Consider the following 139,727-nt stretch of genomic DNA (forward strand, 5'->3'; position numbering starts at 1 on the left):
AAATTAGCACAGATACCGTGCCATCAACCAAATATGTAATAGACAAGACGTACTCATTGCTCAATGAACTGGACTCAACACACCCTATTCACCGCAGAACAATATATATGCATAGTAAGATTCTTAAAAAGTATTAATTGATATCTCTCTGTAAGTGAGTCAAGTGGCTGTGAAGCAGCATAGACACAGCATCGAAAATCAGCTAAACCCCATTATAAATATAAATCACACACACAAAAAAACATAGTGAAAGAGAGAGAAACTCCTACAAAATTCGTTCAGGGGCGGTGATGCAACCTGGAATGACCACATCTACACCCACAGCTGGAAGAAACATAAGGCTGGAAACTCTTGAGTCTGAGAGTATTGGTGAGGTTGGGTGAGAAAATGCCGACCCTTTAAAGTAATACTGCGTGACACCCATTCCATGGGTCCCAACTCTTCAGGATCAAGGGAATCTTCCTATAGCTAAAACATGCATTGGAAAAACAAAGGATGGTACATTGTGTGATCCGGAAAGGTTTCTAAAACGCACCTCATTTTTCACCTCCTGGTGCTCGGGTTCGCCAGTCCAGCCACTTTACTAACAACCTCCCCACTTGGAGAATCAGCATTTTTAACCTCCTGTTTCGCACAGTTTGCAATCTGTACGGAGGATGAATGGGAACAGGGGGAACCAATGAGAGACTAGCTGTAGGTGTTTGGACAGGCACATGACACGCTAATTTCTCATCAGGAAATAGAATTAACCAAAGGCTCAGCCTGCCGCCCCGGAACCAAGGTAGGGCCTGAAGCAATCCTGCGGTTTTGCGGCCAGCTCACAAAAAAAACGAGTTGAAAAATGGAGCTCAGGGGCACTGCAATTCACAAACCTGCAGAGTTATAAAGGACAACTATCGTCCAAAACTATATTGAGGTAAGACAACGAAGAGCATTTGAAAGCAAGGCAGAATTGCAGGAAACAGGTTTCAAGATGTAGATTGGACTTGCCTTTAAAGCACATGAAAAGCAGCAGAACTTCGACAATGATGCAGTTGGCCAAAAAGAGCATATGCGTTTTTTCCTGAATATATTCAGGAAGAAACGCATATGCTCTTTTTGGCCAACCAAGCAAGCGGACCATGCAAATCCGCACTACAATGAAGTCTCACTTCCCACCGGTCAAAAGGGCCATCCGAAAAAAGTGTAAAAACCAGAGAGGCAGGCCAGGCCATGGAGAACAGGGAGCCTTGTTATGCTGATGGGCGGCAAGTAAGTTGCCAACAGCCACTCTGGAGAAGTGTTTGGTGATTCCTAACACATCTAAAAAACAGAGCTACAGAGCATAGGGCACTTCCACTCATGGGCGTATATTTTGGGAAATCTAAAAATCAACAAGACAAAGCCACACAAAAGTATAGGGCTGCTCTGTTTACAAGAACCTCGATTTCGGTACAACTTAAATATCCCAGGAAAGAGAAAAATGGATAAACAATTTGTGGTACTTATGTACAACGGAATATCACTCAGCCATGAAATCAACCTCATAAGGCCAGTAGCAACATAATGAGTGGATTTAGGTACGATGATTCTAAGTGAAATGAGTCACACAGAAAAAGAAAATTATCATAAGATATCACTTATAGAGGGAATGTAAACTTGGCTACACATGAACTGAATTACAAAACAGAACAGAGTCACACATTTAGAAAACACACTTATGCCTGCTTAAGGGGAAAGGTGAGGTGGGGTGATGCATAAAACCAGAGTTTGAAATTAGCAAAGATACCGTTCCATAAACCAATTATGTAATAGACAAGACCTATTCCTTGCTCAATGAACTGGACTCAACACCATCTATTCAGGCAGAAGAATATATCTGAGTAGTAAGAATCTTAAAACATATGTATGGCTATCTCTCTGTAAGTGAATCAAGTGTGTGTAGAGTGGCATAAACACAGCAGTGAAAATCAGGTAAAACCCATTATAAAGATAAATTTCAAAAACAAAACACAAAGAGAGTGAAAGAGAGAGAAATTCTTACAAAATTCGTTCAGGGGCTGTGATGCAACCTGCACTGACAACATCTACACCCACAGCTGGATGAGACATGAGGCCGGACACTTGGGGCTGAGAGGATTGGTGAGGTTGTGTGTGAGCAAATGCAGATGGTTTAAAGCAATATTGCGTGCTAACCACTCCATACGTCCCAACTCTCCAGGTTTAAGGGAATCTTCCTACAACTAACACATGGATGGGAAACCCAGAAGATGCTACACCGTGTGATCGGGAAACGTTTCTAAAACGCATCTAATTTTTCAACTCCTGGTGCTTGGGTTCGCCATTCCAGATGCTTTACTAACAATCTCCCCACTTGGAGAGTCAGCGACTTTAACCCCTTGTTTCGCACAGTTTGCAATTTCTTCTGGGGGATGAACAGGAAGGGGGGGGAGCCAATGAGAGACTAGCTGTAGGTGTTTGGACGGGCACATGTCACTCTAATTTCCCATCAGGAAGAAGATTTAACCAAAGGCTGAACCTGCCGGCCCGGAACCAGAATAGGGCCTGAAGCAATCATGCGGTTTTGCGGCCAGCTCACAAAGAAGCGAGTTGAAAAATGGAGCTCAGGGGCAATGCAATTCACAAAGTTGCAGAGTTATAAAGGACAACTATCATCCAGAAATGTATTGAGGTAAGGCAACGAAGAGGATTTGAAAGCAAGGCAGAATTGCAGGAAACAGATTTCAAGAGGTAGATTGGAGTCACCTTTAAAGTACATGAAAAGCCTCAGAACTTCAACAATGGTGCAGACAGACAAAGGGGACATATGCGTTTTTTCCTGAATATATTCAGGAAAAAACGCGTACGCCCTTTTTGGCCAACCAAGCAAATGGGCAATGCAAATACGCACTACAAAGAAATCTCACTTCCGACTGGTCAAAAGGGCCATCCGAAAAAAAGTGTTAAAACCAGAGAGGCAGGACAGGCCATGGAGAACAGGGAGCCATGTTACGCTGATGGGTGGGATGTATATTGCCAACAGCCACTCTGGAGAAGTGTATGGTGTTTCCTAAAACATCTAAAAAACAGAGCTACAGAGCATAGGGCACTTCCACTCATGGGCGTATATCTTGGGAAAACTAAAAATCAACAAGACACAGGCACCCCAAAGTTTAGGGCTGCTCTGTTTACAAGAACCTCGATTTCAGTACAACTTAAATATCCCAGGAAAGAGAATAATGGAAAAAAGTGGTGGTACTTATGTACAATTGAATATCACTCAGCCATGAAATCAATGTCTTAAGGCCAGTAGCAGCATAATGAGTGGATTTAGGTACGATGATTCTAAGTGAAATAATTCACAGAGAAAAAGAAACTTATCATAAGATATCACGTATAGAGGGAATGTAAACTTGGCTACACATGAACTGAATTACAAAACAGAACAGAGTCACACATTTAGAAAACACACTATTCCTGCTTAAGGGGAAAGGTGAGGTGGGGTGATGCATAAAACCAGAGTTTGAAATTAGCACAGATCTGTTCCATAATCCAAATATGTAATAGAGAAGTCCTACTCCTTGCTCAGTGAACTGGACTGAACACCTCCTATTCACCACAGAAGAATATATCTCACTAATAAGAATCTTAAAACCTATCTATTGATGTCTCTGTAAGTGAACCAAGTGTGTGTAGAGCAGCATAAACACAGCAGTCAAAATCAGCTAAACCCCATTATAAAAATAAATTTCAAAAACAAAACACAAAGACAGCGAAAGAGAGAGAAATTCTTACAAAATTCTTTCAATGGCTGTGATGCAACCTGGTTTGACCACATATACACCCACAGCTGGATGAGACATAAGGCTGGACACTGGGGGCTGAGAGGATTGGTGAGGTTGGGTAAGCAAATGCAGACCCTTTAAAGCAATACTGCATGCTACCCATTCCATGGGTCGCAACTCTCCAGGTTTAAGGGAATCTTCCTATAGTTAAAAGAGGCATGGGCAACCCAGAGGATGGTATACCATGTGATTGGGAAAAGTTTCTAATACACACCTCATTTCTCATCTCCTGGTGCTCGGGTTCACCATACCAGCTGCTTTACAAACAATCTCCCTACCAGGAGAGTCAGCACTTTTAACCTCCTGTTTCGCACAGTTAGCAATTTGTGCGGAGGATGAACGGAAAGAGGGGGAACCAATGAGAGAATAGCTGTAGTTGTTTCGACGGGCACATGTCACTCTAATTTCCCATCAGGAAGAAGAATTAACCAAAGGCTCAGCCTGCCGCCCCAGAACCAGAATAGGGCCTGAAGCAATCCTGCGGTTTTGCGGCCAGCTCACAAAAAAGCAAGTTGGAAAATGGAGCTCAGGAGCACTGCAATTTACAAACCTGCAGGGTTATAAACGACAACTATCGTCGAAAAATATACTGAGGTAAGGCAAAGAAGAGGATCTGAAACCAAGGCAGAATTGCAGGAAACAGATTTCCAGAGATAGAGTGGACTTGCCTTTAAAGCACATGAAAAGCGGCAGAACTTTGACGATGATGCAGTTGGCCAAAAAGGGCGTATATATACGTTTTTCTTCCTGAATATATTCAGGAAAAACGCATACGCCCTTTTTGGCCAACCAAGCAAACGGGCAAGGCAAATCCTCACTACACAGAAGTCTCACTTCCCACCAGTCAAAAGGGCCATCCGAAAAATGTGTAAAAACCAGAAAGGCAGGACAGGCCTCAGAGAACAGGGAGCCTTGTTACGCTGATGGGCGGGATATAAATTGCCAACAGCCACTCTGAGGAAATGTATGGTGTTTCCTAAAACACCTAAAAAACAGAGCTACAGAGCATAGGGCACTTCAACTCATGTGCGTACATCTTGGGAAAACTAAAAATCAACAAGACACAGCCACCCCAACGTTTAGGGCCGCTCTGTTTACATGAACCTCAACTTTGGTACAACTTACATATTCCAGGAAAGAGAAAAATGGATAAAGTTGTTGTGGTACTTATGTACAATGGAATATCACTCAGCCATGAAATCAGTGTCATAAAGCTAGTAGCAGCATAATGAGTGGATTTACTTACCATGATTCTAAGTGAAATAAGTCACACAGAAAAAGAAACTTATCATAAGATATCACTTATAGAGGGAATGTAAACATGGCTATACATAAACTGAATTACGAAACAGAACAGAGTCACACATTTAGAAAGCACACTTATGCCTGCTTAAGGGGAAAGATATGGTGGGGCGATGCATAAAAGGAGAGTTTGAAATTAGCACAGATACCATTTCATAAAGCAAATATGTAATAGTGAAGACCTACTCATTGCTTAATGAAATGGATTCAACACACCCTATTCACCGCAGAAGATTATATCTGAATAGTCAAAATTTTAAAAAGTATTTATTGATATCTCTCTGTAAGTGAATCAAGTGGGTGGTGTAAAGCGGCATAAACACAGCAGCGGAATTCAGCTAAACCCCATTACATAGGTAAATATATTCATGAAAAAACGCATATGCCCTTTTTTGCCATCCAAACAAGTGCAAAATGCGAATCAGTACTACAAAGATTTCTCACTTCGCATTCGTCAAAAGGCCGTCCTGGAAATGTGTAAAACCAGAAATGCAGCACAGGCCATGGAGAAAAGGGAGCCTTGTTACGCTGATGGCGGGGATGTAAATAGCCAACGGCCACTCTTGAGAAATTTATGGTGTTTCCTGAAACATCTAAAAAACAGAGCTACAGAACATATGGCTCTTCCACTCTTGGGCATATATCTTGGAAATCCAAAAATCGACAGGACACAGGCACCTCTACGTTTAGTGCTGCTCTGTTTAGAAATGTCTCAGCTTGGGTACAACTTACATGTCCTTGGAAGGAAAAAAATGGATAAAGAAGATGTGGTACTTATGTACAATGGAATATTCCTGAGCAATTAAATCAATGAAATAAGGCCAGTTGCAGCAATTCGTGGACTGAGGTACGATCATTCTAAGGGACATAAGTCAGACATAAAAAGAGACTTCTCATATGGTATCACTTATAGATGGTATCTAAAAATGGCTACACATGAACTCAATTACAAAACAGAAACAGAGTCACACTTTTAGAAAACACACTTATGGCTGCTAAAGGTGAAAGGTGGGGTGGGGTGGGGTGATTCATAAACCAGGAGGTTGGAATTAGCATAGATACGGTTCCATAAACAAAATAGGTAATCGACAGGACCTACTGTATAGCTCAAAGAGCTGGACTCAGCACACTGTTGTCACCGGAAAAGGATATATAAGACTGGTAAGGATATGTAAAAGAATTTATTGATGTCTGTCTTTAAGTGAATCAAGTGGATAGATATAGAGCAGGAAGAAAGACAGTATTGAAAATCAGCTATACCCCATTATAAAATTAAATAACAAAAACAAAAAAAAGACAGTGAGAGAGAGAGAAATTCTTACAAAATTTGTTCAAGGGCTGTGATGCAACCTGGACTGAACACATCTAGACACACAGCTGAATGGGACCTAAGGCTCTACACTCATGGGTCTGAGCGGCTTGGTGAGGATGGGACAACAAATGCAGCACTTTTAGAGTAATACTACCTGGCCCCCCATTCCATGGGTCCCATATCTCCAGGTGCAGGGGACCCTTCCTACAGCTAAAACATGAATTGGACATCCAGAGGATGGTACACCGTCTGTTTGGGAAGAGTTTGGGAAAGTCACCTCATCTCCACTTCTCCTGGTATTCGGGTTCCCCAGCTCCTTTCCTTAGAGTCTCCCCACTTTGGGAAGGCAGCACACTCAACAGCCGGTTTTGCACAGCTTGGAATTTTCTGTGTGAAGAAGGAGGAATGGGGGATGGAATGAGACACAAGCCCTAGATGTTTGGACAGGCATATGCCACTCTAGTTTCCTAATCCGGAAGAAGAATTTCCCTATCCTTCAGGTGCCCCAGTAACCGGAATGGGTCTGTAGAAATCCTGTCCCTTTGTGGCTTCTTCCCTAAACAACAAGTTGAAAACTGGTGCTCAGGGGCACTGTAATTCACAAACATGCAGGGTTGTAATTGACACCTCTAATGGAGTCATTTCTTGAGCGAAGTATTTGTAAAGGCCTTGTAAGCAAGGCAGAATTGCAGGAAAGGGATTTCAAGAGGTAGTTTGCACTCGCCATTAAAGCACATGCAAATCTGCTAAACATCGCCAAAGATGCAGTTTGCCAAAAAGGCCGCATGCGTTATTCCTTAATATATGCAAGAAAAACCCTTACTCCATTTTTGGCCAACAAAACAGGCGGGCAATGTAAATTAATACTACAAAGAGGTTTCACTTTGCACCAGTCAGAATGGCCAAGCTCACAAAGTGTAAAACCTGAAATGCAGGACAGGGCGTGGAGAAAAGGGAACTCTGACAAGCTGATGGTGGGAATGTAAATTGCTAACAGCCACTCTGGAGAAGTGGGTGGTGATTCCTTAAAAATCTAAAAAACAGAGCTTCAGAGCATATGGCGCTTCCACTCCTGGGCCTGTATGTTGTTAAAATCGTAAATTGACAGGACCCAGGCACTCCAAAATTTATGAAGCCCTGTTTACAAGAGCCTCTACTTGGAAGCTACCTAAACATCCTTAGAGGGAAGACTGGATAAAGAAATTATGGTAGATATGTACAATGGAATATTACTCAGCCATGAAATGAATGGAATAAGGCCATTTGCAGCCACTCGGAAGGACCTAGAGACATTCATACTAAGTGTCATAAATCAGACAATGATAAATATCATATGATATTACTTATCGGTGGAATCTAACAATTGATACAAAGGTACTATCTTGCAACACAGAAACAGAGTCCCAGACCTAGAACACAAACTTATGGTTACCAAACTGGAAAGGTGTGTTGGAGGCATAAATCATGAGGTTGGAGTTAGTATACACATATTTACAGAGAGAAAACTTGTAATCAACATGGACCTGCTGTAGAGCACTTGGAACTCTTCTCAACACCCTTTAGTAACCGCAATGGGAAAATAATTCTAAAAAGAATATATAGTCATCTCTGTATAAATGAATCATGTTGGTGTATACCAAAAACGAACACAACATGGTATATCAACTATACTCCATTATAAATTTAAAATTAAATTATAGAAGAGAAAAATGACCACTAAGTTCGTTTAGTCATGTGAACGTGCTAGTGTTACATCCCTGGACACAGACACAATTTGGTCCCAAGGCTGGACTGTTGTGGGCCTGAGGACCTCGGGAGGATATGCCAGCTAGTTTGACCCCTTGAACATGTAGTACCTGGTCCCCTCTGCATGGGATCACAATCTCCAGATCTAAGTGTGCCCTCATACTACTAAACCAACCCTCTGACACCCAAAGGATGGTGGACTCTCTGGGCTGGATGACATTTGGAAAATCACCTGGTCTCAATATACCCTGGTGTTTGGGTTCCGACCTCCTGACTCCTTCGTTAGGGTCATCCCACTCTACAAGACAGCGCCCTCAACAGATGATTTTGCAGGGGTTTATACTTGTTCGAGGGATGAAGGGTAAGGGGGAAGAAGGAATGGGACAGAAGCCCTTACATGTTTGGTCAGGCACATTCCACTCTAATTTAAAACCCAGGAATAGGACTTTCCCTACATCTAAGGTTGTGTCAGTAACCAGAGAGGGACAGTAGAAATCCTGCCGCCTTCTGTTTCCCATAACAACAATTCTAAAACTGGACCTTATAGGCACTTCATATTCACAATGCCTGGGGAGCTGTAAATGACAACAGCCCTCAAGAAATGTCTAGGGGTAGGTAATCGAAATAGACTTCAAAACAAGGCAACCTTTCAATAACCCTTTTTCAAGGGGTAAATTTTACTCACACTGTTCAAAAAAAAACCACATATGAAGATGCTCACCATTGCTTTACATTAGACAAATGCAAATCAGATGTACAAAGAAGTATCACCTGGAACCACTCAGAATAGCCATCCTCACAATTTCTAGAAACAAGAAATTCTTCAGAGGGTGTGGAAAAAAGAGAAACCTACTACTTACTATTATATTTTTTTAATCTGCATTGGGTCTTTGCTGCTGCGTGTGGTTTTTCTATAGTTGCAGCAAGCGGGGGCTACTCATCGTTGTGGTACGCAGCCTTCTATTTGTGGTGGCTTCTCTTGTTGTGGAGCACAGGCTCTAGGCACACAGGCTTCAGTAGTTGTGGCTCGTGGGCTCTAGAGTGCAGAGTCAGTAGTTGTGGCGCACGGGCTTAGTTGCTCTGCAGCGTGTGGCATCTTCCTGGGTTAGGACTTGAACCTGTGTCCCCTGCACTGGCAGGCGGATTCTTAACCACTGCGCCACCAATACTACGCTACTGGTGGCAATGCCAATTGGTAACAGCCACTATGGAGCACAGAATGGAGGTTACCAGAGTAAGGGGAGGCAGGAGGGATAAACTGGAAATTGGGATTGACATATACACATCACTATATATAAAAGAGATAACAAATAAGGGTCTACTGTATAGCACAGGGAACTCTACTCAATACTCTGTAATGACCTGTATGGGAAAGGAATCCAAAAAGGATTGGATATATGTATAATTGCTTCACTCTGCTGTGCAGCAGAAAGTAACACAACATTGTAAATCAACTATACTCCAAAAAATTTGAAATTGAAATGAAATGAAATAAAATAGAGCTACCAGATGATCCAGCAAGTTCACTCCTGTGCGCATATCTGGAGGAAAGCATAAATTTAAAAGACACATCTTCCCCAATGTTCACTGCAACACTCTTTACAATAGCGAAGACATGGAAACAACCAAAATGTCCATCAACATATGAATATGGGTAAAGAATATGTGATACATATATATAATGGAATATGACTCAGCCATAAAATAGAAAATAATGCCAATTGCAGTAACATGGATGGACCTAGAGATGATTGTACTAAGTGAAGTAAGTCAGACACAGTAAGACAAATATTGTATGATATCACTTCTAGGTGGAACCTAAAAATTGATACAAATGAACTAACTTACAAAACAGAGGCAGACTCACAGACTTGGAAAACAAACTTATGGTTACCAAAGGGGAAAGGTGGGGGGTAGGGATAAATCAGGAACTTGGGGGAAACATATGAATACTACTATATATAACATAGATAAACAACAAGGACTTACTGTAAAGCACAGGGAACTCTACTCAATATTCTGGGAATACCTTTATCAGAAAAGAATCTGAAAAAGAATGAATATATGCATATGTGTTACTGAATCACTTGCTGTGCAGCTGAAATGAACACAACATTGTGAATCAACTATACTCCAAGAAAATTTAAATTTCAAAATAAAGAAAATCATATATATTTCAAAAGAAAAAAAGAATTCCCACATATTTTTATGGCTTGATAGCTTACTTTTTAGTGCTCAATATTATCCCATTCACAGAATATATTAATACTATATCATTTCATTCACCTATTGGAGGACACCTTAGTTTCATTCACATTTTGGCAATATTGAATTAGGCGCTATAAATATCCATATGCAGGTTTTCGTCTGGAAGTATGTTTTAAACTACTTTTAGTAAATATCCATGAGAACACTTGCCAGATTGTACAGTAAGGGAATGTTCAATATTATAGCAAGTGTCAATCAGACTACCAAAGTAGTTGTATTATTTTTCATTTCCACCAATAACAAATGACATTTCCTATTGTTCCACATCCCCTACAGAATTTATTCTTGTCATTGCCCACATTTTAGCCATTCTAATGGCTAAAATCGTATGTAATTGTATTGTTAATTTGCTTTTTGATGGCAGCATGTAATCTGAATTATTCTTCTGTATACTTATATGCATAGTGTCTATTTTCTTTGGTGAGGTGTCCGTAAAGTATATTGGTCCACATTTTATTTAGGCTGCTTTCGTTTTTTTCTACCCAATCTGTATTTGTTTTATTTATTTTCGTGCCTTATTGCATTAGCAAGGACTTGGAGTAAAATATGGAAAAGGAGTCACGAAAGAGAACATCCTTGCTTTTACCTGAACTTAGTGGAAAAGCTTCATGTTTTTGACCATTAATCATGATGTAGGATAAAAGTTTCCTGTAGATCTTTGTCATCAACTTGAGAAAGCTCCAGTCTATTTCTTTAACAGAGAGTTTTAATGAAGAATGGGTGTTAGAGTTTTTCAAAGGTCTTCTGAATCTATTGATATGCTAATGATTGTCTTTAGGGTGTTGATATGATGGATATAATTATTTGATTTTAGAATGTTGAACCAGCCTTGCATACCTGGGATTATTCCCTCTCATTCATGATATAAAATTCTCTCAAAATATTGTTGGATTCGATTTGTTAATATTTTGTTGAGGATTTTTGCATTGATGTTCCTGAGAGATATTGGTCAGTTTTCCTTACTACTCATATGTTCCTCTAAGTTTGGATTTTGTGGATTTAGTGTCAGACATTCATTTGGGGAGATTCTCAGTCATTTTTAAAAAAAAATTTTCTGTTCTTTGTTATCTTTATTCTCCTCCTGCTATACCCATTATGTATAGGTCACAGCATTTTCATTGTTCCACAATTATTGATTACTCTGTTCTGTTGATTTCTTTCCTGCCCACTTTCTCTTTTCTTTTGAGATTTAAAGGTTTCTCTTGATATGTCTTCAAGCTCACAGATATTTCTCCTCAGCCAGCTCTTTGACTGCTAAAACAAAATACAAGAGACTTGGTATTTTATAAACAACAGAATATTTTTGTTTTCTCATAATTGCTGAGGCTGAAAAGTTCAAGAACAAGTTACCACGGGATTCCCTGGTGGTGCAGTGGTTAAGAATCTGCCTACCAATAAAGCGGATACGGGTTCGAGCCCTGGTCCCAAAAGATCCCACATGCCGTGGAAGAACTAAACCCATGCACTACAAATACTGAGCCAGTACTCTAGAGCCCACAGGACACAATTACTGAGCCCGTGTGCCACATCTACTGAAACCCACACGCCTAGAGCCCATGCTCCGCAACAAGAGAAGCCACCCAATGAGAAGCCTGCACACTGCAACAAAGACCCAACACAGCCAAAAAATTAATTAATTAATTAATTAAAAAAAGAACAAGTTGCCAGCTGACTTAGTGTCTGGGGAGGGACAAATATCTGGTTCATAATGTGGGTCTTCTCGCTCAGCAATGAAATCATGTGATCTTCTGTGTGCTACATTTATTAGGTCATTAATCCCATGTTTGAGGTCTCTGGCCTCATGACCTAATCACCTCCCAAAAGCCCCACCTCCTAATACCATCAACATGGGAGCTGGGTTTCAAAATTTTTAAATTAGAGGTACAAAATGTTTATACCATAACAGGGACCACAGAGTTAACTGATTTTTCCTTTCATGTTAAAGGTTTGCACATTTATATTTATTATATACTCCCAAAGCCCTTGTTGTTTTTTTTAAAGATTCTTTTCCCGTATATGCCAGTACACACCGTTGAGTACAGTTCCCTGTGCTATAAAGCAGGACCTTATCAATACTTATCTATTTTATATATACTAGTGTGTATAGTTCAGTCCCAATCTCCCAATTTATCCCTTCCCCACTTATCCCCTGGTAACCATAAGTTTCTTTTCTATATCCATGATTCTATTTCTGTGGTGTAAATTAGTTCATTTGTACCTTTCTTTTTTTAGATTCCTCATATAAGCAATATCAAATGATATCTGTCTTTCTGTGTCTGACTTGCTTCACTCAGTATAACAATCTCTAGGTCCATCCATGTTGCTACAAAACCCTTAATTGTTAAGAATAACTCTCAATTTTTTCCAGTATCATCAGCAATTCTTTCTGGCAGACATGTGATAACACTTTTTAAACAGGGATATTGAGACCAAGGCTCCTGACCTGCAAACAAACAAAACATCATTCATATAGTGAAAACGTTGCACATCAAAGGATGAAATCACTTGGTCTAAATCCCTTTGCACCCACTGCTGACAGAGGGCAGAGGAGTTTGACTCACTAATCTTCCTTACGTGCAATTCTTCCTAATGGGGTATTCCACCTGAAACTTATAAGAAGTGAGAATGCATCATGGAACACACCAATCTCTACTACAGATTCTGAAGCAGCAAAAAACAAAAACATGATGAATCCATCCAAAGGGCTCTGTTCATATTGTTACAATAGTTTCCCATGCACTGTGAACCCTTTTCAAACCCTATCACTTGAACCTACTTTTATTTTTTTTCAACAAAAATAATGTTAATCTGCAGTCACGCGCTCCAGTAATATTTACACTATCCCTTGTGCAAGTATGTAGGGATTTGAGGAGCTATGGGAGGCTATCATGAGAGGTTGCCTAGAGTAATTAGGACATTTCATTTAATGTTGGCTCTTCTCCCTAAGATGTCTGCTGTCCTCTTCTTTTTGTAGCTACTAGCATTGAGAAAGTGACCAAGATAAGGCACTTCTCTTTTACTGCCCATGAATGCAGCTGTGATTAACCCCACAGACCTTGGTGCTTCCAAAATCCCCTGAACCTACTGACCCTCCACGCATGGCATGACATAGATAAGGATGGTGACATGTATACTTGTATAGAGCATGCTATAAAAGTTTTGAGTCTTCCCTTCCTCATAATTCCAAACAATAGATTTCTTTGGATTTCTGCTTAATGCTGCTGGAGTTGGTACATAAGTTGAGGGAGGTATCAGGGCACACCAAAAGAGAGGGAAACTGCACAGAAAATACAAGCAGGTACATTTCTGTGTAGTTTCAAGCAGCTTATTTGCTGTATCAACCATGGTGACATGTTGAGCCTTCCTCTTTCTACTAGTAGTACAACAAACATAAAGGATATTTAGGCTGCTTGTTTTATCCCCACCTCTCTCAATTGATCTGTGTTCACATATAGGACAATGAAGGGCCCTTTCTACCATCTTAACTAATACTTGAGAACTAGAAAATGTCCAGATTTTTCTGGGGATTATTTTCATATACCCCAATCAGGCCTATGAAGGAATCTTACCTATTGTGTTTAATGAAGTCATATCTCTGACGGCATCCCGTCATCAACAAAACTGGAAAGAAATTTGAAGGGTCTTAGATTTTACGTTATTTGAAATTCCAATATTTTAGCCTGACACGTTTTTGGATTTCAGAAAAATTTAAATGAGACAAAAAATCATTTTTATGACACAAAAAGACAGCAATAGTTTTATATTTTTATCTGTTCCACTTGCACACAAAAATCTCGTGGGGTTATGTAAATCAGTCCTGTTGGGTGCCGTGCATGGTGCAAGCATGGATTAAAGCTTAGGAATCTTAAGCTTCAGTCCCCTGAAACTTTTAAATTAGGATGCAAGTAATCCTGTCCAACATTTGAGCAGAGCAAGACACTGTCTTTATTTTATCTGTCAGGTAATTTTCTGTCTTTTGCCCCAAGGAGAGAAACAACTGGCATCTTCCATCAATGTGTTGTACAAAAATCTTTGAACACAGAGTGCAAGCAGAGGCTGATACAAGATGTGAAAAAAAAATGAGAGACCCTTGTGGCATTTTCTTCTAACTTATTGCAATCTCCCATTTAAAATGTGGGAATAATCAATCTTCTGAGGAAAAAGGCCCAAGGAAGGTTTTTGCTTCTGTGGACTAATGGGATTGCTAAAGATTTCAGGACACAAGACGAATTAGTGAGAATGACCATGAGAAATCAGAGAAAAGTCAGACCCATGGATGAAGTGATGTTTACCTCTGTGAATCAATGAGAAGTAGGAGCAAATGAAAAGAAAGCTGAATACAACATTTTCTGAATAAATGTAACGTTTCAGCTCTCATAGAAAAATTAATACTCACTATGATACAACATATTTAGTTTAGAAAGTTAAATTTAAAGCTTAATAATTAGATTTATTGAAGAAACAAAAAATTATTTGTGGTTTAGAATAAATAATGTGTTCTGCTACACATAAGAAGACTACATAAATAAATAGAAATAAGATTAAATAAATAGGAAAATAACAAATTAGATGTTATTAACATTAAAAACTGACAGTCATCTAAAGAAAGAGAAGGAGAGACAGAAAGAGAGAAGAACTCATAGCAGTCATATATTAAAAACTCCTAAATAAGAAGTCTTCAGATGTTAAAAAAAAAAAAGTCTTCAATAAGAAGATAATGCAATAGCAAAAATGGGGAAAATATACCAAAAGATATTTCAAAAAAGAGAGTACAGGATGTTAAGTAAACATATCAAAAGATGCTTGACTCCTTAGTACTCAATTAAATGCAAAAAGGTGATACCTGGAATTATCAGTCACCAACCAGAAAGTTCAAATGAAAATGACAGGTATTATAAACTATGCCTAGTTTATTTCTGAGAATATGCATTATTTCAGATTGATATTTATAGACACAAAGACTTCTCTATAATTCCCTGAGACTTTCAAGAACTCCAATGTCTTTTTTTTTAATACCTAAATTCTGAAGCTCTCCACAAAGCATTACTAAAATTGCATTCACATAAGTATCTACATATTAATCACACATTAATGCATTTACAATTGTATTACGCTTTTTTGCTAATTTTGGAGCATAAATGTAGCTGTCTTATTTACCACCCTCTTGGAAATCAGTTTAATATTTGAACTTAGGAGTTGAAAGAGAAAGGACAAATAAAAACCTGAAGAATATGCAAATGCAATTTATATATTTCTCATAAAATTAGGTGATTATCTAACCTTTATCCAGAAAAAAGAAGAGCCCAGATACTCTGCAGGCATGATACTCGAGAATGTGTGGTATTCCAGCAGGAAAACATGCAGTAATCCATGTGGCAGAGTTTACCTGTGACCAGCTGGGGTTAGTGACCTATGCATTCCTTACATGCAACATATCAGGAGTGGAAAAAGGGAATTTGTTAGTTGTGGCAATAAGTATAATGAAGATTTGTAGCAGGTCATGCTCATATACTCAACACAGGTACAATCAAAATTTTGCTCAATTCTGGTAGATCTAAGTCTGTATGTGTTACCTTGTCTTTAACGAGGAAATGTCAGAACTGACTTACAAAAAAAAAAGTGTTTTGTTTGTTTTAATTACAGTCACGGTGAGTAAGACATAGCTCAGAACAGCTAATGTGACTTAGTGATTCTCTCATCAGGAAATACAGGTTCTACTTCCCTGTTTATTCTCCACATCCTGTAGTAAGTTAAGTTTCAATGAAAGATAAATCTACAGGGCGAAAAAGAAAACTTACATGTGTTGATAAGATCATTCTGACAGGTTTTACCACATATGTCAGTGTTTCTGGCGATGGACACAAGCCAGAGCTCCCTACTTTGACATTTTCACTGATGTCACTCCCCTTGATCCTCAATTTGTAAGTGGATAAAAATGTTTTCTATGTCTTCTTCTTTAAGAAATTAAATAAAGAATGCTTTCTAGACATGATCCTCTAATGATTTTCAGTCAGTGGTCATCAAGAGAGGAAAAACACAGAATCTCATCCCCACAGAAGGGTGACATTCAGTCAGGTAAGAAAATTCTCCCCAAAATCAGAGCTTCATCTTTAGCATGCAATCAGAGGCTTTCACAGGTTCTTCGTCACTGTGCACTCAGCCCTATCATATGGGATTGGCTGTGAGAATCTCACATCAGGTGACTGACAAACATGTCATAGTACACTGATCTGGTACCAGATCCTGCCTCTCTTAATGATCTCCCGCAGGGATATTGCAATATTCTACGATAATTCCTGGAGCCCTCTACTCTATTCAGGTACAATTCCAAGTAGAAGCAGAAGCTTTGATTCTCACTGGCACCCCTGCTCTGTCCAACCAACCTCTCTAGAAATATGATGTGCTAATCTCTCCTGATTAGAACATTTCAAGGTCTCTCCCTGTGCTAATTTACTAAAGGTAAAAGAGAAACAAGAAAGAGCAAACTATGCAGGGAGCAATATATAAGATTCTTTTACTTAATGTATTTATCTGATATACCCAAATATTGAGAAATACAGATTCATTTCATAATGGTCAAGAAAAGAGGAGGAAGAACCTCCATGTCATCAGTATATATAAAATGGAATCAATATTGCATAAGCTCCAGCTTAAGCTTAGCTACGAGGTACTAACTCTTCTCATAAAGAAGCAATAGTTCTCCATCATTTGAAGCACACTGAGGACTCAGACAGCTGGACTCTGAGGGTGTAGTCTCCTCACTCGAATTCTGTACCTGCATCACAGAGCAATGAAATATTCCCAAAGAATTATTAAGGATGAGGTGGGGAGCCGAAATAAGAAAGATGAATCCATAGTCTGCCCTACCATCTGTTCTGCGGGATATTACCACCATTGTGGCCCAATATGACCTTCCCACTTTTCTCTGGGCCTCCCTACTTTCCACCTCCATCCTCATTATATCTTACCTACACTTGGAAACGACTCTAGTTTTTCCACTTATCTTTATCAACAAGTAATCCAAAGCGCAACTGTGTATATAACTCCTTAGAAACCTCAGGTCTGACTCAGTAATACATGACCTTCGAAGTCCAAAGTTTTCCTAATTCCCTTTATTATTTTTTTTCTAATTTCCATGTACTTACACTCTCAGGACCTCCACTGTTCTCAGGTTCGTCTTCCCTGCAAAATCTGTCAACCTAGACATAGACTTAAGTACCACCCTCTAATTATCACCTAGGGAATCCAGTTTTTAAAAAAGCCTCAGCAAGCCTTATGGACTTTATTAAAGACTCTTTAAGATAACCCATGGGAGATAGCAGTACACCCACAAATATCTATTTAATACACCCTCAGAGTAATTTTTTTTCCTTTTTTATAAAGTCTCTTCTGTCCAATGAAGACTCTCAGCTCTTCTTCTTCAACGTATGCAGTGTCTCACCCTTCTGATTACTCTCTGCTCTATCCCAGGGTCACTCCCTTTCCTGATATTACATTCTTTCCCAATTCTGTATGTTAGTAAAATAAAATAACATAAAATATAACATGTTAATTATTATAAAGTGCACCATTCAGTGATATTAAATACGTTCATATTATTGGGCGATGAACATCACCATTTATCTTTCTAATTCTTTTCTATGTTTTAAAACTGTAACTCTATATCCTTTAAACATAACTTTCATTTTTGTTCCACAACCACCTGAAAAGCATCATTACCCTTCCAATTTCTATGGTTTTGACTACACTAAGTACCCCATATAATTGAAATAAGTAGTTGTACTGTTATGACTCACTAAAAGCCACAAAAATGGCATTTTTGGTAGCTAAATTTCCTCAAGATTCATCCACGTTGTAGCATAATCCTAGATCTTTTCCTTCTTAACACTGAATAATATTGTATTATATGGGTATACCACACTTTGCTTATCCAGGAACTAGTGGATGAACACTTAGGTTGCTTTCATATTTTAGCTACTGTGATTATTACTGCTCTAAACACTGGAGTACAAATATTTCTTTAGGACCCTGATTTCAATTCCTTTGGGTATACCTCATAGTAAAATTCCTTGATCATGTAGTAATTCTATTTTTCAATATCTGAAAACTTGCCATACTCATTTGCAAAGCAGCTGTATCATTCTACATTCCCACTGACATAGCACAATGCTTCCAACTCCCTCACATCCTCACCAATATTTGTTTTCTGCTTGTGTATGTGTCTGTGTGCTTGTGTGTGTATGCATGCACACAAATATATAAACATGCATTTAGTGATATGGAGCATCTATTCAAGTGCTTAGTCATTTGTACATCTTTTTGAAGAACCATCTATTCAAGTCTTTTATCCATTTTTTAATCAGGGTGTTTGCTTTTTGTTGAGTTGTAGGAGTTCTCTGTATATTCTGAATAGAAATCTCTTGTCAGATAGATGGCTTTCAAATATTTTCTCCCATCTTGTGGGTTGCCATTTTATTCTGTTTACATTTCTTTGATACACATTTTTTAAAAATTATGTACTGCAAATTGTTTATTTTTTTGTTAGCTGTACATTTTTTGTTCCTTCATTTCATAATGAGGAAAACACTGCCAAATCCAATGTTATGAAGCTCTTGTCCTGCGTCTTCTTCTAAGACTTTTTATTTTATTAAGTCTTATATTTAGTTTCTTGATACGTTTTCATTAATGTTTGCCTATGATGTTAGGTAAGGGTCCATCTTCCTGCTTTTGCATGTTGACAACAAGATTTCTCAGCACCATTTGTTGAAAATATTATCCTTTCCACTTTGAAAAGTCTTGGCAACTTGTCAAAAATCATTTGGCCATATATCAGGGTTTATTTCTGAGTGTTCTATTCTATTCTATTGGTCTTGAGTAAGGGAGAAAATAGTATAACCTATCCAGCTTGATGAAGAACATAAAGAAAGACCAGGACTGAGAATTAAGAGGGCAATATAAAACAGCAGGGAGTAAAAGACAGTATTTGCAAGTTCATGGAAATATGATCATGTTAAACCACTAAATGCCTGACTTTGAACAATATGGTAAATCTGCTAGCAAGAAACATAACACTTACCCATCTCTGGGAAATACAGTATGGGCATAAAGGTAAACTACACACAAATATATTAAAAAGGGAAGGGTTTTCATGGTGTGAGAATATTGTGGGATTTGAAATACAATTTACTTCTGTTCTACCATTGTCTCTAAAATTTATCAAATTGTATATACAAGCAATCCCAATTCTGGTAATGCGCTTGACAGGTTTATATATGAACTTCAGCAGACCGCTAAATGTACATTCATAGTAGGACTGTTCCCTAATCCAAAAAACAAAACACAAAAACTGGAAAGACTAGAGTTCACTTTGTCAACACACATACAGATGCAGTGATGGTTAACGGTCCAAAAACAGAAGGTGAGCATGGGTGAAAGAGGTTAATCCCCAGGCTGGGGTCGGGTGCAGAGTTTCAGAGTAACACAGGTAGAAAAGCCTTTGTCCTACACTTGATTTTTTTTGGCTTTGTTTTTTGCCGTACGTGGGCCTCTCACTGTTGTGGCCTCTCCCGTTGCGGAGCACAGGCTCCGGACGTGCAGGCTCAGCGGCCATGGCTCATGGGCCCAGCCGCTCTGCGGCATGTGGGATCTTCCCAGACTGGGGCACGAACCCGTGTCCCCTGCATCGGCAGGTGGAGTCTCAACCACTGCACCACCAGGGAAGCCCCTACCCTTGATTTTTGAGGTACGGAAATTCACATGTCACTACCTTCATTTCAAAATGAATGAATGCACTATTTAATTTTTTAAAACAGGAGAAATAAACATGAGTGATAATAAATTTCAAACTGTCACTAATCAAATAAGATACTAAGAAAAATTAAATAATATGATTTAAGAATGAAGTGGAGAGATTGTCCAAGATGGTAGCATTCAAAGACCCAGAGCTTGAGGCCTCTCATGGGCACACCAATGTCACAATTGTTTACAGAACAGCAATTGATGAAAAAGGTCGGGACCTACCATAAAAGGTGTTTTAGAGCTAAAGATATAAGGAAGGCACCTCGGCAAGACAGGAAGGAAGGGCAAAATCTCAGTAGAGTCAAGACCCATACCACCAGGTGGGTGGCCCACAAATGGAAGAATAATTACGATTTCTGAGGTGCTCCCAGGTAGCAAGGGGTATGAACCCAACATCAGGCTCCCAAGCCCAGGGATCCTGTGCGGGAAAGAAGAGTTCCTAGAAAGTTGGGCTTTGAAGACCAGTAGTGCTTATTTTCCAGAGAGCCAGAGGGTTGTGGGAAATAGAAATTCCACACTTAAAAGATGCTAACGGGGCTTCCCTGGTGGCGCAGTGGTTGAGAGTCCACCTGCCGATGCAGGGGACATGAGTTTGTGCCCAGGTCCGGGAGGATCCCACATGCCGCGGGGTGGCTGGGCCCATGAGCCATGGACGCTGAGCCTGTGAGTCCGGACCCTGTGCTCAGCAACAGGAGAGGCCACAACGGTGCGAGGCCCCCGTACCGCAAAAAAAAAAAAAAAAAAAAAAAATGATGCTCACAAAATCCCACATTACCCAAGAATCAGAACAGAAGCAGTCATTTGAAAGGATCCTGGGTCACACCTACCTCCTGATCTTTGAGAGTCTCCCAGAGAGGCAAGAGGCAACTACAGCACAGCCTCAGGGACATATACACTTGCAGCAGCCATTTGGGGGCGCTCCTTCTACCTCGTGGCCACTGGTACCAGCAACCATAATTTCAGAATCCTCCCTCTATCTTTTTAGCCTCAGGACCTAGCCCAACCCATTTCCACCAGACTATAGACACAAGTACTAGGATGCTGCAGGCCAAGCAACTCACTGAGAAGGGGCAGAGCCCCACCCACCAACAAACAGGCTGCCTTCAGACCCTCTCAATGCACAGCTGACCCTGGACATGGGACCAGCCACCAAAAGCCTCAGGACTAGCCTCCACACCTCAGTGGACAGGCACCAGCCCCGGAGTCCCTGGCCCCTCTGACAAGTGAACCTGCTCTGGCCTTGGAATCAGCCTCACCGTCAGCAGGTGATTACTGCACAGGGACTGGATGGAGCTTCCACCTACCCAACAGCAAACCTGCTCTAGCAGTGGGATCAGCCTCATACACCAACAGGCACACACCAGCTCCAGGAATACCAAAGCCCAGCAGCCTGTGTGACCAGAACACTCACTTGCAGGCCAGAAGCAGCCATGGACTCAGCTGGGTCCTGACCCTGCCCATCAGAATGCCAATAGAAGGTGAGGGATACCCCAGACCCTGCAGATAGCTGTGTCAGGGACAGTGATCCAACACCAACTCTGCAACTCCTGGGTCCAGCAGCCAGAACTCAGGACCTGTGTCTTCCTCCCAGTAGCCAGCATAGCCCCAGGACCAGTGACTGGGCACTAGCCCTGATATCACCTGGACTGCAATTCAACCCATAGTGAACCAGAACTAGATTTGGTGTCCCCAGAGTTGTGCAGCCAGCTGCCTTATGATTTAGCCTCACCAAGCAGCACAGACAGCCTCCATACAAGAAGAATCTGGCAAACAAGCACTCTGGGGGCAGCCAAGCCTACCAGACTACCCACAGTAGTCAGCCCACCACAACAGAACAGCCCAAGCAGTCCACATAGGGGGTACACCTAGAACATATAGTTCTAGTGACCAGGGGACAGTGGGTTGCTGGGACACATAGGACCTCTCCTACAAAAGGCCACTTCTCCACGGTCAGGAAATGTAACGAGCCTACTACATGTATAGCAATAAAAACAGCAAGTTAAGAAAAATGAGGTGACACAGAAACACGATCCAAATGAAGGAACAAGATAAGAACTCAGAAGAAGGTCTAAGTGAAGTGGAGATAGCCAATCTCCTCAACAAAGAGTTCAAGGTAATGACTATAAAGATGATCAAAGAACTCAGGAGAAGAACGGACGACCAGAGCAAGAAGTTAGAATTTTTTAAAAAACAGTGAGACCATTAAAGAACAACAAAAGAGATGAGGAATACAATAACTGAAATGAAAAATACACTAAAATGAAACTACTGTAGACTAAATGATACAAGGAATGAATCAGAAAACTGGACAGAGTACTGGCAATCACTGAAGATGAATGGTAAAACAATAGATTAAAATGAAATGAGGACAGTTGAACAGACTTGTGAAACAACATCAAGTGTACTAATATTTGCATTATACTGGTCCCAGAAGCAAAAAAGGAAAGAGAAAGCAGTGTAGAACATACGTGAAGACATAAGAGCTGAAAACTTCCATAACCTGGGAAAGAAAACAGACATCCATGTCCAGTAAACACAGTAAGGCCAAAACAGGATCAACCCAAAGAGGACCACACCATGACTCACTGTAATTAAAATGGCAAAAAAATAAAGATAAAAAAACACTATTAAAAGGAGCAAAGGGAAAACAACAAGTTACAAACATGGGAACTTGCATAAAGTTATCAGCTGACTTTTCAGGATAACCTCTGCATGCCAGAAGGGAGTGGCATGGTATATTTAACGTCATGAAAGGGAAAAGCCTATAACCAAAAATACTCTACCCAGCAAGGCTCTCCTTCAGATTTGATGGTGAGATCTAAAGTTTTAGAAAGAAGCAAAACTAAAAGAGCTCAGCAACGCCAAACCAGCTTTATGAGAAAACTTAAAGGGGCTTTTCTCAGTGAAAAAGAAAAGGCCACGACTGAAACATAAAAATTAGGAAAGGAAACTTACTAAAGGAAAAACCTCATTGGATAAGGCAAATATTCAACAAAGGCAGTAAATAAACCATGTACACAGCTAATGGGAAGGATGAAAGAAAACAGTAATAAAATCATCTATATTCACAATAAGAAGTTCAGGGACACACAAAACAAGTAGATGTAAAATATAAGGTCAAATTCGGTAACTGTGGGGGAGCAGAGTAACAATGTAGGGTTGTTAGTGTCCATGTGAAATTAAGAGCTCAGCAACTTAAATAACCACACACACACACACACACACACACACACACACAAAACTGAAAGAAATCCAAACATAATATTAAAGATACTCCTCACATCACAGATGAAGGGAATAAAAGGGGAAGAAAGGAACACTGAAGAAATTAAAGAGGGTTTCTAAAAATACCCAAGACAAATGAAAATGAACACACAATGATCCAATATCTATGTGACACAGCCAACGCAGTTCACAGGGGGAAGTTATAGTGATACAAGCTTATTCTTAGGAAACAAGAAAAATATCAAATAAACAACCTAACATTACACCTGAAGGAATTAGAAAAAGAAGAAAAAACAAAACTCAAAGCTGTCAGAAAGAAAAAAATTAAGAAGACAATACCATATGCAATCACACCAAAAAGAATAAGATACTTAGGAACAAACACCCCTAAGCAGGTAAAAGACATGTGCTCAGAAATCTACCAGCCATTGGTGAAAGAAGTCGAAGGCAACAGAAAAAGATGGGAAAATATAGAAGGTGCATGGATTGGAAGAATTAATACTGTTAAAATAACCATACTACCAAAGACAATCTACAGATTCAATGCAATCCCTTTCAGAATACCAAAGCATTTTCACAGAACTTGAAAAAGTAATTTTAAAATTTGTATAGAAACACAAAGACCCCAAATAGCCAAACAATCTTGAGAAAGAACAGAGCTGGAGGCATCACGCACCTTGACTTCAAATTATACTGCAAAGCGACAGTAATCAAAGAGAATCGGACCGGAGCAAAAACAGACACAAAGATCACTGGAATAGAATAGAGATCACAGAAAGAAGCCCACACACTTATATTTAATTGATTTATGACAAAGCAGGCAATATTGAGAAAAAACTGTCTCTTCAATAAGTGGTACTGGGAAAACTGGTCAGCTACATGGAAAAGAATAAAATTAGAGTATTTTAGCACACCATATATAAACTAAATGCAAAACTCAATAAAGACTTAAATATAGGACCATAAAACCCCTAGAGGAAAATACAGAACATTCTTCAACATAAATGATAGCAACAGTTTTGGGTTCAGTCTACTAAGGCAAATGAAACAAAAGCAAAAATAAACAAATGGGACTTCACTAAACCTAAAAGATTTTGCACAGCAAAGGAAACAAAAGACAAAATGAAAAGACAACCTGCTGAAGGAGAGACAATATTTGCACATAATAAGAGGTTAACACCAAAAAGATGACCAAGCAAGGGTTCATATCTAAACTACACATACAACTCAATATCACATACAACTCAATATCAGAACAACACCCAAAATCTTTTTTTAAAAAATGAGAAGACTTAAATAGACATTTTTCCAAGGAAAAGATACAGATAGACAGCCAGAACTCACAAAGATGCTAAACATAGCTAATCGGCAATAAAATGCAAATAAAAACAATGAGATATATCACCTCAGTCTTGTCAGAATGACTGTCATCAAAAAGGTCACAAATAACAAAGGTTAGCGAGGATGTGGAGAAAGGGAAACTCTTGTACACTCTTGATGTGAATGTGAAGTAGTGCAGCTACTGTGGAAAGCAGAATGGAGGTTCCACAAAAAACTAAAAATAGAACTACCATAATATCCAGCAATTTTACTCTTGGGTATATCAGAAGAAAACAAAAACACTATTTCAAAAAAATAACTGCACACCAATGTTCATAACAGTGTTATTTGCCATAGCCAAGATATAGAGTCAAACTAAGTGTTCATCAATAAGTTAGGGGATAAAAAAGATTTTCTATGATGACTTCAGCAAAAGAGAAAATTTTGTCATTTGCAAGAACATGGATGGACTTGGAGGGTATTATGCTTAGTAAAATAAGCCGCAGAGAAAACAAGCCTGGTAGGTTATCACTTACACGTGGCATCTAAAAAACCGAACACAACAACAACAAAAACAAAACAGACTCACAGATTAAAGAACAGACTAGTGGTTACCAGCAGGGAGAGACAGGGTGGAGGAGCAAAATAGTGGTAGGAGATTCTGAGGAAGAATCCACTATGTATAAAATCAATAATCTACAGTGACGTACTGCATAGCATGGGGAATAGAGCCACTCTTTTATAGTAAGTATAAATGGAGAACAACCTAAACATTTATGAAGCACTATGTTGTACCTCTGAAACTAATATAATAATGTAAATTAACTATAGATCAATAAAACATAAAGTAAGAAACAATAAAGAGGAGATTATTACATAGAAATCTATTAAATAAACACAAGTTTTGGAAATCAAGGAATTAAAAAACAACATGTAAGACACAACACTGGCATTTAAAGTGTATGATCTATTCATTTAAAAGAAATCATTTAAGTGGTGAAAAATGGTACCCATTCTCACAATTTTGTATATCTAGCATAAATTATTAGCTACAAAAATATGTTACAAATATTCACTCAAAAAGAAAGAAAATTTGGATTAACCCATTTTAGTATACAAATTTAATATCAAAGTCTCTATATAACATTGATTTGAATAAGTTCTGTTTTCCACTTCTAGTTTCTTTGTGACGTAAAATCTTTTAAAGCATAAAAATCAGCCTTTCTACATTATTCCATTAGACATACATAGAAGTTAAAAGAAATGAGAAGACAGAACAATCAACCAGGAAGGTGAATTTACTGAGAAACAGTCGTTCGTTCTCCCTCCTCCTTTTCTTTTCCTCCTTTTCCAGGTCTCTTTCGATTCCAATCAAGAGAAGTCTTGAGAATTCTGAGAATATTTCTTTCAGGGCTTCAAATCACCATACCTACATCCTCTGCCACAACTACACACACGGGAACAAAAATAAACCTCTGCTATCTACTCATGTAGGAGGGATTCATGCAAAATAAACTCCTACATGGAGACCAACAGGTGAGTTTTCTACCTGTTCTTTATAATGTCCTTCCATTATAGTAAATCCTACACATTATGAGGCAGAAGGGGTTATGTGAGCTCTTCCTTAAAGTAAAAAAAACTTGCATTCATTTCAAGTAGCTGGTGATCATAGGGTACAGCCAGGGAAGGTGCCATCTCCCTTGGGGGTGGTGGTGGTGGTGAATGGGCTCCCGCAGCCATGCACCTCCTGATGTACAGATTCTGGAGAAACAAAGGGCAGTCACACCGCAGTCAGCCTGTCAGGCTGTCGGGCCACTGGGCAACCCCACCAGCCTGCAAGTGCCCCATCAGTTGCTGAAAGCAAAACTCTGTTCCCCCTGTGAAGCCAGGTAATTTGGGCCAGAGAGTCAGAGGAGACCGGTAATCAACTCCTCCTCTCTGCTCACCTCCTTGGGGTTACAACAACCCCATCTCCAAACCCAACTCTGATCCCGGAGTGCCAAAGTGGGAGTGCAGGTGGGCTCTGCCGGTGCTTCAGCGCCCTCTGGAGGTTGTCTTCTCTAATGGCAACTCTCAGCCCTTCCTCCTCCTCCTTCCCTAGTCCTGGGGGCTGCCTTGCCCTCTGCAGCTGCTGGCCTGCTTTCATTCTTCTTTTTTCTCCAATTACAATGAAGTGTCCTACAGAGGTTTGGAATTTCTTGAAGGAAGATCTTTTAGTCAATACACCTTTACCGTGAGAAGTTGGTTTCAAGAATGAACCTGAAATACTGTATTTTTCTCCTGATGATTCCAAGGAGAAACAGCTCAAGTTCTCTAAATCATAGGAAAAACCAAGGTAAATATGATATTCTGAGCCAGAGATGAAAAAGCAGTTTTTAGCACCCCCTCCTCATGTCATATGACCGGGATTTAAATCAATCAACTGCCACTGGTTTTTAAATCACATGACCCAACTTTAAATCACTCAGCTGCTTCCCTGTAACTCACGTGACTTGGCTTTGAATAGTAAGAAATGCAGAGGTATAAAAATGATGTTCTGAAAAATAAATGGAAAAATAACATTTTAGAAAGTTTTTTCTTTTCAAATGGACCATTCATTGCATACAGAGCAAAGGATTCTCTTCTGGATTTCTTGAACTGTAAACACATACAATGTCTCCGTTGGCTTGACTGACTTAGTTTTTGGGGGTTTTTGTTGTTGTTGTTAACATCTTTATTGGAGTATAATTGCTTTACCATGTTGTGTTAGCTTCTGCTGTATAACAAAGTGAATCAGCTATTCGTATACATACATCCCCATATCCCCGCCCTCTTGAGTCTCCCTCTCATCCTCCCTATCCCACCTCTAGGTGGTCAAAAAGCACTGAGCTGATCACCCTGTGCTATATGCAGCTTCCCACTAGCTATCTATTTCACCTTTGGTAGTGTATACATGTCTATGTCACTCTCTCACTTCATACCAGCTTACCCTTCCCCTTCTCTGTGTCCTCAAGTCCGTTCTCCACATCTCCTTCTTTATTCCTCAGCAGCGACTCCTGCGAGGGGTGGATACCTCCTTTTATGCTCAGGGGAAATCCCCTAGTTTGTATTTCTTTTTTTTTTTTTTTTTGTGCAGTACGCGACCCTCTCACTGTTGTTGCCTCTCCCATTGCGGAGCACAGGCTCCGGACGCGCAGGCTCAGTGGCCATGGCTCATGGGCCCAGCCGCTCCGTGGCATGTGGGATCTTCCCGGACTGGGGCACGAACCCGCATCCCCTCCATCGGCAGGTGGATTCCCAACCACTGCGCCACCTGGGAAGCCCCCTAGTTTGAATATGATTTGAGTTTGATCCTGTGAAACCATCAGAACTTCCGACCATAGATAAATGAGGAGATTCTGGCCTTTATTAGTATGCACGGTGAACACGGTTGTCCTGGCTGTACTTTCCAACCCTCCTATTTTACCCACCTATTTTTATCCACCTTCTTCCCTGTGAATACATTTGAGCAAACCGGAGCTCAGACTCCTTACCTATTACAGTGCCTTTGTCAGTCTTTCTTTAAAAATGGACATGTAGGGCTTCCCTGGTGGCGCAGTGGTTGAGAGTCCGCGTGCCAATGCGGGGGACACGGGTTCGTGCCCCGGTCCGGGATGATGCCACATGCCATGAGAGGCCCGCATACTGCCAAAAAAAGAAAAAAAAAAAAGAACAGGTAGTAAAGTGAATTTAACCTAGAAGCAGCAGCTCAGTAAGGGAAATAAAATCATCAGAAGTTATCTAATCACAGCCACAGCCATCCAGGTCTCTGTCTTATCTGCTGGGGCATAAGAATGGGACTTTCCTAAATTTGAAGGGCATGCAATCAAATAAGTAAAGGTGTCGCTCAAATCTGGCTCTTGGAGGGATCGCTAGGCAGTCTACCCAGTGTATACTAACTGCAAAACACTGTCATGGTTTTGAAACACCTATGTTCAAGGAAAGCTTTTCGGGGTGCATGAGGAAGGTTTCTTTTTGACATCAAGCAGAAAATAAATCACCAAGCTCTTTGAGCACAGGGGTGCTTAAGAGGGAAGTAGAAGGAAGGAATGGGCAGAAAAGACGATCTCCTCTGAAGTGAAGGTCGTTTTTCCAAAAGAGTAGGATTTAGTCTCAGTTTAAGGAGAACACTTTGAAATAGCTGGGACAGCTCCAAACTGCAGTTTAGGGAACGAGTGCTTCAAAACAACAGTGCTTTAAAAGTCCTGGCAAGGCAGCAAGAGGATGAAGAGTTGGTTTCGCATAGTTTTGAACACAGGAGTAAAGAAACATAGGCATCTCTGACTAAACAGCCCTGAGATCTTATGGCATCAATGGGTCAGTTGCAGGGGGCGGGGGTGTGGGAGGCGATATTTCTCTCTCAACAACTCCCAGGGCAGCCACCCCTCCCTACCCCACTCCCCTACTCCCTTACTCCCTTCACCCTTCCTCCCGCCACTGTTGGGTCCCCAGGGACAGGACTTCTTAAGCAGGAGCCCTCAGGCACCACCTCTGCAGTCTGGATTTTTCCTGGAGCCTGGAAAGTTCTGGGACAGGAAGGACAGGTCTGCAAGGCCACTGGGGTGCAGTCGGATCTGGAGGCCTGGAAGGGAACTGGAGCCCTGAAGTCCACCCATGTCCTTGAAGCCAAGGGAGGAACACATCCTCCTGACAGTACTTCTCAGGGGTCAGCGTGCTCCCTACCGGACGGTGATCCATACTCACTTGAGGCAGCAAGGACTGCCTTTAACTGGCCCCCTCGATTCCGCCTTAAGGGTCCTCGGACATAGGTGAGAGCGCAGGCCCTGGATCTCTTTAGTCAGCAAAGGCCAGTGCTGCTGGGGTCCCTCCAGTCCCATCCCCAAGCCCCTCCCTCTGGGACTGTATCTAATAGACAAAAGAGCACAGAGGAATTGGCTGAATCAAGGGACCTGGGAGCCTGGGTATGAGTTTGAAGACCGAGAACCTAAGGCGCAATTACATATTATTGGAAACTCTTGTGGGGTGTGTGGGGGGAGGTTAGGAGGCTGAGAGGCTGAGTCGACCTGGTGAGTCCAGCCCCAGGACACCACACAGCCCCGCCCCCCCTTCCCTGCCATCAGACAAGGGGTGCCGCAACTCCAGCCGGGACTCTGCACTTCCCCCTCCCTGATTCTCCTCCAGAAGAGCAGGTGGCCCCCCTCTGAGGGCAGGGGTAAGACAACGTACCAAGTTCCCCTGCACTAAGGCGCTACTGGAAGCTCTTCCTGAACAGCAGTGCTGGCTTAGAGCGAACTCGTGCATCCCCAAAGTTGGTCTCGTCCTGCAGCTGAGGGACGTAAGCTTTAAGTCAGCTGCCCTGGCTTTAAATCAATCAGCCCCCCGCTTTAAGCCAGGTGACCAGACTTTAAATCACTGTGTGCCCCTCAAACTTGCAACTTCAAAAGTTGGGAACTTCACTTTGATCCCAGCACCTCACATAGCTGAATGCACACTGTAGTCACCCCCAAGCCTGGCTTAGAGGCAGGATATAAGGTAAGGGGATGGGCGTGCACTCATGGTGATGAGAGTGTACTTCATGTAGCAGAAGAGTCTAGGTACTCTGGGGTACAGCAAGCAGTGCACGATACAGCAGCTCCCTGGCAAAGCTGGTGACGCACAGGGAGAGCGGGCACACCCATGCATGCAGAGGTTCCAGGACGGGAGCTGGAGCACAGCCAGCCGGGAGGGTGTGAAAGCGGAGGATCTGAGCCTTCTTGAGAGGCAGACACAGAGGATGGATGAGAAACAAAGACCAGATGAAATATGGATTTGCAAAACACACCCTGCTCTTAAAATTGGCGTGGGGGGCACCCTAGATTTGAGTCTTCTTACTCCCCAGTACCTAGTGCTTTGGCATTTGCCCAATTACTTATAAAACCTACTGATAAGATCTAGTCCATAGAATACTGCATTTGTAGTGGTATCGTGTGTTAATGTTTCTATAGTGAAATAATCTTTTCTACAAGAAACATGTACACTATCTGAAATAAATTAAAACCCCTCTTTATAAAGTACTATATCGGACTTCCCTGGGGGCGCAGTGGTTAAGAATCTGCCTGCCAACGCAGGGGACACGGGTTCGAGCCCAGGTCAGGGAAGTTCCCACATGCCGCGGAGCAGCTATGCCCATGTGCGACAACTACTGAGCCTGCAGGCCACAACTACTGAAGCCCGCGCACCTAGAGCCCGTGCTCCACAACAAGCACAGCAAGAGAAGCCACCGCAATGAGAAGCCCGCGCACCGCAACGAAGAGTAGCCCCGCTGGCCACAACGAGAGAAAGCCCGCGCATAGCAATGAAGACCCAACAGAGCCAAAAATTAATTAATTAATTAATTTTTTAAAAAAAGTACTATATCCTTCTGTCCAACTTCTCTGGGAAGAACAGAGAGATGGCGTGGGAGAGTGAGAAAGACCAATATTTAGTCCACATCTCTCATGCAGGTGCTCTGCTGGCTCAGATACATTTATCCCCACTTTACAAAGGAGGAAATAAGCTCAGAGAGGTTTAGTAATTTTCCCAAAGCCAAACAGCTATTGAGTGGCAGAACCAGGATCTGAACCAAGTCTGTTACCTTCAAAGCCTAAGTCCTCATCAAAACAAAACTCAATTAATATTTACATTTATCGAATTACATTGAAAACTAGGGAGTTCTTGGCACAATCGTGAATAAGAGTGAGAAAGAAAGAAATAGCATTGTTCCTACAGTCAACCAAAATTTTTTGGAGCAGCTGCTAGATGCCTGGCCCTTTTTGGGGTTCAGCAGTGGTCACGACAGGAAGAGTCCTACTTTCATGAACCATGTAGTGGGGAGGAGAGACGGGTGCAACTTGGGTGAGGGATTTCACCTTGCTGGGCCTCCGTTTTCTCATCTGGAAAATGGGACGGGTGTTCCTCATTTTCTGGGATTGTCCAGCCCTCACATTCTCTGATTCCATAAGAAGCATTTGTTTTCCTGTTTCTTTAAAATTCATTCAGGCTGTGAGCCGTGATGAATGATGTTAGCTGCTCCCCAAATCACTCTATTCCCACCCTTTTCCTGTGATCAGGTCTTTCCCGAAACATGACTCACAATCAGTCAAGTCACAGAACCTAAGGGGCACCCAGCAGAAAAACTCCAACCCTTGCTTCTCAGGAGCTCTGCATTCTACCTGCCAGGTAAACTTAACTCACCTGGCACAAGGTGGCCATCCCTGGTTTCACATCAACGTGATCTCAGGCACAAACCTCGTTTTTACATTTTGTCTTTAAGTTACTTGTTGAAACAACTGTACAAATATGACAAAGATATAAAATCAGGCATCTTCTGCCCCCAGTGCCTACTAATAAATGATTTTCTGCCACTTTAATGATAAAGACAGAACATTTCAACATTCTGCTGCCTTTATTATTTGTCAGTTTTGTTGATATTTCCAGTGAATACATCTTTCAATATTTTAACAATGGAACATTTATGTAGGCTGTTCCAGACCCAGCCTTTAGCGGTAAAGGTTTTCTGGTTATATTTCTATTATGTTTCCTTTAAAAATCATTATCCTATTTAAATGGCTTAAGTCAATTCTATAGGCATTTATCTTATGATATTGATGAAATGAATACCTAGAGGGCAGTAGTACAAGTTGATGGGACTTAAGAACCTCTATTAGTACAGTTACGTATAAATATCATCTATATGTAAACTAAAGTACATGCTGAGTGAGATTCTCTGACACTTTTTCACTGTCTGCCCCTCAAGCCTGTGAGAAATGGAATATTTCTTGCCAGCTCAGTAAACAAAGGATGTCACAGTCATCAGCACTTGCAGCCCTCCAGTGAGAGCCGCGGGCCCTGAGGAATTCAGAATATGCAAATACAGAATGCAGGCCCCAGGGAGCTGAGGTGCATATCAAAGGAAGGATTTCAGTGAGCCCAGACTCTGGCATCTTCGTATACAAAGAAAAGCGCTGCATTCCTCACCTTGGGAGAGCAGGTTTTCCTTAGTTAACAATCACCTTCTGGTGTCCCCCATTACCTGCGCCAGTCCCCTGCCCTGTCCCCTCCTCCCCGGTACTTTAGCTCAGGGAGGAAGGAGCGCAGAGGGACTCGGATGAATAAGGGCCTGCGAGCCTCCGGGGGAGTTTTCAGCCACTTTCCCCGCAGTCGGGAGGAGGGGCGCTGACGCTGCAGCCGGACCCTGCGCCTCCCTTGCCCCGTTTCCCCTCCGGAAGCTCAGGCCGACCCCTCCCCACAGCCCCCAGGCCCCGCGAGCCAGGCGGAGGGCAGGGGGGAGAGGAGGGACCGAAGTTCCCCGGGACCAGACGCCGGGGGCCGCTCTTTCTACACAGCAGCGGCGGGTGGCAGCGAACCCCTGCCCCTCAGAAGCTGGTCTTGCGCTGCCGCCCGGGCACCGGACCAGGCGGAGGGTCGGCGCCCACTTACCCGGCCCGCCGTCCGCACGACTGTCGCTGCTTCGGCCGCCGGGGCCCCTCCAGAGCCGGCAGCCTCAGTGAGGCCGCCCTCCCCTCGGCCTTCGGGGCAGTTCCGTGACGGTGGAGGGAAGAGACCCCGAGCTGCGGGAGTTCCAGCTCTGTGGAAACGCGGGCTCCGTTCTGGGCACAGGGGGTGGGACCGCTCTCCCCCGAGGTCTTCCGGTAGGAGGGGGGCGCCGGTGCAGGGAGCTGCCAGGAGCGCAGGGCCCCGTCGGGGGTCCTGGAGGGGCGGCCCGGCCTGGCCGCCCCCCCCCCCAACTGTGACCGCGGCCCAGGCCTTTTTCCTGGAACCCTACACAAAAAAGTTAGAAAGATACACGGTCTATAGTAAATATTCACAAATGATTGTTGCTGCTGTGCTTACTATCCTATTAAAGGTGTAAAATCCATAAAACACTTTAAGTTCAAAATTAAATATGAATGTTTACCTTTCTAATTATGTCTCTGATATTCACAATTGTCGTTAATGGATCAAAGACTGTGGCATCATTAGTTAAAAATAAGCTTGTTAAAAAAACAGAACTCAGGCCCACCGTACCTACTGAATCACAGTCTGCACTTTTACATCCCAGTGTACCTGTGTACCCATGAATAGTTGAAAGGTACATTTCTACCTCGACATGTCTTTTCTGTCTGAGAAATACACACATTTTATCCAATTTTATATAAATAAAACATTCAAAAATGCATATGCCTGTGTTGAAACCATCATTTTATCATTTCTTTTCCAGATAAGTATAGTCTCTATACTGGTTTTGTGAATCACATGCCATACTCTTTTCTTGTAGTTAGAAATAAGGTACAGAAAGTTACTTTGTAATATATATATATATATATTACTGGATAATTGAAGACACTGTTCTAAATTAAAACCAGTTCTCTTAACTTGCTGTTTTCTTCTTGGGTCACCTTATGAACTCTTCCTGTGGCCACATGGCATATGTACCTTTAATTTCAGGGACTGCTGACATTCCAGGATATGGCCATAGATTTCTCTCAAGAGGAGTGAGAATGCCTGGACCAAGATCAGTGGGAATTGTACAGGGATGTGATGTTAGAGAAGTATAGGAACCTGCTCTCCTTGGGTGAGGATAACTTCCTTCCAGAATTCCTTATCCAACCACAGCGTTTAGAGTCCTTCATTTGTAGAATGTCTCCTGGAATCTTCGGCTTCCTACAATAGGGTTTCAGATTGCAAAGTTTCAGAAAATATTGGGAGTTTTTGAGTATAATTTATCTTATCCTTTTAAGATTGCAGTCTCCCTCAGCTGCATGGCACAGGGAGAGCAGCTAGGTGCTTTGTGACCACCTAGAGGGGTGGGATAGGGAGGGTGGGAGGGAGGGAGATGCAAGAGGGAAGAAATATGGGAACATATGCATATATATAACTGATTCACTTTGTTATAAAGCAGGAAATAAAACATCATTGTAAAGCACTTATACTCCAATAAAGATGTTAAAAAAATAATAAAAAAGAATAAAATTGCAGCCTCCCTTTTAATATATTTTGTAACTGCTTGGGATGTGTCTATATGAACTGTGTACTATATGCTTCTATTATAGTCCTTACAATATTTTATTGTCTTATTTTCTGTAACCATTTTCCATGGATTCTTTGGGCTTAAGGTATATTAAAAGGGAGACTGCGATTCTGGGACTTCCCTGGTGATGCAGTGCTTAAGAATTTGCCTGCCAATGCAGGGGACACGGGTTCGATCCCTGGTCCGGGAAGATACCACCTGCCACGGAGCAACTAAGCCAGTGGGCCACAACTACTGAGCCTGTGCGCCACAACTACTGAAGCCGGTGTGCCTTGAGTCCATGCGCCATTTATTTTTTGGAGAATAAAACCACCTCTGAGTGATTAAAATTTAGACGAGCTAGTCAAAATGCTTTATCACCTGTTCTTAAAAACACTGATCAACGGAACAAGTTTTATTAGGGATAACAGTGTAATTGCATTCTAGAGTTCATATCGGCAATATGGTTTATGACCTTGATGCTGGATCACGACATTTCAATGGTATAACTGCTATTAATTGTCTGTTTGTTCAACAATTAAAGTCTCACATGATCTGAGTTCAGACTGGAGTCATCCTGGTTGCTTTCTGTCTATTGCAGATTTCTTCCAGTATGAAAGGACAAGAGCAATACGGCTTACTTTACAAAATGTCTGCAAACTAAATGATGATATAATCTACATTCAATTAATTTGTACATACCCTACTGTAGAACCGGGTTTGTTACGGTGGCAGAGCCCAGTAATTATGTAAAACTGAAACCTTTATCTGCACTGGTTCAAGTCCTCTTCCTAAGATGTTTATAATCAACATTCTTTCACAAATGACCCAATTTAATTCACCATAGCATTCCTCATATTAACTAAATGGAAAATCCTAGGCTATATACAAATCCAGAAAGGGCCAAAAATCATCAGCCCCCATGGATTATTACAACCCATTGCTGAGGCATTCAAATTACTTATTAAAGAACCACTACATCCATCAAGATCATCAATTTATATATTATTGCCCCAATGCTAGCCTTAACCCTGGCTCTCACAACATGAATTCCTCTTCCCATATCTTATCCACTAATTAATATAAGTGTAGGCATATTATTTATATTAGCCATATCACACGTAGCCATTTATTCCATCCTTAGATTATTTATATTAGCCATATCACACGTAGCCATTTATTCCATCCTTAGATCTGGATGAGCTTCACATTCAAAATACTCACTCACTGGAGCTCTAGGGACAGTAGCACACACAATCTCATATGAAGTAATGTAGCAGTTATTCCATTCACAGTCTTACTGATAAATGGATCATTTACACTTTCAACAGTAATTATTACACGAGAATACCTATGACTAATTTTCTGCTGACTGCTACCCAGAATTTGATTATCTCCGCAGTAGCAGAAATCCAATGAAGCCCCACTTGATTTAACAGAAGTGGAATCAAAACCTGTATATGTCTTCAATGTAGAAAATGTAGCAGGCCCACTCACCCTGTCCTTCCTAGAGAATATGTCAATTTCCGTAAAATAAACATTTCCACAACAATCTATTTTTAGGAGCATTCGACAATCCCTAGATGCCAGTATTATATACAGCCCAAGTCATCATTAAAACACATCTAACAATCTCCTTTCTATGAATTTGAGCATCCTACCCAGAATTTTGGTATGATCAACATATACATCTCTTATAAAAAGTTTTTTTTACTACTAACATTAGCCCTATGTATATGAGCGTTTTCACTACCTGTCATCATACCAGGCAACCCACCACAAACTTAAGAAATATGTCTGACAAAAGAGTTACTTTGATAGAGTAAATCATAGAGATTTCAATGCTCTTATTCCTGGAATTGAATTCTTCCTGAGAATTTTACATTCTCCATGCTACCACATTACACCACATGCTATATAGTAAGGTTCTCTAAGTAAGCTTCAGGCCCATACCCCTAAAATGTTGTCGTATATCCTTCCTGTACTAATAAACTCTCATTGTTTTTACTATCATTTTACTGACCATTTTCTCAGGAAACATAATTGTATAACAAGCTCACACTGGTTAATGGTATCCCCATTCTAATAAAAAACACGAACCCATAAGCTACAGAAGCATCCAACAAATATTTCCTAAAACAATCCACCACATCAATACTACTTATAATGGCTATTATCATTAATCTAATATACTCTGGTCAAAGAACACAATGAATAACAAAAATCTTTAATCCTGCAGCATCCACCCTCATGACAATCGCCCTTGTCACAAAAGTAGGACTTCCCCCATTTCACTTCTGAGTGCCTGAAGTCACACAAGGCATCCCATGAACAGCAGGCCTGATGCTATCAGCCTGACAACATTGCACCCCTATCAGTTTTATCCCACATGTCACCATCCATCAAGCTAAATATACTATTAATCATAGTGATATTATAAATCATAGCTGGAGGCTGAGGCAGACTTAGCCATACTCACCTGGAAAAAATTACACCCTCGTCATCAATTGCCCATATAGGATGAATGACAGCTATTATAAAGTATATTCCAATTATAACAGTCCTAAACATACTAATTTATATCATAACAACACTCTCCTTCTTATTTATGCCCAGATCATGTACTACAAGAGTATCGTTATCACACACATGAGATAAAACACCTCCCATCACAATCCTTTTCCTCACCATTATAGTATCATTAGGACATCGCCCATCACTACCAGGGTTTTTACGCAAATGAATAATTACCCAAGAGATACCAAAAATGATAACATCATTCTACCAACACTAATAGCCATCATAGCATCCTCAACATATATTTCTACTTGCAGCTAACATACTCCACATCACTAACTATGTTCCCTTCATTAAACAACACAAAAAATAAAACAATTTGAACATACAAAGAAATAACCTTCCTATCATTACCAATCATAATATCCACACGATTACTACACATAACACCCATTCTATCAGTGCTGGACTAGGAATTTAGGTTAGTTCAGACCAAGAGCTTTCATAACCCTATACAAGTAAAATTTACTTAATTCTTAAAAATAAGGATTGCAAGACTTCATCCTACATCAATTGAATGTAAAGCAAACATTGTAATTCAGCCAAATCTTTACGAGATTGATGAGTTTTAACCCCAGGAAACTTTAGTTAACAGGCAAATCCTCTAGTCAACTGGCTTCAGTCTACTTCTGCTTCATTTGAGAAGGGCTCTGAGCCCCTGGGTAGTAGAGACAGTTCACATCTGGAATAACCTTGCCACAGTTCTTGCTGGCAAACATTTCCCTTCGTGCTACTGAGAAAAACTCAGATACATTTAGGCCTTTCGTTCATTTTATTTTAAGATGTTATTCTCTTTTCTGTATTTATAAAAAACACAGGGGAAAAAAGCTAAGAAGTATGTATACCTGCCAATGAATAAAATAACACATAATTGGAACTTCCGTGCTGGTGCAGTGGTTAAGACTCCTTGGTCCCAATGCAGGTGGCCTGGATTCGATCTCTGGTCGGGGAACTAGGTCTCACATGCATGCTGCAACTAAGAGTTCGCATGCCACATTTAAGGAGCCTGCAAGCCACAACTAAAGGAGCCTGCCTGCTGCAAATGGGGAGCCCACATGCCACAACTGGGGAGCCCTTGAGCCACAACTAAGGAGCCCACCTGCTGCAACTGAGAGCCGGTACAAGCAAATAAATAAATAAATAAATAAAATTGAAAAAGAACGCATAAGTAAAGAAGGAAATAATTTCGGGGGTGTGGGTAGTAAACTAAGGCTCTGCATTAAATAAAGAAATCTAATACGAATGTCCTTTCCTCTCAACTCTATAGTGACTTGTAGAGCATTTTCTTCATTACTCTGTCGGTGATGGGCTTTATGCCGTGAAAATCTCACAACCTATGCTTATGGAATGGTCTTAATGTCCAATATAAGAAAAGAACTCATTACTTACAACTGATACCAAGTAACTGTTTCATACTCTTTCCAGGACCATCTGTAATATCTGTGTGGTATGTGAAATGGTCGCAGGGTCTGCAAATTAAAGAATGTCTGACAGAAAATCATTTCAATCCCAGGGAGTACAGCCAGGATTGAAGTGGGTGTTAAATAGGTTACAGAAGTGGGAGGTAGTGTACCTGGAGTCCCATCTGAGGAGAGTTCTCAGATTCAATATAGGTGAAATCAGTGAGAAAAGAAATGTGGGTGAGAATAGGCAGCAAGGTCAGTAGGAAGTAGCCAGAGAAAGAAGCCAATCAGAGAAGACACACAATTATAAAGGGAAAGGTCTGGGAAATCTAAGCCTCACTCACTTATTCAGAGGAATTGAAAAGGTCCTTGAAAAAGGAATGGTGGCTGAATGGAGGCACATAATGAAATGTTAATTCTGGGAAAGTAAAATTGGATGGCATGCTGATATGGAATAAGGTTTCTACAATGCATTAAAGAATATTTTACCCATTTTCTGGAATCCGAAGGGAGTTCTGAATAGGCAGTTTGAGAGTGATGATGATGATGAAGCCTCCTTTATGTTACATGTGACAAAAGTTTGTCAAGCTCGGGACTTCCCTGGTGGCACAATTGTTAAGAGTCCACCTGCAAGTGCAGGGGACACGGGTTCGATCCCTGGTCCAGGAAGATCCCATATGCTGCAGAGCAACTAAGCCCGTGTGCCACAACTACTGAGCCTGTGCTTAGCGCTTGTGAGACACAACTACTGAAGCCCGCGTGCCCAGAAGCCGAGCTCCGAAACAAGAGAAACCGTCGCGATGAGAAGCCCACGCACAGCAACGAAGAGCAACACCTGCTCGCCGCAACTAGAGAAAGCCGGCGCGCAGCAACAAGACCCAACACAGCTAAAAATAAATAAATTAATTAATTAATTAATTTTAAAAAAATTGTCAACCTCACACATTTAAAATCCACATAAAAGTCAGTATTAGGAAGACTCTTGTGAAGATTTCTTAAATTAAGGGGCAGCATAAAATGACATGGGGTTTAACATCAGTTAAGTTTGGGTTTGGCCTCTAGTTTCCACGTTTACTGTCATGAACCTTAAGTAAGTCACTTAACCATCCTGAGTTTGAGTGTCTTCATCTAACAAAAAAGAAACAACTGGGGAACTGGGGGATCAGTGGAGCAGTGCATCTGAGAGCATTCTGTACACCACAGTGCTGTACAAACGCTGGCTTTTTGTTTTTTTTTTTTCCCCTGGTATCTTAGTTCCCAGACCAGGGATTGAACCCGGGCCCTCAGCAGTGAAAATGCAGAGTCCTATCCACTGGACAGCCAGGGAATTCCCGATGGACTATTAGTTTTAAATTCAGCACATCATCCCAGTAGAGCGAGGAATTCCACATTTGGACCCACCTTCACTGGAGATGTGTGAAAAAGCTGCTCCTGGTCGCATGCCTTTTGGGCTCTGTGGGCATCCATTGCTGAATAAAACTTGATGATGGCATAGAACCAGGACAGGCCACTGCTGCGTTTGGGAAGACTCAGACCGAATACAGAAGGCCAAACCGGGAGAAGACTGTGAAGAGAGAATGCTGTAGGGCGGTCCCACGCTAAGTAAGTGCAGTAAATTTCAGGCCCAGGAAACCAAACCGCCCATTCCCTTATATTCCCCCAGCCTTTCGCCACAGGTAACTGGTGAGCCTGGAACTCCAAACCCTTCTCATTTCATGAACAAGGTTCCGTCTGAAATCCTAAGCTTCGAGAAGCATTAGGAGGCAATGCCTTCTGTTGGGAACTATCTCTCAAAAATCTATGGGGGAGAGCTGACTGCTCAGGTCATCTCTAGAACTAAGATTCCTCTCAGCGGAGACCACAGGCAGATGAGGTACTGAAGCACTACCCCGGGGCACCAAGTTACTGGGGCGCGGGGCAGCTTCCTCCAGCCCTCCCTCCGCTCCGGCTCGTCTCACTTGCAAGGCCTCGGCCGTGGGTCGAGAGCTCAGCTCCCACAGCAGCAAGGTTTTGTCACCCCCAATGGGGACCGCAAAAGGTACCAACTGCACCATCCTATCGTCACAGCGCTTGCGCGGCTCAGGGCGCAAGCGGAGTGTGCCAGAGAACGCGTGCCCGCGCTTTTTAAAAAGTTAGTGCCAATAAATCTAATATATAGAAAAACAGTTGAAAGCCCCTGAGTGTTTTGTAGATAGAAAAGCTTGAGATTCAGAGCAAGTTCAGAGCTTGACAGGCTAAGAATAAACTACCTCTCCATTCCGTTAGAAGGGCTAGGTAGCAGCTTCTGGTTATGGAACCAGAAACTCTCAGGCTTTCCAAATAGGACATAAAACAGCATCACTTGTACTCTTTATAAAATTGCAGAAACAAACAAAATAAACAAAAATATATTGACACTTGTCCTATAAGACAAAGGGTACTTGAGACCTAATGTATATAAAATCAGTTTACAAACTGTGAGGCACTATATCAATAAGTTCTCATTTGCAGAGGGCACAGCATAGGATATGAGGCCATTAATGTTAATTCCCTTCCCCCTTCCATTCCTTTCTCTTGTTCCTTTATGTATGCGGATCAGTTACATTATTAAGCTAACAATGTAACTGAGCTATGATTACCTTAATAATGTAAACAATAATCTGATTTTTAGCAATGGGGTAATTCTTAGAAACTTAGGGAGCTGGAACTCTGAATGAATGAATTAAAATAATGCAATTACATCATTAATTTTAAACTTTATCATCATTGATTAAAAATTAAAATATTAAATTAAAAGTTAAAAATGTATTATCCCGCAATTGAGACTCACCACAACATGTGATGTCTGTCAGGCATTCACTGTCACAACGCAGCTTGACTGTCTTACAGACAACCTCAATAATATTTTTAAACTGGCAGAGGCAGCAGGCCATAAGGCTAGGTAAGATCCTATAAATGGAAACACAGGTAATTAAATTCATCGTAAAAGAGTCACTTCAGTAGGTAGAAGAGATAGGCCAAGGCCACCACAGACCAGTGCAAAAAGGAGTTCTTGGGGCATATGGACTGCAGAACTGGATAGGGGCCGGTTGGCCAATTGCTGCTCTTCACTGTTGTAAATAAATATAGAGGAGGAGAGAGGTGCCCAACAGAAGGATTAAGATGGCAGTAGGTATGGTATGCCTAGGAAAAAGGGAATAGAGATTAGAATTGGGTGACATTGATCTGTAGTTTAATTCAGAAGCATCTCCTTCCATCCCGAAATTCTCACTTTGGGTTGAGAGTACACAGGAAGAAGGCACACTTCTAAGAAGAGTCTGAATAAGACCGCACCTTCTCGAGTCCCTTTCTAAGGTCCTATTTGTGAGTAGTAATATATTAGAAATTATTCTAGTAATAAAAAAGCATCGTGTGGTTAAACGATAACAGAGATCACATTGTCCAAATCTGGACAAAAGGAACATTCGAAAGAATAACTTTATCATTATAATAAGGTATAACATAGTTAATTGAAAAAAAAGCACATGAGTTCATAATGATACTCAAAATGAAAAGTGGGGGAGCTCTTATTTATAGAATAATGTCAGCTAATAAATGCAAAAGGAAAGATAGAATTAGGAAAGTGTCATTTTGCATCTATCAATGTAATAATCTATTCAGACTAGGATTATCATTGATGCACAGTTGGGTGAAGAGTTGTTTGAAAGTGGGATCTTCACTGATCCGGAAGTATCAACCCACATATGATTTATCAATTACCAAGGGGAAACATAACTTTACAATGGAGAGATATGGAAGATACCACCTTAATCAAGTGATCAAACTTAGTACTGGGACACCTCAAGTGATGAAGTATGAAGAATACATCACCTATATAGTATTATTCCCCAAAATATTTACTTTGAATCTAATGACGAAACAGACAAATACTGATTGTGGGGCAATTTCACGACAACTGGCATAGATTCTTCAAAAACGCCAATGTCATAAAAGACCAAAAAAAAAAAATAGTAGGGAAATATTCCAGATTAAAGGAAACAAAGACATGACATGCAATGCCTAATCTTTAATTGGACCCTGTATCAAAACAAAACAGACTTAAAGAATGTTATTGGCTTCTGGTCAAGATGAAGTTACAAGCACCAATTTAACCTCCCACCTGAAACAATGAAAACATCAGACAGAACATATGAAACAACAGTTTCCAAAAACTGGACCTCAGGCAAGAAAGTTCAGTGATCCCCAAGAAACGGGAAATAAATGAAGTGATCCCTATAATTGCCCCAACTTACTTCTCTGAGAGAGTGTCCCGGTCATCGTACAGGGAAGAGAAGTCCAGGCAGAGACTGGTGGACTCCCTGACTGAGGAAATGGAGCTGAGAGTCTGGGAAAACCAAGGTAACTAGAGTTCACAAAGCAGACTACCAGAGAGAAAAGAAGTGCACAGACAAAGAACTCTGGAGATATGCAGAGGGATCTCTTGAGAATTCAACAAAATATTGGTCAGTACATTTGTGTGAGGAATTGCTTGATGCCAGGAAAAGAACCACATGAAAGGATTAATAATAAGAATAACTGGATATCACACAGGGTTGTAGGAATAATAGCTGTTCCTACAAGTCAGACTGGAAAACCACATGATACTCAGAAAGGACTTGTCTCAGTACTTGCAAATAATGCACTCCCGACTAAAGGGTATTTGGACTCCTACCCAAAGAATCTTAAAAGCTAGACCTAAAAGAATACAATTGTTTTGAGTAAATTAATTTCACCAAAAACAAAGCCCAAGCATTTTACAGGAATAAAAATATATATAGCACACAAGAAACTAAAACTCACAATATCGGGGATCATATGAAAAATTGTCAAGCATGCAAAGAAGTAGGAAACTATGACCCATACTGAGGAGAAAAGGAAATCAATCACAACTAATGTATAATCTATACAGATGTTAGAATTGACATTAAAGAATATTTAAAAAGTTATACATGAAGAAAAGTTATTATAACTGTATTTCATATGTTAAAAAAACCCAGACTATACATTGAAAATGTTAAGTATAGGCATGGGAAGTGTAAAACAGACCCAAATTGAGCTTCTAGAGGTTAAAAACCATGTGTAAATGAAAAAGATATTGAACGAGCTAAATGGGAGATTAAACACTGCAGAAAAACGGTCAGTGAGCATTAAGGCATAGTAATAGAAACTATCCAAAATGAAACAAAAAGAGTAACAAAATAAAACAACAACAAAAATGAATAGAGCATCAGTGAGTTGTGCAACAACTTCAAGTCGCTTAATACATGTGTACTTAGAGTCCATGAAGGAGAGGAGAAATATAAAAATTTGAAGAAATAATAGCCATAATTTTCCCAAATTGGTAAACAGTATAAACCCACAAACTCACGAAGATCAATGAAATTTAAGCATAAGAAACATGGACAAAACTACACAAAGGCACAAAAAATAATCAAATTGCTCAAAACCAGCAATAAAGAGAAAAATTTAAAAGCAGCCCAAGGAAACAACTACACAATACATGCAGAGGAAGAAAGGAAACAATGACGGCAGAATTTTTGTTGGAAACAATGTAAATGAGATCTCAGTGGAATAACATCTTTAAAGTAGTGAATTGAATTCTATCAAGCTAGAATTCTATACCCAGATCTGTCAAAACAAAAGCAAAATAAAGACTATCTCAGACATACAAAAGCTGAAAGAATTCATTACTAGTAGAATTTCACTATAAGAAATTTTAAAATAAGTATTTTTAAGCAGAAGGAAAATGACACCATATTGGAATATGGATCTACACAGAAGATTAAGAATACAGGAATAGGGACTTCCCTGGTGGTTCACTGGTTAAGAATCTGCCTGCCAATTCAGGGGACATGGGTTTGATCCCTGGTCCAGGAAGATCCCACATGCCGTAGAACAACTGAGTCCGTATGCCACAACTACTGAGCCTGAACTCTAAAGCCTGTGTGCCACAACTACTGAAGCCCACGCACCTGGAGCCTGTGTTCTGCAACAAGAGAAGATATCAAATGAGAAGCCAATGCACTGCAACGAAGAGCAGCCCCTGCTTGCCGCAACTAGAGAAAGCCCAGGCGAAGCAAAAAAGACCCAACGCAGCAAAATAATAAATTAAAAAAAAATTTACAAAAATATTTTAAAGGATTTTAGTCATTCAATATATGTCTCTGAACTCAATGGAAATAATTTAGAAATTAACAAATCTGAAACAGCTCCAAATATTTGGAAACTAAACAACACACTTCTGAGTAACTTTGTGGTCAAAGAAGAAATCAAAAGGGAAATCAGAAACTATTTTGAACTCACTGAAACTGAAAACATAATATGTCAACAGGTGGATATTGCTAACGCTGTACTCAGCTTCCTCAACTTCCACCTTAATCTGGGAAAACGAGAGCAAGTTAATCACAGAGTAAGAGAAGAAAGAACACAATAAAGATCAAGGTAGAAATAAATAAAATGGAAAACAGAAAAATACTATAGATATTAAAAGGATAATAAGAGAATATTATAGAATACTTTATACCAATAAATTCAAGGTGAAATGGAAAAATTCCTTGAAAGACATGCAGTACTAAAGTTTATTAAAGAATAAAGGTATTAAACAAATTGGATGTGCAGTTTAAAACCTTCCAACAAAGAAAGCTTCAAGTCCAGGTGGCTTAACTGATAAATTCTACCAAACATTTAAGGAATAAAATAATGCCAATTCTACAAAAACTTTACCAGAAAGTTGAAGAGAAGGGAATATTTCCCAACTTTTTTATAAGGCCAACTTTCACCGTATCAAAATTAGACAATGACATTACAAGAAAACTACAGGCCAATATCTCACATGAACACAGAGACAAATATTCCTAATAAAATTTTAGCATATCAAATCCAGTAATATATAAAAAGATGATACATCATGACCAAGTGGGGTTTATCTCAGGAAAGAAAGGTTGGTTTAATATTTGAAAATCAATTTACCCAATTTAGTCCACTATAAAAAAGAAAAATCAGGACATCTCTGGTGGGGCAGTGGTTAAGAATCCACCTGCCAGTGCAGGGGACATGGGTTTCAGCCCTGGTCCAGGAAGATCCCACATGCCATGGAGCAACTAAGCCCATGCACCACAGCTACTGAGCCTGCGCTCTAGAGCCTGTGAGCCACAAATACTAAGCCCATGTGCCACAACTAGTGAAGCCCGTGCACCTAGAACCTGTGCTCTGCAACAAGAGAAGCCACCGCAATGAGAAGCCTGCATACTGCAACGAAGTTTAGTCCCTGCTCGCCACAACTAGAGAAAGCTTGCATGCAGCAATGGAGACCCAATGCAGCCAGAAATAAATTAAGAAAAGAAAAGAAGGGAAAAACCACATAATCATTGCAAGAGATGCAAGAAAAGAATGAAAGAATCTAACATCCATTCCTGATTAAAGAAAAAAAAACCCTCAGTAGAATAGGAATGGAAGGAGACTTCCTCAACTTGATAAATGACTTCTACAAAAAACCTAACATCATATTTAATGGTGAAGGACAAAGTACTTTCTCTCCAGGATCAGGACAAAAGCGAGGATGTCTACTCTCATTATTTCTATTTGACATTGCACTGAAGGTTCTAGCCAGTGCAATAGGGCAACAACAAAAAAGAGATATTCAGAACGGAAAGGAAGAAGTAGAACTATCTTTATTTGCAGATAACATGATTATGTAGAAAACCTGATAGAAACTACAAAAATGCTACTGGAACTAATAAATGAGTTTATCAAGTTTGCAGGGTACAAGATCAACATACAAAAAGATTAATCTAGCTCAACAAACAATCAGAGATCAAAGTTTTTAAATACTACTTATAATAGAATCAAACATATAAAATACTTAAATAAATCTGACAAAAGATGTAAAAGACTTGCACACTGAAAACTGTAAAATATTGCTGGGGGAAATTAAGGAAGACCTAAATAAATGGAGAGATATAATGTATTCATGGATCAGAAGATTCAATATTGTTAAGACATCCATTCTCCCCAAATTGATTTATATATCAAAATCACAGTAGGCTTTGCTATAGAAATTGACAAGGTAATTCTAAAATTCATATGGAAATAAAATTTAGAATAACTAAAACAACGTTGAAAAAGAACGAAGTTGAAGAACTAACAGTAACTGATTTCAAGGGCTATGAAGCTACACTTTCAAGACATTGTGATAACAGGGTAAAGATAGACAAAAAAAATCAAAGGAACAGAATGGAAAGTTCAAAAGTAGAGAGATGTGGACAACTGACTTTCAGATTCAAAGGCATTTAAGTGGAGAAACGATAGTCTTTTCAACAAATGATGCTGGAACAATTGAATATCCAGGTGCAAAAAAAAAAAAAAAAAGAAACTTCCATCCAAACCATATACAGAAATGAACTCAAATTGGTTCAGAGATCTAAATGTAAAACATAAAACTATAAAACTTCTAGAACAAAACAGGTGAAAAATTTTATGACCTTGAGTTAGGCAAAATTTCTTAGATACAACACCAAAAACATAATGCATAAAAGAAAAAAATAGATAAATTAGACACTATCAAAATTAAAAATTTCTGCCCTGCAAAAGACACTCCTGAGAGAACGAAAAGATGAGTCACAGAATGGGAGAAAGTACTTAGCAACTTATATATTGGATAAAGGATTAATTTCCAGAATACATAAAGAACTCTCAAAACTCCAGAAAAATATAGATAAAAGATTCAAAGATATACACATGGAAAATAAGCATGTGAATAGATGTTTGACATGATTAATCATTGGGGATGCTACAGTGAAATACAGCTACACACCTATTAAACGATCTGAAATTTAAAATACTGAGCATAGCAGGTGTTGGCCGCCATGTGAAGAAGATGCAACTCTCATACACTGCTGGTAGAGATGTAAAATGATCAAACCAGTATGGAAAACAGGTATTTTTTAAAAAATAAAACATACACTTACCAATGATCCAGCCATTCTACTTGCAGGTATTTACCAAAGAGAAATGGAAGTATACATCCATACAAAGACTTGTACACAAATATTCATAGCAATATTATCTGTAATAGACAAAGACTGAAACAACTCACATGTCCATCAATGGTGAATAGATAAATTGGGCTACATCCATATAATGGAATACTATTCAGCAATAAACAGAAATGAATTACTGATATATACAACAATATGGATGAAGATTAAAATAATCATGCTGAGTTAGAAGCCAGTTAGAAAAAAGTATACACTGTATGATTCTATTTACATAAAATTCTAGAAAATGCAAACAGCAAGCTGATCAATGGTTGCATGGCGATTGGGAAGGGCAAGGGACGATAGGAAGGAAGAATTATAAAGAGACATTAAGAAACTTTCTGAGGTGATGGACATTTTGATTTTGGTGATGTGTTCATGGTGTGTATGTATGTGTGTGTGTGAAGACAGATTATCTATGTCAATTATACCTCAAAAAGCTGTTTAAAGAAATGGTATTATATGAGAGAGACAATTGGGGAAATTTGAATAGCAAGTCTTTATAAGGTAATATTATTGTGTAGGAATTTAATTTCTTCAATACTGTGTGTTAATAGTATTGTAGTTACATAGGGAAATAATTTTTAATATCCAGAGAGGAGGGCATCTACCTGACAAGAGAGGGATCACAATTGTGGCAGATGCCATGGGAGGCTGAGGAAGATGAGGCTAGAGCAGTGACCAATGTGTGATAGCGTGGTGAAGACACTCATTTGTCAGCTGACCTAAGATGGTTGGAATAGAGTGCTAAATTCAGGACCCTTTCTACATACTAATCTCACGCAATCCCCTCAACTAGCCTTGGCATAACAGAAAGTTTCTATTAGCTTGCCATATTGGAGGGGTGATGGCACAATTTAAGGTGCAGTAAGTTGTGTAATAAGCTGTCGCAATAGGGTCCTACAGAAATAGTTTTTTAAACTGCAAAAAAATGAAACTTGACCCTTCCCTCAAAGCATATATGAAAATTAACTCAAAATGAATCATAGAACTAAATGGAACTATACAATTTCTGGAAGAAAACATAGGAGAAAATCGTTGTGATTTTGGGTTAGACAATGGGGTCTCAGACAAAGATTTCTTAGATAAGACACAAAAAAACGAAGATTTCTTAGATAAGACACAAAAAAGCACAAACCATCTAAGAAAAATTTCTAAGGGATTCCCTGGTGGTTAAGACTCCGAGTTCCCGGGCTTCCCTGGTGGCGCAGCGGTTGAGAGTCCGCCTGCCAATGCAGGGGACACGGATTCGTGCCCCGGTCAGAGAAGATCCCACATGCCGCGGAGCGGCTGGGCCCGTGAGCCATGGCTGCTGAGCCTGCGCGTCCGGAGCCTGTGCTCCGCAACGGGAGAGGCCACAACAGTGAGAGGCCCGCGAACCAGAAAAAAAAAAAAAAAAAAAAAAAAATACTCCGAGTTCCCAATGCAGGGACCCGGGTTCGATCCCTGATCAGGGAACTAGATCCCACATGCATGCTTCAACTAAGAGTTCAAATGCCACAACTAAGAAGCCCATGAGCTGCAACTAAGGAGTCCAGCTGCTGCAACTAAGACAGCACAAGCAAAGAAATAAGTTAAATAAATATGAAAAAAAAGAAAAATTGCTAAATTAGAGTTCATCAAAAATTTCAAACTTCTAGTCTTCAGAGACATTTTAATACAATGAAGATAAGTCACAATCTGGGAGAAGATATTTACTAAACAAATATCAGAGAGAAAGGACTTTTTCCATTGCTTTTTATATAAAACACTCTTAAAACGCAATATAAAATCCAATCAAAAAATGGATTTGAACAGACACTTCATTTAAAAAGATGTCTGCACATGAATAGACACTCAACATCATCAGCTATTACAGAAATGCAAAATGTGGCAAAAAAACGCGAGATGCAACTACACACATACTAGAAAGGCTAATTTTCTTTTTCAAAAACATATATAAGGGTCAGGTGACGATGTGGAGAAACTGCAACTCTCATAGACTGCTAGTGGGAAATAAAAATGGCACAGGCACTTTAGAAAACAGTTTAGCAGTTTCTTAAAAAGTTAAATATGCACTTAGCGTATGATGAAGCAATCCCACCGTTAGGTATTTTACCCCAAAGAAATGAAAACATATGATCACACAGAACATATGTTCACACACACATGTGAGTGTTTTCAGAGGCTTTGTTCATAATAGCCAAAAAACTAGAAAAAACTCAAGTGTTCATCAAACGATGAATGTGTAAACAAACTGTGTATCCACACAACTAGAATACTATCAGCAATAAACAGGAATGAACTACTGACAGGTGCAGCAAAACAGATGAGTCTCCAAAGAGACTGGTAAGTGAAAGAAGCCAAAAACAAAAGGCTATATAACAGATGCTTTCAGTTCTAAGATAGTCTGGAAAACACAACATTATACAGACAAAAACCAGATTGGTGATTGCCAGGGGCTGGTAGTGAGAGGAGGATGGATTGACTACAAAGGGACATGAGGGGTCTTTTGGGAGTACAGAAATTTTCTTTACCTATAATGTGGTGGTGGCTACACAACTGTACATTTGTCAAAACACATCACACTCTATATTTAGAAACAGTGAATTTTGTGAAATGAAAATTATACATAAATAAACCTGACTTAAGAAAATAATAAAACAAACCTAAAAAAACAATTGAGTGAAAATAAATGTCAGAAAAATCAACTTACAGTTTTTCCAATTCAAGGGTCATCATGAGGATGCCTTCAATTGTAAGTGACAATTGTGCTGTTCCCCTGTCTCTGAAGGAGAAGCCCAAACATGCAAGATATAAAACCCAAAGACAAAAATTCTAAACTTAAAAAGATACTTAACATGGGATTACTTCAATTCTGGCTTCTGACTTGCCATAGATGATAATTCTAAAGAACTCTTACTGAAGAAATTTAAATTTGCATCATCAAATTAATGACCTGGGTGCTGAACAGCAAAATCATTTTTTATTATCTGAACTTCTCATTTTCAATTGCATCTACCTCTTTGGTCACTCATTTAAAAAAAATAATGTACCCCTTATTCCTTTTTGCTTTCTGGATTAAATAATATTCCTACATGCATCTACATCTTCCATAACTATATGTGTTCTTCAACACAGTTCTCATTCTCTACTGGCTGTCTTACCCATATGTATTCTTTCTTAATCCTTTTGTTTGCCAATAACTCTTATTTTCAATAACCCAGTTAAACTCTAAATTATGACTTTTTAGCCAAAATACTCAATCTCTGACGAAAGTAAAAAAGAGCAGAAATTATATCTTGAGCCAAGAAACTGTTGCAATACTTACAAATATTTTAATGCTGGAAATTAATCTTCAACTGTTGTCAAAGGATTACGACTGAGAATTCTGACAAATGGAATGGAATTAAAATTATCTGCATTTTCAATTACTTCCATGAAAGCTTATATTCATTTTTTTTGGTATGGAATTTGAAGGTTAAAAAAAATCATTTTCTGTCTTTACGTATAAATCACCCATAGAATCTGTAGAACACTCTTTCATTGGGAACCACCCAGGTCTCTAGATGATAAAGTGGAGAAGAGAAACAAACAAACAAAGAAAAAAATAGAAAAAAAGTGGCTAGCAAAGAAAAAATATGCCAAAGAAGTTTTCAGGTTCAAAACCCTCAAAGTGACTATGCTAGTAGGAAGCCCTTGCTCTGTAAAAAAGTAATATTTCTAGTGTCCTCCATAATTCAAGGTGTTTTTCTTTCATCTCTACAATTTTTTAAAAATTTAATGATTTAAACTACCCAGTTAAAGACAAAAGTAGGCCTAATTCCTTGGTTCTGGAGCCAAAGAAGAAGAGATAAATCCAAGAGGGACTGGTGAAACCATACTGCCATCACATACTCCCATATGTATACTTGTATCACAGCCTTTGTTACTGTGTATGTAATCACCTGTTTACTTGTCAGTCTCTTAGATCATCAGCAACATGAGAGCAGGGATCACACTTTATTGTCATTATTATTCCTCTGCCTGACACAGTGCCTAATATTTACTAAATGTTTCCCGAATAAATAACACCTTCTTTATATATCAATAAAATAAACAAATTAATTTTGGGGAGCAAAATTTTATTCCAAAATGCTGGGATGGATTTTCTTCTTAGTACTTTCTATCTTTCTTTTTTTTTTCTTAATTCTTTAAAAGAAATAAGGGGAAAAAAAACCCCAAAAGAAACAGGAAGAAAGAAAAGAATATCTGACTTTAGGTTAACTCTACTCAAGAATTAGTGGCGTATTTTTGCAGAGTATTAGAAAGATAGCTATCAAAACTAATATCTTCTGGGTTGTCAGGCATCTGTGATCAGCATTTAACAGTTAATCCTCACAGTAACATTATGTGATAGATATATTACCCCATTGTACAAATGAGGAAACTGCGGCACAGAGAATTTTCATAACTTGTCCTAAGTCATCAAGCTAGTAAGAAGCAGAGATGAAATTTGAATTCAGTTTTGACTCTAAAGTCTGTGTTTAACCTGAATGAAAAAAAAAGTGGGCATGTTTTAAACACCTGTTACTTGAACCTTAATTTTGAGAGCACTAAATATAGACATACCTTTTCAAACTTCATCTACCCATCTGGGAAAGCCTCTATGGAAATTATATTTTCTCTTTTTATTTTTTATTTATTTCTCTTTATATTTATTTTTTCCTTAGTCATCTCCCATGACAAATATTTAATTAGCCTATGGTCATTGAGACTTCACAGATTTTAAAAAACATTGCAGGAAAATCAGTAAAAGTGATGGAGGAAGGACATCTAAAAATTCACCCCTCCATAGAAGCAACAATACCAATAACAACAACAAAACTGGCAAAAATGGTCAGAATCAACTTCTTCTGAACTCTGGAAATTTAACCAACAGGTTGCTGCACATTGGGGAGCAATTTATTCAAGGAAAAAATATTAATTTCTGTAAGAACAATGAGATCTGTGCTGCTTGAACTTGTCCTTGACCTTTGCTCTCCATGCCAGTGGTAGCCTTGAAAAACAGCCCACATCCCTGGTACTAGAAGGAGTAGCATGGACTGGGAGGGCCTTCAAAGCCACATTCCCAAAGAACTATCATTGTTTTACATGTCTGGTGGTCCCTGGAAGACCTCACTTGAAAGGCTTGCCTGTGACCTGGCTGAGAGCTGTCTAGTGAGAAAAGCCGCTTCTCAGGTGGCATTACTGGAAAACATTTTCAAGCAAATATTTTAACATGGCGGTTGCATGAGGCAATGGATAACAGTTTGGGGCAGAAAACAGCCCAATGAAAAAGCTTAAAAAGAAAAGCTGAGGAATGAGATGTCCACAGAGACTTTGAAATGTTCCAATGTATTCCTGGGAAACTGGAAGACCACAAGATATATTCCTGGGAATGTAGGAAAATAACTGTTAGCATTAATAAATGAATTCAGGAAGGTTGTAGGATATAAGATCAATATTATTTCTACACACCAGCAATGAGTAATCCAAAAAGGAAATTAAGAAAAGAATTCCATGTGTAACAGCATCAAAAGACATAAAAAACTTAGGGAAAAATTTAACCAAGTAAGTGCAAGATTCACACTGAAAAGTACAAAACTGTTAAAAGAAATTGAAAAGGATCTAAATAAATATAAAGACATGCTGGATCCATGGACTGGAAGATAATCTTATTAAAATGTCACTACTTCCCAAATCGACCTATGGTTCCATTGCAATTCCTATCAAAATCCCAGCTGATTTCTTTCCAGAAATTGCCAAGCTAATTCTAAAATTCATATGGCAATTCAAGGAAACAGAATAACCAAAACAATGTTGGTAAAGAACAAAGTGGGAGGACTCACACATCCTGGTTTCAAAACTCCGTTCAAAGCTACTGCAATCACAGTGTGGTGCTGGAATAAGAACAGACATGTAAATCAATGGAACAGAATAGACATTATAGAAATAAATCCTCATATATATGGTCTATTGATTTTCAACAAGCATGCCAAAACAATTCCATGTGGAAAGAACAATCTTTTCAAATGATCCTGGGACAACTGGGACATCCACACACAAAATAATGAAGCTGGTCTCCTACACTTCACAGCATATATAAAAATTAACTCCAAATGGATCAAATATCCAAAGGTAAGAACTAAAGCTATAAAACTCTTAGAAGAAAACACAAGAGTAAATCTTTATGACCTTGCTTTAGACAACAGTTTCTTAGATATTATACCAGAAGCACAAAGAACCAAAGGAAAAATACATGAATGCGATTTCATAAAATTTAAAAAGTTTGTACTTCAAAGGACACTATCAAGAAAGTGAAAAAACATATAGAATGGGAGAAAACACTACAGGTGGGAAGAATAAGATGCAGTTGGGAGAAGAAAAGTATAGTAGTTGCTAGGTGTGACAATCTCAACATTTTGAACTATTACAAATAAAACAGCCACCTGAATCACGGCAAAGGGCAGACCCAAGGTTTTTTTTTGTTTTTAGCATTTATGCCTTTCTAAATCTGAGAAGCTGCCAGGATTCTGGTACATAGCAAAAAGTGATGACAGCACCCTGAAGTGTGTCAGCTTTTGTGTGTACATAGCTATCTAAAGGAAACCAATGATAGTTGACTGGGGGAGCATTAGGGTTGCTCTGTGATGAGAGCTCAATTTGCCTTCATAGTGTGGCCACACCTCCCTCATTGATATTCTCAACAATGGGGTAAATAATTCAATATGGATAAGGCTTTGATTTTCCTCTTATTCGCTCTTAGTCCTTATGTTCTTGTTACAATATTGATGTACCACAAACAAGGCAACATGTGATTGTTCTCTGACTCGTTAAGTTATATAGCCTTTGTACATTGTAGAGTCCTTCAGTTTCGGAAATCTAGGAGCTTGTATTGTTAGAACCAAAGAAGTGACTAAAAGAATTTTAAAAATAAGCCATCAGTCTGGACCTGCATAGGTGAATGAAGGAGAAACACTTTAAAGTCAGAAAAAAAGTATACTTAACATTTAGGATTATCAACCACTGCTGGTTTTCCATAATGTATTTCACTCCTGATTTTATCTGAAAGAGATATGATTACTACCAACATTCAAAGAGTGGTACTTTATTAATTAATAAGCTCTTGGCTCATTTTTAAAGCAGATTTTGGATTTAAAATAGACTACCACACTGCTAACTACTTCATCTGATATTTGTCAATAACATAGAGGCTTCATTTAGGAAACCTGCTGACTTATAATTACCTGAAACCTGGTGATGACTCAAGCTTTTGTGGGGCCTGAAGCTCATCTACTTTGGGAAATTCCATCTAATAAAAACATGCAAAATTATGAATACAAAAATCGCTAGGACCCTTCTCAAGACCTTGGAAGGGACTTATGCAAGTGAGGAGCCCTGAACCCTAAGCTTCATTGAATTCATGATAAATCCACCTAAGCTGGGGCCCTTTTCCAAACTTATTTAATGCAGGCAAATTATAAACTCCCCAGTAATATATCATTATAGGTAGTAAAATGACTTAACTCAAGGGTGGTGTCTTCCCTTTGTGGCTTGCCTTTGGAAAGAGATGCAATAAAGCTTATGTCTCACCATGGCAAATGTTTCCTGAAGCAAATTAGTTTGTCTATCAGAAAGACTTAGCCCAAGACAAAGACTTACTATACTGTGACAATCTTTTGAAAGTAACTGTGAACGAGTTTTAGGAGTACAGTACTAATTTATTTCCAACACCAGATAGTTCTGATTCTTTCACTAACTTTTTCTGTCATTTAAGAGGAGCACAAATTCAAAAGGAACAAGTTGGTGCCTCTTACATTACAAATCTTTTCTAAACTACCACCCATTTTCTACTTCATCACCTCCCTGCCTAACCTTGTTACCCTGCGGCATAGATGCTAGAATGGCTCTCATATATGTTTTCCCATCAACATTCATCTTTCTCCTTCCAGTATGAAAGCTTCTTGGGGACAAAGTTCCTGCCCTATGCATCTTTGTATCCCCAGCACTTAATACAGTGCTGACTCACAGTGGGCATGGCACGGCACTAAGTGAATGTTTTTGAATGAATTCATTAATTTTTAAACTGTGATTTCATTATTTATTTATTTCCACAATGTATTGTCCTGTGTTGCCTATATAACTACAGTGAAACTCTGATTCTCATAAGGAACTCTTGCTGTTACAGGATGTTTAGGAAAGGTGGTGAGTTTAAGACGTTGTACTGATCCTACTAAAACCTCCTGGTGAAGGGACCTCATCAACCCGCTCTCCTGTGTGCTGGCAAAAGAACAACTGACCCTTGGTGCTCTCTCCCCAAGGTAGGCATCAGCAAACTAACAAGGGAAAGGAAGGAGGCCGCTAAAAATAGGCATCTGCAGGAATTGCTAATCCAGTTCCAGACACAGCCTCAACACCTTCATTAACCCAAAATGTGTGAACTGTGTGAAACTGGATTTCTGACCCACAAGACAGGTAAGAGAGTCTTTTCCAAAGCCAGGTGTAGAAGAGCTCTTTTTACCTTGAGTCTGAAATCACCTTCGGGCCATTGAACATACCCACTATCATTTCCTTGGGTCAAGAGAAATCACAGAATTTTTGACCTGAAGGGGTGTAAAACTCACACTTCTTATTGAAGAGTAGTCAGCAAAGAAAGTATACTGAATTAGGCTACAGCAATGTATTTTCTATATATTTTTCACACTACAGCTGAACACAAACAACGTCTTTTTCCATACCTCACAGGTTCCTATTGACCACAGATAATTCACTTCAGAGATATATGCTTTTTGAAAAATAATGTTCTGGGTGGCTGGGGAGAGCTCTGTGGTGTGTGTTCAGGAATTCTTTCTGCTTTACCATTTAAAAGAGCTAATAATGGTTGGGGAAGCACCCACAGCTTTTGCTCCCTGAAGAATTCGGTGCTAAACTTAGTTCTTTGCAGCTCTGTGTTGCATACATTTTATGCAGTTAGGAACTTTGCACATGAGCAGGAATCCAAGTTAAATTCAAAAGTGGAACTTCATGAACCATTTGCATATTGGAGAGGCATCAGTGGGATTCCATGACAATTCTAATTTGAGTGTTTTTCCTTGATGCCTTTTATTGCCCATGCCAAAGTTCAGTACTATGGAAAGCAGTGGGTTTCATATATATCAGTTAAACAAGTCTCTTGGCCTCTTTGTACCTAAGTTTCCTCATTTGAAAAAAAATAAATAAATGGCTCTCAAGACATACCTTCCAGAATTCATACTGGGCTTACACCCAGCTAACCAATAACTGCATGATGTTTTTATACACAGTTTTCTACATGTATTCATCTTCTATTTCACTTACTATTTGTGTAAAAACTGCATTCCATGTCAGGTCTGAAATGTTCCAACGTTCAGTTTTGTGAGTAAATTGCAAGCAAGATTTCTACAAAAAAAGACAAATGAAAAAGAAAAATATATATTTTTTCAGCATATTTATCCTTTGGCAATAATTCTAATTTATATATGATGAAACATAACATCACTACTCCCTCCATGCACTAAAGAAATCTCACTGTGGAAGACATTATGATTTATACTTTCATGATTATATATGTGGTGCATTAGATACAAAATAGTAAATGCTCATTAAATACTTGTGTTAAGTGATCTTTATTTCTCTAGAAAGGCAGCACTATAGACATTTTGGGCTGGATAATTCTTTGCTGTGGGAGGCTCTCCTGTACACTCTTGGATGTTTGGTATCATCTCTGGGCTCTCTCCACTAGATGCCAGTAGCATATACAGATCTGAAAAGCAAAAATGTCTCCAGATACTACCAAATGTCACCTGCGTGCAAAATCACCCTGGTTGAGAACCACTGCTCTATAATGATTCACTCTGATCTGTGTAATATTTCTCACACTAATCTTTGCTAGAGACAAAAAGGATTTGCTACAAAATTTTACTGGTAATTTTAATCATATTTCAAAATGAGTAACAAATTAATTTTATAAAAAATTAAGCGTAATAAAAATTCCAAATATAATGAAGTTATAGTTGTAACTTACATAAACTGCAAAAAAGGTAGTGTTTCAAATGTAATGCTTTCGATAGACAGTATTTTATTGCAGGAAAAATCTCTAGGAAAATTAAAAGGAATATATTGCTTCAATTTGCTATTAGATATCTAATTAGTAGGAATAACTAGTAGAGGTTAGAATGATAATAATAAATAAGAAGCTTTGGTCTAAACTCCAAACCTTAGGAATTATTATTTGAACCTTTCAGAGTCCCTAACCCTGCCTTCACCTCTCTTAAGAGTCTCACATTCAGGATCTTCATAAATTAAATATACAACTATAGATCTTGATAGATTTTGGAGGTAATCTTTCGTGAGAGAAGAAGCATTGATTAGATTCCACCTTTTGTGGTCTAATCAAATTCTAGATTATGAGCCCAAAGTTTTTTATCTCTAGATATCATTATAATTTCTTCTATTAAAAGGAATATTCTTATATTTACACACTTCCCAGTATAGTTCTGTTTTTCTAGGCCAATTCATTACCAGAAGAAATAAAAGATAACCTTTCACACAACTTGAAAGGAAGTTACTCCTATCATTAATATGTAACGTTAATTCAGAATTACACTTTCTATCATTTTGACTTTTATTCGAAAATACCTACTCTTGACGATAGCTGACTATCTTATTTCCATTGATTCCAGCTTAGTCTCTCATTTCACCTGGATAGGTATAACTGTCTTCTGACTGGTGTTTCCATCTCTACCCTCTCCCTTTCTAAGCCATCCTCCACGCGATCCCCAGATTAACTCTCCGGAAGTGGTTCTCAAATACCAAGCATCACTTGGGAATTAATGAAGATACAAATACTCAGCCCTCTTCTGGACCTCTTGAATCAGTAAATATGCGGGTGGAGCTTGTGTTTTCACAAGCCCTCAAAGTGGTTGGTTCTGTTGCAGGCTAATGCTTGTCCTAAAGCAAGTGGTAACATGCTGTGGTAACATGCTAGCTTGGCATGTTATCCTTGGCTTGGCCTCCAAATCCCTAGATGATCTGGCTCTAATCTCCTACTCTTCCCACTTGTACTCTACAGGTACTCAGAGTATTTTTCCTGTGCTTTGCCTTTCTCCCACTTTCCTTTTGCAATCTTATTCTTCCCAAGATGTCTGTCATTGATACCCAATGGCTCTTCGAGGTCCCGTTTAAACAGCATTGCTCTAGTAACATCTTCCCTGATCCAATTTGAAGTCTTTTTTCCTTCTTTTGTGCTCCAGTACCAAATTGTAGCTCTCATTGCCCATATTCATTTCTTTCTTTAAATATAGCTCTTTTTGCAACCCATTTCCTTTGAGCATAAACTGCTTTAAAGTATGGACTAGATCCTGCTTATGTGCATCGTCTATCATATTTAAAGCCAACGCGTGGACATAAAGCAAACTCAAATATTTATAAAATCAACAAATAGCTGGGGAATGGATAGAGGGAGGAAATGACTGTTTTAAAAGAAATGTTGTTTTATTACTTCATGGTGCCTCCACAGCACTTTGTCATTATGGTTTGAGCTTATATGTTTATTTTACCTATGAGATCCTGAGGTGCTAAAAGGAATCCTGTCTTACCCATTTTTGTGTTTAAAATAAGCCTCTTGTTTTCATCATTTGTCTCTCTTGCTTGAAAACTTGCAGTGGCTCCCCATATCTTACAGCAGAACTTTCAAACCTGCATTTCCAATAGCCCAGGTTTTTCATAATCCTATCTTTCATTGTTACCTAACCCAATTATTTACAGCCAGACTAATCTATTAAATTCTGATCATCCCTGCAGTCACTCTTTTGCCTAGACTGTACTGCCTCTTATTTTTCTGACAAATCACAGCCAATCTTTAAGTCCCAGCTAAAGATTTAGGTTATCCATGCAGCTTTCTGTGACCTCCACACCCCTGTGATTAAAGGTTCTGGTGAATTACACCACCTATCTGTATTTCTCTTAATACTTAATTATATACTACCTCCCTTTTAAGGCATATCCCCTTTCTTCCCACTTATCATTGTCATTTTCTGGAGACAATGCCATATACTTCTGTGGCTCCCAGAGTACTTAGCCCTGGGTTGGGCACAAAATGGGTGTTACATATAGAAAGCCAGGGGACAAAGATGAGTTCTAGATATAACAGAGGGATTGAATAATAATAATAGCTAACGCTAAAATATATGCTATGCACTGATAGAAGAGCTTTACCTATATTAACTAATCTAAATCTCCCAATGAGATTGGAGTCATTGGGAGATTGAGGAGTCATAGGAGTCATCCTATGAGATGATGACTACCATAATCCCCGTTTTACAGATGAGGAAATTGAGTCATAAAGATAATAAATGACAGACCTGGGTTCAAACCCAGTTAGTATGGCTCCGGAATCTCTACTCTTAACCACTTTGTTGTATTACCACCAATGAGATCGGGAGAGGGACATGTTGCTGTAAAGAGGATGTAATAAAGATGGGAGAAGAGTAGATGTTAAGGAATTAAATAATGGGGTAAAAAATGGAGAAGGAAAAAATAAGGGCAATTAAAAGTAAAAGACTGGAGGAGTGGGAAAAATGGTAAGAAGGAGAAGGAAGATAAGGAATCATTGACAAACAAAAGGTGGAAACAGAAAGTCAGTCAATGTGGATTGGGGAGAAAAGGAGGACCCAGGAAGACCTGCAGAAAGGCTGCCATGTCAGGCAGGATGCAGAGAACAAATGAGGAGAGGCGATTCTTACATGATGGTGAAGGTGCCGTTGTAGGCATTAGGCTCTGGCTCAGGCACCCTGTGGAGCTTCTGCTTTGGGCTGAGACCAACACCCAACAGCGTCTCATTTGTGCAGGTACACAGCTCACATACGCTGAAGTTTGTGGTGGCATTCTGTTCCGGCTGCTTCTTTTCTGGGGTATATTTTACACCAGGAAGACCTGTGGATACTGAATACTGAGTCGAAGGAAAAAGAACTGTCTCAGATGGCATTGGTTGCTGAGATACGTTAACTCACAAGTCCACAGGTGGAACTGTGACTTGAGTCAGGTTTGGCTGTGCAAGTGTCACCTCAGGGTGTTTTGGAGGGGGAGCTATAGTCTGCTGTAGGGATGTAGAATGTCCAGCCTCCATAGTGGATTCTGGAGTGGTGGTTTGCTCTAGGTCCACATAATGAATTCTGACGCTAGATGATGTTGAATGCTGACCTTGATCCTTACTTGGATTTGGAACTGTCACCTCCTGCTGGAATGAAGATTGAACTACAACGTCCTGAGGTGCCTCTGGAGGCTGTGTTGGGGTGTCCTGCATGATTGGAGAAGGTACAGTCTCCATATTGGATCTTGCAGTAATGGTAATTTCCCCATCCATAGGTTGACTTGTGAGTTGAGTGTGGTTTGGCTGCAAGTGTCATGTCAGGGTGTTTTGGAGGGGGAGCTGTAGTCTGCTGCCAGGCTGTAGAATGTTCAGACTCTGTAGTAGGTTGTGGAGTTGTGCTAAGCTCCAGATCCAAAGGTTTAACTGTGATACTGGGTGGTGATATTGGATGCTCAGCATGATCCTGATCTGGTGCTGGAACTGTCACTTCGGAGTACAATGGAGACTGAGCTACAACTTTCTTAATGATTTCTGGAGGCTGAGCTTGGGTCTGCTGCATGGTTGGAGAAGGTTCAACCTCCAAACTGGATTCCAGAATTAACGTAAGTTCCAGGTCCAAAGGTTGAACTGTGACCTTAGTCAAGGTTGGATGCTGAGCCTGAACTTGCTCTGGATTTGGAAGTGTCACCTCGTGGTATGGTGGAGGAACTATAGTCTCCTACAGGGGTGTGGAATGTTCACCTCCGTAATAGGTTCTGGAGTTGTGGTAAGCCTCTGGTCTATAGGTTGAACTGTGACACTGGGTGATGCTGGCCTCTCAGTGTGATCCTGATCTGGTGTTGGGACGATTGGGTTCTGATATACTGGAAGCTGAGCTACAAAAACCTCCTTAGGTGGTTCAGGAGGCTGTGTTAAGTTATCCTGCAGGGCTGGAGAAGGTTCATCCTCCTTAGTGGGTTGTGGTCTTATGGTCAGTTCAAGGTCCAAAGGTTGAATTGTGACCTCAGTCAAGGTTGGATGATGAGCCTGAACTTGCTCTGCATTTGGAAATGTCACCTCGGGCTATGTTGGAGGAACTGCAGTGTGCTGCAGGGCTGCAGAATATTCAGCCTCCGTTGTAGGTTCTGGAGCTGTGGGAAGCCCCTGGTCCAAAGGTTTAACTGTGACTCTGGGCAAGTTTGAATGCTGAGCTTGATTCTGTCCTAGTGTTGGAATTGTCATCTCATAATGCACTGGAGTTTGTGCTACAACCTCCTTAGGTGGCGCTGGAGTCTGAGATGGGGCATCCTGCTCGGCTGGATAAGGTTCTGTCTCTTTAAGGGGTTCCAGAAGTAGGCCTGGGAACTCCTGTTGGACTGGAGAAGATCCCATGTTCTCAGGGGGCTGTAGAAGGTGAGGAAGGGTCCCTTGAGGGACTGGAAATGGTTCCACCTTTTCAGGGAGTTCTGGTGACTGAGCCTGAAGCTCCTGCTGTGTGGGAGAAAGTCTCACCTCCTTAGGGGGCTATGGACATATAGCTGAGCTCCCCTGGGGAACCGGAGACTGAGCTGGGGCCTCGTCCTGGATTAAAGAAAGCTCTATCCCTCCAGGGGGATCTGGAGTCTGAGTAGGGTCCTCCTGCTGCACTGTAGGATGTTCAACCTCTTACTGGGCTCTAGAGTTAAGACAACCACAGGATCCACAGGTTTAACTGTGATATTAGGCAACACTGGATGTTCAACTTCATCTGGACCTAGAGGTGAGAATGTCACTTCATTATGTACTGAAGGTTGAGTCGCACCATCTGTAGAGGCCCCTGGAGGGTGAATTGGGTGCTGATGCTGGACTGGAGAAGGTCCAACCCACTCAGTGGGCTTTGGATGCTGAGCTGAGCTCTCCTGCTGGATTGGAGAAGGTTCAACATTCTCAGACGGGGTTGGATGCTAATCTGAAATCTCTTGCTGGACTGACAAAGGGGAGACTGTAGACTGAGCCAAGGTTTCTTGTTGGGGTGGAGAAGTTTCAACCTCATTAGTGAACGCTGGAGTTACGATAAGTGCAAGATCCACAGGTTTAACAGTGACATCGGGCCGCTGCAGAAGCTGAGCTTGATCCTGACCTAGAGGAGAAACTGTTGTCACAGGATGCTCTGGAGAGAAAACTACAGTCACATTAGAGAGCTCTGGAGACTGAGTTGGAGAGGATTCCACCTCACCATGAGACTCTGGATGCTGAGCTGTGGCTTCCTGCTGAGGTGGGGAAGGTACAAACTCAGGAGCCTGTGGATGCTGATCGGGAGTCTCCTGCTGGCTTGTGGCAGGTATAACTTCTTCTCCACGATGCTCTGGATACTGAGCTGGGGTCTCCTCTTGTACTGAAGGTTTATTATGTGTACTGTCTTCTAGAGTTCGGCTGGAGCCTCTTGTTGAACTGGCAAAAGTTCAACCTCCTCAGGTGGCTGTGAAGGCAGTGTGGGGGCCTCATGTTGCATTGTAGAAAATTCTGCATTAGTAAGGGGCACTGAGGGCTGAGCTGAAGGCTTGCGCTGATTTGGAGAAGGTCCCACCTCTGGAGTGGGTTCTTTTGTTATGGTAAGCTCCACATCTGCATGTTTGACAATGACACTGGATAAGTCTGAATGTTGAGCATGAGGGTGACTTGGAGGTGAACCTGTCATTTCATGATGCTCTGGAGGTTGAGCTGGCTGTTCCTGTTGAGTCGGAGAAGGTTCCACCTCCCCTGAAGAAGGCTCTGGAGGCTGAGCTAGTTGCTCCTGCAGGGTTGCAGAATTTTCTATCTCCGCTGGAGACAGAGCTGAGATCTCCTGCTGGGTTGCGAAAGATTCTGCCTCATTAGGGTTCTCTGGATACTGAGCTGAGGCTTCCTCCTTGGTAGCAGAGGTTTCAGGTTCTCCAAAAGACTCTGAAAGCTGAGCTGGAATGTCCTGCTGGGTTGCTGTTTTCACCTCAGGAGGCTCTGTAGGCTCAGAAGGCTGAGTTGGTTGTTCCTGTGCACTAAGAGAAGGCTCAGGTTCCACAAGAGGCCCTGGGGGCTGACCTGTGGGCTCCTGCTGGGTTGGAGAAGGTTCAACTTCTCCAGGAGGCTCAGAAGGCTGAGCTGGTTGCTCCTGCTCCCTTGAAGGCTCAACCTCTCCAGGAGGCTCTGGAGGCTTAGCTGAGGTCTCTTGTTGGTTTGGAGAAGATTCTGTCCCCTCAGGATGCTCAAGAGGTGGAGTCAGGGCCTCCTGCTGAGCTGTAGGAAATTCAGCTTCCGTAGTGGGCTCCGGAGTGATGGTAAGTTCCAAATTCAGAGGTTGAAGTGTAACACTGGGCAAGTTGGAATGAGCGTGGCGCTGAACTCAGGTAGAGATGCTACCTCTCTACTCACTGCAATTTCATGTACATACTCAGTAGGGAGACCTGGAGCCTGAGTTGTGGCGTCTTGATGGAGTAGAGAAGGTTCACCTCCTCAGGGCTCTCTGGAGGCTGAGATGGTGCCTCCCGCTGGACTGGTGGAGGTTCAACCTCCTCATGGCTCTCCGGAGGCTGAGATGGGGTCTCTTGCTGGACTGGGAGGGTTCAACCTCTTTAGTGACCTGTGGAGTTATGGTAAGTGCCAGATCCATGGTTTAATAGTGAAATTGTACAAGTTTGCTGAGCTTCATTTACCCCATGATGCGCTACTGGTCGAACTACAAGCTCCTTAAGTGTCTCCAAAGGCCGGGCGAGGGCCTCTGGAGGACTTGGAGATTCTAGTTCCTCAGGGGCCTCTGAAGGCTGAGGTGGAGCCTCCTGCTGAAGTCGAGGTGCTTCTACCTCTTCAGTGCGCTCTGGATGACGAGTTTGGGCCTTCTTCTGGGATGGAGAAATATCTCCTCCTCCTCAGAAGACTCCCTGTCGTGTAGCTTTTGTGCCATATATTCCTTGCGTTGTGGCGTTGAGAGGTCTATACGTATCCCTATGTCAAAGTGGCCGCCTTCTCCCGAAAGAGGCCTCCTAGAAACAGAAAGGGAAATATTAATTCTGCAACTCCCCTGCTTTCTCTGGCCACAGTACTTTCTCCTCCTCAAATTTACCTAACTCTCACGTTCCCCTGAGCTTCTCTTATGCAGCAGAAATCGAAAAAAGCCCCTTGGAGGAAAACACACACAGTTAGTGTTACATGTCATTTTTCATCTCTCTCACAATGCGTTATCTCTGGTCTTATTAGGCCTAAATGGGTACCTCGGTCCATAATCACAATGAGCAAAATCACCACAGATAGGGGATCTTGAAAATCGTTGCATGCATGCTGTCCTTCCAGAGGTTCTCTGTGTCTGTCCAAAATGGCCCCCTAGTGTCTCTGGGGAGACCTTTACATGTGGCTTAGCATGGAGTATAGGCAGGATTTTCAGCCCCACTCACCTTTCTTGGTCCTTGGCCAAGTGCCATCGTGCAGAGAAAACACTGCACAACGGCACTGGGCAGAAACACGTTACTCTCTAGATGCACTTCACACCAGTCCGTTTCGGACTTAGTCGCACATGCAGCATTTGCTGGGGGTGTGGGTGTGGAGAGAAGGTGCTTTTATTTTCCTGGCTGCTCTATCTTATAAGTTGAATCACACCAAGTAAACACCTGAAACCAACGAGCAAAGTTATCTATACCTCTCTGACTTTCATACTGCAGGCTGTCACTGTGGTGTCAGTGAATTGTGGAATCAGTTCAAAGGCCATGACCAGCAGGGAAACACAAAATACTCTTTTTGAATACAAATAGAAGAGAAAAAAAATCAGAGTGCAAAATAAGATTGTTTCAGAAACTACTTATGTCCATATAGTATGTGTATACTGAATTCTTATTTTATTTTATTTTATTTTATTTTATTTATTTATTTATTTTTTAAACATCTTTATTGGGGTATAATTGTGTATACTGAATTCTGACATAAAACGCAGCTCACAGCCCAAACACAGTGCGATCAGTAGAGAAGTCCTCAGTGGAAAGGGACGCTCTTCTTTTTGATAATCACTAGCAGTATGACCATGGGGCAAGATATTTTCTCTTTCTCCTTCTCCATTTCCTTATTATAAAAGGAAGAGGGAAACTACTGTCTAAAGTTTCTCCCAGTTAAAATTCTATGAGGTTTGGATAAAGGGAATAGAGAGTAGTGGCATAAAAAACAGAAGGATGAGAAGCGAAGTTTCCTTGCCAAATTACAAAAGGGACTCATATGTTCTACCTTTTGTCAGCTTTGAGTTAGGCCAGCCCTTACATCCCCAACCATGTGGCCTTCCCTACCCCGGAGCCTCCTAGAAGGCCTCTGGCCTGGTCTGATGCCTAGGAACCAGGCATCAGGCCAGCAGGAACAGGTACAATCAAAACCTCTCCCCGTCCACCCTGTTTCCTTAAAGGACTAGAGAAAGCAGATGAATCGGCGCCAGTTCTGTTCTAAGTCAGCTTTGGCCGGGGAGCTAATTCTGCTAATAAATAAATTTGGATAAACCATTAGGGTAATTAAACATTCTTCCTGCCTTAGGTCAGGAAATTGAAATAGATGAGTTCTAAGTTCTCCTCTAGTTGTAAAATTCTGCTTTAAAAACCAATATTTACCTTCTGCTTCTTTTTTATCCTCCTCTTTTGCAATTCTATGAGAATAAATCTGTTTTGAAAGAAAACGTGATCATGATTAGCCATTACACGTATTTCCAAATACTTGTTCATTCCTTTTTACTTTAAATCTTATCTACCCAGTGAGATGATAACTTTTTTAAGGAAAGGAAATGTATCCTGTTTAATAATCCTTTGACTCTTCCACAGTACCTAACATAGGGACTTGCATGCAGCAAGCGATATATTTTATTGACTGTTTTAGATAACGTTCAACAGGTAATTCCTAATAAGTCTCTTAGAAGTAGGAAAAGAAAATAAAGGTATCTAGCAGAAACCTAAGCATTGTTTTAAAGTCAAGACCAAGAGTAGGATGCCCATGATTACTGTTACTATCGATCATTGGGGAGGAGGTCTTAATCAATACAATAAGAAAAATGAAGTATTGGAAGGGAAGAGGCAAAAATATTTGCACATGAAATGAGGGACCTAAGAAGACCAAAAGAATCAACCGAAATTTTATTGGAAGCAACATGAGTAAGATGGCTCCATACAAAATCAAGAGATCCACATATAAGCCTCAATAGCTTTCCCATATAACACAAATAACTAACTAAGAAACAGAAGAAACATCCCATTTACTATATCAATAGAAATGCATAAAGTACCTAGGAATAAACTTAACCAAAAATTTGTAAGACCTATGTGATGAAAATATTAAAACTTTTCTGAAGGACATTAAGAAGATGTACTTACATGGCATGAGATACCATCCTCCTAGAAGTTTGTGAAGAGGTCAGTTCTCCTCACATTAACCTCCAAATTCAATGCAATCCATTTATAGCCAAAATAATTTTTAAATAAAACCTGGCCAGCAGACATTTCGTAGAGAATATATGCAAGAATAGTTATGAAATGTATGAAAAAGAAGGTCAAAGAGTAGGATCTTGCCCTACCAGATATAACATATGTTATAGAGCAACTGGAATTAAGCAGTGTGATATTGGTACTGGTACAGGACAAGATAACTGGATCACAGAATAGAGTCCAGATAAAGATAGTATATTAGACCAGGGAAGAAAGACTAAACCATTCAGTGAAAGGTTTGAAAATAATTAGATCTTCAGATAGGGGGAAAATGTTAGATCCCCTACTTCAACCACACAAAAAAACAAATACAAAAAATTCTAGACAGATGCTTAAAGTACTTGAAGAAAATATTATGGATTATTTTTACGTCATGAGGTGACAAAGGCCGGGCTAACAAAACCCACCGCACGTGAGCCATGAGGATAGGTTGTGCAGATATGGTGGCTGACTGTCAACACACATCCTACTCTTCACAGCCCTTGCCCCCTTTTCCCCTGGACTGTTTGTCTTCTTTTTGTTGACTTATGAAACTCTTGGGAGTTCCCTGGTGGTCCATTGGTTAGGCCATGGCTCTTTCACTGCTGTGGTCCGAGGTTCAATCCCTGGTCAGGGAACTAAGATCTCGCAAGCTAAACAGCATGGCCAAACCCCGCCACGCCCAAACAAACAAACAAAAAACTCCTTATAGTAAAGAAATACTGGTTTTCATTGAATTTCAGTGTTTCGAATCTTTCCAGGTTTTTTTTTTTTTGTCTCTAAGGAGACAAGAAAAAAGAGTGCAGTAGGGAGCACAAGCTTTGCAGTCGGGTGAAACTGGCTTCTGCTTTTGGCTTGGCCACTGGGGCCTTACATTGATCTACTTCATCTATGAAGGAGGGATAGTAATATCATCCTTACAGGACTGTAGGCATTAAATCAGACAATATATGGAAAACTCTTCCTCTTACGCTTGGCATGAATCAGTGCTAAGCTGGTGTCACAGACAAGATGGTGGAATATACCAAAGGCTCTGCTTGTGGCATCAGGCTCTGAAGGCTCTTTCCCACCATAAGATTATAAAAATATTGCTTTTATTTTCTTCTAATACCTTTATGTGGTCTTTCTTCACATTTATGGAAATATGTTTATTTAAGATGAAAAATGGGGAACTGCTATTATTTACCCCTCAAATTGTTAGGCAGCTATTCTATCACCATTAATTCATTTTTTCCCACTGATTCGAATATTAAAACATGACATTTCAAAAGTCTTAAGAAAACATGGGTCTATTGCTGGACTCTATGCTACTTCAAATAAATATTCGGCTGCATTATTCCTCACTGTGGAATTGACATAATGCCTCATCTCTCTTCCGTTGAACACCATTATTGTCTACAATAGGAAGAGCACTGCATGGCCCCTGTCCTCAAAAAGCTTATCATATAAGTGGGGAGAGGAAATAACGTTTAGGACTGCTTGCTTTCACTGACGAGGGTACAGGTTTAATCCTTACTTGGGGAACTAAGATCTCTCAGGCGAAAACAAAACAAATGCAAGGTTAAACTACATAGAAGTTAAAAACAATAAAAAGGGTACTTTACAGAAATTGTAAAAAAGCAAAAGGCCATATGCCAGCTGGCGATGTAGAGGGTACAGTCTGGGCAATGACTAGCAAGCTGACCTCATGCTAGTCCCCAGCCTCCTAGGCTCAGAAATCATACTCTTCCTCACCAAGAGAGAACTCATGTCTTCCTGTTGTGGCCGTCTCACTTTATCAATATCACAGGATTGATCAAAAATCAGAATGCCAAATTATTACTTGACAATGAGAAATACATCTGTTCTACACACAGGGCATCCATGTCTGCACAATCAGTGAATTACCCTCTGTGGAGACAGGCCTCTGTGGCACACTAAAGCACAATCACACAATCGAAGGCTACTTGGTGAGAACAGAATTAGAAAAGGAATCAGCTGAATCGAGAATTTAATGGGAAGGCCTGAAGTAGCTGCATCCGTCCATCTCCTCAAAAGGCACAGCCTGGCTACGGGGCCTGACTCTTCAGTTATGCTGCCTAAGGTGCCCTCTCTACTCTCAGGCAATGCGAGGATGGGCACTGCCCATGTTGTTCTCTCCTCACCTTTTCTATGCTTTCACTACTGGCCAACCCTCCTGCAGATAGACACATTTCTCTTGAGAAGTTAGTACATCATGTCAGGTTTTATTCAAGTCTGATAGGCCAGGAAGCCATTGGTCCTTACACATCTCTGCTCAGCTCCACGATGTGCTAACCTTGGTGTTTCTCTCTTGGGAGGCTGCCTTCTAAAAAACTGCTTACAACTTTTGTGAGTTCTGAGGGGAGGGGAATGCTTTGCTATGGCCCCTAAGAAATGGTGACAAACCTCACAGGACAAGGATCAGGAAGGCTGGAGTATTCAGGGAAGGCTTTATGAAGAAAGCTGTCTGAACTTCAGTTGGTTTTTGAGAGATTCATAGGACTTCCACAGGCAAAGCAAAATAAAGGAATTTTCAATGTGTAAAGGCACAGACAAAAGTAGGAATGGGTATGGTGTAACTAGTGTATAGTGAGGAGCTGCTTTGGCTGGAATGGGGGCCTGCCGTTACAAGAGAAATGGTAAATAAAGTAGGTTGGATTGGTAGGGTAGAATCAAGATTGTCAGCTTATTAAAGTCACTCTTTTAATGTTAGCAACTCCCTGTTGGGAAAAGTAATAAACCATTATGTAACTGAACAAAAGGTAAACAGGGTAGGTCCAGGAACAGGCTACTATAAATATGACATACTTTAGGGTAGACTGCTGCAGGATTTTACTTGCAGTGTTTTAATGGAACCTATCTACACAATTCCTAATACACCGGAGAAGAATGCTGCTAAGTAACCTAAGGAATTGATGAGATCAACACTTTTATCTTTTAGGCATGTCCTTTTAGACCTCCCAGGGTGACTGATAGCTCCATGAGTATGGAGATCCCATACGTCTCATCATTTCAGCCAACAAGGAAAGAAATCAACAGTAGAATGAGAGTGACTGGTGAGTACATGAAATCAGCATAGTTTTTTGTGTTGAAGAAATTTTACTATCATGTCAACTCTGGCCTTCTTATAAACTTAACTTGTCAAAATAGTCCAATGGCTTGTTACCATGGAACCAATTCCATAGAGATCTCCTGGGAGTGGAGTTCCTTTAAAAATCCTGTGGGGACTTCCCTGGTGGCACAGTGGTTAAGATTCCGCCTGCCAGTGAAGGCGATGCGGGTTTGATCCCTGGTCTGGTATGGTCCCACATGCTGTGTAGCAACTAAGTCCGTGTGCCACCATTCTTGAGCTCGGGCACCTAGAGCCCATACTCCAAAACAAGAGTAGCCACCACAATGAGAAGGCTGCGCACCGCAATGAAGACCCAACACAGACAAAAAAAAAAAAAAAACAAAACCACAAACACAAACAAATAAAACAAAATCCTGGGAATATAGTTTTTAGTAAAAGAACAAAGTGTATTCATTCCTCATGATTAAAGAGGAGAATCAAATAGTAGTAGGAGGAAAGGTGGCTTTGATTCTCAGTTTGTGGGTTCTGAATCTGAATTAATTATCGTCCTTACCTCAATGAGACAGAGAATTGTAACCAAAATCGTCACTACTACAGTTACAGATATTGCCAAGATGAGTTTGTTGTTATAGCCATATCCTGGAACTTCTTTTGTGAGCTAGAAAAAATAAATAACAAGTTTTTAAAAACAAGGAGATGGAAGGGATGAAAGCTAACTATGTTTAATCCTATTCTAAATGATAGTTAACTATTCTTAAAATACTATAAAACCCAATCCTTTCAGGCGAGTAGCTTCTATAAGAACAAGCCAAATTTAATGTTATTAATCTTATCATTAGCATTTTCTTCTACAATTTATTTATCTACTATTTATTTATCTTGCGTTATGCCTTTTCTCATCTACCCTAGGAATAGTGGCACACTTTCTAAACGAGCAAAGTGGGAGATCACTGTCATAGCCAGTTTCATAGCTGAAGATAAGTTACAGGCTAGGAGCCCGTGGTATTCCTGCTTGGGCACGTTAATGGCATGTCCTAAACTGAGTAAAAGTCCAGCTCCCATGTGTCAGGGGTTATCCTTACCTCACTTGACTCCTGCTCTTTCTGCTCACTCTGGGCTTCTGTGCTCTCACTGATATAGTTGTCAGTTTTCCACTGGTCCGTATCCCATTCCGCTTTGGACACGTTTACTTCTTGCTGCTTTCTGAGAAGCTTCATCAGGAGTCCTGTTTTAGAGATGAGGTGGGCACAGGCCAGTGCACGTGGGCCTCCGAGCAGTCCATTTTCAAAGCCTGGATAACATGAGAAATGAGCCTTCGCATGTCATTGCTGGGGATGAGGGACCGTAGCTGCTGGTTTAGCTGAGTTTCAACTTGATCACATGGGGATGTGAGCCCTGGGAAAGGGAAGCCTGTGGGCTTGGGGATAATTCAGTGCCCGTGTTGCGGTCCTCCCATCGTGTTTGGTTGGTGTGTTGAACAGTCGGCATACTGCTGTCTGCAGCAACAGTAGAATGTGCAGTGGAGACGTTCCTATGGGTAGTGTTTCCAGGGCCGGGTCCTCCTGGCAGAGTAGAGTTTCCTCTGGAAATAATTTCTTCAGAAACATTTTGTGCAGTATTGTTTTCTGAACTAGTGTTTTCTGTAAAATGGTCTGAAAGAGAAAATAATGCTGGAAAACAATTTTCCTGAGAAGTCACTTCTCTTGAAGGTGAAACAGCCTCTCGTGGGGGGGAATTTATGAGACTCCTCACTACAGAGAACGGATAGCTTGCAAGCATCATTCTATTGAGTGAACTTTTCTTTCTGAACTTTCGACTTCTTTTGACTTTGGGTTTTCTGTGGACCCGATGAGACTGATTTTTATGGAAGATGTATTTTTCACCAGAAGGTGAGATTAGTTCAGGAGCCTTAATATTTCTAACTCTCACCTTTACAGCTTCTAAAACAAAAATAGTGTGGGAAAAGTCTTTTGATTTGCTTTTAACCTCAGATGGGGATTTTGGTGGGATGGAGGCAGGAGGCTTCCGCTTCAGGGAAGTGGAGCCTGCTGCCTTGTGTTCCTTTATCAATGAAGACTCTGCATTGGAGGACTTTCCCACCAGCTTCCTGGGCCTCTGCACCATGAGAAGCTGTTTCAGCTTTCTTGGTGATGGCCTCCTGAGCCTTCTTTCTTCGGCAGTATTTGTCACAGATGGCTGGGCATTCTGTTTCCTCCTGATGCTCTCATCATCCCCTGCTTTGAGGTGCATTTTCTGTATGCCCCTTGGGCCCCGGAGGCCCCTGTTCACTTTCAGCAGATGTTTCTCTGTAATCTCAATCTTTGCTAGGCTTTCTGTGGTTGGGCAGCTTCCAATTTCTTTTGAAAGATGTAGAGTTTAAACATGGCACTTAAATGGTTGGAATGCGTATGCGTGGCAGGTTTTTCTTCCTTTTTAACCTCCTCAAATTTTTCTTCAGTTTCTGCATCTAACAAATTTTCCAGAAAGTGAAGTTTCTTCAATTTATTTTTATTAGTTGAACTGTTGGGTACAGGTTTAACAGAAGGGCTCCTTGTATTGATTTTCAAATTGCCCAGTGGCATATCTCCAACTTGTGTATTTGAAAAAAGAAGTTGAATGAATGGTAATAATGTTGATTCCACATCTCCTAGATTTCCCTCTGAGATAAAAGGCAGTATGTAATTCAGTGCACCGATAATATCACTTTTACTATTAAAGTCCAGCTGCTCATTCATGAAGCCTGACAAGCTGACAGCACTTTATCTGAGGATGCCCTCTCTGACTCAATAGTCAGCTCGCTGCTGTTCTTCTTCCAGGCTTGTAACACCTTCATCAATGATTCTTCTGCATTCCCTATAGATGTTTCTTCATCTGTCAAAAATAACTGTTTTCAATCATTGAAAACTGATGGGACAGCTTTTAGTCAGTCCACAGCCAAATAAATTAGGAATCAGTCAACGTTTGAGTGCCACTTAGGAGAAAAAGAAACCCACACTTAAGCCTATGACTGGCAACAACAAAATGCGAAAAAGATATCTCTTGAAAAAGTGGCTATCTACTCAGAAAATTCTGTAGTGTGAAATATACTAACTATATTCAGGATTACTCCACTGGTTCCCAGGGGCCAGAAATGAAGAAAATCCAAGGCTGGAAGACAAATATTCCCCTACTCAGCTGGACTCTCTGCAGATCTACTGTGACTCCTCAAATTTATATACCCCATCCTGTCCTTCCTCAGAGGCAGAGGAGTGTGAGCCTTCCTCTATCCACCTCTTTAGTGTGCTTGTGTCCTTGCTACTATCACAGATGACCACGACAACAATCACCGTTAACAGGTTGTCATCTGGACATTTTCTTCTCCACCCACCCACCGAGTCCTTTGCTCAGTCTCTGCTTCCATATATCCCAGCCCTCATAACAGAAGGCTCTATACAGAAAGAAATCAATACGTTCGCCCGAGCTCTTTGCTAAAATTTGGTCAGGGATCTGGGGTATAAGTTAAGAGATTTGCCCAATTGTATGGCAATGTGGAATGTTCAAAAAATCAATGGAATAATACTTGAGGTCCAAAATGCAGAAGGGAAAAAGCAACTTCTGTCAGATGGCTACTTTGCTTTCATTTCATTTTACTTCTAATATTTCCAGCTTTACTTGGGGAACCATCCAAAGCTTCTGACTGTGTGAAGGTAATGTGTACCATTGTGTAGCTGGGCTTCTCTTCCAAAAGGATTAAAAGTATTTTTCCTGAGGGTCAAAGAGGAGGGATGTGTCATGAGAAAGAAGGAGGATGGGCTTGCAGAGAGCCGGAAACTGGGGAGAGGAGATCAGGGCACTAGGGTCATAGCACTTAACACCTCTGATCTTGTTTCTCCTCGCCTGTAAAAGGAGATTAAGAATGCCTTTTCTGCCCACTTCTGGGGGAGAAGGGAGTAATACAACTAGTAAAAAAATTGTTTGGGGTAGTTCCCTGGTGGTCAAGTGGTTAGGACCCAGCACTTTCCCTGCTGTGGCCTGGGTTCAATCCCTGGTTGTAGAGCTAAGATCTCACAAGCTGTGTGTCACAGACAAAAAAAAAGTTGTGTTGAAAAATCAACAATATTGTCTTTATATAAGTAGCAAAGTGTTATTATTTATCATGTGCTCTAGTTCAGTGATAGAGACCTGTATTCAAGCTACGTGGGCATGAAAGCACATTTTGGAAGTCACCAAGTTAGTGCCAATAAATCTAATATATAGAAAAATAGTTGAAAGCCCCTGAGTGTTTTGTGGATAGAAAAGCTTGAGATTCAGAGTAAGTTCAGAGCTGGACAGTCTAAGAATAAACTAGCTCTCCATTCCATTAGAAGGGCTAGGTAGCAGCTTCCGGTTATGGAACCAGAAATCTCAGGCTCCAAATAGGACATAAAACAGCATCACTTGTACTCTTTATAAAATTGCAGAAACAAACAAAATAAACAAAAATACATTTACACCTGTCCTATAAGACAAAGGGTACTTGAGACCTAATGTATATAAAATCAGTTGTCAAACTGTGATGCACAATATCAATAAGTTCTCATTTGCAGAGAGCACAGCATAGGATATGTGACCATTAATGTTAATTCCCTTCCCGCTTCCATTCCTTTCTCTTGTCCCTTTATGTATGTGGATCAGTAACATTATTAAGCTAACAATGTAACTGAGCAACTATTAGCTTAATAATGTAACCAAGACTCTGATTCTTACCAAGGGGGTAGTTCTTAGAAACTTAGGGAGCTGGAACTCTGAATGAATGAATTATAGTAATGAAATCACATCATTAATTTTAATTTTAAATTAAATTTTAAAATTATCATCATGTATTAAAAATAAAATAAAATTAAAAATTTATTATCCCGCAGTTGAGACTCACCACAAAGTGTGAAGTCTGTCAGGCATCCATTGTCAGAACACAGCTTGACTCTCTTACAGACAACCTCAATGGTATTTTTAAATTGGCAGAGGCAGGAGGCCATACGGCTAGGTAAGATCCTTAAAACGGAAACACAGATAATTAAATTCGTGGTAAAAGAGTTACTTGAGTAGGTAGAAGAGGTAGGTCAAGGCCACCACAGACCAGTGCAAAAAGGAGTTCTTGGGGCATATGGACTGGAGAACTGAATAGGGCCGGTTTGCCAATTGCTGCTCTTGACTGTTGTAAATAAATATAGAGGAGGAGAGGAGTGCCGAACAGAAGGATTAGGATGGCAGTAGATATGGTATGCCTAGAAAAAAGGGAATAGGTATTAGAATTGGGTGACATTGATCTGTAGTTTAATTCAGAAGTATCTCCTTCCAACCCAAATGCCTCACTTTGGGTTGAGAGTACACAGGAAGAAGGCAGACTTCTAAGAAGAGTCTGAATAAGACCGCACTGAGAAAGGAATCCCTTTCTCAGTTCCCATTTGTGAGTAGTAATATATTAGAAGTTATTCTAGTAATAAAAAAGCATCGTGTGGTTAAACAATAACAGAGATCGCATTGGCCAAATCTAGACAAAAGGAACATTCCAAAGAATAACATTATCATTATAATAAGGTATAACATAGTTAATTTTAAAAAAAGCACATGAGTTCATAGTGATACTCAAAGTGAAAAGTGGGGGAGCTCTTCTGTATAGAATAATGTCAGCTATTAAATGCAAAATGGGTGATAGAATAGGGAAGTGTCATTTTGCAACTATCAACGTAATAATCGATTCAGACAAAGATTATCATTGATGCACAGTTGGGTGAAGAGTTGTTTGAAAGTAGGATTTTCACTGATCCCAAAGTATCACCCCACAGATTAGTTATCAATTACCAAAGGGAAAAATAACTTTACAATGGAGAGATATGGAAGAAACCACCTTAATCAAGTGATCAAACTTAGCACTGGGCCATCCTGCTGGGATGGAGAAATTTCAGCTTCCTCAGGGGGTTCCGTAGGTTCATCAGGGCTCCCCAAATAATCCCTAGGTAGGCTCTCCTCAGGATAAATGGCATCCATACTAGGATGTAAATAATCACCCTGCAACTGTCGTTCTAGACCCTGAGTGTTTTTTTGAAATGGGCCTATAGTTCCAACAATAATTTTGTCAAGCCATTGATGCTGAACTAGATCTTTCTTCAGGTTTGGGGGTGAAACAATAAACTTCATTGGTTTTGAGCTGTTACTACCTGCAGGTGGAACAAGTATTTCAGATGATTGGTGACCTTCAGCCTCATCTAGACCTATGTGTTTAGTCTTACTTTTGTGTCGAGAAGGGAGAACCAAGGGCTGATTCTGATCCCAGTCTAGCACTGGAACTGCCTCTGGGAGCTTTTGATGTTGGATTTGCTTGTTATTCAGGTCCTGATGTGGAACAGCAAACTGATCTGGCCCTGTAGGCAGCTCTCCAACCGAATCCGTGTCAGTCTCAGTCAACTCCTCAACCTCAGTCTCAGTCAACTCCTGATGAGGCGGGGCCAACATCTGGACTGGAGACAAGGACGTTAAGTAATTAAAGCCCTTGGCTTCTACCAGCGGTGTAAGGGCTTGTGGCAATTTGGGAGGAGGGTCTGAGGCCTGTGAAGACCAAGCCTCTGTCAGCCGCGGTGGGTTGGGGTTCACCTGGACGGGGCCGAGGGCCCACTCCGGAGGCTGAACTGCCTGGACTAGAAGCCACCGTCCTTGCCATGTGAGGAAGAGCCGTGGCAACCAATGGCGCAGCCGGGACAAAACATGCGGCGGCTCCAGGGGCAGTGACCCAGGCCAGTGAGGAGCCGGAGCCACATCCTGCGTCCGAGCTGAACCGCTATGCCAGCGCCGACGCGACGGCTCACGTTAGCAACCGCGCGCCCCGCCCCCGCCTAACGTCCAACCCGTTATTTATGACGTCTTTAGTTACGCCACCGTTATTAGGCTCGTGCGGAGATCCAATCCGCGCCACCAGAGTGGGCCTTTTTCCCAGAGTCCCCAGGGCGCAAGCCATCCTTCCCCTTGCAAACGCGACAATTACCTCCTGCCGGGCCCTCTTCCCAACCCCGCCCTGCCCTCCCTGGCCACAAACAATGAGGCAGAATTTGGGCTGCAGACCCGTGGCCCCAAACTCCAGCAACCCAGTAGTGGAGGGAGGAGGGAAGGATGCAGAGCTTCCCGAGGAAACCACAGGACCTGGCATTCTGGGAAATTCAAAAGTGCTAGTCCAGTTCTGGCAATCTGAATTCTTCCTCCTCAAAGCTGAAGTCTGAGAGACATTCTTGCTCCCTTTGGCCACACGGCTGACAAGAAAAGCAGCTGACCTGCAAAATGAGCACCAGTTAGGGTGGCGGAAGGGGAACACACCTTACAATTATTCGAAAATGTTGCCATTTCCACCAAACTCTTAGTATTCACGCCTCATTATTCATTCACAACTGTGTTATTAGGGGTTACCACTGAATCAGTGATGACTCCAGAACTTCTGTAGGAGGGGCTTGGGGCAGGCGAGCAATTCATTCTGGGAAAGAGAGTTTAAAACCAAGTCAATCGCCCTTTATATTAGCATGGGAAAACTTCCCCCATCCCACCTTGTCTCAACAGAGCCATTAATCTAGAAAAAACTACAGTGTCACTTTTCAGAGGTCTACCCTGTGTGGACACATGGAGAAGACACTTAGAATGTTAAAGTCAGCATGTTAAGTAATTTTCTTGAAATACTGTAACTAGCACCCAGTTTACTTTCTTCACAGTCTTTTTCATAATCTATTTAATTTTAGTCCTTTTTAATTGTCTGGTACACCTTTAACACTTAAACTCCAAGAGAGAAGGAGCTTCACCTTATTTCCAGTGCCTAGCACATAATGGTTTCTAAATGGAACTGATTCCAGGATTGGCCTTATTTAGGAGTGGATCTGTTGTTATAATCAGGTTTCCAGAATCTTTAGTATCAATACAGAACACTTTCCTCTCACATTTCATAGGAAGCTACACTTCTTAAAGCCCAAACACGGATACGTTTCAAGTTTCCTTGACTGATTTAAATTTAATTAAAATAATTATTTTGTACAGGAAAAAACTTTCAAAAATTTTACATTTTTCAGAACATAACCACCTTTTCTTTCTCTACTTTCTTCACTTCAAAACAAACTTTGCAACATTAGGGTGAGTTAAATAATCAGAAATCTAGCTAAAAATTAAGCTGTCAATGACATTGAACACATTTTTTGCTCCTTTTAAATAAAAATCCTATATGCAGTACATTAATGTTTTCTTTCAGAAATTACGTTGACAACTTACTCCCTAATTCGAGGCATCCATATAACTGGTTTACAGAAAAGTTCTTTGGCAAAATATTTAACACAAGATACATAAGAGATGCTGAGATCTGGGTAATATACTTTACTTGAAAGGCATGAATAGTTTTTAAACAGTGTAGCATAATCACACTTAAGACCATAGTTACTTTGTTCCCAAATCCCTGCAATTCTATTTGAGGGGAGTTCGAAAAGGCCTGTGTCTTCTCCTGTGTCCACAACAGTAGACGTACACTGGTGGCCCTCAATCCTGCTCTCCAAACTTCAAATAAGGGGCCAGAGACAAGTCCCGGACTTGGAAAGCTCCTAGGAATTCCCTGCCTCAAAAGCACTTTCAGAGTTTCACCTTTTCCTAAGGAAGACAGAATTGAGTAGACATGCTGAAGCCTTCCAAATCCTGCTGGTTGTTTTGAATTATGGTTACACTGGCTGTGTACCCCTTGAGTTTTTAACTCCACATACTTGAATTAAATCCTGTAGTTCCTCTTCGGTTCTAGCATCTGTGACCTCTTCACAGGGTTTATATGCCACAGCTGTTTTACCACTTTCTGTAATAAAGTTAACAAGGATCAATTCAGAAGTTTTCTTGTTCTAAAACTTCCTGTATACAATGGTAGCACCGAATAATTAGACATTCTTTTGACTTCTAAAAGCAGAAAATAAGAGCATTTTCCTAGAAGTTCCCTCATCTGACACTTCAGTTTTTATCATAATTATTTGTGAAAACATATATAAGAAGTATCAACTTTGGTTTAAAAACTTTATGATCTTAGAAATAAGAACTAAGGAATAAGGACATAGAAATTAAAAGCTGTGGAAACAAAAATGTTCAATCACAATACAATTAAATAGGAAGGCATTAGGTGAGGGTCAGAGTGAGTTTAAACCTGGGAGATATACCACTGGACTATAATAGATACTTCCTATTAGAAGCAAGGCAAGGGCTTACTCCTTGGGACCAAAATTCTACCAGATACAATGAACAAAGCTTTGGAGACAGAGACAGAGACAGAGAGAGAGAGCATTTGAACACTCTACTGGCAGAAACTGGCCCATGTACCCTTTGGACAATACAGCTTCCCTCAAGGCAAGCTAGAGCCACCAGGCTTTTTGGTCTAAGGGGTTTTGTGTACATATAAGGAGTACCTTGGCATATTAGGCACAAACAACCCAGGCATTTTGTTTGGTTCTTAAAGGTTGTTACCCAGAATTGACAGCTGATGGAGATTGTGCCTGATGACCAGGGAAGTCAAACTTCACTGGAAGGACTGCCCAGGTTGGAAGGCCAAGACCAATCCAGGGTCAACTCTTACAAGCAAATAAGGTTTCTGACAACTTAGCTAGGATTTCTCAGTCTCTCAGCCTGCAGGGCTGTGAAGCAGGGGAGCAATTCTGCTTCGGGAATCTACTAATCATAAAGTTTCCTTTGGGCACAACCTTTGACATTCTCACCGCTGTATAACTCGATAGGGAACACAATCAATGCTATTCAGTAGCATGACCAGTTTCAAGGCTCACAAAAACATAGCCGATTATTATATAAGAATCATATTCACTCAATATATCAGAAATGAAAACTGAAATTCAACTGATTCCAAAAAGATAGTCTAATAAACTCTTCAACAAGAAAACAACGGTAATAATAATAGTCAATATATTTTGTCTACAAGCTTACTATGTTTCAGGCATAGTTCTAAGCTTTTTACATTCATCATGTCATTTACTCTTACAATATCCCCCATTTGCTGTAAGCTGAATTACTAACCCTATATGAAATTAAAGAAATTGCAGCTTAGAGATATTAAATACCTTCAAAGGTCTCTGGCTAGAAAAACCTAAAATTCCAACAACAACAACAACAACAACAAATCTAAGAGACAATGTTAGGACTCAAACACAGGTGTCCAAGGCTTATAATCACTACACTACTCTGTATGATAAACAAGCAATTGAGGAAGAAGTGGATCAAACACTTTCTGTATGAACTGAGGCAAGTGATTCTACATCTAAACACTGGGGACAATAATATTTCCTGTCGTTCTTGTCATAAATGCCACAAAGAACAAATGTAAGACTCCTGCTGTGAAAGCATATGGTGAATGAAAGAATATGTAATGTTTTAGATAACCATTATTTTCATCCAATTAACTTTTCAAATAAGTTTATTTGCTCACTGAAACTGAAGCACTTCAACGACAATCAAAAAGGTCTTACCTAAAACCACAATCAGCAATTTCTGGAATGCATTTGTCATAGCTTTCTGAATAGCAAGCTTCTGGGTTACCTTCCTTCTCATAAGGAATGATAATGACCCTAAATCCAACCAAAACAGATGAATTTAAAATGCCTATATGAATAACTGATTTCTAGGTTATACGTTTAAAAGTAAAAATGCATCTGTGATTCTTAGATCATTACCTTAATGATTAAGGGCAAGCACAACACTGGGGTATGAGTGAATGTCTCTGTTGTAGGTATACCCTGGCATGCCACATTTTTACTGCTGGGATCTATTCTGGAAGTTGCTAAAATACTAGACGGGAAATGCAAACCAAACACGTGACACAAATCTCATATTACTCACAGATTTCAAATGGACAAGCTGAGGCTAAACTGCTACAGACCCTGCTCTCCTCTGCATGAAGGGCTGGACTCATACAGTGAGATAGATTTGGTGGTAGTGCAGATGATCTGGCCTCTACTCAACCATCACACACTCAGGTGGATGGTGGAGCCTCCTCCGCCCCATTCGCTAACAGCCCTGCCTCTGACTTAAAACCCTAAGCCCAAGTGCCATGGATTCTAGGAAAAAACTCAGTATCAATTGGAATCCCCTTTCTAGGGATCTACATTTACGTTTTCCGCTCAGGCCATTCTATAGGAGGTAAAGGACTGAACATTTACAGAAGAGTTTATTTCAATCTTCAGACAATGATTTTGTTGGGATCACTGAAGGCCAGATGACATGTGTATCTGAAGGATTATTTTAGCACAAAACAAATTATTAACCAAAAAATAATAATAATAACTAATTTTCCCTCCTCCTAAGCTTCTTGGCAGGCAGTGAGTTCTAAAATTCTAAAGTTTAAGGTGCTTTCAGGTATTGCCTAAGATAAAAACCTATATTGTTGGGTAGAAATATTTTGCCCAGGGTTTTAGTTGCTTAGAAAAGTGATGATATATCTGAAAAGCTGAGTTTCAGAAAGAAAGGAAAGAAGAGAAATCCCACTGCCTCACCTCCCAACACACACACGTACTGAAAAACAGACCTTCCTCCAACTTATCCAAAGGTTCCTCAGCCATGCCAACTCCAGGACTCCTGCACTCGTGGGAGGGCAACACCACCTCTAAAGCACAGAAGAACTTCAGGCTTTGCTTCTGAAGTGGTGTCACAATATCTTCATTTTCCCTTTCTTCAAGGTTAGAAAGATCCCGAAGCTGTTAGGATTTTGAGTTAAAGGCTAGACTTCAATATATACTGCTGTTAGAAATAAAAACTAAACTCCAGCAATCCCAGGTAATAGTTTAGGTATGCTATCCCTTCAAAATCAACTGAGACTTGCAAATGAATGACTAGATATGGACAACTATTTTTTATGATACACCATACAAATACTGGAGAAAATTATGGACACCACCGTCCAAGTCATTGAGATTATCACTAATTCTAGGTGGCAGGCCTATGCTCAGATATTTCCATGTGGAAACCTCCCACATCTCTTCCCCATAGCCCTGTTCTATTCTTCTCTCTAAAGTCTAGGAGTTCAATGTTGAAAGGAGTCTGGTTAGTCAAAGAAAGTTTACAGAGTTTACCTTGATGATCCTTTATGACCACCATGGAAACCAAAGAAGTAATTTGCCAATTCTTGGCATCTGGAGCTGTTTAGGGCAAGCGTATTATGATGAACTGCCTTATGTCTGGTGACGAGATGAACCTAAAGATATAAAAGACCTAAAAATATCACAACCCTACATAGTGATTTATTTTGGATATACCTGAGATTTATCAATACCAATTTCACAGAGTGTTTGTGAAGATTGAATAGGACATTTTAAGCAATGAGTTCACAGTGAGCCCTAAATAAATGTTATTTATTATTTTTAAGCCAGTACTTTTCTGCATCATTTCCAGGGCCCCTGATTAACCAGAAGGTTCCCTGACATCCGGTGGTGAAAGTGATGATGAAAGCATCCAAGGAAGCCCAACAGAAGCCTATTATGGGGCTGGGGCTAAGCAAAGGAATGGATTGTTTTACTCATCTCATCCTGTAGCTCCTGCTTGAGAATATGACCTGAACAGGAGATAAGATGGACCTGCCACTGAATTAGGACCTTAATCTGTAGCACCCCCTTCCCAATTTACTAAGCCCTGTTAGAAGAGGGAATATGTATACCTCTATAAATGTAAATAAAGCAACCAAAAGAATTATAGATTCATCTGCATTAACAAGCTTCTTTGAGAGTGCAAATATTTCCAGTCTTAACTCTCTAAATAACTTACATATTACTGTGGATTTTATACATCACTACTTCTTTCTTAAACATCTATTTCCATTTTGAACAGGGTGTAGTATATAAATTTAGTCATAAAAATTCAAATAATACAAATAAAGTCAAAGCATTGTTAATCCTTTATTGATCTGCTTGTGCCTCTTCCTCTGTCACTAGTTTATGAGCTCCATAAGTGCTTGAAGGAACCATATATTATTCTTTCCTTGTTACCAGAAAGAAGAATTCATCTTGGCATATAATAGAGGAGTGATGGTCTGTTGACTGAGTGAATGAATGAGTACATAAGAAAATGAAATTACTTTCTCCAACTGAAGCTGCCTGCAGGGAAGGAGAAATGAAGACTAATTTTTAAATGTTGAGTGCCACATGGGAGGCTAGGTCCTGTATGGTGAGTCATAATGGAGCTGTCCTGGACAATTAGGAAGCCTCAGAAGGGCTCTGAGCCCTTGGGGAGTAGAGACAGTTGACATCTGGGATAACCTTGCCACAGTTCTTGCTGGCAAACATTTCCCTTCATGCTACTGAGAAAAACTCAGATACATTAGGCCTTTCCTTCATTTTATTTTAAAATGTTTTTCTCTTTTCTGTATTTATAAAAAACACAGGGGAAAAAGGATAGGAAGATACCTGCCAATGAGTAAAAGAACACATAATTGGAACTTCCATGCTGGTGCAGTTGTTAAGATACCATTATCCCAATGCAGGGGGCCCAGGTTCGATCCCCGGTCAGGGAACTAGGTCTCACATGCATGCTGCAACTAAGAGTTCGCATGCCACATTTAAGGAGCCTGCAAGCCACAACTAAAGGAGCATGCCTGCTGCAAATGGGGAGCCCACATGCCACAACTGGGGAGCCCTTGAGCCACAACTAAGGAGCCCACCTGCTGCAACTGAGACCCGGTGCAAGCAAATAAGTAAATAAATAAATAAATTGAAAAAGAGCGCATAAGTAAAGTAGGGAAAAATTTCGGGGTTGTGGGTAGTAAACTAAGCCTCTGCATTAAATAAAGAAATCTAATACAAATGCCCTTTCCTCTCAACTCTATAGTGACTTGGAGAACATTTTCTTCATTATGCTATCAGTGATGGGCTATATGCTGTGAAAATCTCACAATCTATGCTTATGGATTGGTCTTTATGTCAAATATAAGAAAAAAACTCATTACTCACAACTGATACCAAGTAACTGTTTCATAATCTTTCCAGGGCCATCTGTCATATCTGAGTGGTACATGAAATGGTCGCAGGGTCTGCAAATAAAAGAATGCCTGACAGAAAATCATTTCAATCCCAGGGAGTACAGCCAGGATTGAAGAGGGTGTTAAACAGGGTACAGAAGTGGGAGGTAGTGTACCTGGAGTCACATCTGAGGAGAGTTCTCAGATTCAATATAGGTGAAATCAGTGAGTAAAGAAATATGGGTGAGAAGAGGTAGCAAGATCAGTAGGAAGTAGCCAGAGCAAGAAGCCAATCAGAGAAGACACACAATTATAAAGGGAAAGGTCTGGGAAATCTAAGCCTCACTCACTTATTCAGAGGAATTGAAAAGGTCCTTAACATAATGAAATGTTAATTCTGGGGAAGTAAAATTGGATGGCATGTTAATATGGAAGAAGGTTTCTACAATGCATTAAAGAATGTTTACCCAGTTTTTGGAATCTGAAGTGAGTTCTTAATAGGCAGTTTGAGAGTGATGATGATGATGAAGCCTCCTTTATCTTACATGTGACAAAAGTTTTTCAAGCTCGGGACATCCCTGTTGGCACACTGGTTAAGAGACTGGGTGCCAATGCGGGGGACACGGGTTCGATCCTTGTCCGCGAAGATCCCACATGCCGCAGAGCAACTAAGCCCGTGTGCCACAACTACTGTGCCTGTGCTCTAGAGCTCGTGAGGCACAACTACTGAAGCCCACGTGCCTTGAACACTTGCTCCGCAACAAGAGAAGCTGTCGCGATGAGAAGCCCACGCACCGCAACGAAGAGCAGACTCCGCTCGCCGCAAATAGAGAAAGCCGGTGCGTAGCAACAAGACCCAACACAGCCAAAAATAAATAAATAAATTCATTAATTAATTTAAAAAAATTTGTCAACCTCACACATTTAAAATCCACAGAAATGTATATATAAGGAAGATTCTTGTGAAGATTTCTTAAATTAAGGGGCAGCATAAAATGACATGGGGTTTAACATCAGTTAAGTTTGGGTTTGGCCTCTAGTTTCCACATTTACTGTCATGAACCTTAAGTAAGTCACTTAACCATCCTGAGTTCGAGTTTCTTCATCTAAAAAAAAAGAAAGAAACAACTGGGGAACGGAAGGATCGGTGGAGCAGTGCATCTGAGAGCATTCTGTACATCACAGTGCTGTACAAACGCTGGCCGTTTTTTTTTTTGTTTGTTTGTTTGTTTGTTTTCCCTGGGATCCTAGTTCCCAGACCAGGGATTGAACCCGGGCCCTAAGTAGTGAAAGTGCAGAGTCCTAACCAGTGGACCACCAGGGAATTCCTGATAGACTATTAGTTTTAAATTCAGCACTTCATCCCAGTAGAGCAAGGAAGTCCACATTTGGACCCACCTTTTTCACACTGGAGATGTGTGAAAAAGCTGCTTCTGGTCGCATGTCTTTTGGCCTCTGTGGGCATCCCTTGCTGAATAAAATTTGATGATGGCAGAGAACACAGGACCGCCCACTGCTGCGTTTGGGAAGACTCGGACCGAATACAGAAGGCCAAACCGGGAGAAGACTGTGAAGAGAGAATGCTTTAGGGTGGTCTCACGCTAAGTAAGTGCAGTAAATTTCAGGCCCAGGAAACAAAACCGCCCATTCCCTGGTACTCCCCCAGCCATTCGCCACAGGCAACTGTGGTGAGCCTGCAACTCCAAACCCTTCTCATTTCATGGACAAGGTTCCCTCTGAAATCCTAAGCTTCGAGAAGCATTAGGAGGAAATGTCTTCAGTTGGAGACTAACCCTCAAAAATCTATGGGGGCGAGCTGACTGCTCAGGTCGTCTCTAGAACTAAGATTCCTCTCAGCGGAGGCCACAGGCAGATGAGGTACTGAAGCAGTACCCCGGGGCACCTAGTTACTGGGGCGCGGGGTGGCTTCATCCACCTTTCCCTCCACTCCGGCAGGGCTCAATTGCAAAGTCTCGGCGGTGGGTCCAGAGCTCAGCTCCCACACCAGCAAGCTTTTGTCACCCCCGAAGGGAACCCCAAAAGGTACCAACTGCACCATCCCACCATCACCGCACCTGCGCTGCTCGGGGCGCAAGCGGACTACGCTTGCGCACACGCACCTGCGCTTTTTAAATACTTAGTAGCAATAAATCTAATATATAGAAAAACAGTTGAAAGCCCCTGAGTGTTTTGTGAATAGAAAAGCTTGAGATTCAGATAAAGTTCAGAGCTTGACAGTCTAAGAATAAGCTAGCTCTCCATTCCATTAGAAGGGCTAGGCAGCAGCTTCTGGTTATGGAACTAAATACTCTCAGGCTCCAAATAGGACATAAAACAGCATCACTTGTACTCTTTATAAAATTGCAGAAACAAACAAAATAAACAAAAATATATTGACACTTATCCTATAAGACGAAGGGTACTTGAGACCTAATGTATATAAAATCAGTTTACAAACTGAGGCACTATATCAATAAATTCTCATTTGCAGAGGGCACATCATAGGATATGAGGCCATTAATGTTAATTCCCTTCCCCCTTCCATTCCTTTCTCTTGTTCCTTTATGTATGCGGATCAGTTACATTATTAAGCTAACAATGTAACTGAGCTATTATTAGCTTAATAATGTAAACAAGAATCTGATTTTTAGCAATGGGATAATTCTTAGAAACTTAGGGAGCTGTAACTCTGAATGTATGAATGAAAATAATGCAGTTACATCATGAATTTTAAAATTTATCATCATTGATTAAAAATTAAAATATTAAATTAAAAATTTATTATCTCGCAATTGAGACTCACCACAACGTGTGATGTCTGTCAGGCATTCAGTGTCACAATGCAGCTTGACTGTCTTACAGACAACCTCAGTAATATTTTTAAATTGGCAGAGACAGCAGGCCATAAGGCTAGGTAAGATCCTATAAACGGAACCACAGGTAATTAAATTCGTGGTAAAAGGGTTACTTGAGTAGGTAGAAGAGGTAGGCCAAGGCCACCACAGACCAATGCAAAAAGGAGTTCTTGGGGCATATGGACTGCAGAACAGGATAGGGGCCGGTTTGCCAATTCCTGCTCTTGACTGTTGTAAATAAATATAGAGGAGGAGAGAGGTGCCCAACAGAAGGATTAAGATGGCAGTAGGCATGGTATGCCTAGGAAAAAGGGAATAGGGATTAGAATCGGGTGACACTGATCTGTAGTTTAAATCCAAAGTATCTCCTTCCAACCCGAAAGCCTTACTTTGGGTTAAGAATACACAGGAAGAAGGCAGACTTCTAAGAAGAGTCTGAATAAGACGGCACCTTCTGGAATCCCTTTCTCAGTTCCTATTTGTGAGTAGTAATATATTAGAAGTTATTCTAGTAATAAAAAAGCATCGTGTGGTTAAACAATAACAGAGGTTGCTTTGGCCAAATCTGGACAAAAGGAACATTCCAAAGAATAACATTATCATTATAATAAGCTATAACATAGCTAATTAAAAAAAAAACACATGAGTTCATAATGATACTCAAAATGAAAGTGGGGGGTCTCTACTTTATAAAATAACGTCAGCTAATAAATGCAAAAGGAATGATAGAATTTGAAATTGTCATTTTGCAACTAACAATGTAATAATCAATTCAGACAAGGATTATGATTGATGCACAGTTGGGTGAAGAGTTTTTTGAAAGTATCAAGCTACATATGATTTTTCAATTACCAAGGGGAAAAATAACTTTACAATGGAGAGATATGGAAGATACCACCTTAGTCAAGTGATCAAACTTAGCACTGGGCCACCTGAAGTGATGAAGTATGAAGAATACATCACCCATATAGTATTCTTCCCCCAAATATTTACTTTGAATCTAATGAGGAAACGGACAAATCCAGATTGTGGGGCAATTTACAAGAAAACTGGCTTAGACTCTTCAAAAATGCCAATGTCATAAAAGACCAAGAAAAAAAATAGCAGGGAAATATTGTAGGTTAAAGGAAACAAAGACAAGACATGCAATGCTTAATCTTATTTGGACCCTGTATCAAAGCAAAACACACTTAAAGAATGTTATTGGATTCTGGCCAAGAGGAAGTAACAAGGACCAATTTAACCTTGCACCTGAAGCAATGAAAAAATAAGACAGAACATATGAAAAAACAGTTTCCAAGAAACTGGACCTCAGGCAATCAAGTTCAGTAATCCCCATGAGATGGGAAATAAATGAAGTGTTCCCTATAATTGCCCTAATTTACTTCTCTGAGAGAGTTTCCAGGTCATGGTACAGGGAAGAGAAGTCCAGGCAGAGACGGGTGGACTCCCTGACTGAGGAAATGGAGCTGAGAATCTGGGAAAACCAAGGTAACTAGAGTTCAAAAAGCAGAGTATCAGAGACAAAAGAAGTACACAGAGAAAGAAGCCTAGAGATATGCAGAGGGATCTCTTGAGAATTCAACAAAGTATTTGTCAGTACATTTGTGTGAGGAATTACTTGATGCCAGGAAAAGGACCACATGAAAGGATTAATAATAAGAATAACTGGATATCACACAGGGTTGTAGGAATAGTACCTGTTCTTACAAGTCAGACTGGAAAACCTCATGATACTCAGAAAGGACTTGTCTCAGTACTTGCAAATAATGCACTCCCGACTAAAGGGTATTTGGACTCCTATCCAACGAATCTTAAAAGCTAGGCCTAAAAAGAATAAAATTGTTTTGAGTAACTTAATTTCACCCAAAACAAAGCCCAAGCATTTTACAGGGATATAAATATGTATAGCACACAATAAACAAAATCTCACAATATCTGGGATCATATGAAAAATTGCCAAGCATGCAAAGAAGTAGGAAAATATGACCCATAGTGAGGAGAAAAGGCAACCAATCAAAACTAACCCATCATCTATACAGATGTTAGAACTGGCAGAAAAGAACATTTAAAAAGTTATTATACCTGAAGTAAAGTTATTATAACTGTATTTCATATGTTAGAAAACCTAGACTAAAAACTGAAAATGTTAAGTACAGGCATGGAAAAGGTAAAGGAGACCAAAATTGGACTTCTAGAGATTAAAAGCAATGTCTAAATGAAAAAGATATTGAACGAGGTTAATGGCTGATTAGACACTGCAGAAGCAAGGGTAACTGAACATTAAGGCATAGTAATAGAAACTATCCAAAATGAAACAAAAAGAGTAACAAAACAAAACAACAACAAAACTTAATAGAGTATCAGTGAGCTGTGCAACAACTTCAAGTGGTCTAATACATGTGTACTTAGAGTCCATGAAGGAGAGGAGAAATGCAAAAATTTGAAGAAATAACAGCCAAAATTTTTCCAAAATGGTAAACTCTATAAAGACACAAAGTCAAGAAGATCAATGAACTTTAAGCATAAGAAACATGGACAAAACTACACCAAGGCACAAAAAATTATCAAATTGCTCAAAACCAGCAATAAATAGAAAAATTTTAAAGCCGCCAGAGGAAAAAACTATACACTACATACAGAGGAACAAAGATAACAATGACAGCAGAATTTTTGTTGGAAACAATGTAAATGAGAACACAGCAAAATAACATATTTAAAGTAGTGAATTGAATTCTATCAAGCTAGAATTCTATATCCAAATCTGTCAAAACAAAAGCAAAATAAAGACTGTCTCAGACATACAAAAGCTGAAAGTATTCATTACTAGTAGATTTTCACTTTAAGAATTGTTAAAAGAAGTATTTTCAAGCAGAAGGAAAATGACACCAGATTGGAATATGGATCTACACAAAAGATTAAGAATACAAGAATACGGACTTCCCTGGTTGTTCAGTGTTTAAAAATCTCCCTGCCAATGCAGGGGTCACTGGTTCGATCCCTGTTCCGGGAAAATCCCACATGCATGCCGCAGAGCAACTAAGCCTGTACGTCACAATTACTGAGCCTGCACCCTAGAGCCTGTGTGCCACAACTACTGAAGCCCATGCACCTAGAGCCTGTGCTCTGCAACAAGAGAAGACATCAGTGAGAATCCGGTGCACCGCAATGAAGAGTAGGCCCTGCTCACCGCAACTGGAGAAAGCCCCGACGAAGCAAAAAAGACCCAACGCTGCAAAAAAATAAATTTAAAAAGTACTTAAAAATTTTTTAAAGGATTTTAGTTATTCAATATATGTCTCTGAAAACAATGGAAATAAATTAGAAATTAACAAATCTGAAAAAGCTCCAAAAATTTGGAAACTAAACAACACACTTCTGAGTAACTTTGTGGTCAAAGAAGAAATCAAAAGGGAAATCAGAAACTATTTTGAACTCACTGAAAGTGAAAACATAATATGTCAAAATGTGGGATATTGCTAAATCTGTACTCAGCTTCCTCAACTTCCACCTTAATCTGGGAAAACGAGAGCAAATTAATCACAGAGTTAGAGAAGAAAGAACACAATAAAGATCAAAGTAGAAATAAATAAAATGGAAAACAGAAAAATACTATAGATATTAAAAGGATAATAAGAGAATATATAAAATATACCAATAAATTCAAGATGAAATGGACAAGTTCCTTGAAAGACAAGCACTACTAAAGTTTATTCAAGAATATAGATATTAGGGCTTCCCTGGTGGCGCAGTGTTTGAGAGTCCGCCTGCTGATGCAGGGGACACGGGTTCGTGCCCTGGTCTGTGAAGATCCCACATGCTGCGGAGTGTCTAGGCCCGTGAGCCTTGGCCAATGAGCCTGCGCGTCCGGAGCCTGTGCTCTGCAATGGGAGAGGCCACAACAGTGAGAGGCCTGCGTACCGCAAAAAAAAAAAAAGAATACAGCTATTAAAGAAATTGGATGTGCAGTTTAAAACCTTCCAACAAAGAAAGCTTCAAGTCCAGGTGGCTTAACTCATAAATTTTACCAAACATTTAAGGAATAAAATAATGTCAATTCTACACAAGCTCTACAAGAAAGTTGAAGAGAAGGGAATATTTCCCAACTTATTTATAAGGACAACTTTCACCGTATCAAGATTAGACAATGACATTACAAGAAAACTATAGACCAATATCTCTCATGAACACAGAGGCAAAAATTCTTAACAAAATTTTAGCATATCAAATCCAGTATTATATAAAAAGATGATACATCATGACCAATTGTGTTTATCTCAAGAATGAAAGGTTGGTTTAATATTTGAAAATCAATTTACCCAACTTAGTACACTAAAACAGAATAATCAGGACATCTCTGGTGGGGCAGTGGTTAAGAATCCACCTGCCAGTGCAGGGGACATGGGTTTCAGCCCTGGTCCGGGAAGATCCCACATGCCACGGAGCAACTAAGCCCGTGCACCACAACTAATGAACCTGCACTCTAGAGCCTGTGAGACACAACTACTGAGACCATGTGCCACAACTAGTGAAGCCCGTTCACCTAGAGTCCATGCCCTACAACAAGAGAAGCCACTGCAATGAGCAGCCTGCATACCGCTGCAAAATGAAGAGTAGTTCCTGTTCGCCACAGCTAGAGAAAGCCTGCGTGTAGCAATGAAGACCAAAAGCAGCCAAAAATAAATAAACAAATTAAGAAAAGAAAAGAAGGGAAAAATCACATAATCATTGCAATAGATGCAGGATAAGAATGAAAGAATCTAACATCCATTCCTGATTAAAGAAAACAGCCCTCAGTAGACTAGGAATGGAAGGAGACTTCCCCAACATGTTAAATGACTTCTACAAAAAACCTAACATCATATTTAATGGTGAAGGACAAAGTACTTTCTCTCCAGGTTCAGGACAAAAGCAAGGATGTCTACTCTCATTACTTCTATTTGACATTGCACTGAAGGTTCTAGCCAGTGCAATAGGGAAACAAAAAAAAGAGATATTCAGAATGGAAAGGAAGAAGTAGAGCTATCTTTATTTGCAGATAACATGATTATGTAGTAAACCTGATAGAATCTACAAAATTGCTACTGGAACTAATAAATGAGTTTATCAAGTTTGCAGGGTACAAGATCAACATAAAAAAAGATTAATTTATCTCAACAAACAATCAGAGATCAAAGTTTCAAAATACTACTTATAATAGAATCAAGCATATAAAATACTTAGAATAAATCTGATAAAATATGTAAAAGACTTGCGCACTGAAAACTGTAAAATATTGCTGGGGGAAATTAAGGAAGACCTAAATAAATGGAGAGATATAGTATTCATGGATGTGAAGATTCAATACTGATAAGATATCAATTCTCCCCAAATTGATTTATAGATCAAAATCCCAGTAGGCTTTTCTATAGACAAGCTAATTCTAAATTTTATATCGAAATAAAATTTAGAATAACTAAAACAACGTTGAAAAAGAACAAAGTTGAAGAACAGTAACTGATTTCAACGCTTATGAAGCTACACTTTCAAGACATTTTGATAGTAGTGTAAAGATACACAAAAAATCAAAGGAACAGAATAGAATGTTCAGAAGTACAGAGACGTGGACAACTGACTTTCAGGTTCAAAGGCATTTAAGTGGAGAAACGATAGTCTTTTCAACAAATGATACTGGAACAATTGAATATCCAGGTGCAAAAAACAAAAAAAAAGGAACTTCCATCCAAACCATATACAGAAGTGAACTCAAATTGGTTCAGAGATCTAAATGTAAAACATAAAACTATAAAACTTCTAGAGCAAAACAAGTGAAAAATTCTATGACCTTGAGTTAGGCATGATTTCTTAGATACAACACCAAAAGCATAATCCATAAAAGAAAAAAATAGATATATTAGCCACCATCAAAATTAAGAATTTCTGCCCTGCAAAAGACACTGCTGAGAGAATGAAAAGATGAGTCCCAGAATGGGAGAAAGTACTTAGCAACTTACATTTTGGATAAAGGACTAATTTCAAGAATATATAAAGAACTCTCAAAACTCCAGAAAAATATAGATAAAAGATTCAAAGATATACATATGGAAAATAAGCATATGAAAAGATGTTTGACAAGATTAATCATTAGGGATGCTAGACTGAGAAAAAATTACACACATATTAAGCTATCTTAAATTAAAAATACTGAGCATAGCAAGCATTGGCCGCAATGTGAAGAAGATGCAACTCTCATACACTGCTGGTAGAGATGTAAAATGATCAAACCACTATGGAAAATAGGTATTTTTTTAAAACTTAAACATACACTTACCAATGATCCAGCCATTCTACTTGCAGGTATTAACCCAAGAGAAATGGAAGTATACATCCATACAAAGAATTGTACACAAATATTCATAGCAACTTTATCTGTAATAGACAAAGACTGAAACAACTCACATGTCCATCAATGGTGAATAGATAAATTGGGGTACATCTGTATAATGGAATACTATTCAACATTAAACAGAAATGAATTACTGATATATACAAAAGTATGGATGAAGATTAAAATAATCATGATGAGCTTAGAAGCCAGTTAGAAAAAAGTATACACTGCATGATTCCATTTACATAAAATTCTAGAAAATGCAAACAGAAAACACATAATTGGTTGTATGGCAATTGGAAAGGGAAAGGATCGATTGGAAGCAATAATTACGAAGAAACATTAAGAAACTTTCTGAGGTAATGGACATTTTGATTTTGGTGATGTCTTCATGGTGTGTATGTATGTGTGTGTGTGAACACAGATTACTGTATGTCAATTATACCTCAAAAAGCTGTTAAAAGAAATGATATTATATGAGAGAGACAATTGGGGAAAATTGAATAGCAACTCTTTATTAGGTAATATTATTGTGCAGGAATTTAATTTCTTCAATACTGTGTGTTAACAGTATAGGGAAATAGTGTGTTTTTTTTTTTTTTTTTTTTTTTTTTTTGCAGTACGCGGGCCTCTCACTGTTGTGGCCTCTCCAGTTGTGGAGCACAGGCTCCGGACGCGCAGGCCCAGTGGCCATGGCTCATGGGCCCAGCCGCTCCGCGGCATGTGGGATCTTCACGGACCGGGGCACGAACCCGCGTCCCCTGCATCGGCAGGCGGACTCTCAACCACTGCGCCATCAGGAAAGCCCCAGGAAATAATTTTTAATATCCAGAGAGGAGGACATCTAGCTGACAAGAGAGGGATCACAATTGTGGCAGATGCTGTTGGAGGCTGAGGAAGATGATGCTAGAGCAGTGAACAATGAGTGATGGCGTGGTGAAGACAGTCATTTGTCAGCTGACTGACAAAGACAGTTGGAACAGACTGCTAAATGCAAGGCTCTTTCCGCATACTAATCTCATGCAATCCCCTCAACTAGCCTTGGCATAACAAAAACTTTCTATTAGCTTTCCATACTGGAGGGGGTATGGCACAATTTAAGGTGCAGTAAGTTGTGTAATAAACTGTCACAATAGGGTCCTACAGAAATAGTTTTCTTTAAACAGCAAAAAAAAGAAACTTGACCCTTTCCTCAAAACATATATGAAAATTAATTCAAAATGAATCATAGACTTAAATGTAACTATACAACTTCCAGAAGAAAACAGGAGAAAATCTTTGTGATTTTGGGTTACACAATGGGGTCTCAGAAAACGATTTCTTAGATAAGACACAAAAGAGCACAAACCATCTAAGAAAAATTGCTAAGGGACTTCCCTTGTGGTTAAGACTCCAAGTTCCCAATGCAGGGGGCCCGGGTTCGATCCTTGGTTAGGGAACTAGATCCCACATGCATGCCACAACTAAGAGTTCGCATGCCACAACTAAGAAGCCCATGAGCTGAAACTATGGAGTCCTGCTGCTGCAACTGAGACCCAGCAAACCAAATAAATAAATTAAATAAATATGAAAAAAATAAAAATTGATAAATTAGAGTTCATCAAACGTTTAAAGCTTCTAGTCTTCAGAGACATTTTAATACAATGAAGATAAGTCACAATCTGGGAGAAGATATTTACTAAACACATATCTGAGAGAAAGGACATTTTCCATTGCTTTTTATATAAAGCACTCTTAAAACTCAATATAAATATCCAATTAAAAATGGATTTTAACAGACACTTCATTTAAAAAGATATTTGCACATGAATAGACACTCAACATCATCAGCTATTACAGAAATGCAAAATGTGGCAAAAACCACGAGATGGAACTACACAGCTACTAGAAAGGCTAAATTTTTTTAAAAAACAAATATAATGATCAGGTGATGATGTGGATTAACTGTAACTCTCATAGACTGCTAGTGGGAAAGCAAAATGGCACAGGCACTTTAGAAAACAGTTTAACAGTTTCTTAAAAAGTTAAATATGCACTTAGCATATGATGAAGCAATCCCACCCTTAGGTATTTAACCCCAAAGAAATGAAAACATATGCTCGCACAAAACATATGTTCACACACACATGTGAGTGTTTTCAGAGGTTTTGTTTATAATAGCCAAAAAATTAGAAACAACTCAAATGTTCGTCAAATGATGAATGCGTAAACAAACTGTGTATCCACACAACTAGAATACTACTCAGCAATAAAATGGAATGAAATACTGACAGGTGCAACAAAACAGATTAATTTCCAAAGAGACTAAGTGAAAGAAGCCAAAAACAAAAAGCTACATTCCATATGATTTCATTTATTAGATATTCTGGAAAAGGCAACATTATACGGACAAAAATCAGATTGGTGGTTGCCAAGGGGTGGTAGTGGGAGGAGGATGGATTGACTACAAAGGGACATGAGGGGTCTTTTGAGAGTGCAGAAGTTTTCTTTACCTCAAATGCAGTGGTGGCTACAGAACTATATGTTTGTCAAAACACATCACACTGTACATTTAAAAATAGTGAATTTTGTTAAATGAAAATTATACATAAATAAACCTGATTTAAGAACATAATAAAACAAACCTAAAAAAAAACAATTGAGTGAAAGTAAATGTCAGAAAAATCAACTTACAGTTTTTCCAATTCAAGGGTCATCATGAGGATGCTTTCAATTGTTGTGACACTTGTGTTGTTCCCATGTCTCTGAAGGAGAAGCCCAAACATGCATGATATAAAACCCAAAGACAAAAATTCTAAACTTAAAAAGATACTTAACATGGGATTACTTCAATTCTGGCTTCTGACTTTCCATAGATGATAATTCCAAAGAGATCTTATTGAAGAAATTTAAATTTGCGTCATCAAATTTATGACCTTGGTGCTGAACAGCACAATCATTTTTTATTATCTGAACTTCTCATTTTCAATTGCATCTACCTCCTTGATCACCCTTTTAAAAAAATAATGTACCCCTTATTCCTTTTTGCTTTCTGGGATAAATAAAATTCCTACATTCGTCTACATCTTCTGTAACTATATGTGTTCTTCAACACTGTTCTCATTCTCTGTTGGCTGTCTTACCCATATATTTTCTTTCTTAATCCCTTTCTTTGCCAATAACTCTTATTTTCACTAACCCAGTTAAAATCTAAATTATGACTTTTTAGCGTACTCAATCTTTGATGAAAGCAAAGAAGAGAAGAAATTATTTCATAAGCCATGAAACTGTTGTAATACTTACAAATATTTTAATGCTGGCAATTTAAAAAGATAAGAATCGTCAACTGTTGTCAAAGGATTACGACTGAGAATTCTGACAAATGGAATGGAATTAAAATTATCTGCATTTTCAATTACTTCCATGAAATCTTATATTCATTTTTTTTGGTATGGAACTTGAAGGTTAAAAAAAATCATTTTCTGTCTTTATCTATAAATCACCCTTAGAATCTGTAAAACACTCTTTCATTGGGAAGGACCCAGGTCTCTAGATGATAAAGTGGAAAAGAGAAAAAAACAAACAAACAAAAAATAGAACAAAGTGGCTAGCAAAGAAAAAATATGCCAAAGAATTTTCAGGTTCAAAACCCTCGAAGTGACTATGTTGGTAGGAAGCCCTTGCTCTGTAAAAAAGTACTATTTCTAGTGTCTTCCATAAGTGAAGGTGTTTTTCTTTCATCTCTACAAATTTTTTAAAATTTAATGATTTAAACTACCCAGTTAAAGACAAAAATAGGGCTAATTCCTTGGTTCTGGAGCCAAAGAAGGAGAGATAAATCCAATAGGAACTGGTGAAACCATACTGCCATCACATACTCCCATGTGTATACTTGTATCACAGCCTTTGTTACTGTGTATGTAATCACCTGTTTACTTGTCAGTCTCCTAGATTGTCAGCAACTTGAGAGCAGGGACCACACTTTATTATCATTATTATTCCTCTGCCTGATACAGTGCCTAATATTTACCAGGTATTTAATAAATGTTTGCTGAATAAATAAATAACATTTTGTTTATATATCAATAAAATAAACAAATTAATTTTGGGGAACAAAATTTTATTCCAAAATGCTGGAATAGATTTTCTTCTTAGTTCTTTCTTTCTTTCATTTTTTTTCTTCATCGTTCTTTACAACAAATAAGGGGGGAAAAAGAAAACAGAAACAGGAAGAAAGAAAAGAATATCTGACTTTAGGTTAACACTACTCAAGAATTATTAGCATATTTGTGCACAATATTATAAAGATAATTATCAAAGCTAATAAATTTTGGGTTGCCAGTCATCTGTGATCAGCATTTAACAGTTAATCCTCACAGTAACCTTATGTGATAGATATATTACCCCATTGTACAAATGAGGAAACTGAGGCACAGAGAAGTTACATAACTTGTCCTAAGTCATAAAGCTAGTAAGAACCAGAGCTGGAATTTGAACTCAGTTCTGACGCTAAAGCCTGTGTTTAACCTCAATGAAAAAAAAAAGGCTGGGGGTTAATATATCTGTTACTTGAATCTTAATTTTGAGAGCACTAAATATAGAAATACCATTTCAAACTTCATCTACCCATTTGGGAAACACTCTATGAGATTTATATTTTCTCTTTTTATTTATTATTTCTCTTTTTATTTATTTTTTCCTTAATCATCTCCCATGATAAATATTTAATTAGCCTATGGTCATTTATACTTTAGAGATTTAAAAAAAAATTGTACTAAAATCCGTAAAAATGATGGAGGAAATACATTGGAAAATTCATCCCTCCATAGAAGCCATAATACCAATAACATGAACAACAACAACAAAACTGGCAAAAATCAGAATCAACTTCTTCTGAACTCTGGAAATTTAACCAACAGGCTTGCAGCACATTGGGGAGCAATTTCTTCAAGGAAAACAAATTAATTTCGGTAAGAACAATGATATCTGTGTTGCTTTAACTTGTCCTTGACCTTTGCTCTCCATGCCAGTGGTAGCCTTGAAAAACAGCCCACATCCTTGGTACCAGAAGGAGTAGCATGGACTGGGAGGGCCTTCAAAGCCTCATTCCAAAGAACTGTCATTGTTTTACATGTCTGGTTGTCCCCTGGAAGACCTCACTTGAAAGGCTTTCCTTTGACCTGACCGAGAGCTGTGTAGTGAGAAAAGCCGCTCCTCAGGTGGCATTTCTGGAAAACATTTTCAAGCAAATATTTTAACATGGCGGTTGCATGAGGCAATGGATAACAGTTTGGGGCAGAAAACAGCCCAACCGAGAAGCTTAAAGAGAAAAGCTGAGGAATGAGATGTCCACAGAGACTTTGAAATGTTCCAATGTATTCCTGGGAAACTGGAAGACCACAAGACGTATTCCTGGGAATCTAGGAAAATAACTGTTAGCATTAATAAATGAGTTCAGCAAGGTTGTAGGATATAAGATCAATATTATTTCTACACACCAGTAATGAGTAATCCAAAAATGAAATTAAGAAAACAATTCCATGTGTAACAGCATCAAAACAAGTAAAATACTTAGGGTAAAATTTAACCAAGTAAGGGCAAGATTCACTCTGAAAAGTACAAAACTGTTGAAAGAAATTGAAGAAGATCTAAATAAATATAAAGACATGCCGGATTCATGGACTGGAAGATAATCTTATTAAAATGTCACTACTTCCCAAATCGACCTATGGTTCCATTGCAATTCCTATCAAAATCCCAGCTGACTTCTTTCCAGAAATTGCCAAGCTAATTCTAAAATTCATATGGCAATTCAAGGAAACAGAATAACGAAAACAATGTTGGTAAAGGACAAAGTGGGAGGACTCACACATCCTGGTTTCAAAACTCCGTTCAAAGCTACTGCAATCACAGTGTTGTACTGGAATAAGAACAGACATGTAAATCAATGGAACACAATTGGCAGTATAGAAATAAACCCTCAAGTGTATGGTCTATTGATTTTCAACCAGCGTGCCAAAACAATTCAATGTGGAAAGAACAGTCTTTTCAAATAATGCTGGGAAAACAGTACATCCACACACAAAATAATGAAGCTGGACTCCTACACTTCACACCATATATGAAAATTAACTCCAAATGGATCAAATATACAAATGTAAGAGCTAAGGCTATAAAACTCTTAGAAGAAAACACAGGGGTAAATCTTTATGATCTTGCATTACACAATAGTTTCTTAGATATGATACCAGAAGCACAAAGAACCAAAGAAAAAAGAGATGAATGGGATTTTATAAAAATTAAAAAGTGTGTGCTTCAAAGGACACTATCAAGAAAGTGAATAAACATATACAATGGGAGAAAATACTACAGGTGGGAAGAATAAGATGCAGTTGGGAGAAGAAAAGTATGGTAGTTTCTAGGTGTGACAATCTCAAAATTTTGAACTATTACAAATAAAATAACCACCCTGAATCATGGCAAAGGGCAGACCCAAGTTATTTTTGTTTTTAATGTTTATGCCTTTCTAAATCTGAGAAGCTGCCAGGATTCTAGTACATAGCAAAAAGTGATGACAACACCCTGAAGTGTGTCAGCTTTTGTGTGTACATAGCTATCTAAAGGAAACCAATGCTAGTTGATGGGGGGAGCATTAGGGTGGCTCTGTGACCGCAGCTCAATTTGCCTTCATAGTGTGGCCACACCACCCTCATTGATATTCTCAACAATGGGGTAAATAATTTAATAGGGATAAGACTTTGATTTTCCTCTTACTCTCTCTTAGTGCTTATGTTCTAGGTACAATATTGATGTACCACAGAAAAGGAAGCATGTGAATGTGCTCTGTCTGTTTAAGTTATATAGCCTTTGTACATTGTAGAGTCCTTCAGTTTCTAAAATCATGGAGCTTGTATTGTTAGAACCAATGAAGTGACGAAAAGAGTTTTTAAAAATAAGCCATCGGTCTGGACCTGCATAAGTGAATGTAGGAGAAACAATTTATAGTCAGAAAAAAAAAGTAAAGTTAACATTTAGGATTATCAACCACTGATGGTTTTCCATAATATATTTCATTCCTTATTTTATCTGAAAGAGATATGATTACTACCACCATTCAAAAAGTGGTACTTCATTAATTAATAAGCTCTTGGCTCATCTTTGAGGTAGATTTTGGTCTTAAAATAGACTACCACACTGCTAACTACTTCACCTGATGTTTGTCAATAACATAGAGGCTGCATTCAAGAAACCTACTGACTTATAATTACCTGAAACCCGGTGATGAATCAAGGTTTTGAGGGGCCTGTACCTCATGTACTTCGGGAAATCCTATCAAATAAAAACATGCAAAGTTATGAATACAAAAATTGCTAGGACCCCGCTCAATACCTTGGAAGGGACCTATGAAAGTGAGGAGCCCTGAAGCCTAAGCTTCATTGTATTCATGAAAAATCCACCTCAGCTGGGGACATTTTTCAAACTTATTTAATGCAGGCAACTTATAAACACCCCAGTAATATGTCATAATAGGTAGTAAAATGACTTAACTCGAGTGTGGCATCTTCCCTTGATGGCTTGCCTTTTAAAAGAGATGCAATCAAGTTTATATATCACTATGGCAAATATTTCCTGAAGCAAATTACCTTTGTCTATTAGAAAGACTTAGCCCAAAACAAAGACTTACTATACTGTGACAATCTTTTAAAAGTAACTGTGAACGAGTTTTTGGAGTACAGTACTAATTTATTTCCAACACCAGATAGTTCTGATTCTTTCACTACCTTTTGCGTCATTTAAGAGGAACACAAATTCAAAAGGAACAAGTTGGTGCCTCTTACATTACAAATCTTTTCTAAACTACCACCCATTTTCTACTTCATCACCCCCCTGCCTAACCTTGTTACCCTGCGGCATAGATGCTAGAATGGCTCTCATATATGTTTTTCCATCAACATCCATCTTTCTCCTTCCAGTATGAAAGCTTCTTGGGGACAAAGTCCCTGCCCTATGCATCTTTGTATCCCCAGCACTTAGTACACTGCTGACACACAGTGGGCATGGCACTCAGTGAATGTTTTTGAATGAGTTCATTAATTTTTAAACTGTGATTGATTGATTTATTTTTTTATTTCCACAATGTATTTTCCCGTGTTGGCTACATAATTATAGTGAAACTGAGTCTTATAAGGAAGTCTTGCTGTTATAGGATGTTTAGGAAAGGTGGTGAGCTTATGACGTTATATTGACGCTACTAAAACCTCCTGGTGAAGGGACCTCATCAGCCCGCTCTCCTGTGTGCTGGCAAAAGAAAAACTGACCCTTGGTGCTCTCTCTCCAAGGTAGTTATCAGCAAAGTAACAAGGGAAAGGAAGGAGGGCGCTAAACATAGGCATCTGCAGGAATTGCTAATCCAGTTCCAGACACAGCCTCAACACCTTCATTAACCCAAAATGTGTGAACTGTGTGAAACTGGATTTCTGAACCACAAGACAGGTAAGAGAGTCTTTTCCAAAGCCAGGTGTAGAATAGCCCTTTACCTTGAGTCTAAAATCACCTTCAGGCCATTGAAAGTACCCAGTATCATTTCCTTGTGTCAAGAGAAATCACAGAATTTTTGAGCTGAAAGGGTGTAAAACCCACACTTCTTATTGAAGAGTAGTCAGCAAAGAAAGTATATTGAATTAGGCTACAGCAATGTATTTTCTTCATATTTTTCACACTATAGCTGAACACAAACAACGTCTTTTCCCATACTTCAAACGTTCCTATTGACCACAGATAATTCACTTCAGAGATATATGTTTTTTGAAAAATAATGTTCTGGGTGGCTGGGAAGAGCCCTGTGGTGGGTGTTCAGGAATTCTTTCTGCTTTACCATTTAAAAGAGCTAATAATGGTTGGGGAAGCATCCACACCTTTTGCTCCCTGAGGAATTCGGTGCTATACTTAGTTCTTTGCAGCTCTGTGTTGCATACATTTTATGCAGTTAGGAACTTTGCACATGAGCAGGAACCCAAGTTAAATTCAAAAGTGCAACTTCATGGACCATTCGCATATTGGAGAAGCATCAGTGGGATTCCATGACAATGCTAATTTGAGTGTTTTTGCTTGGTGCCTTTTATTGCCTGTACCAAAGATCAGTACTACGGAAAGCAGGATGTTTCATATATCTGAGTTAAACAAGTCTCTTGGCCTCTTTGTACCTTAGTTTCCTAATTTGAAAGGAAAGTAAATTGCTCTCAAGACATACTTTCCAGAATTCATACTGGGCTTACACCAGCTAACCAATAACTGCATGATTTTTTTACACACAGTTTTTTTACATGCATTCATCTTCTATTTTACTTACAACTTGTGTAATACCTGTATTCCATGCCAGGCCTGAAACGTTCCAAATCTAAGTTCTGTGAGTAAATTGCAACTAAGATTTCTACAAAAAAAGACACCAGCAAAAGAAGAAGAAAAATATGTATTCTTTCAGAACATTTATCCTTTGGCAAATATTCTAATTTATATATGATGAAACATAACATCAGTACTCCCTCCATACACTAAAGAAATCTCACTGTGGAAGACATTATGATTTATACTTTCATGATTATATATGTGGTGCATTAGATACAAAATAGTAAATGCTCATTAAATACTTGTGTTAAGTGATCTTTATATCTCTAGAAAGGCAGCACTATTAACATTTTTGGCTGGATAATTCTTTGCTGTGGTAGGCTTTCCTGTACACTGTTGGATGTTTAGTAGTATCTCTGGCCTCTGTCCACTAGATGTCAGTATCATATACAGTTCTGACAAGCAAAAATGTCTCCAGACACAACCAAATGTCACCTGCGTGCCAAATAACCCTGGTTGAGAACCACTGCTCTATAATGATTCACTCTGATCTGTGTAATATTTCTCACACTAATCTTTGCTAGAGAGAAAAAGGATTTTCTACAAAATTTTAGCAACAATTTTAATCAAAATGAGTAACAAATTAATTTTATAAATAATTAAACTATAAAAATTCCAAATATAATGAAGTTATATTTGTAACTTACATAAACTGCAAAAACGGTAGTGGTTCAAATGTACGTCGTACAATAGATGGTATTTTATTGCAGGAAAAATTTCTAGGAAAAGTAAAAGGAAAATATTGCCTCAATTAGCTATTAGATATCTACTTAGTAGGAATAACTAGTAGAGGTTAAAATGATAATAATAAATAAGAAGCTTTGGTCTAAACTCCAAACCTTAGGAATTACTATTTGAGCCTTCCAGAGCCCCTAACCCTACCTTCACCTCTCTTAAGAGTCTCACCTTCAGTATCTTCATAAATTAAATATAAAACTATAGATCTTGATAGATTTTGGAGGTCATCTTTCCTGAGAGCAGAAGCATTGATTAGATTCCACCTTGGTCTCATCAAATTCTAGATTGTGAGCTCAAAGTTTTTATCTCTATATATCATTATAATTTGTAATATTAGAAGGAATATTCTTATATTTACACACTTCCCAGTATAGTTCTATTTTTCTAGGCCAATTCATTACCAAAAGAAATAAAAGATAACGTTTCACACAACTTGAAAGGAAGTTGCTCCTTTCATTAATATGTAACTTTAATTCAGTATTACACTTTCTATCATATGGACTTTTATTTGAAAATACCTACTCTTGACTATAGCTGAGTATCTTATTTCCATTGATTCCAGCTTCGTCTCTCATTTCACCTGGATAGGTATAACTGTCTTCTGACTGGTGTTTCCATCTCTACCCTCTCCCTTTCTAAGCCATCCTACAGGTGATCATCAGATTAACTCTTTGGAAGTGGTTCTCAAATACCAGCATCACTTGTGAATTATTGAAGATACAAACACTCAGCCCTACTCTGGACCTCTTGCATCAGTAACTACTGGGGTGGAGCTTGTGTTTTCACAAGCCCTCCAAGTGGTTGGTTCTGTTGTAGGCTAAAGCGTGTCCTAAAGCACTGCTGTGGTAACATGCTAGCTTGGCATGTTATCCTTGGCTTGGCCTCCAAAATTCTAGATGATCTGGCTCTAACCTTCTACTCTTCCCACTTGTACTCTACAGGTACTCAGAGTATTTTTCCTGTGCTTTGTCTTTCTCCCACTTTCCTTTTGCAAGCTTATTCTTCCTAAGATGTCTGTCACTGATACCCAATGGCCCTTCGAGGTCCCGTTTAAAGAGCATTTCTCTAGTAATATATTCCCTGATCTAATTTGAAGTATTTTTTCCCTATTTTGTTTTCCAATACCAACTTATAGCGCTCATTGCACATATTCATTTCTTTCTTTAAATATAGCTATTTTTGCAACCCATTTCCTCTGAGCATAAACTCCTTCAAATTATGGACTAGATCCTGCTTATGTACATTGTCTATCATGTTTAAAGACAACGTGAGGACATAAAGCAAACTCAAATATTTATAAAATCAACAAATAGCTGGGGAGTGGAGAGAAGGAGGAAATGACTGTTTTAAAATAAATGTAGTTTTACTACTTCATGGTGCCTCCATAGCATTTTGTGATTATGGTTTGAGCTTATTATATGTTTTATTCCCTGTGAGATCATGAGTTTCTAATAGGAATCCTGTCTTACCCATCTGCATGTTTACAACACTAGGCATAGTGCATATTAGCATATTCTTTTTTCACTTTTTTATTGATTGGCATTTTTTTTTAAGAATGAGAATACTTATGCTGACATGAAATAATCAGATTATAAAGTATTTCATAGTAGAAATAATGAAAGGCTTAGTCCACTGAGCAGTTATCTTATTTGTTTTTCTGCAAACTGTGTTTGTAAGGTTTGGAGCCCAGATGGCAGAGAAGAGACTAATATAAAGGTGATTGCTTAAGGCTTGGAAGGTTTGATAATTAAAAGAACTATTTTTAGGGTTATGTGAGGCTCTTTATACCCACTTCCCTTAAGCCTTTTATATTTGGAAGAAGAATCTATTTGCTAAAGAGGATCATTCATTCACTTAATAAAGATTAATGACATACACAACTTTGGATGCCATGGACAAAGGACAAAAACTGAGCTTTTATAGCAAAAAACACAGTTATCTGTTTATCCCTATATTAAAAGAAATACTAGGCAAGCATTTCCTCTTTGATAAGGAAGCTGGAGAGAGAATTCCCTGGTGATCCAGGGGTTAGGACTTGGCACTTCCACTGCTGGGGATCTGTGTTCAATGCCTGGTCAGGGAAATAAGACCTTACAAGTTGTGTGGCGTGCCCAAAAAACAAAACAAACAAACAAACAAAAAAACAGAAATAAAAAGGCTGGAGAGATTTTTGTTAGGGGCATTTCTGAGATGCTTATTTAGTGTGAATATTTCTAAATATACCACTTAACCATCATCTTAAACATTCTTAATATTAGTAACACAATTTCTGCATTGAAATCCTTAACAAGTGTTTGTTATTTTGGTAACTTAATGTGTTCTTGACAATACTGATTTTGTTTAAGAAAAATTTTTTGATGTGGACCATTTTTAAAGTCTTTATTGAATTTATTACAATATTGCTTCTTTATTTTTATGTTTTCGTTTTTGGCCATGAGGCATGTGGGATCTTAGCTCCCTGACCAGGGGTCGAACCCACACCCCCTGCTTTGGAAGGCAAAGTCTTAACCACTACACCACCAGGAAAGTCCCTTGACAATACAGTTTACATAATTCATCTGCTTAAATATCTAATATTTAAATGTTAATTTAATTTAGATTAAATTATCAAAGTTAGGAGTTAATGGCATTCATATTAATCTAAGTGTTCTATATTTTCTTGTCTTGTAGGTGACAATTTGAGTTTAACTTTAATTCCTCTCATTTCACTAAACCAATTTTTTCAAACCTTTTCTGTAAAGGCCAGATAAGTAAATATTTTAGGCTCTGCAGGCCACATACAGTCTCTGTCACATATTTTTCTTCGTTTCCTTTTTTTTCTCATTTACAGCCCTTTAAAAATCACTTTTAATATATGGGTTGTGTAAAAATGGACTGTGGGCCAGATTTGATCCATAAGTCATAAACAAAATATAAATACAGAAGAAGAGTATATGAACACTTATATAACAAGGTTCATATGGGAGTCTATAATTGCTCAGACATCATTACCACTTTTCCTCTACAACTAAAGTGTATTTTTCTATCTATACCTTGTCTATATAATTAAAAAATTAAAAATGAATAGGAGATATTTAGTGCTAGTGATGGGCTGGGGCCCTACACAGACTCACAGGATTGTAGAATTTTATTGCTAGAAGAAATTGAAGAGATTATCTAACTTGAACTCCTTAATTACTTTATAGATAATCTACTTTATAGGTAAGAACTCATAAATAAATATGATTAACTTACAAATATTGGAGGGATAGCAAGCCTTCAAATGAGTCCTTATGTAATTCAGTCAAATAATTTTCACTGAGAATTCTGAAAAATGAAAAGGTTATTTCTGGATCAAAATGCAAAATAACTACAATATATACTACATAGGACTAACTCCTATATGTGGAGGAAAGCTGGGTAATGGTGCCACCTAAACAAGCTAATTCTTATTTGATTTAGGGATGGTGATTTTTGCTCTGTTTCCATTTAAACCTTCTTTTCACGTCTCACACACACACACACACACACACACACACACACACACCACTCACTCTTCCCACCAAATCATATAGTTAAAGCCTACTCTCTAGACCACGAAGTCTCTGTTAGAACCCAGCTCTGGGTGGCACCATCGTTGCAGAGCTGATCTTCCCTCCTCTCTTTCCCCAAACCTTATTGGGAAGTCCCACACACAACTGTATCAGGGCAAATCAAGCCATCTGATTTTTTTCCCCCATTAAAAATTTTTTGAAAACTAAAATGTGCATAAAATATACATAACTGTTCAATAATTCAATTGAACAACTGTTCAACTGTTTAATAATTACAAAGCAGATCCCCACGTAACACCATTCATGTCAAGAAAGGATCCTGCCAGCATCCCAGAAGCCCCCCATGTGCCCTTTTCCAATCACAACCCTCTCTCTGACTTCCTAGAGGGAACCACTATCTTGACTTTAAGAATAATTTCCTTGCTTTTAAAATTTACTTTTGCTTTTTCTCTTTCAGCCATAAACAGCACAGTTTAGTCTTCCTTCTTCTTGAACTTTATATAAGTGGAATCATATTATATGTATTGTTTTCACATTTCTTTCATTCAACATTATTTTGTAAAATTATTTTACTTTTGCCTGTAGTATGTAATGTTGCATGTCCCACTACATGAGGCTTCTGAGTATTTGAAAGTGGCTAATGACACTAAGGAGTTGAATTTTTAATTTAATTAATTTCAATTATATTAAAATTTAAAAAACAGATACGTAATGTAATTATTGGAAAATGTTTATGTTAGCAACAATTTGCATATGTGATACTACTTTTTCGACTGTAAATTTTATGCAATCTAAATACTGATCAAGTGTTTGTAATAAAATTTAGCAACCAAATTGTGATTTCAAAGAGTTAGTATGGGGAAAAAAATGTAGATTCTCTCATTAATTTTTATATTGATTAAATGTAGCTATGATAATACTTTGGATATTTTTAAATCCTTAATATGAAAAAAACATGGAATATCTTATTAATAATGTATATAATGATTACATGTTAAAATGATATTTGGGATATAAGGGTTAAGTAAAAGATATTAACATTTATTTCATCTGTTTCATTTTACTTTTATTTTTAAGTGGCTACCAGAAAATTTAAGATTACTTATGTGGTTTGCATTATGTTTCTGATGAAGTCTATGGCTTCTAATTATGATTATATCACATTTTATTCATTCAACTGTTGGTGTATACTGAGATTTTTTCTAGTTTTTATTTATTAAAAACAATACTGCTTTGAACATTCTTATATTTGTATCCTGATACATATTTGCCTGAGTTTGTCTAGGATGTAATAGGGATACAAAATTGTTTCCTAAGAAGTTGTGCTATTTCAAGTTGGCAGATTGAAACATGTCAAGTCTCCACCCCTTCAACTTCCACCAAACTCCTTAAGAATGATAGAAAAGATATAACTTAAAACTCACAAATTTAGCTCAATGTGTGGGAGCAGCTCCACAAATGCTCCACTACCAGAAACGTCCCGGAGCTACCTACAGGGTGATCAGTTGGAATAGTGTGGTAGGAGCAGCCGACATCACACATCAACCACACATCTTCCCTCCTTGATCAAGGCAGCAAAACGTGTCTTCCTCTAGGCAGGAGCAATTGGTGTTAGAAAGGGGGCAAGGTCCCAGAACCCTGAAAGAAAGGTATGCACACCCTGACTAGCCACAAGAAGGCACCTCCCACCTCTGCCTTATTCTCAGGGGAACCCATTGGGAGTAATAAGCCCCAACAGCTCATTTCACTTCTCCCCTAAAGCTGGGAAACAAACGCAGCAGAATCTCAACTACAAAGGTGAATTACACTCAGGAATGACCAAACAATGTGAGAAAGTCAGCTCCATTAAGGACAGAAAACAAAAACAAACATAAGAGCTTATAGCCAATGAATCAGAGTTAACAAAGCACAAGCGGACCTTAGGATAGCACAATTATTACCCTCAGGCAGATGTAAGCAGATAGTGCCTCCATTAATCAACTCAAGAATATACGAATGAAAAGTGTTAGCAATAATAAAAAAAAACTCAGTACATGAGCAGCAGAAATGACAGTTAAAGAATAAATTAGGAAACTGAGAGATCCAGCCAAAGACTTCTCCAGAATGCAGAATGAAGGGAGCAGGAATGATTCACAGTCAAGCCTGACCCCTGGGTCTGCCCGAAGAATGTTAACCCCTTTGCTTCAGCTGGTCTCACAATAAAGACTAGGAACATGCTGCGGGGAGGAGGGGGTGGTGTTTTGCACAAGTTTCTTATATCTGATAAGCAGGAAGGCACATAGCCTGTGACCCAAGAGTGGAGTGAGGGAGTGGTAGTGGGAGCCAGTACAAAAGAAACTCTATAAGATGTCAAAGGTAAGTTTCTCTTGCCTGGAAGTATCCCCTTCCTTGCACCTGATATTAACAGTGGTACATCCTTCAGGAGCCTTGGGGATCTGAGCACAGGCTATCTTGCCTTGTGAAGCTATTTCCACTGAGTTCTGCATTTAAACGTTCTGCTTTTCACTCACAGTGTCTCTTGGTCACCTATTTATATTAATTCCATCTCATAGCTTAATTCCAGCTAATAAATTAATTCTTTACTCATAGCTTATGAGAATTAAAATATTACTACCTGGAAACTCTGCAACTCAGTTATTAAGGTGGTTCATATTATACAGAATATAGTCACACACATTTGTATAAGATCACTAAAACAAAAACACAAACGACTTCAATTCCCACAAAGAACTCTTGGAGCCCTGAGCATGCTTCACCATTTTATAAGGAATCACAGTGATTGTCAGAATACATGTTAGGGGGAATGGTCAACAGATGGTGCTAATATTGATTGTTTTCTCACCTTTAAATAGTGGTTTCATATTTCCATGCAAATGAACCAAAAAGAAAAAAAACAAATCAATATGTCCAACGACATGTATGCTAACCCTTTTCATACCTTCCAAGGTAGGAAAAAACTCTACCTCCCCATATCGTGTAACAAAACTGTATGTATATACCATACATGATATACAAACGTCACAGGAAATGATGGCATATGAAAAAAGCTACACAAAAGTGGAACTCATATATACTAACTATAACTTTGAACATTGACAAGGATTCAGTAAGTACAGCAAAGAGATGGGGCTGATCCTCAACTCTATATAGCACTGTCTTCTCTGATTGGCTGATGCCCATATCAGACTGGTTGAAGTTTGAATATCATGGTAGGACAGGGTGTAATGAAACAGTATGTATTTCAAATTAATAGGGTTTCTTTCTGTGAAGTTGTTTGGATGACAGGGTAGTACAAATTTAAAAAATAACAACAGTAAATTCAGCCTGGAAGTAAAGTTTAGACTGAGAATGAGTCAGCCGCCAGAAAATTACCCAAAAAGGAGCTTCAAATAAGCAATAACTGAATAACTGAAATAAAATACATTAATCTGTAGAACTCCAAATATCCATTTTGACTGAAGAAAAAATTTTAAAACTATGGGTAATCAGAGTTAAAGCCAGATCTAAAACTTTCTCACACCATGAAAATATCAAAACCAGGTGTGAATGAACATTTAAGAATGATCCATGTCTAATTTCTGACCAGGGTTATGGTCTAAGGCAATCTTCTGAATTTCACATTCATTCTTGATTCTGCATTACTGACAATTATCCTTCTCTCAACCTCTGTAACTTCTAGGAAATTGAGAGGGCTCAGCGTTTGTTTGTTTTATTGATTTAACTATATATATAATGCAAACAATAGGCCTTTCTGGAACTGATTTACTCTCCTTTCCCTGCTTTCTTTCTCTCCAAAGTACTTAGCAATGCTTGAAATTATATCTATCTATTTATTATACTTATATACTTATTTCCATATATTTGTAAACCCCCTGAGAACTGGGATACTTGGGCTGTTTCATTCTTGTTCCTGTAACTCTAGCATGTAATAGTGGTGAGAGTAGGCAACCTTGTCTTGTTCCTGATCTTAGTGGAAATGGTTTCAGTTTTTCACCATTGAGGACGATGTTGGCTGTGGGTTTGTCATATATGGCCTTTATTATGTTGAGGATAGTTTCCTCTATGCCTACTTTCTGCAGGGTTTTTATCATAAATGGGTGTTGAATTTTGTTGAAAGCTTTCTCTGCAGCTATTGAGATGATCACATGATTTTTATACTTCAATGTGTAGGCAGAACAATCTATGACATAAATTACAACAAGATCCTTTTTGACCCACCTCCTAGAGAAATGGAAATAAAAACAAAAATAAACAAATGGGACCTCATGAAACTTCAAAGCTTTTGCACAGCAAAGGAAACCATAAACAAGACCAAAAGACAACCCTCAGAATGGGAGAAAATATTTGCAAATGAAGCAACTGACAAAGGATGAATCTCCAAAATTTACAAGTAGCTCATGCAGCTCAATAACAAAAAAACAAACAACCCAATCCAAAAATGGACAGAAGACCTAAAGAGACACTTCTCCAAAGAAGATATACAGATTGCCAACAAACACATGAAAGAATGTTCAACATCATTAATCATTAGAGAAGTGCAAATCAAAACTATGATGAGATATCATCTCACACCGGTCAGAATGGCGATCATCAAAAAATTTAGAAACAATAAATGCTGGAGAGGGTGTTGAGAAAAGGGAACACTCTTGCATTGTTGGTGGGAATGTAAGTTGATACAGCCACTATGGAGAACAGTATGGAGGTTCCTTCACAAACTACAGATAGGGGGGCTTCCCTGGTGGTGCAGTGGTTGAGAGTCCGCCTGCCGATGCACGGGACACGGGTTCATGCCCCGGTCTGGGAAAATCTCACATGCTGCAGAGCAGCTAGGCCCGTGAGCCATGGCCGCTGAGCCTGTGCATCCGGAGCCTGTGCTCCGCAACGGGAGAGGCCACAACAGTGAGAGGGCCGCGTACCGCAAAAAATAAAAAAATACAAATAGAACTACCGTACAACCCAGCAATCCCACTACTGGGAATATACCCTGAGCAAACCATAATTCTAAAAGAGTCATGTACCAATATATTCATTGTAGCTCTATTTACGATAGCCAGGACATGGAAGCAGCCTAAGTGTCCACTCACAGATGAATGGATAAAGAAGATGTGGCACATATATACAATGGAATATTACTCAGCCATAAAAAGAAACAAAATTGAGCTATTTGTAGTGAGGTGGATGGACCTAGAGTCTGTCATACAGAGTGAAGTAAGTCAGAAAGAGAAAAAGAAATACGGAATGCTAACACATATATATGGAATCTAAGAAAAAAAAAAAAGGTCATGAAGAACGTAGGGGTAAGACAGGAATAAAGACACAGACCTACTAGAGAATGGACTTGAGGACACGGGGAGGGGGAAGGCTAAGCTGGGACAAAGTGAGAGAGTGGCATGGACATATATACACTACCAAATGTAAAATAGCTAGCTAGTGGGAAGCAGCTGCGAAGCACAGGGAGATCAGCTCGTGCTTTGCGGCCACCTAGAGGGGTGGGATAGGGAGGGTGGGAGGGAGGGAGACGCAAGAGGGAGGAGATATGGGAACATATGTATATGTATAACTGATTCACTTTGTTATAAAGCAGAAACTAACATGCCATTGTAAAGCAATTATACTCCAATAAAGATGTTTAAAAAAAAAAGCTAACTGCATTATAAGATCCTTCTTGGTTTAGAATTTTGAGGTCAATACCTGTGAGAAAAGGTATTTTCCCTTCCATATCCCAAAGCAACCTAATGATTGAAATTCTGTGTTTATTTTAAAAATCAAGTTTGGCAGGACCTCTTTAAAACCAGTAAGAGACAATTTAAACTTATTTTCTATTACACAAGTAATACATGATTATATTCTCAATATATAACAATGAAATTACAGGTATAGTGAAAACCCTCCTTGTGCCCTAATCCCCCACCCACTACTTTGAGTTTAGTATTAATCCTTCCAGATTCTTTTCCATACGTTTGAGTACATACATATTTACAGATAGCCAAATAGGTTTGTGTGCTTTTTCCTATCTTTTTTTTTTACATAAGTAACATCCTTGCAATTTGATTCCTTCATTTCATGGTATGTCTTAGATTTCTTTCCTTCCCAGTACATAGAGGGTTACCCCATTCATTTAAACTCCTGCATAATATTTCGTAGTATGAATGTATCACAGTTTAATAATGCCCCTATTAAAGGATGTTTAGATTATGTCCAGTTTTCTTGTTACTTGCATTGCTGCAATGAATATCCTTGTACATGCATTTTTGTGAGCCTGGTCATTTATCTCTATAGAATAGTTATCTAGAAATGGGATTGGTGGGGTGAAGGCTATTTAGATATAAAATTTTAATTGCCCTCAAAAAAGTTGTGCCACAGTTCCGGCAGAGAGCGCGGTGAGAATGGGATCGCGACCTTCTAGCCCGGGGCCTTCCAGGCCCTCCGGCCTCCGGTCGACAGGTGAACTGGGGGGCCCCCGGGACCAGCTCAGGCTGTGTCTTGCCGAGCCCCAGAGCCCTTGCCGCAGCCTCCCACTGGCAGTGCCTGAGCCCGGAAGCAGCAACGAACTGCTCCCCCACCCCCACCTCCGCGACCTAATGGCGGTGGCCCCTCGGAGCCCAGATGCCACCTACCGCCGGGTCTCTTGACCTCATGCTGCAGGGGTTAGGCAAAGCCTCTGGCAGGCCACCGAGGACGTGGTGCCTTTGGGCGTTGGGCATGGCAGGGCGAGAAGAATGGCGGCCACTGGAACACTGCGGAGGGCCATTAGAGCCTCGAGGGCCCAGGAAGGGGGGTCTACGTGGACTCCAGCTCAGCCACCCTTAGGTCTTGGAGCCCACGCGATCCAGGACCTGAGGTGACCTCTCTGTCCCAGCTGGACGAGACCTCACCTTGCCCGGACAATGACGGACAAAGGCCTTAACGGGCCCGGAAGGTGAGTGGAGCCGCGGTCGACGACGGGTTGAACGTTACTGGGTCATCGGGCGGTTGGTCTTTGTTCTACCAAGACCTCGATGTCGGAAGATAGAAATGGTAGAATAACGTACCACATGTGGCCAATAGGAAGTGCCCGCCACCCTTTGGGAAGATTTACTGGCCGTTTATAGAAGGCCTGTGTATATAATATGAAAAAGCTGCTCTCAACTTTCCCCCCAACTTTTCAAAAACTTTTCACTACATACAGGCCTTCTAGATGTGAAGAGTTTGCCGATGTATGATAGTTAAAGTCACATGTCTTGTAAATGCCCATATGTTTCTTTAAAAGAAATGTAGAAAAGAAATGTCTTCTGGAAATGACTTTTCGAAATGGAGTTGTTTGACCACCTCTAGAGGTGACATCAGGAGCCACAGAGGTCCACGTTTGTTCAGTGGGTTAGAGGACATGGAATGGAAGACATTGAGGAGGAAGAAAAGAAGGTTCTATGCCAGACTGGTCACAGTCTGAGGTCTTCTGCCAGCGTTCAGTAGGTGTTCTGTAGGAGTTGTTCCATATGTAGATGTATTTCTGATGTATTTGTGAGGAGGAAGATCACGTGATCTCCGTGTCTTACTCTTCCGCTGCTTGAAGCTCCTCCCAGCATTTTAAATATGGACTGGTTGGAGTAGCAAATGCCCAAAGAAAAAGCAGAAACCACAGATGTTCTTTAAATATCACTCTTGGCATATTGTAAATGCTCAGTACATATTAGGCGTTACTACCTTTTTCTTTAATGTTGTTGTTTTTGCCATGATGGTTAACAATAATAAACTATCTTGTTACAAAGCTGTCAGTAACTGACAATATAAGCTCATTAACAAATATCTTCCACTGTTAGAAAAACCAAATATATCAGGGAGAAATGTCATAGATGTAAATTTAAGAGCTACCAGATTTTTTCAATGTTAAGTTTACATTAGTCTAGCAACCAGTGGGTGTGAAGACCTGGACTGACAATTTGTCTTCAATTTGATAAGAAAATGAAGAATGTAACCCCTTGATTAGGAGTACAAACTTTATAGTTGCTTTGAATCTCAACCTACCCACTTCCTTATTATTTGATTCTGGGAAATTAGATTAGTCTCTCTACATTTCAGTTCTCTCATATTTAATTCATTGAGTTAACTGAAGTAGACAGTCCACTTAAAGCATTCACAGAGTCCCTGCCACTTAGTACATGCTCAGTAAATGTTAACTGTGACTCTTATTCAGTGAGTGGCAGAAGTTCGTGACTTCATTCTTTTACCTGCCTGCCCACAGCATATAAATGATAGATCTGCAAAATCAGGCATGGCCTCTACTGGACATTTTTATAAACAAAAATAGCCAAACAATTATGAAAACTCTGCATGCTGAGGATAAAGACTTAATCTGGCAAATATTTTTCTGAGGAAAAAAAAAGATTCACTAAGATTTTAAATTTGCTTGTATAGAAAAAAAGTACACTTAAAAAGAGATTTAATTATTTGGCAATAAAATTATCTTTTATTGCGATTTCAGTGTGCAATTTAACCACACTTTTTGAGCTCGTGTGTGTACATTGTAGTAATCATTCAACTGTCTTAATTTAGCTATTTGTCTCCTTTGTCTTATAAATTGCTGTATTTTTGCACTGAAACAAGCTTTTTAAAATTATCACAAATATTTGTTTTACATAACCACTGTTGAGGAAAAAAGAAAAGCTTGTTGGGACTTCACGCGTGGCGCAGTGGTTAGGAGTCCGCCTGCCAATGCAGGGGACACGGGTTCAAGCCCTCATCCGGGAAGATCCCACATGCCGTGAAGCAACTAAGCCTGTGCACCACAACTACTGAGACTGTGCTCTAGAACCCACGAGCCACAACTACTGAGCCCACGTGCTACAACTACCAAAACCCACGTGCCTTCAGCCCGTGCTCTGCAACAAGAGAAGCCCCAGCTCAATGCATCTAGAGAGAGTCCACACACAGCAATGAAAACCCAATGTAGCCAAAAATAAAATAAATAAATATATAAACAAATTTATAAAAAAAAAGAAAGAAAGAGCTTGTTCATGTCCATGTAATTCTAAAGGGTACAGAAAATGAAACTTTCTTACTCCCTGCATTGTCAGGCTATAGTTATGTAAATGGGATCTGTGACCAAGTATTTACTGCACTCGCATTCACTGAACACTGCAGCTGAGCAGGACCCAGGAATTATAAAACGTGTAAATTTACTGATCTATAGCATCTCTTCCTTGTTTAATCTATGGGTTTTTAAAGATGCAGAAGAATCTAACTAGGGGTTTACCAAAATGTTAGTTCCATAATAGCTGCTGACCTCAATGGCTGGGCATGACTTCTAAAGAAAAGAGGAAAAGAATCATCATTTTCACATCTCTCACTAGTGAGTTTTTCTTTGGAAGTCCCCATTCTTATGGACGTGAATCCAGACAAACCTAGGCCCAAGCTCTGTCTTTGTCATTTACTCCTTATGTAACTTCATATTTCAGTTAACTTTGCTGAGCCCTGGTTCCTAGGAATCCTGGTCTTTATTTTATTGGGTCTGTGGAAAAATCAGAATAATATTTCTGAGTTTGTATTTGTGGTCCCAATTATATCAGAATGGTCCTCCCTCTCAGAGGTGACTTCATTCTTCACAATGACCTTGGTTTGCATATTCCTCAACCTTGATAATCCTGACCAAAGAATTAGATTCCCAGAACAAATTCCTGTTCTGCTTTTCTTTCTGCCTCTTTACTCTTTTGTCCCCATTGGCATCTCTTCTTCTTCCTACAATTTCACGCATGGAGAGCCCCAAAACACAACTGAGTCCTTGGCCCCATGTTCCCTTATACCTTCATTCCTAGAAACTTTAAAAAATTCTTATTCCGCTAATAATTGGCATCAACTAGTAACGGCAGGTATCCTAATTCTTGCAACAATTCTACAAGTTGCTTCTAATATTTGCCACTTTTACACATTGGTTTTATTTCTAGCCTTCAAAAGAAAACTTAAAACCAGATTTGCCTGACCCAAATGATCATACTCTTTCAGATATACACTCTACTTCTTTATTTACACCTCGGCTCTAGACTTGGCCACCTGAGTCCTTGGCTTATATATACAGCTAATTAGGTCTGAGTGTTTTTAACTGGAGGGTAATCAATCTCCCATAGGCATACTCCTCTATGCCCATCCCAGTTTCTGTCCATTAGAATTACCACTATCCTTATAATTTCCTCAGTGGCTGGGATCTTATAGTACCTACATCAAAGGGTCAGTTGTAAGTACAAAATATGTGAATAGGTATAGATGGGGTAGTATCTGGCACATGATCCATTCTCAATAAGTTGTTGTTCTTGTTATTACTAATACTAATACTACTACTTCGAAAATGCTCTAAAAGCTTAAGATCTAGAAAATGAGTAGATACATAGGGAGTAACAACTCAGTCAGTTAAGTGCTCTGATAGATATTTGTATAAGATGCTCTATGATCACAGCAGAGAGTGTCTAAATGTACAATGCCTGCACTTTTTAATATTTAGTCACTAAACACACACAGACACACAAGCACACACACTGACTATATGTGCACCCCATATTTTGGAGAAAGAAAGTACATTGGTAAGATTCCTCTGGACTATCCCCCATGGAATGAAATTCTTAGTGAATGCCACTCTGAAGTGAGACTTTCTATCTTCAGTTACCAGATTGTCTCCTGAAGTAATTGAAACTCGTGAGCCTTGAATATAAAGCTGCTCAGTGCCATTGATCATAATAGAGCAATGTGAGCTGAGGTGACAATACTGTTTTTGAAGTGGGAGGGTTAGCTTAGCCAATATAAAATATATAAACATATATTTATTTAAATACATATTTTTTAAAGGATTTGTGCCTGAGTGGTGCAGCTCCTAAATCTCTAATTACATTTAATATAGTAAGGAAGCCTAGTCATTCCTTCCTGGCCCTTCCAACAAGAGTCAGGATAACATCCAGGGAACTTCATGAAGCAAAAGCCCAATGACCTTCTCTCTCTTTGGAGAATCCTAAAGCAACAGAGCCTGCACTTGGTCCATGCTGCTACTGATAGGACAGTTCCTTGCTAGCCATTACCTGAAGGGATGAGAAAGTAACCATTAAATTCCTACATCTATTAACTTATTGAGATCTGAAGAGGAAAGGGATAGGAGATGGCACTAAAGCTTACCTCCACTTACTTCTACTTTTGCCTCTGTGAAAATTAGAAAATTAACCCTTACTTGGACTAAGTCAGAGGAGGAAGTTAGATGGGTAGAAAAGGAACCACATTCTTCTTAATAACCTCACTGTCACTAATGCACACTGAGGAAGGCACCAGTGCCCAGCAGTCACGTGAGAAGCAGGGGAGATAGTTGTTTTATTCAGAGGCACAGTGATTGAGTAAGGTGGTGTTCCAAAGAAAGACAAATGGAGGAACTCTTGAAACAGAATTGCTCGTGTTTAAATCCTGTATCATATTTGCCAGCTGTGTGACTTTGGGCAAATGATTCTAACCCTCTGAATTCCAGTCATCTCATTTGTATAATGGGGACAAAACTTACGTTAAAATCCTGTTGATAGAATTTAAGATGATGCAGGTAAATGGTGTAGCATGTAATAAATATCCAATCAATTATGGTTTCCTTCTTTGTTTTCCCTACCAATTCTATTTCCTCCAATACCACATTTAAGAGCAGTACATCAATTGATATAAAAGTCAAATCATTAAAAAATTTAAATTACTTTCTGATTAAAAAGAGGAAAGAAGTTGGGAAAATCTTTTTGAAATTTATGTTGAAAAATATTCTGAGATCAAGTTAGGACCTAAGTGGGTAGAAATGTTCTGATTGGTTAACAATATCTACACAGACAGAGGAGGGGACAGTAGTTACTTGCATACCATATAGTTATGATCTCTCAGCTAACATGTCTTAGAGATATTTGCAGCATTTGAATCACAAAGTCCTAAATATTCAACTACATAGAAATTAAATTATGACTAAATTTTGCCTTTTATTAAATTTTATTGGGAGTATAAAGAGGAATGACATAGTCCTTGTCCTCCATTAACCAGGTAAATAAGGAAGAAAAGATATTCTACAGAAATAAATGACATTTACAATCAAATAAATAAATAAATAAAGGAACTAGGAATAAATTTAACCAAGGAGGTGAAAGATCTGTACACTGGAAACTATAAGACACTGATGAAAGAAACTGAAGAAGACACAAATAAGTAGAAAGATATCCCATGCTCATGGACTGGAAGAATTAATATTGTTAAAATGTCCATACTACCCAAAGCAATCTACAGATGCAATGAAATCCCTAACAAATTCTTAATGGCATTTTTCACAGAAATAGAGCTAACATTCCTAAAATTTGTATGGAACCACAAAAGACTCCAAATAGCCAAAGCAACCTTGAGAAAGAATAACAAAGCTGGGGTTATCATGCTTTGTGATTTCAAACTATATTACAGAGCAATAGTAATCAAAACAGTATGGTATTGGCATTAAAACGGACACATAGATCAATAGAACAGAATAGAGAGCCCAAAAATAAACCATGCACATATGGTCAGTTAATCTACAACAAAGGAGCCAAGAATATACAATGCAGAAAGGATAGTCTCTACAATAAACAGTGTTGAGAAAACTAGATAGCCACATACAAAAGAATGAAACTGGGCTACTATCTCACACCATATACAGAAACCAACTCAAAATGAATTAGACTTGAACATAAGACCTGAAACCATAAAACTACTAGAAGAAAACATATGGGTAAACTCCTTGATACTGGTCTTAGCAATGATTTTGATTTGACATTAAAAGCAAAGGCAACAAAAGCAAAAATAAACAAGTGAGACTACAACAAACTAAAAAGCTTCTGCACAGCAAAGGAAATTATCAACAAAATGAAAAAGCAACCTATGAAATGGGATAAAAAATTGCAAACCACATATCTGATAAGCAGTTAATATCCAAAATATACCTGGAACTCACACAACTCAACAGCAAGAAAAAACAAATAACCTAATTTAAGAATGGGCAAAGGACCTGAATAGACATTTTTCCAAGGAAGACATGAAAATGACCAACAGCTACAAAAAGGTGCTCAACATCACTAATATCAGGGAAATGCAAATCAAAGCCACAAATTGTATCACCTCATACCTCTTAGGATGGCTATCATCAAAAACACAAGAAAGAAATCATGGTGAGAATGTAGAGAAAAGGGAACGCTTGTACACTGTTGCTGGAAATGTAAACTGGTACAGCCACTATGGAAAACAGTATAAAGGTTCCTCAAATTAAAAATAAAACTACCACATGATCCAGCAATCCCACTCCCAGATATATATCCAAAGGAAACAAAATTACTGTCTTGAAGAGAGAATTGTACTCCAATGTTCATTGCAGCATTACTCACAATAGCCAAGGTATGGAAACAACATAAGTTTGTCAGCAGATCAGTAGATACAGAAAAAGTGATTGATACACACACACACACACACACACACACACACAGAGAAATACTCTTCAGCCTTGAAAAAGAAGGGAATCCTGCCATTTGGATGAATCTGAAGGTCATTACGCTAAGTGAAATAACCCATAACAGAAAAATGAACACTGTGTGGTATCACGTATGTGTAGAACTTGGAAAAAAAAGTTGAACTCATAAAAACAGAGAGTAGAATGGTGGTTGCCAGGAGATGGGGAATAGGAGAAAGAGGGAGAGGTGGTAAAAGGGTACAAATAAAATGAATAAGATCTGAGGACCTAATGTATAACATTGTGATTAGAGTTGATAATACAGTGTTGTATAACTGAAATTTGCTAAGAGAGTGGAACTTAAGTGTTCTCACCAAAAGAAAAAAAAAGTGAATAAATATGTGAGGTGATAGGTGTGTTAATTAATGTGATGGTAGGAATTCTTTTACAATATATACGTATATCAAATTATCACATTGTACACTTTATAAATTGTAATACAATTTGTCAATAAAGCTGGAAAAACATATGAGGAGTATTCATACTCGTCTTATCAAACGGTGGGAGTCTATGTCCCCTACTGTGAATCTGGATAAGGTTGCGCTTTCCAACATCAATTTTCTAAAACCAATGAGGCGTCCTACAATTCAAATGAATTCTGATACTAACTACCCAGATATAGCACAGACCCCATAGGCTAAAAGGTTCAGTGCTATGAGACGGCCCCTACTTTGGGCCCCAGCTACAGGTGCTAGAGACTACTATACTTTTGACCAATAGGCTTGGCTACAAATTCAGGGGTTCCCCTGATCCCCTACAGTTTCAATAATTTTCTAGAACAACTCACAAAACTCAAGGAAGTGCTATATTTAAATTACCATTTTATTATAAAGGATATAAATGAACAGCCAGTTGAACAGGTACATGGGGCAAAGGTCCCAAGCACTGGAGCTTCTGGTCCCATGAAATCAGAGTATGTCACCCTCCCAGAACATCAATATGCTCACCAACCAAGAAGCTCTCTAGTCCCTCTACCCTCTAAGAGGGACTAGAGAGGTCAGGGGATGAGACCGAAATTTCCAAACCTCTCATCACATGGTTGGTTTTGCTGTCAATCAGCCCCCATGCTAAAGCTATCTAGAGGCCCCACTATGAGTTACCTCACTGCATAAATTCAGATATGGTTGAAGAGGGGTCATTAAGAATAACAAAAGACACTCTACTCCCTCAGAAAATTCCAAGGATTCTTGAAACTCTGTGTCAGGAACCAGGGACAAAGACCAGATATATTCTTTATTATACCAGACCTTGCAATTGCTTTCACAAAGAGAGAACTGCTAAAGTGATTCTGTGTGATGCACAAAGCTACATCATAAAAGGCCATGCAGCGTTCACCTTGTTCAATGGACCATTCATACTCAGAGCCCTGATCCATACTCTAAGAAACCTAACTCCACGAGGCCTCCATGCCATAAACCAATCAAACCACATGTAGGCACTCTGATTTGAGTCACTCTAACAGACATGAGATGAGTCTTTAGAAGTTTCTAGCCACCAGCCTTCTCGTCAACTTAGCCAGTGAGTCTTCCCAACTGAATTCCCAGAATGTGGATCAGAGAAAAGCAATCCCTGTTGGGTCCTATCTGAATTCCTGACCCATAGAATCTGTAAGCATAATAAGAGGGCTATTTTAAGCTGTTAAATTATAGGGTACCTTGTTACACAGCAATAGTAACTGGAACAAGTCATAACAAGTGAAGCTGGAGAAGTAGAATGGGGCCAGGTCTTGCCATGTGAAGAGCATTGAGCTTTATTCCATAATCAGTTTTTAGAGTGGGGAGGAACGCATCAGAGTTGGACTTACTTTTTAGATAACTCATCCTGACTGCAGTGAGAAGGTTAAATTTAAGACAGGCAAGACCAGAGTCAGGGAGACGGTAAGAGACTACTGAAAGATGAGGAGGACATTTACTAGGACAGTAATGATACAAATAGAGAAGGGAGGATAGCCTTGACAAAAAAATCCAAACCAAAATGAAACAAAATTTAGAAGGTAAAAGAAGCAGAATTTGGCAGGAAATCCGATACAGAATTCAGGCAGAGGAGGGAGAAGGAAGAATTAATGGTGACCCACATGTTTCTGGATTGAATGGCTAGGAAGCTGATAGGGCTATCAATTGCGATTTAATACTATAGAAGTTAACTACAGTTGACGAAAAGATAATATCCACCAAGTTTTGAATGTGTTAAATTGAAATTTCTTTGGAACGCTAGGTGGATATACCCAGCAAAGCCCTCACAAGCCTAAAGCTTGGGAAGGAAGTTAGGATAGATGGTAGTAGATTTGAGAATCAACAGTCTCTAGAGTTAGACCAATGAAAACAGATTAGATCATTTAGGGGAATTATTCAAAATAAGTAAAATAGAGAATCAAAGATAAATCTCTATAGGTCCAGTATCTAAGAGTCTTATAGGGTAGGAATGACCAAGGAAACAAAGAAAAAAGGAAAGTAAGGTTAGAGAAGAAAGCAGGAGTGACACTGACTCCAAGGAGTAAAGAGTTTCAGAAAGGCTTTATTGCTCTCTGTCATTAAATGGAGCAGAGAGTGCCGCTAACCCCATGCCAAGACCTTTCCAAGACACTGAGAATATAAATCTGAATACATCATCACTCTAGCCTTCACAGAGACATAGACAGGTAAACAAATATGACAGTAGAGTGGGAACAGTGCAAAATAGAACTGTTATTCAGTACAGAATTACCTCAAGGAAGGAGAAACTGAGTTAGTGAAAATAAAATCTTCAGAGGATATAATACATCAGGTTTTTGTCTTCTAAAATGGTGTGCAAGCCACTTGAATTCAAGAATCAGAACTTTTTTCATACTCAAGCCTTGAGGACCACTACGTGGACTTCAGTAAGTGAATACACATGATGGGCCTGAAATTCTGTAACTTCTGGGAAAGTCACACACTCTGAAATGATAATTTCAGAATTATTATTAAATTATTAATTATTTTTATTATATTTTATTATAAAAAATTATTAATTATTATTATTAAAGTGTAAAAAAAAATCCCACCCAGAGAAGGAAGAGGGTTGCCATTCACACCAGACCCCAAGGGAAACCGGGTCTTTCTTCCTGTCTGGCATCAGTACAACTAATCTGTAAACTGCCTTTCTGCACCCTGGACCTCCCTGTTGGTATTCTGACCCTGTGCCATTATGTGGGGTGGAGAGCACCTGAAAGAAGCATTTATTACTGCCTTGAATTGAAATCTAGAAGCCAGAATTGTTTGGGAGCTAAAAGCAATTTATTCCTAAGCTTTCATGTTTATAAAGTTGAGATGATTCCCACGTCCAGTCTCTCCTGCCCCCAAGCTTTCCATCTTCAAGTTCCAGGGCAGGTGAGTTAGGCTTTGGGGCTGGTTCAACTCAAGATGGTTTCAAACTTTTGCACAGGCCTAAGGATTTACACAACCTCAAGTTTTACCTTTAAAGAAACAGCTAGCCATGTATTTTTGGATGTAGAAGAATTTCTTCCATAGTCAAATGCACAAAACCATGTAAGTGCCACACATACAACTGGTAATTTTAGTATGAAATCTGTCCCTTCAAAGTGCTAGCGTGTGTGTGCATGCATGCGTGCATGTGAGTGTGTGTGTGTGAGAGAGAGAGAGAGAGAGAGAGAGAGAGAAGAGGGAGAAAACAGAGGGAACCATGATTTCAACCAGGGACTATTTTACCTTCCAGGAAACACTTGACAATATGTGGAGATATTTCTGGTTGTCACAACTGAGGGGGGCGGGTTCTACTGGGATCATAGCCCAGGGATGCTGCTAAACACCCTACAAGGCACAGGGCAGCCCTTCATGACAAGGAATTTTCCAGCCCAAAATGTCAATAGTGCCACTGTTGAGAAATCTTGAGAGAGAAAGACAGGAAGAGGAATCAGGTAGTTATTCCAGTGTTTTTTCTACACAAATCAAACCTAGTCACAGAACCATCACGTCTGCGGGTTGGGAGGATAATTCTAGTCATCACGCAGTCTCATGTACCATGAAACACAGCATCAGGATAGCAAGACTGGTTTGTGTATTATAATTCTATTAGACAGACTTGTTGGATGAAAGAAAAATCATGGAACACAATTCCATAATAAGGCTACAAAAACATTGCCCTGTGCTGTGACTAAAGAGAGATAACCCCTCAAGCTAGCAACAGAAGGAAGCTGACTGCATGAGGAGACAACAAGAGAGAAAATATGTTTACTGTTCCAATTGCAAAGAGGCTCCGGTTATATACAGCGTTGAGATGGTCTTGTAGATTTAGGAACCAGAAGGGAAAATGATTTTGACCTCGAGGAGTTGCTGGGAAACAGATGCCTGAAGAGCCCAGGGAAGAATTTTTGACCCAACAACAGGCTTCTTGCATGTGTCAAATGGTATTTCTTTGTGTGTGAAAATTTGCTGTTTCTTGCTAAAATATAAGAAAGTGTCCATATTCTCGTGCAGCCTCCCTGAGGCTTCAGCTGATCTGGTTGGCCACACTCCCAGCTGGAATTTCTGATACCCAAATTCTTTCACTGCATGTTACTTAAGGATCCGCTGTTCTAAGAAATTAGTGTGGGGTTTTCCCCTTGTCTCATGGCTCGCTGGGCAGCACAAGTCTTTGTAGAGATTTCAGGAAGTTAGAGGTATATTCACAGCAAAAAAACATGAGCTTGAGGAACAGACAAGCTTGAGTTTGAATCCTGGTTAGATTCCTATCTGAGCCTGTGACATTGGTAACATATTAACTTCTCCAAATCTCAATTTATAAATAAGTCAATGAGGAAACATGATTGTTGTGAGAATTATGTGTGACAACATATTTAATTCTGCCAGGACACTGCCTAGTTTATGGTGGGTATGCATTCAGATAGCTATTATTGAGATAGGTATTATTTCTGAAACACAAGATTTAAAAATACTTTTCTACCTATATTATTTTGTGTTTCTGCTTATAATCTAGCTGAGACAAATACAAAGTTGAACGATGTTCCTTGTACTTCTTACTAATCATGCTGGTGACAAAGTGACAAAGGTACAGGCCACACAGGATGGAAATAAATGTACTAGAAATTGAGAGAGAGACAGCTTTTCCTTTCGAAATAAATTTGAGTCTGCACATATCTGTCCATATTTTTCCTGAACTTCTTCACAATGAAGAAATACAGTAGAATGTCTAATTAGAGTAGATGGGGAGAGGTGATTCATATGAATGCATGGCCTCTTAAAAGAAAACATTTTCTTATACTCAAGTACATTTAATACCTAAAGAGATATAGTGTGTATCATTTTTCCCTTCATGTGCACACTTCCCACAATCTTCTAGAAGACAGTGGAAGGGAATGGATATACTGCTCTGAAATACAGTACATGAAATTTCATGCAGTCAGAGATTTCAACTGTGAAAAATCATTCTAGATGTTGTATCCACTTGATAATACTAATCATTTCAAAAATGAAGGCACTAAAAATATGAAACATAGTTTTGTTTTAATTCAAGCATCCAGTGCTTCCATACGACCTTCTAAGTTCTGAAGTTCTACCAACTCCTACCCTCAAGTGTCTTTCAGAGCCAATGTGCTAAAGGAAACACCACAGCAGGCCAAGACAGATGCTAGAAACAGCATGCTTGGGTGTGAGTCCTGTCACAAGCACCTACCAGCTATGTGAATTTGGCAAAGTAATTTCACTCTTCTGAGGCTCAGTTTTCTCACTTGTAATACAGGAATATTCTCATCTACCCTGAAGGCTTGCTTGAGGGTATTAAGTAAGATAACGCATATAAAAGCATGTGAGATAGCCCCTGATGATAGCCTTATCTTTGCTACTACAGATTCCCATTTCATCTTTCCTCAGAAAAGTTGCACAGTGTTAATTTGTGGTGTCCTATCAACTCCATCTGATGGCTTGATGCTTACTTTTTCTGCCCATTCTCTAAGTGGAAGCTTTTTTGGCACACTTCCAAGCCACTAAGGGAAATACTACTTTATTTGGACAGATTCCCAGGTATAGCCACTATCTTACTGGACTTCAAAATGGAAACACCCCAGCTGATGTCTCACCAACTGTGATAAGCCTTCTGCTATGGTTAATTCAATTATCTCTAACCTCTCAGAGCCTTTTGGATCCTTCACCCCAGTATCCTTGTATTTTTCAGGGTTCTCCAGAGAAAAAGAACAAATAGAACGTGTATAGAGATTTATTTTAAGGAATTGGCTCATGTGATTATGGAGTCTAGCAAGTCCAAAATCTGCAGGGTAGGCCAGTAGGCTGGAGACTCAGGGAAGAGCCCAGTGTTTCAGTTCAAGCCCAAAGGCTGTCTGCTGGCAGAATTCCCTTTTACTCAGGGGAAGTCAGTCTTTTGTTCTATTCACACCTTCATTTATTGGATGGGGCCCACCCACATTTAGGAGGGCAATCTGCTTTATTTAAAGTTCACCAGTGTAGGGCTTCCCTGGTGGCGCAGTGGTTGAGAGTCCGCCTGCCGATAGAGGGGACGCGGGTTCGCGCCCTGGTCCAGGAGGATCCCACATGCCGTGGAGCAGCTAGGCCCCTGAACCATGGCCGCTGAGCCTGTGCGTTCAGAGCCTGTGCTCCGCAACGGGAAAGGCCACAACAGTGAGAGACCCACGTACTGAAAAAAAAAAAATGCTCACCAATGTAAATGTTAATCTCATCTAAAAACACCCTCACAGAAAAATCCAGAATAATGTTTGACCAAATATCTGAATACCATGGCCCAGCCAAGTAAAACAAAATTAACCATCACAATCCTCTCTTAGGGCTGTTGTCCAGGCAGGTATATTATCTGAATGCCCTCAACCCCAACATAGGTTTTCATTTGCTGCTGGTCCCCTCTGTACAGGTCTTGGCACACAGCTTTCTGTGCTGTGATACCAATCTCTAACTGTCAAGCAACATAATGTCCCTAGTCATTTCAAGAACAATCAGATCATCAAAATCATAAATCTTTCATATTTTAGACCAGCCCATAGTACCCAGCATTGCATTCTTCAGACAGTAATATGTACCACAAATATTTTTTAAGAACATACCAAATTTTAGGCTGTTAACAGTCTTAAATATGGGGGAAAAAAAAGCCCCCCACTCACACAAAACTATTTGCTGACTTCATTATTTTGGAGGGCACCTAGTCAGAAATGACTCCTTTCATTGAATTTATCACAAGCTGAAATCATCAAGGCACTCTGACAGAGTCTGAAGATGGAGGGCAATTTAGATGCAATAGCCTGGGAAGGTCTGAGGGTGACATTTGAGCTGAAACTGAAGGATCAGAAATGAAAAGAGCTGTGAGAAACACCAGGTAAGGGAACAATAAGAAAAAGATTTTGAGATGCAAAGAGCAGTGTGATTGGAGTATACAATTGAGAGGACAGTTTGGTGGCAAAAGGTCTAGATCATATAGGATGTGGTAGGTCATTGTAGCGCTTACGTTACATTAAAAATGCCACAAGACACGAGTGCATTTTAAGTGAGGATGTGGGACAAACCAATTTACATTTTAAAACATATTCCTTGGACTTTTATGAAGAAAACAAAATGAGAATGTGGCCTACAATATCTGCCCTTCAATTATCTATCAACCGTCTATAACATTGGACTTGCTCGTTTATATTTATTCCAGTTGGCACAGTTGGGAGATTTAATTAAATGCTTCCATCATCTTACTTGCCTTGATGGTTTAATTTCTGCCTAATCCCATTAGGCCTACAATAGAGGCTTAGTCACAGTTTGGAGTAATCCCTGAAGCTTCAACAGTCTTGGTTTGCACCATAATCCATCCTTACCATTCATTCAAGGAACCAGGGGCTTGTATACTTTATTATAGTTAGGGATAGGTTTTAAAAGAGATATAGAAAATGAAGACATTATAGTTCTTCAGAATCTCTATATTAACATTTATGCACACACTTAAAATATTTATGGAACGTGTACTATGTTTCAGGCGCTGTGTTGTCCACTAGGGTTATAGTAACTGGAAAGACAGGCTATTCCTATGTGAAAGAGAATAAATGACTGAATAAATACATTTCAAACTGTTAAGGTCAAAGGTCATATTAATTAACAAAATTTTCCTCTAAAACAAGAAAGTGTCTTCATCTGGAAATGGGGACGACAAGATTGTTTTAAGGATAAAAAATTTTAAATTGTCACATTGACTAGCACATAGCAGATACATTTTAAAAAGCCACATTTATAGAGCTCTGGATATCAGAAAGTGAAGTGCTTAGAATTATAGCACTACTCTGATTTCCTGTCCTATAATCAAGGCTTCTTTGAGCTGCAGATGCCAATGGATTTTAGGAATGGATTTATATATGATCTGCTAGGAATGAGCAATTTCTTAGCATATTACCTAGACCACACCAGTTGGGTTCATCCTTCAATTATATTGTATATACTGTTGTATATTAATACACATTTTATCTATCAAACAGGCCATGAACTTGGCTTTAGGAACAAAATTAGCTTTAAAAAGCTAATTTTTTTAATGTACAAATAGAGATAGCAATCTGAATCTGATTGGTAGCAGAACAGCATTCAGGGACTCACAGACAGTGGGTATCACTTTCTTCCAGACAAGATAGAAGTGAGGTATTGTATTATAAGTTTAGTAGTAACAATTGCATCATTTGTGTCATGAAAACAAATGTGAACCTTATGAATAATAATCTATTCTCCTGGACTGGAGATAATCTAATAATAATAATAAATTCCATTCATTGAACATCATAATGACAATAGTTATAATGACATTTATTGACACTTATGTATCTGTCTTAAGCACTTTGTATCTCACTTAATCTCCTAGCAGCCTAATAAAATTGTCTGTTGCCTCCATTTACACTTAGTAAAGCTGGGGCTTGGAAAGGTTATGCAAGTCACCAGTGGAACTGATAATCAAACCAAGGCATTCATCAAACCAGAGCCATGCTCATGATGCACCAATACTGCACCAATATAGGGTAGTGGTCTCGTGTAGGTATGCCTACCTGGCCAGAAGTGCTGCTTCAGACCTCCTCTCTAGATGAACAAAGTAAGGCTGTTCAGGAACTGCTGGAAATGAGCAGCTTTCAGATGCCAATGGCAATGACACTGAAAGTACACTGGTGGTAAAGAGGAGCCTTCTGTAACAACTAACATAGGCTTTTGCCAAAGATGTTGTTGCAACACACTGGCTGAGAAAGCCACACTCTTTCTGTGAAATCTGCAATTCTGCACACTTTGCAGAATTGTACTGTATTACTTCTGAGCACACTGAATTTTAGAGCATTCTCTAGAAGAGAAAGAAAAATGCAAACTCAGTAAATCCCAGTATTTTTACTGCCTTTGCCAAATTTGACATCTTTCAAAGTAACTGTAAGAAGCGTGCACAATCTCTGCCAACCACATGATTTAGAAGCTATAAAATCTCTCTGAACCAAACCCATTTTGAAATAAAAAGGAACCTGCTTGAGAATTTCATTGCACTGTTTGATACTTACTCAAAGATCAATCACCTCTCTTCATTCTGTATTCCTGGTATATTTTTAAGTTTAATCTTTTTTGCAGCTTACCCATTTAGTTAAGGGTAGAACTTTAAAAGACTAAAGATTGAGAAAGGAGGAGGAGGACATGAAATCTGAACAAAGAGTTTCTTTATATTCTGCACAATAGAATTGAAAAGGATGGCCTATTTTCTTTTCATCTTTTTCCTCAATGGTGCAGTACCTAGATTCTCAAAACCTGAGTGTCCTTTCCCCCAAGGAAAATAGTATCTCTCTGCAGGCTGTCTAGTACGATGAAACAGCTGTCTTTCCTACTCCACAGGGGCTTTATTCAGATGAAAGTCCATTTTTTTTTGCGGAATATGAGTGGGTGTGCAGAAGGCTAAACACATTGCTTATGGTAAGCCTCCAATGACAATTGAAAAAAGGTGTTCATAAAATGTAGTATAAAAGGAATTAATTTAACTATCTTGAGCCTGAAATATACATTGTAAAATAAAATACTGGCTATAAGGAATATAAAGGTGTGAATAGCACCAAGCCTCAAAGGAATAAAAATAAAATTGTTTGAATTTTGGTCTCTATAAAGGTTTAGTGTCTATGGAAAATAAAATTCTTGGCTCTCACTTTGAGTCTCACTAATGCAAACATTTCGGTTATGACATATGCACAGACACTTCAGTTATACCGTATGTTTAAAAGTGAAGGCAACAAAGGAAGATACTTTTCCTCACAATAAGAATGTTTATTTAAAGGACTAATAATATTCATGTATAGAACTACTAAAAAAATACTAAGGAAAGTCAGATATGAGCTAAATTCCCATTAAGGGGCAAAATCTTATGTTGGAAATACCTCATAGCCTTTATCTTCTTCTCTCTGGAACAAGTCCCCAAAAGAACCACACCTAGAAACGATTCATAGACTCTAATTGTCTACTAGACCATAGTTTTCTGGTTTGGACAACCAATAGAATTTTATTAATAACCCAAATTAATTTCAACAGTAGTCAACTTCAATGTGTATCCATTCATGTGGAATTGGTATGGTGCTCCCAACATGAGGAATAGATTTGCAATTGTGTCAGTATAAGGAGCCCACAAGCCACAACTAAGGAGCCAGGCTGCTGCAACTGAGATGTGGTGTGACCAAATAAATAAATATTTTTTTAAAATATAAGATTTTTAAAAGGGTGTATGTTTACTCTGCATGAAGCCATGAAGTTGCTAAATTGTGATTAATGTCTTAGATGCAAAACACACATAGTATCTGCAACTTCCTTATAAAATCCACTGTAGGCTAGATTCTGTGTGTGTGCGTGTGTGTGTGTGTGTGTGTGTGTGTGTGTTTATGTGTGTGTGTGTGTTGGAGAGTCTGGACCACAGGAAAATTTAGAAATAAAAATAATAATTTGTCACTGAAACATAAATTAGAATGTGGGTTATTAGTAGAGTGATCATATAAATTATTATCTAAAATGGACAAGCATGAGAGTTAAAGGGGCACAATTAATAATTGCACTGAGACAACAGGCATAAACTAGGATATATAATGACACTATATATTAGCAAAATATTCTCTTCCTAATCAGAACATAAGAAAACAGCAGGATGATGGGGGGAGGGAGGGTGTGCTTTGGAAGCAGCTAGGCTTAGATTTTAATCTAAACTCTGACTTACATTAGTTACATGCATTTGTTTCCATATCTCTCCATTTCCTCATCTGTAAGATAACAGGATGTATATCTAACTTTGATGTAGTGTTTACAATGCACCAGAAAATATGTTAAGGTGTAATATTGAATACTTTCATTTAAATCTCTTAACAACTACCCATATTATTACTCTTTTCCCTATTCTACACGTGAAGCAATGAATTAAGTGAGGTTAAATGACTTGCTTGTGTTCATTCAGCAAGTGGTAGAGCTGAAATATGAACCCTGGCAGTTGGTCTTCAGTGTTCATACTCTTAAACCTTGTAATATCCTGACGATGTCAATACCAATTTTTCAGAGTTTTTGTTAAGACTAAATGAGATACTGGATGCCAGACAACAAGCACAAGGCCCAAAACATAGCAGAAAATAAAATCAGAGTTACTAAAATGCTTTTTGTGATAACCCATCTGGGACTACTTTGGAGGTGACATTTATTTATAGTGCGGCCCTTTGGTAATTCTATAGCTAAAGCTCTCACTTGACTAGAAAACGCTACAAACCTGATTGATACTGAATAATTGTTTATAAATCACAAGGTGAGACTGAAGTAACAGTCATTTTAAACTCCTGGTAATCTGGGATTATAGCCATTACTGAAATGTTTTACTCAAGTCATTCAATATTTTTTGTACAAGTATTTCTTCTCAATAAGTAAGAAGAATCAACCAGGTTGAAAATGCCTTGTCAAAAAGCATTTGACAAAAGTCAACATCCATTCATGGTAAATAACCCTCAACAAACTAGGAATAGAAGAAAACTTTCTTTAAGCTAATAAAGGGCATTTAGGAAAAAACCCGGGTCAGCTAACATCATACGTCATGGTGAAGGCTGAATACTTTTCTGCAGAGTGGACAAGACAAGGATATCCACCCTCCCCACTTCTATTCCACATTATACTGAAGGTCCTAGCCAGTGCAACTAGTCAAGATACATAGATAGATAAACAGATAAATGTATAAATATAAAGATAAATAATAGTATATATATTGAAAAAGAAGAAATAGAACTATCTCTATTTTCAAATTATAATATTGTCTTCATAAAAAACCCAAGGAAGCCTACCCAAAAAACCCACTAGAACTAATAAGTGAATTTAGCTAAGTTACAAAACTCAAGATCAACATAGGGACTTCCCTGGTGGTGCAGTGGTTAAGAATCCGCCTGTCAATGCAGGGGACATGGGTTCAAGCTCTGGTCCAGGAAGATCCCACATGCCGTGGAACAACTAAGCCCATGCACCACAACTACTGACCCTGTGCTCTAGAGCCCACGAGCCACAACTACTGAGCCCATGTGCTGCAACTACTGAAGCTCATGCACCTAGAGCCCATGCTCCAAAACAAGAGAAGCCACTGCAATGAGAAGCCTGCACACCACAACGAAGAATAGTCCATGCTCACAGTAACTAGAGAAAGCCCGCGTGCAGCAATGAAGACCCAATGCAGCCAAAAATAAATATATTAATTAAATTAAATGTTTAAAAAAGATCAACATAAAAATCAACTATATTTCTTCATATAGTAATGAAAAATTGTAAACATTTTTAACGTGTTGCCTTCTCTCCCTTAGTATGTGTAAATCTGGAAAGAGTATCTCTCCCACCTAACAGTAAGGAAAAGCCGGATAATCAACAAAACTATAACTCCTGTCAAATCTTGGAGAGCTGTGGTCACAGCAACCAAGTAGCCTAAGGAAAGACAGACATCTCCAAGGAGAGAGGAAAACACAGCCCTGCTTTACCTAAGACACAGCACTTGACAAAGACAAAGCCACTATAGAAGCAGGTAAAAATATTTCTGTTAAAATTTTTAACAAACTCCTGAAGGATAGAACCCCTAGGAGCTACAGACACAGTGAGTGTCTGTAGTCCATTTCTAGATTCTTCCCCATAGAACCTCATGGGTGCCTGTTATGGGTTTGAAAATTTATATGTTGAAGTCATAATCCCCAGTAACTCAGAATGTGGCCTTGTTTGGAGGCAGGGTCTTCATAGAGATAATCAAGTTAAAACGAGGTTCATTACGGTGTGCACTAATCCAATATGACCAGTGTTTTCATAAAAAGGGGAAATCTGGAGGGAGATACACATAGAGGGAAGACGATGCGAAGAGACATGAGAAAAATGTGGCCACCTACAAGTCAGGTAAAGTGTGGAACAGATCCTTCCCTCACAGACCTTAGAAGGAGCCAAACCTGCCAACAACCTGATGATAGATTTCTAGACTTCTAGCTCACAAGACAATAAATTTCTGCTGTTTAAGTGACCCAGTTTGAGGTCTTTTGTTGTGGCAAGCCTAACAAACTAATGCCGTGCTCATGAGAAAAATGGGAGTAGAGTGGGAAACCAGAGATAGCTTCCCTCACTGCTGCTGGCCTGGCAGAAAGGAGCAGCAATTCACTTCAGGAAAGGCACAAAGCCCCATACAGATCCTTCTCTCCTATCTCCCCTAAAGAACAAAAGTCATAAGCAGGAAACCTGCGGCCCACACAGCACAGGTGAAGACCCATTGAAGCAACTGGAAGGAATCAAAAAATAATAATAATCCTCTGCCTCAAGAAGGGGCAAGACTCCATCCTGGACCTACCATTAGAAATATCCTAATGCTACCCACTAGGTAAGGGCAGAATCACTGAAAAATCCTCATCTTCAAGACCAAGAAACAATGGGTGTGCCTAGGACTGAGGCTACAATGAGACAGAATCCCCCCCCCGACACATATCACCAGGTAGCAACAAGCAAGTCACACATAACAGCAGTCTAATTCAGGGGAAAGGTACAAAACTTAGGGAAAAGCTCTCACTCCTGACGTTCATGCTGATAAGAGAAGTCTAAATCTAGAGTAGAACAGAAGAACTGAGAGAAGTCCTCCAACACCCAACCCCAACCTAAGCAGAAAGTAATCAAAGGAATTTGAAACCAGTGATTTACTGAGAGGAACCACTGTAACAACAAAACACAAACCCAGCACACCTCTTGGGTAAAATAATTGAACTCCACACACTAATAGCCTAGCAGAAAAAGAGCTACGTCTCTTTCCTGGCATATACCTTAGTCTCTACTGTTCACAGAGAATATCTCCCATTCAACCAAAAGTGATGAGACTCAAGTTTAGAAAGAAAGAAAGAAAAAAAAAAAAACATTGTCAAGAGACAAAATAATCAATGGAATTAGACTCATGATAGTTCAAAATATCAGACAAAGAATTTAAAATTCCTTAAGAAAGTTCTTAAGACAAGGAAAGAAAAGTAACTTGCTATAACTCCAATGGTAAAGGTGAAAAATATAAATGAACAAATGGATAATTTTAACAGAGAGATGAAAACTACAAGAAAGAATCAAATGGGATGTTAGGGAAAAATGGTAAAAGAAATTAATAATGCTTTTGGTGGGTTCATCAGTACTCTAGGCAACTGAGGAAAGAATCAGTGAATTTGAAGTTAGGTCATAGAAATTATCCAAACTGAAATGCAGAGAAAGAGTCAAAAAGAAAAAAGAAAAAAGAAAAAAGAAAAAAAGAACAGAGTATGCAAGAGCTTTAAGACAATAACAAAAGGTCCCATACATATGTAATTGGACTCCTCAATGGAAAAGAGAAAGAACAGGGCAGAAGAAACATTTGAAAAGATAATGGCAAATATTTTCCAAAAATAATGGAAGATGTAAAATCAAAGATCCAAGAAGTTCCAAGAACACCAAACAGGATTTTTCAAGTAAATAAATGAAACGTCACATTCAAACTGCTGGAAACCAAGCACTAGGAGAAAATCTTGAAGGCAGTCAGAGGGAAATGACATACTACATTAAAAGGAACAAAGACATTAATTATAGAAGAACTTCTCATCAGAAGTCATATAAGCCAGAAGGGAACAAAGTGACATTTTTAAGGTGCTGAAAGAAAAATAAAATCCTCAACTCAGGACTCTACTAAGGGGACAATATCCTTTAAAAGTGAAGGAAAATAAAACAATGAGATACCACTATATGTATATTAGAATGACTAAAATCCAAAACACTGACAACACCAAATACCAGCGAGGATGTGAAGCAACAGAAACTCCAATTCATTCCTGTTATGAAGGCAAAACAGTACAGCCTATTGGAAGGTAGTGTGGCAGTTTCTTACAAAGCTAATCATAGTCTTACCATATGATCCAGCAATCATGCTCCTTGGTATTTACCCAAAGGAGTTGAAAAGTTACATCCACATATAAACTTGGACACAAGTTTACCATAGCTTTATTCATAATTCCAAAAAATTGGCAGTAACCAAGATGTCTTTCAATAGTTTAATGAATAAACAAACTGTGGTAAACACAAAATGTATTAGATACCTAAATGTTAAACCCTAAACCTATAAAATTTCTAAAATAAAAATAGGAGAAAGTATTTGTGACTTGGGTTAGGCAAATATTCTTAGCTACAACACCAAAATCACGATCCATTAAAAAAATTAATGAATCGTTAAATAGGATAAATCAAAATTATAAAGTTCTCTGTAAAAGACGCAATTAACAGAACGAAAAGGCAAACCACATTCTGAGATAAAATATTTGCAGAAAACACATCTGACAAAGGACTTGCATTCAGAATATATGTCCAGAATATTAAAAAGAATCTCAAAACTCAAGAAAGCAAACAACACAATTTTTTTTTAATGGCAGAAGACTTGAACACACACTTAACCAAAAAAGATATAAAAATGGCAAATAAGTACATGTATGATGCCCAACATTATTAGCCATTATAAAAATGAAAATTGAAAATATAGTCACCTCGGGCTTCCCTGGTGGCGAAGTGGTTGAGAGTCCGCCTGCCGATGCAGGGGACATGGGTTCGTGTCCCAGTCCAGGAAGATCCAACATGCTGTGGAGCGGCTAGGCCCATGAGCCATGGTTGCTGAGCCTGCGCGTCCGGAGCCTGTGCTCTGCAACGGGAGAGGCCACAACAGTGAGAGGCCCATGTACCACACACACACACAAAAAAGTATATATATATATATATATATATATATATATATATATATATATATATATATAGTCACCTCATACTTGTTAGAATGGCTATTATCAAAAAGACAAGAAATAACAAGTGTTGGAAAGGGTGTGGAGAAAAGGTAACCTGGTGCACTGAAAGTGGGAATGTAAATTGGTGCAGCCTCTATGGAAAACAGTATGAAGGCTTTTCAAAGAATTAAAAATAGAACTACCATAGGATTCAGCATTTCCACTTCTATGTATTTATCTGAAGGAAATGAGAATGCTCACTCAAAGGGATATCTGCTCCTTCATGTTCATTGCAACATTATTTACAAAAGCCAAGACATGAAAATAACCTAAGTGTCCACTGATGGATGAATGGACAAAGAAGATGTAAGATAGATAGACAGATATAGATACAATATTATTCAGCCATAAAAAAGGAAATTTTGCCATTTGCAACATGCATGGACCTTGAGAGCATATGCTAAGTGAAATAAGTCAGACAGAAAGACAAATTCCATGTGATCTCACTTTTATGTGGAATCTAAAAAGAAAAAAAATGATCTCATAATACAGAGAACAAATTGGTGGTTGCCAGAAGCAGGAGATGGGGAGTGTGAGAAATGGGTGACAGTGGTCAAAATGTACAAATTTCCAGTTAAAAAATAAATAAGTCCAAGGGATGTCATGTACAGCATGGTGACTCTAGTTATTAATACTGTATTATATATTTGAAAGTTGCTAAGAGAGTAGATCTTAAAAGTTCTCATCACAAGAAAAAACAAATTTGTTACAACATGTGGTGATGGATGTTAACAAGACTTATTGTGGTGATCATTTCACATTATTATATACCAGCAGTCCCCAACCTTTTTGGCACCAGAAACCGGTATCGTAGAAGACAATTCTTACACTGACTGGGAGGGAGATGGTTTCAGGATGATTCAAGTGCATTACATTTCTTGCATACTTTATTTCTATTATTATTACATTGTAATATATAATGAAATAATTATACAAAGCAATTGATTTATTATGGTATCTGTGCAGTCAAACCTCTCTGCTAATGATAATCTGTATTTGCAGCCGCTCCCCAGTGCTAGCTAGTATCAGGCATCAGATTCTCGTAAGGAGCGTGCAACCTAGATCCCTCACATGTGCAGTTCACAGTAGGGTTTGCACTCCTATGAGACTCTAATGCTGCCGCTGATCTGACAGGAGGCAGAGCTCAGGCAGTTATGCAAGTGATAGGGAGTGGCTGTAAATACAGATGAAACTTTGCTTTCTCGCTCGCTGCTCACCTCCTGCTATGAAGGCTGGTTCTTAACAAGAGGTTGGAGACCCGTGTTATATATAATACATTGAATCATTATGTTGTAACCTGAAACTAATATAACATTATATGTCAATTATATCTCAATTTTAAAAAAATTAAAAAACAAAACCAAAAAAACCCATAATGAGATATAGTACCGAGTGCTGGCAAATATGTACTTGGAATTCTCTTACATCACTGATGGGAATGCAAAATGTTACAGCCTCTTAGAGAAGTTTAGCAGTCTAATAAATTAAACATACACATACAATATTACCATGTAGTCCTACTCCTATGTATTTACTCATGATAAATGAAAACTGGTTTACACAAAAAAATTGAACATGAATTTTTAGTGTTTTTTATTCATAATCCCCTATGCTGGAAATAAATGAAATATCCACTGGTGAATGGAGAAACCAACTGTGGTATATCTATACAATGGAATGCTGCTTAGCAATAAAATGAACTGAACTACTGATACACACAACATCATGGATAAATCTTATACATATTTTGCTAAGTGAAATATACAAAGGCCATGAGGGAAATTTGAGGGGTGACAAAACTGTCACATATCTTCACTGTGATGGCAGTTACATGACTGTGCATTTTGCCAAAAATCAGAACTCTTAACTTTTACTCCGAAATTTTCTCTACTTAGCATTAAATTACTTATTTTCTCTCAAATTCTTTAGAAACAAAGAAGCATCTGCATCCTCTACTCATACTTTTATAGAACAGTAATTAAACATCTGAGAATGATGGATACGATTTGAAATACTGTGAAAATAGAGAATTATTAGAACATAATTTGTTGGTTCATTCTCTCTAATATTTATTTTTAAAAATACCCACAGAAGAGGGGGGACCTTCAAGATGGTGGAAGAGTAAGACGTGGAGATCACCTTCCTCCCCACAAATATGTCAAAAATACAACTACATGTGGAGCAACTCCTATAGGACACCTACTGAACACTGGAAGAAGACTTCAGACTTCCCAAAAGGCAAGAAACTCGCCACATACCTGGGTAGGACAAAAGAAAAAAACAGAGACAAAAGAATAGGGAATGGGACCTGCACATTTGGGAGGGAGCTGTGAAGGAGGAAAAGTTTCCACACACTAGGAAGCCCCCTCACGATTGGAGATGGGGGTGGGCAAGGAGGAAGTCTCGAAGCCACAGAGGAGAGCACAGCAACAGGGCTGCAGAGGGCAAAGCAGAGAGATTCCCACACAGGGTATCAGTGCTGACCACCACTAAACAGCCTGAGAGGTGTGTCTGCTCACCTGCCATGGGGAGTGGGAGCTGGGAGCTGAGGCTCAGGAATTGGAGGTCAGATCCCAGGGAGAGGACTGGGGTTGGCTGCGTGAACACAGTCTGAAGGGGGCTAGTGCACCACAGGCAGCCAGGAGGGAGTCCGGGGAAAAGTCTGGAACTGCCTAAGAG

General features: G+C 39.3%; 2 protein-coding genes across 2 annotated transcripts; both read right to left on the reverse strand.

The window, feature by feature from the left end:
- Positions 1–63,322: 63,322 nt before the first annotated feature.
- On the reverse strand, positions 63,323–108,803 carry LOC114890340 (leucine-rich repeat-containing protein 37A3-like). Its single transcript, XM_029213743.1, is given in 18 exon segments — positions 63,323–64,247; positions 64,309–64,484; positions 64,590–64,750; positions 64,835–64,916; positions 70,982–71,086; positions 71,511–71,686; positions 71,689–71,838; positions 71,841–72,772; positions 73,039–73,187; positions 73,190–73,299; positions 87,195–87,313; positions 96,287–96,335; positions 96,338–96,357; positions 96,896–96,967; positions 102,942–103,022; positions 103,645–103,716; positions 106,970–107,041; positions 108,763–108,803. Coding segments are annotated over 18 exon segments (3,492 nt in total).
- LOC114890851 (RAD52 motif-containing protein 1-like) lies at positions 77,607–86,450 on the reverse strand. Its single transcript, XM_029214772.1, is given in 8 exon segments — positions 77,607–77,708; positions 79,164–79,249; positions 80,916–81,014; positions 81,971–82,162; positions 82,537–82,636; positions 82,815–82,818; positions 85,799–85,981; positions 86,356–86,450. Coding segments are annotated over 8 exon segments (861 nt in total).
- Positions 108,804–139,727: the final 30,924 nt, after the last annotated feature.

This window comes from Monodon monoceros, unplaced genomic scaffold (assembly GCF_005190385.1).
Source record: "Monodon monoceros isolate NGI ecotype Baffin Bay Population unplaced genomic scaffold, NGI_Narwhal_1 Super_Scaffold_11, whole genome shotgun sequence".
Lineage (NCBI taxonomy): Eukaryota > Metazoa > Chordata > Mammalia > Artiodactyla > Monodontidae > Monodon > Monodon monoceros.